The sequence below is a fragment of the Thermobia domestica genome, chromosome 16 (assembly GCF_964235325.1).
Source record: "Thermobia domestica chromosome 16, izTheDome1.hap1.1, whole genome shotgun sequence".
In the NCBI taxonomy this organism is placed as follows: domain Eukaryota; kingdom Metazoa; phylum Arthropoda; class Insecta; order Zygentoma; family Lepismatidae; genus Thermobia; species Thermobia domestica.
In genome coordinates, this window is record NC_137469.1 from 113,815,846 (window position 1) to 113,960,024 (window position 144,179).

Consider the following 144,179-nt stretch of genomic DNA (forward strand, 5'->3'; position numbering starts at 1 on the left):
AAATTTTAAAAAAAATGCCATTATTTTTCTATTTAACATTTATGGGTCGTCTTGAACCCGTAAAGTTAGCATTGTCGCTATGGCGTAGCTAAGGTTCATATCCATGTGTTATGAGGGGCCACGGTGGCTCAATGGTAGAGCGTTCACCTCTGGTGCTTGGGGTCCCGGGTTCGATCCCAGCCCCCGCCAAGTGAACTTTGTGGTGGACAAACACCGCGTGCGTGGGTTTTCTCGGGGTTCTCCCGTTTCCTCCCACTTTATTCATTCCACCATTTCATTCATTACTCATCATCACCGTCTCCTTTAGCCTAACCGGCATAACCGTGGGACGTAAAACTTAAAGATTTCATTTTCATTTTCAAAGATTTCATTTCATTTCATTTTTCCCTGTGTTATGTGACCAGTAGAAGAGCTACGTATAGCGGGTTGATGGAAATTGTAGGCGCTTTGATTTAATCTGAATGGGAAAATTCATTGCACGCTGGTAACTTCCAAGGCCTGTAGAACCACAATAAGGCGTAATCCGAGATGGGTTTATAAGAAGAAAAATTCTATTTAACATCATATATAATTTTTTCCAAATTTGTTACAAACTCACTCCAAGATCTATATATTACAGTGTTTATATATTTGTCTATAATAATTCAATTGTTTCGTGTGTCTTCCTCTTCTTCACTTGGGTGTGTAAAGTACAGATATAGTGAGAATTAATGCTCATATCAAAATGATGCGCTGTGTAGACAGCGCAGGTTCAGTTAATTTACTAAAATTTCAGCTAGGAGACTACAGTTGGTATACCAGGTATACTAGGAGACCACAGACTTATAAGTCTGTGGAACGTTGAAACGCGTTTTTGCTGTGGAAATTTCCCCATTTTGAGATTGATTTTTATTCTTCGGGGCGTGTTGTCCAATGTGTGTTATATATCAATGGTATTACAATTCGTTGTGTCTACAATGTTATTATTTCACTACATTATGCATGTGAGAAGAAAAGAAAAAAAAAACAGTGCTTATACATAAGTTAGAAAACGATTGAAATTAATGAAAATATCAAATCTGGTACAATTGAAAAATTTTTGTTTCTATTGATGGGTCTACCTCAGTTCCCCCACATTCGAACATCTCTTTTCTTTTCTGCACGAGAAGATTTTGCATGTCACAATTGAAAATGAAATTGAAGGACGGTAAAAAAAAATATTAGACCTGTGAGGATCCGAACCCGGGCTACCTAGGTAGAAAACGAATACAATAACCACTCAACTACACCGCTTACTTGCTTATAATGTCCATAACCTGTTAGCTTGCTGAATACCTTTCATAGGCGAAGACAAGGACGCAAAAGAAAAATTTGCATTTTATAACAGAAAGTCATTGGCAGAATTTTCCAAAATCGAGACCTGTATAAATCGTTTTCTAATAGCGAAAACAATAGACTAATCTCATTAATAAAAAAAAAAGTTAGCCTCCAGCACGTACATGTTCTTCGCAAAGACAAAACCCAATTGAATTTCTTATGCTCTGCACGCGTGTCATTACCAAATATCATTAATATTGTTGGAGTTCTTTGACAGATGAAACAAACCAGACGTCAGTAGATGAGTTTTTGTAAAACTCGAAATTGAAATAAAATGTCTTTCTAGTGCGATAAAAACGGAATTCACCAAATTTCATGAAAAATATTAGAGTTCTTTTCAAGTTAAAAATTATGAGCTCCCAAAACTAATATTGCATATGCTGTAAAACGGTTCTTCTAAGTAAATGGTAAAACCATATAATGACAACAAATCTAACTAGTAAACTGCACTGCCTTTACTTAAAATATAATGTTATATTGTATTTGGACCTATACAAGAAATAAACGAAATAACTATGTAGTGTATTTGAAAGCTAGGAAAACATGCTCTTCATGGAGCGAATAAGCAGGACAATTCTCTCAAAATAAGCTTACAATTGTATGTGTTAACAGTTGTAAAAGAGCCAGGAATGTAATTACTTCTGAAATTGAGGGGAGTTTTGATTGTGTTTATCCCCATCCAGATGATGTTTATAATTAGTAATTACTTTTTAAACTCTGTAGATATGTATATAACAATATTGACAAATCTGTCGTAACGGATCAATTTAACGAATCGAAGTAAAAATTCCATGCAGAATAATTTTATATTTAAACATATATCTCTTCTCTAGTTGTTTTGAGCGCTGTAGGTAATTTTAAATCTTCGAATAGTATTACTGTTTCTGGATTAACAAATAATGTGATTAAATTGTTATTGACTTTATTGTTTGGCCACTTAATCATAACTCAAGTTTTAAAGTATGTCGAGTTATGTCTATAAAAAGGGACTCGAATATTTTCCTGGGGGCGCGGTAGCTCAGTGGTTTCCCGGCGGGAGCTCATGTGGTTCGGATTCCACGTTAATCAGTAGGTCCACGTCTCATATAGCCTCGCTGCTGAACGGGACGTAAAACTCAAAATCAACTCAACTCACTTCTAAAAATTGCGGAAAGGTTTTTCTTTGGAGGGGGGCAGAACTTACTTCGTAGATCGTAGTTTATGCGCAGAAACATTATTCTCTCAGTGTATTTCAAAGTGGTAGAGCGTTCACCTCCGGTGCTTGGGGTCCCTGGTTCGATCCCAGTTCGCGCCGTGTGGACTTTGTGGTGGACAAATACCGTGTTCCTGGGTTTCCTCGGGGTTCTCCTGTTTCCTCCCACTTTCTTCATTCCGTCATTTCATGCATTTCTCATTATCACAGTCTCCTTTAGCCTAAGCGGCATAATCGTGGGACGTAAAACTTAAAGATTTCATTTCATTTCTTTTTCGAATATTTTCCATCCAGTTATCATCCTATTTTCTTGGTACCAAGCTTCTAAAAAAAATCTTGAAACTGTGATACACATGCAGTTGTATATTGTTAAGTATAATGTAATTCGTGATTTAGTTTGATTTTGTAAAAGATAGATATACTATTGGTGTCATTGATTCCCTAATAAAGGAAGTTAGTAGAGTTTTTGAAAATAAGAATTATGATCAAGCCACATTTTATGATGTAAGTAAAGTGTTCGATTGTGTTGACAACACAATTTCATTAAATAAATTGCAGTGCCATGGTATCCATAGTATAAGCTTTCAATTGATTAAGCCTTACTTAGAAACCGTAATTTTATTTTATTTTATTTTATTTATTTATTTTTGTAAATAATGATAAATCTGGTATTTCATAAGTTAAGTTTGGAGTGCCACTGGATTCTATGTTTCCGCTAATTTTAGTTTTACTAATGATTAATGATCTACTTGCATAATTACCTGCTCACTCAGTATTTTATACTGATGATACAACTTTTCTAAATAGCAATATGATTTTGATGCACTTAAAACAATATGACTAAAAAATACACTGGCTCAAACTGCGATTTTGTTTAAGGCTAATGAGTTTTTACTTATGAGAATAAAACTTAACGTATGCCATTTAGTTTAAGAAAAGTGTGTGTTGAAAATAGCTTAACTTGTGTAAAATTTGTAGGTGTTTATATTGACAAATACGTTATTATGGAAACAACACATTCTTTTGTCGAGGCATCTGAAACTTCCTGATAACTATGTTAGCTTACGTTCCTGATAACTATGTTAGATTTTATTTTGCTTTTTCTCTGAGTTTAATTTTATATGGTATATTATTTTGAGGCAACTATTGTCTTTTAAACATTTTACTTATTCATGAAAATGCCTCGGAATATCAAATGAATATTGGTTAGCTCACCGAAACCATTGTTTATTAATATTAAGATTATTACAATAAATTTTACATTTATACAGTACTTACAGTGGCGGACCCAGGATATGATCAAAAATCCAGGAGGGGCTAAACCATATTTTGCCGTTTTATCCAGTGTAAAGCAGGATTTAAGTCCATTTTATCCAGTGTATACCTGAGCGTCAAGGGGGGGGTTATAGCCCCCTAGCCCTCCCTGGATCCGCCACTTTACAAGATTTTTTACGTAGCAAAACAATCATATACTCTGCCATATTTCGCACGGAGGCTCCTATTTAGCTTGCTTCACAAATTTGGAGAAGTTACTAGCATCACAGAGGAGTCTTTGGTTTTAATTGATATCAAACGCATAGTAGATACTCGGCTCGAGAAGAGAGGTGTGGTTACTTCAAAAGGGCGGGGCTTCTCCGAGGTTAGCCGAGACGAGTAGTGCTCAGTTCTCTTTTTATTGATATCAAAGCGAGTAACTACTACAAAATTGGGAATAATGAGTAACTTATCCGTTTTATTGATATCACCTATTGTCACATGTCACCTTGAAGAGTTTCAGTGTGATTGGTTATTTTGTCATTTATCGGTGCACCCCCCTCAGACAATCCTGGATCCGGCCCTGTATATATACAGGATGTTTCAAAACAACACTGACAACGTTTGGGAGGTGATTCCTGACACCAATATAAGACAAAAAGTATAGACCAACCTGGAAGCACAAATGCTTCATTTCTGAGTTATAGGCTACCGAAAACGTGAAAAAAAATGAACTTTAAAGGTCCATAGCTCCAAAAATATGGAGCCTACCGTAATCGGGTCAAGACTTTACTAAGGAACTAATACGTACTCTATCCAAAAATACGTGCTGCAGAATCTTGCAGTACTTCCGGAACAATTTTTATAGAGGTAGTTAGTGAGTATTTTAGATTATATGCCCGTAACCAAACTTTCTATACAAAACTTGATGCATGAGTACCTTAGGATTCTGCATTTTACACACACACACACACACACACACACACATATATATATATATATATATATATATATATATATATATATATATATATATATATATATATATATATATATATATATATATATATATATGGACCCGTGGTGACTAGGGATGCGCACGAGTCGAGACATCTCGAATCTCCACTCGAATTCGAGACGAGTCGAGACAAACGTATTTCTCGACTCGAATTTTCCAGTCGAGTCACGAGCCGAGCCGAGACTGCTCGTAAAAATTTCGACTCGACTCGAATGTCTCGAAAATTTTTCTATAATTTTTAATATTATTTTGAAGAAAGTATTCACTCAGAAACACTCGGCACGAGAATTTCGGAAACTGCAGGATTTGTCGGGTGTTCGAGGAGTTCTGTGGAGAGTTTTCAACAAATGACGAAACCAAGGGGAAACGACGTGCAACCGTCGAGGGGTTGGGCGCACCCCACCTCATTACAGACGTCGGAAGTCGTAGGTTGGGCAGACTGGTAAAACAGGACAGAAAGCGAACCGTGGCGGAACTAACATCAGACTTCAATGCTGGGCAAAGTAGAAGTATGTCTGAACTAGTGTTGTAAAATTTCCGGAAGTTTTGGACCATTTGGTTAAGAAACAGCTTTTTTCCATTTCTTTCCGGAAAAATTGGAAAAATTGAAAAAATAAAAAATGTTTGTATTAGGGTAATTTTACTAGTAATGAAACTTTTTTTCAATTGCGTGAAAAATATAAGTTCAGAAATTTCAATATTGCGAATACAGTAAAACCTGCCTTCAACGGACCCTTAATTAAACGGAAAACTGTCTTAAACGGAAATATTTCACGGTCCCATGAATTTTGGAGTGCAAAACGTGTAAAAGTCCCTTCATTAAGCGGAAACTGTGTTATGCGGACAACGGAAAGCAAAATAAACCTTTAACGGAAAATTCAGAGTTCCAGACTACAGCGTTTAGAAAATATTTTGACATTCTGTGAGAGGGTAAATAGATACATTACATGTCTGCGATAAATTGTTCGTTCTTTTGTTAAATTTTTCTGGGCATTGTTGACCTTCCCCAAGCACTACTCATATTCACTCCCACAATTTGTCCGTAGTCCCCTCACCTTAATCAAGAATGAAACGGAAAGTCGGAAGGAGAAGACGACGTGGAAGAAGAAGAGGAATACGGTACTGAGTTCGAAAAAGAGTGTAGAATAAAGACGTATCAGAACTTTAAAGGAACTGCAACAATTTGCCTTACGGAAAAATGACTCTGATTTACTCAGTGTAGTTTCTCAGGCTAAAGTGTGTACGGAAAGTAGAACACCTAAGCAGCAATGTATACAGAAAACTCTGCTTGACGACTGCAAAAATAAAGAAAGCATGTGCATAGCATATTTTGTATTAATTTTAAACTTTTTGTGTATTAATTCGTAGAAAAAAGAAGCATTGTAATTGAAAAAGGTACGTACAACGTGCGTACAACATTTTCTCAGTATGTCCGTTATAAGCATGTATTTTAAAAAAAAGACAGCATCTACCTCCATTAAGCGGAAACCTGACTTTAACGGAAATTTCTGCGAGTCCCGCTCGATTCCGCTAAAGACAGGTTTCACTGTATATATTTAAAAAAAAACACTCGAAAATAAAACTATTCGAATTAACAGGCCGACGTTTTTAAACTTTTGAAAAGTTACAGAAACAAAACTCACCGACTCTGACTAATTTTAGGTCCCTAAATATGAATATGATATCCATTTTACTAAATTAGCTCGCATTTTTGTGTAACGCATAGTTGTCAGATTTACCACAATAGGGAAAATGAGCTATCATGAAGTGTACCGGCCAATGAGCTGTTTGCGTGCCGAAAGGGAATAAAGTTCATTTCAACAGTTGGTCAAGAACGGCATTCAGTTTTGAAAATTCTTAAAATTAATTTATTGAATCAAGCCAGTTAAAAAACTATATATTCTGTTTGTGTATTAACACTTATAATCTGTTACTGTAGGCCTATTAGCATTTACACACACAGAGTAATTTATAAAGTCTAATGTTTAGAGCTGCAAATAACACCATCTGCTTTACTTTTTTCTTTTATGAAATGTTGGGTCCTCTTTCTTCACCGACCAGCAATAGTCCCCCATCATTGCAGGGTCCCAACGTCCTTGATATCGAGTTTCCATCGTTCTTATATCCTGGTGAAACCGTTCTCCCATTTCGTCGCTTACATCTGCAAGATTTTCTGGAAAGAAGTTGAGGTGGGAGTGTAGAAAGTGGATTTTCAAAGACATGCGACATCCCAGAGCTTCATATGCGACCAGAAGTTGCTGCACCAGAGCCTCGTAATTTTTATCTTTAGTTTTGCCCAATAAACCTTTTACAACTCGAACAAAAGCACGCCAGGCATTTAACTCTTTGTCGTTTAAACTCTGTTCAAACAATTCGTCATGGATAAGTTTGCGAATATCAGGTCCTGTGAAAACTCCTTCTTTTAATTTACCATCACTTAGTTTTGGAAAACACTGTTTAAGATACTTAAATCCTTCACCTTCTTTGTCCATAGCTTTTACGAAATTCTTCATGAGGCCCAACTTAATATGAAGAGATGGAAGCAACACCTTGGCTGGATCGATCAGAGGCTCATACTTATCACTGTTGGTACCGGGCTTAAATGTCTCTCTGGGGGGGGGGGGGGCACTCTTTTTGCGAAAAATGTTTTCCTGTGGCTCTTGAGTCCCAAACACACACACACACACAAAGTATTTTATAATACTACAGAATGTAAGGTTCTCTCTGGTCCACCTTGCAGACCAAGTAATATTGCAATAACTTTCAAATCTAAGCAAATTTGCTAACCACATTCTTTGTAGTTAATACGATTTCAAATGAGAGCGAGATTCTCGTAAGTCTCTTTCATCGAAACAGAGTGTGCCACAGGAATAGACGGCAGCTTATTTCCATTATGAAGTAAAACTGCTTTCAGACTGTACTTAGACGAATCTATGAAAATACCCCAATCGGATGGATCATGTTGAATTTCTAATTCATTCATCAGACCATTGATGTCCGTGCATACGCAAAAGGAACCTTCCATTCTGCAGTATTCTGAAAAGGGCTCGATCCTTTTCCTGTAGTGAGTGTAAGTAGTTCTAGGAGCCAGTAAATTCCACTCTTTGAGTCTAGCACCCAAACGTTGAGCTTTCTCTTCCGAAAGTTCTAACTCTCTCACTAAATCATTCAACTTATGTTGTAGGATGAAGTGAGGCTCATCTTTTACGTGGAAGGAGCTGTCTCTCGGATCTTCATCTGCAGATATTGAGTTGGTGTCCTCATCGCTTCCTGTAGGCGCTGTAATATCGATAGTTTCCCAATCTTTCGGAGGAGTAGGTACAGGTAAATTTTCTCCAGGGGCCACTGGTCTGATCGCGGATTGCAAGTTTGGGTATTCGATGGCACGTTGTTCCTTCTTGTTACTTCCTGCTGTATTCGTCATACAGAAATAATAATCATTATAATGATTCCGGGGTTCCCTCCATATCATCGGAACAGCAAAATTCATCCTTCGTTTGGTTCCTTTAAGCCAGGCAGTCAGAGTCGCATAACACATCAAACAACACACATGAGGGCCCAGCTTTTATCTTGATCACCGATCTTGTAGCCAAAATAAAAATAATAAGCTTTCTTAACGTCATCATTTATCGATCTAATCTACGACTTAACCATAAATACGCCACAGATATAACAAAATCTGTCCGGTGAGTTTTTAAATCCTCTGCGGGAAGAACTTGACATTTTGCACAGGAAAGCGAAACTTAGAGTAACAGCACAACCACTTATTCCATAAAATCACTAAAAGATACTGAAAACACAGGCAAACAGTTCTAAAACTGCGGTAAAATAAAACTGAAGTTACTGACGTAAAAATTCCAAGTCAATTCTCCCGACAAAATACTTATACACTTGAGAGATTACTTACTGCAATGCATAAGAGCAAGACTGAGCCACGCAATAACGGCGCAGTACGCGCTTTTTTTCGCCCGCGTCATCGTGCCGCTTATTGTTGCCACATAGACCCTATTTTTTAAATCGGTTTCAGTAGTCTAAAACAAACAAAGGAAGGAAGGAACACAAGTGTCAAGCATTTCAATCATCCCCGTCCTCCCGGTATTCATTGTTATATATATATCTTACAGATCTTACATGCCACATTTTTAAGGCATGTTGAAAAATTATATATATATATATATATATATATATATATATATATATATATATATATATATATATATATATATCTGTATATATATATATATATATATATATATACGTATATATATGCCAATAACAAGGGAGGTCCTATCTGTCGCCAACTGAGTGGAATCTAATTTATTTATTTCTCAAATAGCATTGTCAGACCGGTTACTTCGATGACAACTGAAGCCGTCCCTACAAAATGGCAAAATTGGCAACAATGCGTGACGCCAAAATACGAGCTAATGTAGTAAGACGGCTATCAATCTCGAATTCAGCATCCTGAAATTAGTCAGAATCAGAGGTTTTCCTTTCTATAACTAAACTGACGTCGTCCAGTGTTATTAGCTATATGTTAAAATGCAAGGTTTATATGTTTGTCCCCACAGAAAAGTTTATATGTTTGTCTCCAATCTTTTCGACAATGAGATCTCGAAACCCACAAGTGCTAGAAACGTGCCGTTTTCACTGATCGGTTCCAAATTTTGTGTAAATTTCCAGCTCTAATTGAATATTACAAAAAGAAAAAAACATGGCCATTAGTTCTTTTTAGGGGTACATTGGAAGTATTGAATTTTTTAAAATAAGTAAAGTATACGAGCTATATATTACAACATCACATAGTTATATAGAGGTTGTATATCTCTCAGGCGTTTGTTTCATGGCCAAATGATAATGAAAAACGAAGGATAACCATTTATCCAGTCTAAATTAATTTGGATTGTTTGGAGTGTTTTGCCCAATGAACACCGTATATCACTGACATAATTAATTGTGTGTGTAATTTATTTACTTATTACATACTGAATGCAAAAAGAAAGAAAACACTGGTCATATATGAATTAGAAATTCCAACCAGAAGTGGGGTCAAAGCTTGCAAACGGTGCGAGATATTTTAAAAAATAATGAACATTTTCCCCTTTATGATAAACCTTGCCGATTTTTATGAAGACGTCCTTCACTTGTATCTGTAAAGGGACATGTACAGATATGAGGAATGGCAAGGAGATTCATTCATATGTGAATGATGTACTGCGTAGAGAGCGCAGGTTCAGCTAGTTGAAAATTAATAGTCTGCACTCATTTCTGTTATGTCGTTTATTCGTGGATGTGCATTAGTTACAGAACTTTTACAGTTACGTGCAAGATTACCATCATGAAGTGTTTCTGTTGCAACAAATAAGTCTTTTGAATGAAACTGAGTTCTTAATATGCTCTTTGATCTAGTGAAATTTTGTTTCGAATCGAATTTCGAGACGTCTCGTCTCGACTTCGAGTCGAGTCGAGACAGAAACTATCGAGTCGAGACAGACATATTTTCGAGTCGAGACAACATTTTCTCGAGACGAGTCGAGACAGCCTTAAATCTCGACTCGTGCGCATCCCTAGTGCTGAAAGATGCATACCTTCAGAGCGACTGTCTAAAACCGTGGGAAAATGAACTTTGGGGTCGAATATTTCCAAAACTATTACCCATTGAGATAAGGCGGCATATTTTTGTCTTAGACTTCTAATATGTTCAATTCTAAAAAAAATGAGATTCTGAATAGTTCACTGGCGGCGCAAGGGAGTCCCCCACAGGAAATGAGGGGCCTTCGGATATTCCGTTAGAACAGATGGGTACGATTGCTCAGAGATGGAACAACGTACCATCAAGTAACAAAAAAAGTCGTTGACAGGCCATCGAAATTTTGAACAGAATCAAGATCTTGAAGGATTTTTGGTGTATTGTACATGGTTGCATAACTACAGTAAGGACTGAATGTAGTGGATAATATGAAATTAAATAAAATCATTACATCTTCAGGTTGATGACCCACAATCATTGCCAGTATGCTAAAGGAGACATACATTTATAATATGTAATGATTTTGGAAGAATTAATCCAATGAGGATTTGTGAGAAAATGGAAGTATCCTCGCAAAAAAAAAAAAAAAAAAAAAAAAAAAAAACCAGTAGATACAATGTTCTTCATAACAAACTTACTTGGTTCGTGACCTAAAGTGGTACCCCTTGCCATAAGATGTACACTGCCACTGAGTTACTATGTATCCCTTTTGTCTTTCCACTAGCGAACAACAAATTGTTTACAAAATATGGGAGCTGATGACACATAAAGGCAACAGTACTTTTTACGTAACAGAGGGGAAAATCGTGTTGAGAAGGTAGAAATCACGAGAAAGGTTGGTGATCTATCCTCCTAATTTTTTTTTAAACAAATTAACATTTCACAGTGTTGCCGTCTAGTCTAAGAGAGGCGGATAAATAAAGAAACATGAAAAAGAGTTGAGGAAATGAAAATATGCTAGACAACGGTATAACTGTAAGGAAATCCGTGGACACTTTTGGAAAAACGCCTGCTCATTGCGCTGACCAATATGGAAAGTTTCTTGGCCACGTGGGTCACGTTGTAAGAAGTAGGACACAATGGTATTGCCAGGCAGTCAGAATGGTGAGAGTATCATTGTACGGATCAGGAACACACGGACATGTCTGGGAACAATAACACAGACTTGGGTCGTAAGTTTTTAAATATTCAATAATATTTTTCGGGCCTAACTTTGTAAATATACTGTAGTATGATATTTATCGCACTGTTCTTTCTGGAGAACTTTTAAAGCACAACTGCAAAGTTAAATCTCTAATTGCTGTAAATAAAAATACAATTTCGCGTTAATTATTAAGTTTCTGTAATTAGGGCTTATTTCGAGCACATTTGATTCTCACACGGACTAGAGCCGGGCTCAGGCCTAACGGATAAGACGGATTTTGGACTTAGGTTTGGCCTCAAATCATAAATTCACGAGCCCTGCCGGGTCTCGGCTACAAATTCCGGCCCGTGCAAATCTGTATCACAAGGACAGCGAAAACAAATTGCAAGTAAATTGAAAAGTCGCTGTTTAGGGGTGCACTCACATTGGCCACAACGGATGAATATTATCACGCGCCGCCTTGTAATTAAGGTATCTAGGATGCGAGTTTTGAAAACGCGGTAGACTTTCCTTATGGGGACTGAATTCAATGAATCAGGAGTTGGAATGGAGATATCAACAAGCCATTATGAGAAATTTATGCATCAAAAAGTCTCACAGGTAATAACAATGACTATCTATAAAATAAAAGTATGGATGATAGTTTTAGAGCTGTTTTGTATCCATAAAAGTTATTTCAGAAAATAACCAGACTTCTTTCATTTAACACCCGCTTATCATTTTCGAAGAATTTGATTTTATGCGCTTTTTATATTATAAACAGTTGATTATTGCTTCATCATGAATTAACATTAAATAGGGTAATCGTACTTCCTGTTCCTCCTTGAATTATTTATTTCGTTATTACTATAAGCCAGTTCTTCTATAGTTCGTATTCATAGCAATGTTCTTTTTTATTTATTTATTTTTAGGTCATAAATTGGATAGCTGTAGTTTAGCTTCAGTAATGCTTCTTATGATGAAGGTAATTGGTGTTGAGAATCAACTGTCTATGCAAGACCACTTGCTTTATTCGAAACTAGCAGCGTTCACCCCGCTTCGCTGCGGTCACCCCGGAACGCAATAAACTTTGTTACTTAGATAATTTTTACTTTTTCGCTTTCAAATTGCAGTAAATGTTAAAATTATAGCGCCTGTCATTTATGTTAACCCGCCGAGTCACATGGTCATGCGGGTTGCATATAAATACGTTTATTTTTACCTATGATGAACTAATAACAAAGGATTTGTACGTATGGACACTTGAATGGTCAATTATCTCAAGACACTGGTAATTAAAAATTAAAGTGATATGATAAAAACCATCTAGGGTCCAAATCCTAATAACCCCCCAAAAATGAAAGAAATTGGTTCAGCCGTATTAGCGTGATGAGTTCACAAAGGATTTGTGCGTTCTCTTTTATATATATAGATCACTTTAAAAGGTGTTTAACACATTGGCTGCCATGAGACCCGAAAACGGGTCTCAGTAAACGTCACGCGTGGAGCCGTGATACCCACTTTTGGGTATCACCTCAGTTGCTGCTTCAGGCCGCGATACCCGCACGGTGGTGTCACTTACTATTTGTTTCTCGGATCAAAGATAATCTTTGGCCTTAGAAGTAACACTGTATTTGTGGCCCGGGGCCAGAGAGCACCACGTGCTAACAACAATGGCATGAAATTGTCCCTAGCATTGTAATAAAAGAATTGTTTTCTTATTATTTATAGTGAGTTCATTTTGTTTATTTTCAAAACAACTATTTATGCATTTGTATGGTTAGTTAGTTAGTTGGTGTTTGTTGAATTTTAAGAAAGTTAAAAAAAGAAGACGACGAAAGTAAGGCATTATATTCTGTGTTTGAGACACCTTTTATGTACAATAATCAGTGAAGCCATATCTAGCATCTTGGTGCTATATCTAGCATAATCCACAAGCATTTAGCATCTAGCATCTTGACTTTAGCATCCTGGCCAAATCTAGCATAATTTCATTTTACCCTTTGTTAAACAGAAAAAGAACGAAAATTTAGATGGTTCAAAGACTGTCGGGAATTATTCTTTTTAGTTGAAGCGATGGTTGGAGCAATGAAACCAGTCAGTATTTCTGCGGTTGTAATTTTTTGTTGAATTCAGAGCAAACGCAAATGTTCAAAAATAGCAAACGTGGCTGCAAAACATTTACTTACCCATAGTTTTATTACTACCAACTGACACCTGAATGTGTGGTTATCTGGGATGTTTCTGTTCCTTTCAATTTACAACTTGAGAGGGGAGGGATTTGAGCGTCAGGGGACAACTAATAATACACTAAAAGAAATGCTTCAGGGCTGTGTCGGAAGCGGCATGTTGTATATATATTTGTTAAAATGTTATCCATTCATAAAATATAAATTCGACCATCCTCCCCTATAATGTGCCATTTCTCATCATCCTAACAGCGTCATATTAAATTTGTACATGAATACAGTTAATACACTTCATTAAAATAATGAAGATAAGTAGGGGCGTGTCTTTAAAATTAGTTAGGAAAGATAATTTGAAAATCTGGCATAATTTACAAAAATCTAGCATAATTCAGACCCATGTTTGGCATAATAGCGAGTCTCGAGTGTGGCAACCCTGACAATAATGTACTGTGGCCCCTCGATGTGCTTCACACAATTTGGCCTTGGCAGCCAACGTGTTAAATTAGGTTTGATCATTACAAAAATTTAGGATAATTTTAATAATTAAAAGGGAATAGAAAATATCAATAATACAGAAAACTTCTTCAAGTAAGTTTTAGACTTCGGTAATTGTAATGATTTACACAAGTAATCCTATACCTGTAAACATAAAATACAGCTGCATTACTTATTATAAATTTCTTTCTTACAAACATGTCTTCCCATATAGAGTAAATTTTAAGTGTAACTTTTACAAAACTGCACCAGTACCTTTTCTCAATTGTTCTTACTTGTGATTGTTCAATTTATCATAGTTCTTGTATTCCTTCGATATGTTTCTGGCCATTGGCTTTTTGTGTCAATAAACATATTTAGGCATTATTATAATTATTTTATAACTCTAAACCTGATTGAATCTCTTTCTTCTTCCGGTAATGTGTTTTAATAGCATTTCATAAAGATGTTAGAGTTGTTTTCATCATAAAGTTTTGGTTCCGTTAATACAAACTTGGTAGACACCCCTAATAAGTGTTTTCAAAATCTGATTCTAGTCAAATGAATTTTTATTTTCATAAATGAATTATCAACAAATTTCACAAAAATCACTTTAGTCATTTTTAAAGTGTTTTCAAAAATGCGTTTCTCGAACGTCCATATACACCAAAGTCGAAATCTTCGTAAATTTCTTTCTTCCACTTCAAAACTAATTTTAATCAAATTTCAAGAAAATCAATAGAGCTATTTTGAAGTTATGATTGAATTGTCTTAGTTTTTCTTTCTACAAACATGGTTTATTCACATATTTTCCAATCCTTAGGATTATAAGTTCACATACTTAACATGATAGGAACTGTACGATTTGTGAAAGTCCACATTATTGGTTAGTAGAGTTTCAAGCTATTTCATTATATTTGTGGAATTTATAAATTTTTAACGCATTAAATTATCTTTTTGTCGAAACCATCTTATTGTGGACTGCCATTATCTTGTATCTTGCATAATTACTTGTTGCATTATTTGCGTTGTTTTGCCATCCACAAATTTTGCGAAGATGGTTATGAGATTAGGCTATTCTGTGTGCATCATTTGTGCGGCAAGAGAATAAATTAGTAAGTAGTGAGCAAATATTTGCCAACGCTTGAGTGGGATTGCTAATTAACAATATATTTTCAAGTACTTCCAATAACTTATTTACTGTTTTGTATTATCCATAGTACATCTTACAAATTTTAGAAACAGACAATATTTTATCAGATGATATCACATATTTCTTTTGCACTAAAAGTAAAAAAAAAAAAAAAGTAATGTGTCTGTTTCAAAATCTGCGTGTAACTCTTGATTCGTCAGAGAGAGTAAGACACTTACATGTTATAACTGAAATAATATAACGAGATATGAAAACATAACAATTTTAATGAAGAAATCTCAAATACTGCTCTCAAATATAATACAAATTTCAAATATAATAACTCTACTGCTCATGCACTTTTAGAGTACGGTGACCTCCTCTTTCTAATAAACTATAACTTCGAATTTGGGAGCTAGCAACACTGCTTCCAAGTATCGTCGTATGTCAGACAGTGTCTATGCCGATATTAAGTGCAAATGTAAACATGACGGAAACCACTGTTGATGTGTGGCATAGACTTGAACAAGATGGTAAATATTTAAAATGTATATAATATGAAGTATATTAGTTCGCCTTACGCACGTTCATCTATTATAAGTGTAATAATACTTGAAGCATTGCTACTCTTGTACTTACTGTAATGCATCAGAATTCTACCTGTATAACTTACCGCAGTTTTTCAATTTCCATAATATACATCTTTCATATACTAAATAGTGGTGCTGGTGTAGTTTCGGCGCACCACATTTTGGAAGATTTACAGGAACAATTCAATACTTTTATGAAAAGACATATTAATAAGGAAAACATGTCTGCAGGCGACAAAATTTTGTACAAAGTAATATAGTTGTATATTAGGTTTACAAGTGTAAGGTTACTAGAATGAAATCATTACAAGTGCTTTATGATGCATAAAACAAGTGTGTATGAAAGATGACTTTATTAGATGTTATTTTCCACTGGTGGTGTACTTCTGGACAGTGTACAGAATCTGTATTTTATGTTTACAAGTGGAGCATTACTAGCATGAAACCATGACAAGTGCTATTGAACTTATCTTTGGCAAAACCCACTTCTTTTCACTGCCGAAGCTTATGTGTATTCCCACAATCGGTGACGCGCCTGCTCCCTTCGGACGCAACCCCCCCCCCCCCGCGGTAGCATTCGTGCTTTTTAATGGCCACCTAGTACAAGTTGGTTTGTGTTTTTACACTGTAGTTCTTATGCCATGCATCCGCATTTATAAGCAAATCGAGAAAGAATTGTAATTTTTCAACAATTACTTGTGGTGGCCTCTTGAATTTTACCTATGCCAAGTGAGATATTTTCATGTCGCCCAGCGCAAATCGTTTGAGAGCCAATAAGAATGAAAGGAGTATGTTTAGTACAAGGGGTCCAGAAAACAAAAATTACAGGAGAAATGAATGATGCAAGTACTTAGACGTAACATAACGTAACCAAATCTAAACTAACCTAATATTAGTAGAAATAAGCGAAATTCTGTATTTTTTTTGGAAAATTATGCGGGACCCCTACACTTATATAACATAAACTAAACTAATCTAAACTAACCTAACCTACCCTAAACTAACCGAATGTGAACAGAAAAAAATAAAATTGTAGTATTTTTTAGAGAAAAGAGCAGGTTAACTTCTCTAAACATAGGCCGAATTAGTGAAGAAATTATAATTTTTAATAATTATTTCAAGTGGTGCGCCAAAAGTAAACCACGTGAATAGTTAAAAAAAAATGTGCTGGGATTCATATCTGTCGCACATTAAGACTTTATGAATAGGCGAAAACAACATTCAAGTCACTGGGTGATGAGTAAGTTTGAGTTCGAGAAAGCCACTGCTAACAATAAGCATACAAATTTTAATACAATTTATCGTTCTAACTGTTAGTAACAGTTTTTTTTTTTTTTTTTTTTTTTTGTGCAGGTAAATGTTTAGGAGAAGAGTTCTAAAAGTACGTAAAATATGCAAAATTTACGGCAGAAATGAAAGAAGCAAGTGCTTAGATTTAACATAACTTAACCAAATTGAAGTATGATTAGCAGAAGGGGTCCAGAAGCACATAAAAGACACGAAATTTATAGGAGAAATGGATGATGCAAGTACTTAGACCTAACATTACGTAACCAAATCTAACCTAAACTAACTTAATATTAGTGGAAATAATCGAAATTCTGTCATGTTTTGGAAAATTATGCTGGGCACCTACACTGACATCATATAACATGTATGAACCTAACCTAATGTAAACGGAAATTACCAAATTTGTGACATTTTAATAGAAAAAAGAGCTGGACTCCTTCTGGTAAATACAAGCCACCGAATGTAATCTAAACTAAATAACCTTAACTTGCCTACACAAGGCATTGTTTGAGCAGACGCTTCTGCCAAATTGTGACACATTTGTTACATTTTCAGGTTAGGTTGGAGGCTTGTATTTCTTTTGGCAGAACATGGACTAAATGAGAAGCTCCATTAGTACTTCGATTGAGTTCAGGAGGGCTCAATATAAAGACACTGTGGACGTATGGCATTGAAAACTACAGTAGATAAGGCACGAATCAGTTTGTGCTAAGTGGCTACTAAAAAGCATGAATGTTATATAACAAGTCAGAGTAGAAGCGCTGCAGGGGAGCCCGAGTGGATGCATCCATAGGTAGCAGGCGCGTCATTGACGGGCGGTATACACAAAAACGAGGATAGTATAAGAAAACACTATACATACAATGCTTTCACTATTAATCCAAATTCATTTCAATTTGCTGTTCAATGACAGTAGTTACGCATTAAAAAATTATGCTGGACCCCTACACTAATATAATCTAACCTAGCATAAACTAAGCTAACTTAAACTGAACTAACCTAATGTGAATAGAAGCTACCGGCATCGTAACATGTTTTAGAAAAAATAGAAGGACTCCTTCTGTTAAACATTGTCCTTCATAGACAGTGAAACGTTTTATTTACTGGGGTAGGAAAGTTCCAAATCACATTTTTGGACGTATTACTATAAGCAAATGACAGTACGTACGTAAGTTTATACTCGATTTTCTTGGCTTTATCCCAAGAGTTTCCCACTTTTGTGGTTTCTTAACTGCTTCTATGTGAGCGTTGAATGGTCGCTGTAAAATTAACACATGAATGCATACTTTAAAAGTATGTTCCAAGTTTAAGCTTATTCTAACGTAGCAACTTTTATATCTCATTTACCATATATGTTACATACATTATGGATTTTACTCGACTCTAGGCCGTAATTTCTATGTATGGCTGCTAGTCTTTACATCGCTCTCCCCAAGATATTGTTTTCGTTGGATACTTTCTGTACTTAATATCGGGCACATAAAAAAGTCGTCCAAATGCTTTTGTTCATAACAAATTTCTTTTGCAAATTCCTGAGGAGGTATTCAATTCCTGTTCCATTTGTACAATTCAATAAGGAATTTAGCTAGGTAATGAGTTTGAATTTAAATGAAATAATTCTTAATACTACAATGGGCATTATTTCTGTATCGCCGGACTGGACGAAAAAAAGAAAGGAATATTGTTTAGTTTCCCCCCAGATTACTAGGTTGTGGCTTTGGCACTCTTGGTACTGATTATTCTTCGAAATACAACCTGGACGTCAGGGCCGTGCTGGAATACTAATGAGGGCGGTGGACAAGTCTACTAAAAGGGCGCCCATACAAACGGGAATATATATATATATATATATATATATATAGATAGATAGATATATATATATATATATATATATATACAGGGCCGCCCACAGGGGGGATGTATGGCGCAAGCTGCGCCATTGAGAAAAATTTTGGGGGGGATTTTACTCTACTTTCGAACTAGCAATTTTACTGTCGGAATAGCACTAAAACACGATTTTGTGAAGCTAATTTTCAAAAATTTTCCGGGGTGAACCCCCGTACTCCCTGCTTCGATACTCGATGAATGAAGTACCGCGCAAGTAGCCGTATGAAAGGAAAGGTTGGTTCGTTTTAAGAGAGAAGGGCCGCCCACAGGAGGGATGAATGGCGCAAGTTGTGCCATCGAGAAAAAAATTGGGGGGAATAAAAAAAATTGGGGAAGAATTTTACCTCTAATGTCGAATAAGTAATTTTGCTGTCGTCAGAATAACATTGGAACACGATGCGATTTCTTTTTTAACTCTCGAGAATGAATCCCCCTACCCCCTGCTTAGAAACTCTATGAATGAAGTACCGCGCAAGTTGCTATATGAAAGGATGGCGCCAAGTTCTGGTGAACAACAGTTACAAACACTCAAGGAATCACTTTCAAATTTAGATTTCAAACTTGCCTATGTTGTCTGTTGAAAATTATAAAGTAATTTGACATAATTGTGAGCTAGTGGTAACCATACATACAACAGCCAAGTTTCAAATCTAAATTTGAAGTGAGCCAGTGAGTGTTTATAACTGTTGTCCACCAGAACTTGGCGCCTATTTTTGTGATTTCAATTCCTTTTAAGGCCACTCGTACTTGGCTCTTTTACAGGAATGTTTTTTTGTTGGATATCACTTCTTTTTGTAGGCTAATTTCGAGGATAACATTTTCTTTTGATATCAAACTCAATAACTTGTAACTTCGTCTTACTTTTCATGTACAAGGGAATTATATCAATATTTTGTAAAGAAAAAATAATACAACTAATTGTAAAAAAAGAATACCTGTGCCATACACAGTGTGTAGAAGTTTTTATACCCTTCAATATCCTTATAGAACATATTTAGTATTGTACACTACCAAGACTACTAATAAAAGTAATGCCATTTTTATAATTACTACTGCCCCTACTACTACTACAAGCATTCTATAATACTACTACAGGAAATAAAAACAACAACAAAAATAACAATTACTAGTACTATAAAACTACTGCTACACTGGGCAATTATTTTTAGAGGACTTGAGTTTTGAGGAGGGAAGAGATTATTAGTTTTTTGGGGGAGTGCGCCATCAGCTTTGGGGGGGATGGGCACCCCTGTATATATATATATATATATATATATATATATATATATATATATATATATATATATAGAGAGAGAGAGAGAGAGAGGGGGGGGGAGACTTTGAAAGAAAGTATGGGTGCCATTTTATATCAAAATCACCACCAAATTTGTTTTAGTATTAACGTAAATAGCTAACCTCGAATCGAAATCCTCTTTACTACAGAAAAACTTTTTAGTTCCTGTAACAACATTTCTGTCAAATAAAAAGAAGCTAAATGTATCAACAACTTAATATAGCACGCCTATGGACGCTGGAGGCTCATTGCCGCGTTTACAAAAGCTCTCCATTGATTTTTGTCCTTAGAAATCTGAACCCAGTTTCTACTTTATATTTCAATCTCTGCGAGAACCATTTTAATATTGTCCTCCCATCTGCGCCTCGGTCTTCCTAACGGTCATTTTCCTGTTTGGATTTCCAGTTACAACTTCGAAAGCGTTTCTAATTTCTTCCATTCTGGCTACATAACCTGACCATTTGAGCCTCCTAGACTTTATGACCCTAACAATGTTTGGTAAACGGTATAAAATTATGCAGTTCTTCGTTATGAAGTTTCCGCCTTTCCCCATTCCCGTTCCTTTTGGAGTTCGAATATTGGTTTAAGAATCTTGTTTACAAATACTTTCAGTCTGCGATTTTACCCTCAGAGTCAGTGACCATCTTTCGCAACCATACAGCACAACAGACATGATTATCGTTTTATATTTTGAGCTACAAATTCCTCAACAGAATTAGCGACAACAAAAGATTTTTAACTGAATAATAGCACGAAATCCCTACTTTCACTAATTTTTTTTTTTTTTTTTTTTTTTTTTTTTTTTTTAGTAATTATGGTTTTGGTGTGTTAATAATGATCCTAGATATTTGGAAGTATCCACTTTGTCGAAAGAAAATATTATTTGGTATTTTAACGCATCCATAAAATGCAGTATTACGATCCCGACAAACTTCCATTTATTTAGTTTTCTCTGCATTTACTATATCCCTGCAAGCCTATATCCCTGCAAGCGTTAATTAAGATTTCTGCATTCTTTTCTATTGTTCTATCATTCCCTATTAAATTTACATCATCAGCATACGCCATAACCTGGCAAATACAATTCAGCTCTAGCACCTGATTGCTGTCTTTGATTTTCCTTATAGTGTTCTCTTGAACAAAACCTGTTCACATATAATTATGACGACAGCGCATCTTGTTTCAGGTCATTCTCAGCGTGAGAGCTCGTGAACAAGAATTTCTCTACTCGAACGTTACTTCGGGATTCATTTAAACATATCTTAATTAATCTACCTTTTTCGGTATTGCAAATTCTGTAAGCATGTTGTACAATGTTTTCCTCCTACCAGAGTCTAAAGTCAATAATTGATGTGCCAGGATGTTGTATTCTCTCATTTCTTTTCAAGTATTAGTCGAATGGTAAATATCTGGTCGATAGTTGATCGATTTTACCTAAACCCGTTCTGATAATCTCCAATAATTTCATCTGCGTATGGAGTCAATCTTGCTAATACAATGTTTAAGAGGATTTATTGGATGTTGACAGAAGAGAAATGCCTCGATAATTATTAAATCTGTTTTGTTGCTTTTCTTCTGAACTGGAACAATGATTGATTCTCTTCACTCTTGTGGTAATTCCTCCTTGTTCCAGATAATGAGTTTGTGTATGTTGCTCTACAATTTTTCCCCTCCAGCTAAAATTAAGTCAAACAGAATTTCGTCTACACCCGGGGATGTGTGTTTAATTTTTTTTTTTTTTTTTTTTTTTTTTAAATAGCGATTTCTATTTCTGTCTGGTTAGGTTCTGGAATATACGGTTATGCTGCATGCATTTCACTTTCCCCACGCACATTAGTTTTTGGCTATGTGTTAAGCAAATCGTCAAAGAAATCTTTCCATTTATTTAAGATGCTATCTGTATCAGTGAGAACTGCTCCTTTAGGTTTCTTTAATATATAAGTACGAAGTTGATAGCCTTTCTTAAGTTCGTTGATGCATTTATACATGTTCCGAATGTTTTTGTTTTCACTATTATCTTCAAGTTAATTAATTTTAACTTTCAAAAGTCGCGTTTCTTTGTTTTAGAAGTTTTCTGACAGATGACAATGAAATTTTATGTAGTTATTTCGTTTGGATTTTGTAGCCAACGCAGTTTCTTCTGTTTTCTCTTCTCTGCTACTTTAGTACATTTCTAGTTGAACCATGGTTTGTTCCTACGTACTTCTGCGTGCTCCAATATTTCTTTTGCCGAAATTTTAATGTTATCTCTAATTTCAAACAAGTATCTTGAACACTAGTGCACTCCGAACCTTCTAAAACCGAGAATCTATTCGACACTTCAATCTGGTTCCCCTCTCATCTGACTCTCCTCTATTAAAAAAAAAAAAAATACCGCTCCGTTTTCAGATATTGAATATTTCCTTTATTCAACGATAGTCTCTCTCTATCACAATTAACTCATCTGAACGACCTAACATCAGTTGTGCTAGATTGTTCTTTTCTGTCTACTAAAACATGATCAGTTTGAATATGTGTTTTTCCATCTGATGAAGTCCAAGTATATTTATGAATGTCGCGGTGTTTGAATTTTGTAATCTTCACGATAAAGTTTCTGGATATTGCACAGTTCACGACTCTAACGCCATCGTCACAACCTTCCTTATGCAAACATTTATTCCGTATAATCGGTTTGAAAATACCCTCTGGTCCTACCTTCGCATTGAAACCGCCTAACAGAATTTTCATATGGTATCGCAGGAGATGATCCAATACCCGTTCTATTCTTTCGTAAAGACTGTATTTTTAAATCGCCATCCTTATTTTCTGTTGGGGCATGTGCATTTAAAATAATAATATTACACCACCTACCCTTAAGAAAAGTAAAAGAAAATATATCATTAACAAATTTAACCTATGTAATTGCTGATATTACGTATTCGTTTGTGAACGGAAGGCCCTGTTTCTAGTTCGTAATTTTTAATTCGTTCCCCGTAAAAAAACGTAAAATTTCCCGACTTGACTCCTCCATTTCCTTCTCATCTAACTTCCTGATATCCCACTAGGTCCAACCTCCATTTCTAAACTCATTTTTTTTCTTTTTTTTTTTTTTTACCAATTTTAACGCGCCTGTCCTATAGAGACTTCTTATATTTTATGTTCCAAATCTCATGTCGATTTTACTTTGCGGAGTTCGTGCCAAGTTATCAGTTCTGATCCGAGGATTCTGCGAACTTATCTGAAAAATCCCTTTTTTTCTTAATGGATGTGGTTGTTAGCCTCACACTAAATTCTCAAGTTGGATTGTCACCCCTTGTCTGTCCGCGACTGCTTACTCAGTATATTCACAGCTAACCTCTATATCCCAGAGGCCTTCTCCTCGATCCACAACCTGAGGACGCGCCGTGCCGTGATGACAGGAAGACCACAGTTTACGGAAATTAAAACAGCTTTATTTCACAAATACAACAGTTACTGATTATCCGAACACTGGTTTAAAACACACAGGAACAATCAATATGCTCGGATATATAGATGCATATTAAGACTGTGAAAGCTTCGATGCCGTAAAAATCGTAAATTAGAGACTAGTGTCAGTGTAGTAGTACATAAATGCATCGTAAGTTTGACTATCCGAACTATTCTGATGTATCACATTGTTTCGTTTTATAGCTATATAACTTTCTGAAACTATTTGAGAACAAGATCCTGAGACGAATATTCGGACCCAAGAGGAACGGGAATGGGGAATGGCGGAAACTTCATAATGAGGAACTACATAATTCAGCGTTTCCCAACCTTTTTCAACTTGTGGCACACTTGGACGTAACTTGAATTCTCGCGGCACACTCATAGACATAATAATAATAATAATAATAAGTAGTAGTAGTAGTAGTAGTAGTAAATATAAAATACCATAATATTTTCTTCCCCTGTAATTATTGATCTTCTCACAAAGAAGAAAGCTCTATCACTGGTTGTCCCCCGTGGTAAATCATTATGCTTATTTTTCATTCTAATTTAAATACAGAAAACAATTCCAATGAAATATAAGACTTAGGTTAATAAAAATACACTTTCTTTTTCGAATATTGTATCCAACCTTTCACTAAAAAGGAAGATCATTAAATAACGAACGAACAAACAAATCTCTTCCACTTTTAAAATACAAATGTAGGTAACTTCTCTTCGGAAAGAAATCCAGAATGATGCTATGTCTTCCTGTAAGTGCTGGAGCTTCAAGCCTCGGTCATTCCTCACATCGACAAGTTCATAGTAGCCCTAATGTGAAATACAAATATATATTTTTCCTTTGTCTAGCAATTTGGTTGCTATAGAATTAATATTTTTCTTTTTTTCGATTTCCTCGCGGCACACCAGCGGCTAATTCGCGGCACACCGGTTGGGAAACGCTGACATAATTTATACGGTTTACCCAACATTTTTAGGGTCGTCAAGTCTAGGAGGCTTAGATGGGCAGGTCATGTAAATAGAATGGAAGAAAGTAGAAACGCTTTCAAAGTCTTGACTGGAAGACCAATCGGAAAACGACCATTAGGAAGACGTAGGCGCAAATGGGAGGACAATATTAAGATGGATCTCGCAGAGATTGGAATACAAAGTAGAAACTGGATGCAGTTAGTAAGGATAGAGGTCATGGAGAGCTTTTGTGAACGCGGCATTGAACCTCCGGGTTCCATAGGCCATAGAGTTAGTTAGTTAGATTATACTCTTTACCTGTTCTCTGCCAATAGCAACTGTATGAATTTATAATACAAAACTGAAATACACAAGAATAAAATTTAAAAAAATAATGTGATATTTCGCAGGGCATCTTATGTAAAGAGCGTCTTGTATTCTTCACAGGTTCTGTAGTACCAGTCAGTATTTGAATTTATTAAACAAAGCTGGTATACAGGATAACTAAAACCACTTATCTATAATGTGATGTTTCGTAGGGCGCCTTATGTAAAGGGCACACTGTACCTTTTACGGGTTCTTCGCCAACAGTAACTGTGTGTATTTATTGTACAGAACTGCTATACAGAAGAGTAAATAGCATCGTTCATCTTTGATGTGGTCTCGGAAGGGCGCCTAATGTAAAGGGCGCACTGCACCTTTCACGGGTTCTTTACCAATAAAACTAAGAATTTATTACTCAGAACTTGTACCTTTATTTATACTGTGATATTTCGGAGGGCGCACCGGGACACGTCCCGGTGTCCCGGTGGGCCAGCATGGGCCTGCTGGACGTATGGCATAAAAACTAGCGCATAGAATACGAACCAACTTGTGCTAGGTGGCCACTAAAAAGCACGAATGCTATCTAACCAAGTCATGGTAGGAAGGGGTACGTCCATAGGGAGCATGCGCATCAGCGGCGGTGGTTATACGAATAAACGAGAGTAGTGGAAAAACTCTTTATATGTCATAAAATGCGTGGCTTATGTGTTGCGTAGTTTTGGGAGTTACTAAATGCTATCACAAAAAGTACCAAAATGTTAGGTCAGATATTCTTTTCTGAAGCTGCAATTCGTTTCTACGCTTACAACAAACTGTTCGCCTGGTTTACTAGACCATGCTTTTCACACAATTTCAACAATTGACACTCCTTATTTTTTATGCCTCGATAAAATTGAAAGCATATGTAACATTCTTGTTATTTACGCACCATTTCCACACTGCCTTTCCTATAAATCGTATCAAGTGTGCCTCTCCGCCAAATAGTCCCTTCCGCCTGCACATATAGTGCCGCTTACAATATCAAAAACAACTAACAGAAACAAGAGCTTCAACTATTTCTTTCACTCATTCTACCTCGCAAAACAAAATAAATTATCCAATTTATCTGGTAAATTTTCTAAAATTGGTCCGGCAGTAGAGCAGTTAATCCCTCCAATGTCTGTAGTGCTGCCAAACTGTCTTGAGCAGTGGCAAAAATGCGAACTAAAGCTCGCATTGAGCCAATAAGGGTTCAGCTGTTTCTAAGCGAGAGACAGTGAGTAGAATTCCTTCAGACGATAGCAGCGCTTGCAGCGGAAGACTGGGGATCAGCTCAATGTGGTATAATAATAGTAGGCTTATAGCAGTTTTTGTTCTTGTTAAGTTCCAAAATAAAGTAACTTGACAAATATTGGTATACGTTTCGTAATTGTAATCAAAATTAACAAGATCAGTAAGATAAACTTCAGTACACTTTTCAACATGTTATATAAGCTGAAAACGTTTCAATGAATAATTTAACATCAGTAAAAGTAAATTCAATACGCTATTCAACAAGTTATGTAAAGTGGTAGTGTTTCAATGAATAATCTAAACACAAGTAACAATTTTAAGATTCCCAAACCGCTGTATCCGCTCTTTGTTTATTAAAAAATGATCAGTCTTTCATTGCATTGGACACAAGTATATAGGCACCGAATGTATTACAATCAACTGTTTCAGTTAGATTTCACTGTGAGACAGACTCCGAATACTTTACTTTTACTGGAATTTGTGTCTTAATATTGAAAGCTGTTGCTTACTTAGAAAAGGACAAAGAAAACCTGTATTATATGAGAGTTGTACCACAATAGGAGATTTCATTAGAAACGGTTAGGACTTATTCCATGGCTTTCTGTTTTGCTACGTGTTCTATGGTTAAGCGGTGTTAGGTCTACGTCTCATATAGTCTCGCAGTTGGAAGGGACACTAAAATGAACATCAAATCAAATGAAATCTTCCATTCTTTCCCCATATCCATATCAACCTATGTAACTTTTTACTGTATCTTGAATATTGTCTTGTCTTTCCGAAAGTGTTTCTTAAGAATATCAACTCCATTGCTTCGATTCTGTTCCAGTTTTATTCCGTCATTAACCATGTTTATGGAAATTAAAAATAAACTTTCTAGTTTTACGTCCCACGTTTTTGCTCTTTAGGCTATAGGAGACGGATGATTAATGAAAGGGAATGATTGTGAAATCATTTGTGGGATAAAAATATGAGAGAGAACGGGAGAACTCCGAGAAAACCCCATAGATATAGTGTTGTACACCACACAAACAAGATGACGGGATCGAACCAGGGTCCCCCAGCACTGGATGTGGCCCTCTACCGTTGAGCTACCGTGCTCCGCATTAATTCCTGTGTAGTGTATATTATTATTATTATTGGTATGAAGTGTTACATACTATCATTTTAACTGTACTAAGTATGTTGCTGTTCCCACTTGAAGAAAATCTTAGTTGGTCTAGTAGTAAGTTGTCATCCAACACACAGGAACAATACATACGAATTTATTTAGGCACGCACGCGAATTATATTTTCCTAATACGATCAAATGAGGTCTGAATAGAATTTGGAGTGATATTATTGGTTGCAGACAAATAGTAAATTCTTCATTACACTCACTATTTAATCTAAACGGGAAATAACACATCCTACCTACATAGTAGTAATAGTTTGTATGTTAAGAAGAATCTTTGTTGGTTATTACTCTTTCATGTATATGATGTCGACAGTAGAAAAATTCCCGTATAGTAAACTTCCCCATTGTAACACATATTAGTGAGAATTTTGGTATACCAAGAACCACCACTTGTACAGAAAGAGATGTTTCTCTGTATCAGGGCCAAAGAAGAGCCAAACGCATTAAGTAAATCATTTGCAGACGGACAATCAATAGAGACTTGTAAAAAGAGTTCCAGTGTTGGTACATCCGTATAAGCCTGTAGCACTCATGATAGTGAAAAATTGTCATCAAAAACAGATATACAATTCCTTTTACCAATAACTTTAAAATGGGAACAGCGATTCGAGTACATAACTCTGTAACAAAAGAGGACATAATATTCTCTAAGCTACAGCGAGCTGACTCAAACTGGCCCACTCACTTCGAAATTATGGAATAAATATATAATTTATTATCCATTTTGGTGGATATTGTACGATTCTGCGTGATACCACACAGTGTTTGTCTTTAAGTAAATAAAGGAAAAGGAAGCTGCTGATAAATTTTATATCTCATATATTCCAAATAAGTCTTATTTAATACTTTTTCAGTTCTTCAACTTTGCTTTATTCTTTTAAACTTTTTTATTTATGTATACCGTACTATTATTATTACTTTTAATTCTTAGTATTTTTTAAATCAAATTTTGGTGGACGTCACTTAGTTCAATGCAGTTTATATGTAAAACTATCTTCTGGTACATCAGTAACTCATATTTATTTATTTACAGTGAAATGCAGCTTTTCTTTAATACACAACGTCTCATGTTCTACGTCAAAGATGCTCAATATGGGTGCCTTGTATAATTCGGCACTCATCAAGCTGATATTTTAACTCTTGCCACATTCTTTTTAACATCTCAGAGTCAATAAGTGTAACTGCTTCTTGAATGCGTACTCAAAGTTAAGTAAATGGTTAGGTAGGGGTGGCTGATACACTTGGTTGGTATTTAACATATCCCCATAAAAGAGTCGCATGGGGTGATATGTGATGACCAAGGAGGGGCCGCGGTGGCTCAGTGGTAGAGCTTTCACCCCTGATGCATGGGGTTCCTGGTTCGATCCCTGCTTGCGCCAAGTGAACTTTGTGGTGGACAAATACCGTTTTCCTCGGGGTTCTCACGTTTCCTCCCTCTTTCTTCATTCCACCGTTTCATTTATTTCTGATCATCACCGTCTCCTTTAGCCTAGCCGGCATAACCGTGGGACGTATAACTCAAAGATTTCATTTCATTAGGGGCCCAAGGAAGCAGAACCTGATGCTCACGACTAACTCGTCCTATTTATTGATGTGGTAACCTTCTGTTGAATTTCCTTCTTATATGATAACCTTCTATTGAGTTCTCCCCTGACATCCCACTGCCTGTGTTGGAGTTTCCGTCCTGCATGAAAATAAAATTTTCTATGTCCTCTTCCAGCTGCAGGAAAAGCCATGTTTGCACCATGTAAAGATAAGGAAAGTCTGTTTTCAGTGTTCTCCTCGAAAAGCATAGGGCCATACACTTTTTTATGTGTGACTGCACAAAACACGTTCACCTTGAGAGGAAGTCATGGATATTGTAAAAGTTCTGCTTGTGCAGGGAATAGGTAGAGCTAGGCAGAATAAAGTCGGAGTCCAAAATGAAATTCCACTACCGGTTTATTACAAAAACTTCTAATACAACAGTATCTACAGAAATATTACAATATAATTTTCTCTAATGTGAGGTATAGAGAAAAAGTAGCCCAAGACCCACAGCCTTAGGATAGAGTTCCAGGTAAGCTAAGCAGAATGGTGTAGGAAATCCAATGTTCTGAAGCAGGTAGTGAGGAGGTTAATATTTACAGAGCCCCGAAGCCCCGAAGTAGGCTAAGCAACTGATCTTGAGATCCCGACAGAGCTCCGTGCAAGCTAAGGCGGAAGGAAGGGTAGCCTAGAGTTCCGCAGCAAACTGGAGGCTTTTAGGTTGAGTTTCTCTTAGAGCTCCAGGCAAGCTAGAGGAGGGGGGAACCAATCGCAGATTGGTGACTTCGTTTAATTCTCTCCGTTAAATAAGCGCTCTTGGATAGCGGTGGCGCTGCTGCTCCTTTGGTGTCATGTGATTGTATTTGGTGCTGGTAGTCCGTCGCCACCAGTGGCTTAGTAATCCAACGTGAGGTGTAGTACTCCAGCGTAAAATACATGTGGTTGTTGTATACAAACAGGAGGGCGTGTGATTTTTTATAAACACAAGCACGTGGTACATTACAATATGTTCTTAACCATGGGGATTTTCAAAAGCCCAGATCCTTACAATTTGTTTATTTCCTTTTCCTGAAAGGTGAAAAGTAGCTTCTTCACTAAACACAATTGACACAATGAAGTCATCTCTTTCCATAAAATTTGCATCTTAGCCCATAACTTAAATTTCTTCCCCTGTCAGTAGGTTTAAGTGCCTGCAACAATTTTAGTCGATATGGGTGAAATTTCAAACATTTTCACAGAATTTTGCACACTGTTGTCTGCTACAAGTTTAATTATTTGCTTGCACGGACCGTTAGTTTTTTTTTTTTTTTTGTGAACTTCTGGCGAAAGTCCTACGCACACGATTAATTGTTTTCTCATCAACTCGTGGCCGATCTGATCATTTCCTCTTGCAGGTATACCCACTTTCTTTAAATTGTCTGTATTACTTACAAATGATTGTCCTCTTAGTGAATGTAATCGGAAGTTAGTTCTGAAACTTCGTTGAACACTAACTACAGACTGTTTTACATGAAATTCGAGAACACACAATGTCCTCCTGTCCTTGTTTCGTGCCATCTTGATTTACGGTCATCCTAGTGACGGAATGCGTAACTGAACATCAACTTCGAAGCTTCCTCGTAACTAAGCGGTTAGCGTACCTGGGTTCGATTCTCGGCGAAGCTCGTGGTTCGGATTCCACGTTAAACTGTAGGTCCACGTGTCATATAGTCTCGCTGCTAAACGGGACGCTAAACTCAAAATGAAATCAAATCAAATTAAACAAACTTTGCCAACCACTAAAATGTTTTGAGTATTTCTTTCATTCAACATCAGTTCCATATCATTGTGAGTAAATAAAATGTGAATTATTAGATTTTGAAATTGAAAAGATAATTTACAATAGCTCTGTATGAAATTTTAAATCTTTACAGCATCAAGAGTTTTAATAACATGACACAAATGAGGTGCTTAAATGATTGGAAGAGTATGTCCTGAAGTCTACATAGTTCTTAGATTTTTTTGCTTTTATAAAGCGTTTAATCTATGTATTTGTTTTAGGCTGACTCCGTATATAATACAATAATGAATATCTATATTTGTGTATGTATGTAAGTATGTATGTATATGTGTGTATGTATATATAATGTACCCAGTCGCAGGTTTTAATAATATATTCTCTCTTTATCTCTTCTGAAAGAATTTCTCCGGCCGTTTCTTCATGGAGGACGAGGAGATAAACATCCAGCTGAAATTGCAGATGGAATTCCACTTACGCAGCAGTTGTCCAAACTAGCAGAAGGTAGGGAGTAGTGTGCATTGGTTACTGTGTTATGTTAACTATAGAACATATTGTTTAGGCTGGTGTTCCGTCAATACACCTTTAGTTTTAGAAATAACAAGCTTGTTGATTATTATAACAGAATTCCAGTTAAGCTTGGTTACTCAGAAACAAAATACTACTTCTTAAACTGCAATTACTTCTTGATAATACAACGTATTTAATATAAACCTTATCATAATATTTTATATCAAGCATTTCGAAAACTACCTTGTGAATTTCGGCTGAGCTATTTAAAATAATAATAATAATAATAATAATAATAATAATAATAATAATAATAATAATAATAATAATAATAATAATAATAATAATAATAATAATAATAATAATAATTATTATTATTATTATTATTATTATTATTATTATTATTATTATTATTATTATTATTATTTGTACATACAAGGCTTTTTAAAAAATAAAACTCTATTTACTATTACCGTTCTTAAAAGTTCGTATGCTTTATGGACCCAATGCCGTGGTTCTCAACCGATGTACCGCGAGATGTGGATGTATGTCGCGAAAATTTAGAAGCAGTGTGATGACAAAAAGGGAAAATAAATGAAAACAATACAATTCGATATAACTAACTAACTAACTCTATGACCTATGGAACCCGGAGATTCAATGCCGCAATCACAAGAGCTCTACATCGACTTCTGTCCGTGGCCAACTGGATCCAGTTTCTTCTTTGTGTTCATAATTCTGTTAGATCCATCTTAATAGTATCCTCTCATCTGCATAAAGATCTTCTAATGGTCGTTTCCCGATTGGATTTCCAGTTAAAACTTCAAAAGCATTCCTACTTTCTTTCATTCTGGCCACATGGCTTGCTCACTTGAGCCTCCTAGACTTGATGACCCTAACAATGTTTGGTAAATCGTATAAATTATGCAGTTACTTATTACGAAGTTTCTGCCATTCCCCATTTCCGTTCCTCTTGGGTCCGAGTATTCGTCTCAGGACTTCATTCTCAAATACTTTCAGTCTGTATTCTTCCGTCAGAGTAAGCAATTGGGTTTCGCAACCATATACCACAACATTCATGATTGTCGTTTTATATATTTTAAACTTCAAATTCCTCGACAGAGCTCGTGACGACAAAAGTTTTTGACCTGAATAATAACAAGAATTTCCTGTTTTCAGTGAACATTTAATTTCTTCGTGAATGTGGTTTTGATATGTTAATATTGCTCCTAGTTATTTGCAACTATGTACTTTGTCGAAAGCATTATTTGATGTTTTGACGCAACCATAATTTGCAGTATTATGATCCCAGCGAGCTTCCACTGCATTTGCTTCCAAATCCATGTCCTTACAAGCGTTTAATAAGACTTGTGCATTTCTTTCTATTGTTCTCCTATCATTCTCTATATATTTATATCATTAGCATACGTCATAACCTTTGAATACCATTTAGATGTATGCCCTGGTCGCTGTCTTTGATTTTCCTTATAGCACACTCCAGAATAAAGTTGAATAATAATGGCAACAACACATCTCTTGGTTTCATGTCAGTCTTGACGTGAAAGTTTGTGGACAAGAATTTTGCTACTCTATTGTTTCGGTACTTTTTTTTTTTTTAATATTTATTTATTTATTTATTTATTTATTTTTTTTACATGCATCTTTTCTGTTTTCTTTATGCTAACATACAAGAAATTTTTAGTGGATACTTACATCTTAATTTTAAATTAAAAACCTGCACGGATGGAGACCTCCTGGCATATGAACTCCTTGTAAATTTGTTCTCTTTTCTATAACCAAAACTAAGGTTCAACTTACGGAAAGAAATTAGAAGGTATTACAGCCTTATCCATCTTTGCTCTTGAATAGAAAGTCACTATGATTATAAATACTCAACAACAATCCAATATGAACAAATCTTTCCTTTTGTTTGTCTTGCACCCAGTTTATATATCGTTTTTCCTTTCACCTGTTGTACTCTTACTTGTATTTGTTTTTATTTTTGACTTACACTAATCTTAGAAGTTTTTGCTTCCTAGAAAGTGAACATTTCCTATTTTCAGGAAGTATTACTTAATCCTATTTTTACAATAATATTAAATTCTCTCTCTCTCTCTCTCTGTTTTTTTTTTTTTTTTTTTTTTTTTTTTTTTTTTTTAATACACATTCAATAGTCCAAATCATATCACACTGTGACTTTACTTTAGAATTCATTTAAACACATCTTAATTAATCTAACTAGTTTTTACTGTATTCCAAATTCCGCAAAAATGTTGTACAATGTTTCCCTCCTACTGAGTCATAGGCCTTTCTAAAATCAATAAATAATTGATGTATTGGAGTATTGCATTCACATTTCTTTTTGAATATTTGTCGAATGTTAAATATCTGGTCGGCACTTGAACGATTTCGCTAAATCCACACTGATATTCTCGAATAATTTCATCTGCGTATTTAGTCAATCTTGCTAATAGAATGTTTGAGAGAATTTTATAAGATATTAACAGAAAAGAAATGCCTCAATAATTATTACATTCAGCTGCCTTTCTTGTGAATTAGAAGAATGAAGATAGCGATTTTTACTTGTGTTTGGTTAGGCTCGGGAATATACGGTTCAGCTGTGTGCAGTTCTGTGTGTTAAACATATCGTCAAAGAATTTTATGCATCTATCCATCTGTATGAGTGAGAATTGTTCCTTCTGATTTCTTTAATGTATAAGCGCTAGATTAATAGCCTTTCTTAAATTCGTTGATATCCTTATACATGTCCCGAATGCTTTTGTTTTCACTATTATCTTCGAGTTCATTAAGTTTAACTTAAAAAAAAAAAAAAAAAGTCACGTTTCTTTCTTCTAAAAGTTCTAGAAGTTTCCCGCCTGGGGGGGTCAATGAATTTCAATATAAATTTGTAAATGAAAGATAGGACAAAACTTTCTCGCTCCAATATCTTAAACTAAAACATATTGTACTGTAATTTTTACTGAAAAAAAAATGTTGATTAAACACGAACAAAATCAAAAGGGGTTTTGTGAAAACTTCTTCCAGAGGAAAATTACCTCTATAAGGGAACTATCCTTTTGGACTTTTTCATTAGCAATGAGTTGTATTATATTGTCCCGTTAATGAAACATTTACTTTTGAAATATGAAGATAACAACCTGAGTGATTTTTGGGAAGACTATCAAAATGAGAAAATCGCTCGCAAGAGTAAACTAGCCCATGTGGATTTTTCAAGACAACTGAGTATTAATGAGTTATGAAGATAATCGCCCGAGCTGTTTTCGAGAAAATCGTTCGAGGAAAACTCATCCCCCAAGACTAAACTATCCTTTGTACATTTTTTTCGGGACAAATAAGTTATAAGGATGAAGAAAATTCCCTGAGCCGTTTTTGAGAAAATCGTTCGAGAAAAATCCACCCTCAAAAATAAACTACTCCTTGTACATTATTTCGGAACAACTAAGTTATTAATGATTTTCTTAAATGAAATATGCACCAAATTACTTGAGTGTTTTTTGAGAAAATATTTGGAATAAGCTCACCCCTAAGTTCCAAGACCTCTTGTAAATTTTTTCAGGACAAATAAGTAATGCTATATTGTCAGGTTATTGATAAAACATTTATTTATGAAATACGAAGAAAAGTCGCCTGAGTAATTTTTGAGAAGATCGTCCGCTATATACTTACCTCAAGAGTAAACTACCCGTTGTAGAATTTTTCAGGATAAATGGGTTACGCCGCATTGTCAGGTTGTTAATGAAACGCGTATTTGTGAAATATGAACAAAATCTTGTAAGTCGTTTTTGAGAAAATCGTCCCGAGAAAATCTCATCTCCAAGAGTAAATTATCCTTTCTGGATTTTTCCGAGAGAAATAACTTATACCACACTGTAGAGTTGCTAATGAGATATTAACATATGGAATATGTACAAAATCGTTAGAGCCGTTTCCGAGAAAATAGCATTTTTTTAAAATTCTATTTTTAAACTTAAGTAAACTATCCTTGTGAGGGTGGGAAGAAAATCCCCCCCCCCCCACCTTCCTGGAAAATCCTACGAAGATTTTGAGCTTAAAATTTGGTATGGATATGTTGAACAGTACGATTTCTAGGCGAGGAGAGACATTTACATCGGGACTAATGGACAGACAGACATATATTCAAAAATCACTTTTTCTGCTTGAAGAAGCCATAAAATGTGTAACTTTGTTGAAATTTCGGAATCGATTTTTTTTTTTTTTTCATGATCAACATACTTTCTTCTCTTCTATCGTCACTTGAAAGTAAAAAGGAAAAAGAAAAATATTCCGAAGTCCTAAAAATATTTATTTCCCAGAGATGTCCAAGAACGGACGTTAGTAATTAATGAGAAATTTGAGCTTTTTTTTGTATGTGTACATTAGTTTCTAGTTTGTACTAAGAAATCTATTAAAATGCTGGAAAATTTTTATTTTACATTAACAGGTATTAGTTTGCTAGATAAAGAATTGCAGCAACAGGTCTCAGCCCATTATGAAGACTTGCTTTCTCAAGGAACGTGGATTGAGAAACTTGAAGGGGTTTTAGGAATGATGCAGACACATGTGCAGGTATTTTGATTTTTTTTTCTTCAGTCACTTTCTTTGATGTAGGACATTATGTCTATATAAAATTTCATTTATACGATTGCAATAAAATTAATATAGAATTATTTGACTAGAAGTAATTTGTGCTAATACAAAAGGTTGTTCACACGACCAATGTTGTAACACTGCTGTCACCTATGTAGTTGCGCAATAAACCGGTGGCGTTATCACTGCGCTGTCTCACTTGCAGGTGACAGAGTGTCGTGTTGGTGCTAGTGAAATATCACCGGAAATGAACCGTTATCGGGAAGGGCAATTTTTTCACAAATAGGGCTCATGCAGAAACTTTTCCCAACAAAAGTATCGCTTGAGGTGCTTCGTGAAACTCGTCGACTGGCAAGCTAGGAGAATTCACCCTTCAACATGACGTGGTCAAGAGATTAAACCTTTCGCCGTCCATTGTCAGCCACAGTCTCTGTGGGGTCACAACCTCTTCAGGTACCACACTGTTGAACATAGGACAAACTATCACAAATTATAGGAAAGGCACGTGGTGGGGTCAGAATGGAAGACTGCTGTCACATTGGATGAGGCCTACATTTATTTCACGTGTAATAATGCAATTGGGTCAGTTTCGTTCCGTGGCACCTTTGGCAAGGGCCATATTGAATTTTACTGCCAGTGCTGAGAAAGTTTCTCGCAAGTAATCTTGATTGTCATTAGATACTGTTACGAAGGGAAATTGGAGGTACGTAAGATTGACAAAAACATGAAAGTGACTGCTACCTACTTTCAGCACTACTCAATCTATCGGAAAGACATTCCTCCTTTGTACAGAGCCACCAAGCACGACGTGTGGATCCACAAATAAAGCGACTACAAGTCCCCTCGTGTTTTAGCATTACATGAAGCATGAAGCGGGAATCAGTTTTATTCCCCTTCATGATATATCTGTTAAAAGCCCTGCCGCCAGCTTAATTGATTTCTGCACATTTAGTGTTTCTAAAATCCTGCAGGGAAGAATAAGATGGAAAGCCAATACCTGTGCTCCAACGTAGTTTGTTGCAATTGAAATTACGATGTAACGATAGTCCATGTTGATTATTAGTAGAACACAACGGGCGGTAACGGCACAGTTTTTGTAGGGTAAGTTTACTTTGGAAATTGGTCGGATGTAAACCTAGCAAGTTTCTGTGTATTTCAGCTGGCACGAAATTTAATATTTTGCTTTGGCGATAGGCATGCAGCTTTTACTTTATTTACCAAATGCCAAATGGAGGCCAAACTCCGTCCCTTTCCTTATGGTGACATCTTATTAGTATACATAATTGTGCACCACACCCATTCATTGATATTAGTTGTGAAACATAGATCAATGTAAGAAATATGGTTTATTTTAAATTAAATCAATTTTTTTTTTATAATGGATTTTTCAAGTATAACACAGTAAACATATTTTTCACTGATATAAAACTTTATGTTTACACATTCACAATAATATTGAAAAGTTCTATCTGCCTATGAAATTCAATTAATCACATTGTCTTGGCAAGCGTTTCATTCTCGCACTTCCCTTGCTCGCTGAAATATGTCAAGATTCGAAGAGTTAAAATATGAACCGATTGATAACGTCAATGTATTGCATTGAGAATTGGCATATGTAGTACTACCGATTGATAACGTCAATATTCAGCATTAGGAACTGACATATGTAGTACCACCGATTGATAACGTCAATATTCAGCATTAGAAACTGACATATCTAGTACCACCGATTGATAACGTCAATATTCAGCATTAGGAACTGACATATCTAGTACCACCGATTGATAACGTCAATATTCAGCATTAGAAACTGACATATCTAGTACCACCGATTGATAACATCAATATTCAGCATTAGGAACTGACATATCTAGTACCACCGATTGATAACGTCAACATACAGCATTAAGAACACATATTAGTAGTGCCATCATTGAGTGTTACACAAAATTGTAGAAATAAATATCCTAATCACGCAGTTCATACGCTGAACTTAAAGGAGGAAATTTAGTATTATTTTCTAACAAGTTCTCCATTTGTTTTCTATTCTGAATTTATAACAAAGAGAATCTCGCTACACCCTTGATGTTACCAGAGTATCGTGACAACCAGGTTGGAAATCTCTGACGTAGACTTTTAAGATTTAAAATGAAAATGAATTATTTTCTTATAGTTATAAATATTGGGACAATTATTGAATATGAAATCTGATTTTTCATTCAAAAGTACTGGATAATAATCATATTATAAAATACAATTTACATAACGTATATAGCAGAATTTTGTGTTATATTGTATCAAATAATATATGAAAATATAAAAATCAATTTCGAAAAAAAAAAAAAAAATATGTAACATTAGATTGAATGTATAGGAATTGAATATCTTTTGTTCCACTGTATGATACATGTTAAATTTTAAGAGGATTCACAGATTCTTTTAATCAATAATTTTAGACTCAGTGTACACTGAAAGTGTAAACCTTTTAGAAAAATTGTTTAAGATTACTTTTTAAAGAAAATAATGTTTTTCTTTATTTCAAATTGGATTAAAGCTAAAAAACGTGGATATTTAGTAGTGTAACGAAAAACTAAATACGTTTATTATAGCATTTATTTTTATACTATATTATGTGTGATATTAGCCTCTTTTCCTTTCATTTATTGTACTGTTTAAAGTATATATTGATAATCATACAAAGTGCCATTTCGTTTGTAGTCTGATTATGGCATTTAAAATGAAATTATTATTATTATTATTATTATTATTATTTTAGTGTTTGCTGTCATCTGTAGAGAGACTTCGAACTAAAATTGTAGAACCGTACAATAAAATCCAAACACAGACGATGGTTTTAACTCGCCTTCATGCTACTTGCGATACGTTACGTCGTATTATTCGGATTCTTCAATTATCAAAGAGACTGCAAGTACAAATGAAAGGTGGCATTCCGGAAATTACCAAAGCAGCTCAAAGCCTTAATGAATTAGGTGAGTGTTGTTGTTTATAATCATTATTTCAGATGTTTGAAACATCTCAGATTTGATTTTCATGCATATTATTTACGGAGTAAGTAAAAAGCCTTTAGACAATGTTTTGTTTTGAAACCTGAGAGGAATATATGAAATCTGTTAATGGGATGATGGTTGTAGGGGGGGGGGGGGGAAGGCGCAAGTTGTAGAATACATAACGACCATGGTCGCTATCTTAAATGAAAGTTGGAAATTTCAAATGGTAAAGGGGCATGTTGCATATCAGGTAACGCGGCGTGAGTTCAGGAATCTAAAGTGTAATGGTGTATTTTATATCTTGTATGGTTTGCACGTTATAAGCACTGGGAATTTGGAAATCACCTACCAACGGCCCGCTACAATACACGTTCTGTGAGGTGGCTATCCTGTCTAATGCACAACCATAGTTGCCGTATCTACTCTGACTGCATGCGCATGGGAATATCTGGTGGGTGCTCAATGCGTTCCTGTAAATACCTTATAGCGTAGGGTTTCCCAGCGTACAACATCTGTTGCCCTGTAGATAGAAATCAAGGGGTGGTTGTAAGATTAGGTGATTGGGCGGCATTTCAAAGGGTCCTCAGCGACCAATCCACTTCCTTGGGAGTTGTGCATCGAGTCTTCAATACACACCAACAGCATAGTGAGGATCTCAATTGTGTAGGAAATAAAAAGGAAAATTGCCATCTGGGTTCAGAAAGGAAGGAAACACATGTACACTCATGTCCAAAATTATTGTCGCATGTCTTTAAATATGTTTTTGTAGGAATATAATTTGATAACGAATACGCCCGGTATTTCTTATAATGTTAGTATGTGTATAATCGACTTAAACATATATGTGGCAAATTTCATGTCAAAAGAGCAGTAAATAAGAACAATAAAACGAAAATAAAACTTTCTTGCCAATTTAGCAACATTTTGTTTCACTCATTCTAATTTTCGTATTTATAATTCTTTTCCTATGAAATTTACCACAAATATACATTTCCCGATTATACACATAAAATAGTATTAAAAGTACCCTGCAAATCATTATCAAATTATATTTCAACATCAAGACAGTTATAGATATGCGACAATCATTTTGGACATGAGTGTACCTGCAGGAGCTACAGGTAGTCTTGTAACATTAAAGTACTATCGATGAAAAATGGACCAATGATATGGGTGTCCCATTCGCATACCACTTCATTGCTTTTTGCAGGACTATGTTTCTGATTTGGATCAACCCAGTTCGAATAACTGTCACATCAGTATTGACAGTTATGCCGATTCACCTCCCTGTTCAAACACAAGGCCTCATCGCCGAACAGTATGCCACGTGTAAATGAAAGATGAATTTCGTGTTACGTACAGAACTCTACTCATCAAACCTTATTGTTTATGTTGCATGTGCAGCTTATAAAGGTGCCAGCGCTTGGTATGTGATATTCGGATAATGGAAGACAGCAGATACCATTTTACAGTGAGAGACGGTAAGTAGTGCGTTGGAGACTGTTCATAAACGATGCTAGAACCGTCGTCGCCATCTCCTCATTAGTGGTAGTCTTTGGTCGCCCACTTCGTGCCCTATCTTCCATAGTGTCAGTTTCTCGGAATTAGGCGATCACGTACGCGACCTTTTTGTTTGATACTAGATGTCTGGGTGCTGTATGTTGTAGCCCTATATAATATCTCTGGAACTGCGTTTCTCGAATATTAGGATGATTTCTATATTCTATTCCTTTGTCAGAGATGTCTTAGATATGCCGGTGTTACTTGATATCCTACGTGCTCTCTTCTCATTTAAAGTTGCGAATTTGTATTCAAGGTTTGCCGTGTACTCATAAGTTTCCTTACCCCGTCTACCACCATATCCTATTAACATATTTCACATTTTCGTCTCAGGTTTCAAAATAAAAAGGTTTCAAAAACTTGCAGTTTTGTAGAAAAGGAGTGAAAGCTTGTTCAGAAATATATCGAAATATAGTCTAAAGTTATTCGTGATCCGATATCGCTTTGATGTCCAACATTAAAGCTTTCAGCGGACTGTACATTTCTGCACCGGCCCACAAGGGCAGGGATAACGCGGGAATGGGTTCAAAGTAATCAGCTCGACTTAATTGTTCTTAATGACGGACATTCTACGAGTCTGAACCGCAATCCATTGAACTACGGATAGTGATCGATGGTTGAGGGAATGGTTCAGGGAAACAGCACCCCAGTACCGCAATTCTGAAGGAAGCGCTCATTGGTTGAAATAGCTAATTTCCCGTTGGAGACAATGTGTATTACTATTTGAAAACTGGCCCTAGCGATTAGTCTGAAAAGTGATGCGTGTTAAATGTTCGCAAAATATTCAGATAAGAGCCTTCAAAGAAATTTACGGTATCTGAATTCTTGTCTTAGTGGTTGAACACGGTGTCTTGTTAAAAGAGATGAAACAGCTATTTTATGAACGCAAATATACTATCCAGTATCTGCTAAATTATAATATGTTACTGTTCAAATAATTACCTTCTTTTGTGGTATTTTTATAAACTATAACTGCAGCCTAACATCTTAGCCATATGTAATCAGCAGTAATTTCCATATCATTCATCTTAATTATTTACCGTATTTACATTTGTACAAATTCTGTTAGTACTCAATTATCACATGTTTTGATACCCTTATCATCGCTCATATCAAATCCTATGTCTCTATCATAACAATACTTCACCACAAGTAAATCAAATTAACTATTTTTTTTTTGGGGGGGGGGGTATATAACTATCCATATACTCAGTAACTATTCGCCAATACTAAGTTGGTAACTTAACTTTCCAACTTGTTTGACCACATAACAGACTTCCAAAGAGGAAAGAAATTTTGACTGAAATATGTGGCATATCTTATATATAAAAGAGAACGCACAAATCCTTTGTTCCCTCATCACGCTAATACGGCTGAACCAATTTCTTTCATTTTTGGGGGGTTATTAGGATTTGGACCCTAGATGGTTTTTATCATATCACTTTAATTTTTAATTACCAGTGTCTTGAGATAATTGACCATTCAAGTGTCCATAACGTACAAATCCTTTGTTAGTTCATCATAGGTAAAAATAATCGTATTTATATGCAACCCGCATGACCGTGTCACTCGGCGGGTTAACATAAATGACAGGCGATATAATGTTAACATTTACTGCAATCTACTATGGTTTTTATCATATCACTTGAAAGCGAAAAAGTAAAAATTATCTAAGTAACAACGTTTATTGCGTTCCGGGGTGACCGCAGCGAAGCGGGGCGGGTTAACATAAATGACAGGCGATATAATGTTAACATTTACTGCAATCTTCTATGGTTTTTATCATATCACTTGAAAGCGAAAAAGTAAAAATTATCTAAGTAACAAAGTTTATTGCGTTCCGGGGTGACCGCAGCGAAGCGGGGTGAACGCTGCTAGTGTCATATAATATCTGATCATTTTAGTGAAAAAACAATAGAGCTGGCAGCGCTCAAGAGGGTAAAGGATTCACTTAACCAAGAATAAATAGAAAATTCAATTTCTTAGCAATATTCTGAAATGTTTTCTCTCTCTCGAATCACTGAACTTGTCTCTATTTAATTCCAATCAATAACTTTTGTTTTTAAGTCAGATACTGGCTTTGGAGCGATAATAATTTAACAATAAGAGACTCAAGGCTTGTGTCTCCAGCGGCGTATACAGGTAAATTACATTGTACTTTCTGTTCACAATATATTTATATCTTACCTGTGCTATATATATGCCCAATTAAAATTTTCTGCAGTGAATTTACATAGCTTGAGCCGGTTTTTTTTTTTCCTCTTTTTCTCTCATTGTAGATCAGCTTTCGCAAGATGTTGATCTGACTGGGCTGGAAGTTATAGAAGAGGACCAGCGAATGGCCCGAGTTCATCGAACGGAAGTTGAGAGACAAGCAAAATTAATGATGACTCAAGGTCTAGAAACTCAAAATCAAACTCAGGTAGGTTTTCAACTATCATAGGTACACCGAAAGACAGTTGAGAATCGTTTTCAGTGTTCATTGCATAGAAACACCATACATAGCATGTAATATTTCATACTATTGAATCTCAAAAGCAATGCAAATGAGAAATTATCTAATTTCTTATCGATCCAAAATTAGTCTATATACTACGAAGCGTATTTGAAAAGTAAGTATATAAAATTAATAAAATATAGTTGTACACAGTGTTTACTTCATAATTAGATTTTTTTTTTTTTTTTTTTGAAAGGGACGAAAAATTCGCTTTTTTCACTTATTCAAGTATCACTTACTTTCTCCTGTAGTGAATTCTACAGTTAAAGAAGCGCCAAGAGCTTTCATTACTTATGAGTCTATTTCAGTCTGGGGCTGCTATCTTTATTGGTGTTCGAACAGGGCCAGATTAAGGGGGGCTATAGCCCCGGGCCTCCACTCTGATCAAAATCTCAACTGGCTAACTAAAAAGAATCATGAAGATACAATCATCATCATAAAATAATATATAACCAAAAATATGGAACATTTTTCCTTAGCTTTCGTACTGTACTTTCAGAAAAATGTATCAAGTGAAGTCAGCAGGGGTCACATATTTTTTCTAGCCCCGGGCCTCCAGATGGGTTAATCCAGTTCTGTCGAACTGGCGTTTCTTTGGTAGCCGAGAAGCACAAGTTATGTAATCTATTACACGGATCATGTTGATTACCTAGCCACCTCATCAAATTCTTGAAAGTTATACATATTGTAATGTTTGGTAGAGTCAAATGATAGACCGGGTGTCTTTTCCCCTTCACCAAGTTTTATTACAAAATATAATATAATAAATACAAGTGTCTCTAATTCAATGTTTCTTCCTCAATGACCAAGTGAAGGAATACTAAATGTTTTGCCGGGTGCCTCTTCCACTCATGGCAGTTTCCAGAACACTTTGGCAGGTTGTAGGTTAGACTTGGATTATAAGTTTAAGATGGATCGCTAGTCCAGTGCGACATAGGGTAAGGAAGAGGTGCTCCTAGTCCACAGCGTTATAGGAAGATAAAGGTTAGGCGACCAGTTGATCGACTGACGCTGGGTCCCTCGGTGGTCCTCCTTTTATTTGTCCTCCTCGGGTCCTTCCATGAGGTCCGTCTGCTTTCGGTGTTCCTCGGTGTCTTCCGTGTTGGCCTGTTGTCTGCTAGGTTGTTTTTAATCATTAGCACGTGTTCAGCTGGCACGTGCATCTGTTGTGATGTGGGGATCCTTGCAATATTGTCATATGTGTTGTGCGGGTCGCGGTGCGCACCGCAGACAAGGAAAAAGGTATCATGAACCAAGAAATAGACACAAACCAATATTTGTTATAGTATAGGATTTCACTTACATCTCGTTTTCCGTTCGAGAAACACTTTATTGTGAGCTTCTGATATACTATTAGAATCTAATATAAGTTCTGTTTATAAAATTAAAGCTATAAACTGCAATTTTGGGTATGATAATAGTTTAACGATAGTAAAAGTTCATAGTATTATAATATCCCGCACATGGTACCATTTGTAAACATAATCATGTGCTCATATTTACAAAAATACCACGTGCATTCACTACAAGCCACTACGAGATGCAGACGACAGACCATCAACACCACACATCACGTGACGGAGGAGGAACATCAGCGCCACCGCTACACCGGAGCAGCTACGGGTATCAGTCAGTCCTTGGCTGGTCAAGTCCCCTTCATTAGCTTGCAGTGGAGCTCTTAAGGCCTTCCTTTTCCACTTAGCTTGTAACGTTATTTAATTTCGTTACGTTACATTCCTTAATTCGAAATGTATTATTTATACAGTTCACGAGATTATCATGAATCACATAACACAGTTATGCAATTTTGAATATATATATTCACTTCCAATATATATGATATTTGTCACATTACAATATTATACATTCAGTCTATACAAGATGGCTCTTCGTTCTTCTTATCTTTCTTAGTTACCATAACAACGAGATCAAACAGATAAAGAAATTGTCATAACAACGAAATTAAGAAAATAACTCGATATGATACAAATATTTAAATTATTTCTTTATATTTTTTTTCTTCTTCTTAATTGCTTGTGCCTTTAAAATAGCACTTTTGCCCGTAAATATTAACAATACTTAGGTAATACATACAAAAATATACATTATCGTTGTAAGCTTGCAGCGGAGCTTTGAGATATCCTTATCACAAAAGCACCCAGCCTCCAGTGGGGCTTGGGGGCGCGGTGGTTCAGTGGTAGAGCTTTCATCTCCAGTGCTTGGGGTCTCTGGTTCAATCCCAGTTCGCGCCGTGTGGACTTTGTGGTGGACAAACACCGTGCTCATGGGTTTTCTCGGGGTTTTCCCGTTTCCTCCCACTTTCTTCATTCCACAATTTCATCCATTTCTCATCATCATCGTCTCCTTTAGCCTAACCGGCATAATCGTTGGACGTAAAACTCAAAGATTTCATTTTTTTCCAGTGGGGCTTCGTGGGTCTCCTTTTCCTATTTAGTTTGCAGTGGAACTCTGTTTCTATCTTTGGTTACAGTGGAGCATTGAAAATCCTTCCCCACCTCACATAGCTTGCAGCGGAGCTTTGTGAGGAATCCTTTCCTTGGTCATCTGGTTTTGGGATACCTACTCAACCTAATCATTAGATAAATTTTATATTTATTTTAGTGAAATTGTATTGTCACCGACCCCGCAAGCCTAGCTATTGCATTTAAATCAAAATGGGAAAGACGGTGTTAATTTTGAATTTAATTGACCAAGCCTCGTATATGAAAGAAAGATCTCGAAGCCCTCTCTCATAAGTTTGGTATGCCTATATATGTGTGGGTGCGTTTAGCTCCAATCCTGTGTCCATATATGGTTAAGGAACAGGGAGGCTTTTCGCATTCTTTGTGTCTGCCCCTTGAATCCGAACTTTCGGGACTCTTACCTTTCGCTCACGCTTTACTGTATGTAGAAGCCCGTTGGACAAACAAGATTATTCTCGTGCTTGTGTGAATCGGAGCCGGACCTTTGGCGTCCGCGCTGTCCCAAATTTCATTATATAATTTTGTGTTAAGTGAACTCCCCATTGCTTGGGTTGGGTATTTAAAGACAAGATATCAATTTGAGAATTAAAAGAGTCTACTTGAATATTGAATTGAGTTTGCTTGCTTATCAGCAGCGTTTAGTTAGTGAAGTTTCACAATTCGTGTATTCGAATCCAAGTTTGACGGACCCATGGCAGCACGACACCCAGAAGTGCAGTTTGGGTGTACTATTTTAAAAGTGTGTATCTAAGCGATTGTATGCACTGAAATTTATTTTTCCATTACGATACTTTGTGGGCAGAACAATACGATGGAATAATTGTTTCAGTTTGTGTACAACATTTAATAACAGCCAGTTTTCTACACGGACAATGCATTGGTACGTTGCTTGGAGACAGTTGGAAGATTTAGCCTCCTTCGGGGCCCTCGCTGAATGAACAATCCTGTAGACTGTGCCGTTGCATTCAATTATATTGCTGAGGAGAGACGTCAACTCTATGGACAAATTTGTGGTAACTATAAAAGAATACTACGTAGTGATTGTCGACATAGCCATTTTTATTGGTACAATTTTTTTTGAATTTATATAATAAGCGATGAACACAATGTTGATTCGTGCATGCACGTAAATCTTAAAAGTTACAGTTTCATACATATATATTTAATATTTGTACTTGCATGTGTTTTTTTTTTTCTTTTTCTTGGTTAGTTTTAATTAAAAATTAAAAATATTTAATTGTTATTTTTTTGTGTTATACATTTGCTTACATTAGCTTACGGCGCTCATGTCTAAAATCTGTCGCTTCCCGGCTGCGGTAGAGGTTAGGCTGAGCGTGTTGTGGATGAGTTGTTGTGACTAGCTGGGATAAAGAGGGAGAGAAAGACAGAGAGAAGCATAATCGTATTAGATTGAAGTCACTGCATTATTTTAATAAAAGGAGTCACAACCAACCACGACCACAGTATCATACTGTGTTATACTGGAAATTTTGTAATAAAATTGGTAGTTGATAAAACGATTCCCATGTGTAATTGCTCTACCTTCTACCTGCTTCAGCAGAACTTTACAGTATATAGAATGTATTTTTTATCTTTATATCATCAATATATTTGAAATAGGAAACTTGGGAATATTGTTTTTTAATCTTCTCTCGTTTGAATTTTAACGGCCTTAATAAATGGTGTATATGGACATATATACTTGCCCCGCGTATCCTCTTACATAAAAGGTTTCTTTAATAAACAAAACAAAAAAAAAAAAAAAAAAAAAACGTAAGCTTTAACTAATATTTTAGTTTATGCGTAAATTCTAAATAATAATTTTGTACCAATAATTCTAACTACTACAATTTGGGAATAGTTACGCTAATACTATTAAATTTACACTAAAATATTTGTGTCGTAGAACATTACTCTAGTACACATCTACAAACAATTTGTTTGAACTATGACACCCATTGCGTCCAGCGATTTTCACTTTTTCTTTTCTATCGAGTGATCAATTGTCTTGATTATTGAACTTCTCACATTTTTTTTTCTGCAGAATGCTTTTTTGAGTTACACTGGGAATATAAAGGTTGAGTTACTGTAGTGCTTCATTCAAGTTGAGACAAAAGCCGTAAGATCAAAACTTCGTTTCATTCCTTTCTTCAGAAAAGCTTTTTTTTTTTCCGGGCCCTTTAATCTTCATTCATAATACTATATCGATCGACTAAGTATTGAAGGTGATGTCGAGTCCAATGTGACCAAGAAAAGTTGTTCCGCATGGTGTCACTGCTGTCGGTCACAGAAAATCACTTTCGATTCCGGAAGAAACAAAAGTTTTACAGCTGGGCTACATATGTTGTTACTGTTGGTAGTAAGCATAAATGATTTCCAGAGTGACAGTTCCCATTTTATTTCAGTTAGAGGTGCTGTTCTATATCCTAACAACTTTGGATAGTTACGTAAGCTACACACTTCATTTACACACAACCATTCACAAGTTTCGTATTATAATTAAGTTAGAATTTGGTGTTCTATAAATTGAACCAATGACTACTTTCTCAAGACCATTACACTGTTTTCCTCCAACATAGTTTATTCCCATTCATACTAAGTTCGAATCATTATAATATTCTCACAGACTATTCACCGTATAGTCAGTTTCGAACTCAGTGTGAATGTAAATAAACTGTCTTGGAGAAGAGTAGTGTAATGATGAGTAGTCTGTGAAGAATGTTATAGTAAATAGTCTGTCAAGTTTTGACCTTAGTATGATGATGAATAAACTGAGAGTGCAGAGTGGTCAAGGAGAGTCTGTGTAGAGAGGTTGACGGGAAAAAGTGCGAATGTTACAAAAAAAAAAAAAAAAAAAAAAAAAAGGGAGGGAATAGTAATATTTCTCACCATGAAGTTAATAATTAGTATCTTTAAATAATCAAGAAATGTTGCGTGCATGTATGGGTATTAGTAAATAATGATTTCGCTTGATCTTGGGAAAGTAGTTAGTTGTTTAATTTATAAATGTAACAGTAGACTTGAATTTGAATTGCGGAATGAAAGAAAGGAAGATAACCAATAAGATAAGTATTTATTCATTTATTCTGTATAGCAACGTCTTCCATCCTTTTTTAACTGACGGTACACTTTGCTAAACGCCCACATCGCGATATTTTATTAATAATGTAAATTATAATTGTGTACGACTTTTAAGTTTCAAAAAATAATGAATCTTATGTGGTACTAAGGATTATTGATGTCACTGGATGCATTAACTTGAAAAATTAGGGGTACAACATTACCTCGTTCCAGCACTTCTCCCAAAACAATTTTGCAGTTGAGTTTTACACGGATATCATTTATTAGTATTGAATACTTGAAATCGACCTTTAGCTCATACCTCTTTCCAAGAATTATTTATGAGTATTGTCCATGGAAATATAAATTTCGGATGGAATAACTTACTTTGAGTTATAAGGGCACAAATGTCTGTCCTCCTCAACTCTCAGCTTGCGCTGAACCTCTTGTTCTTCTTCTAAGCCTTTTTCTAGTTAGCTGGAGTAAGCCTTTCCACTTGTTTCTATCTTCTATCGTATCCATTATGACACCTCACTGCAGCAGATCGTTCTTCACACAATCTCACCACTTCTCTGGCCGGCCTTGCGCTAGCTTCCCGTTCAGTTCTATAGCATCCACTCGGTGAGCTACATATTCCAAAAGGTCTTCTTCGTACATGCCCAAACTGCCATGTCAGCCTGCTTTCTTTTGAAGTTTTTCTACATCTGGTCTCAACTTTAATGTTCCTCGGATCACTGCATTCTTAATTCTGTCCGTCCGCGTCACTCCACACATGTACTGCAAGCAACATGCAACTTCTGATTCTCTCTCTTCTTCGCTGTCCAACATTCCACTCCGTATAATATGGCAGGTCTGACTGCTGTTTTGTAAACTTTTCCTTAAAGGCGAATTAAGCTATATGCGTTATACACCAATCTTTGAGGTTTTCCTTGTACCTTTTTGTCATCAATACTCAAAAGAAATAAAAATGTCTAGGGAAGTGGGAAGGTTGGATGCACTTACCTAAAAGAATGCTGCAGAATCTTCTCATCACTTGTGACAGATTAGATGGCTATCCTCTGTCTACATTAGTAGATAGGTATTTGTAGCTCTAGAAATACAATACTATTCTAATAGTATGGATATATATAAGATGAACATCCTATTAAACAAACAAAATACCTCCAAAGCTTAGAAATAAAATCCATAATTTTATCCCAAACTAATCATACGTTTAAAGTTCAAGAAGGAAAGAATAAAGATAATACAAATCTCATTTGCTCTCTTAAAATTCTAAGGTGATTTAGGGGAAAATATATTTTAATTTCACTATACGTAATATTTGGTTAACAATCTGTGTTCCACAAGAGCTAAGTGTCATGTAGGAAGGTAGTATATATACATAGTGTGAGAAGCGAGACGTCAGAATAAGAAATCAATATCATTCTAAACGAATACAATATGACGAAATGTTGTAAAAGCTCGAATTCAAATGATACCGAAGGTCTTTATTTTCCGTCCAATACGGCGTTATAATAGCTCTTAGACATGTTGGTAGTTACAGATAGAACAATCAAAAAAACTATGCTCTAAAACGTCTACGTAAGAAAATATCTGTTATTTGCTTACCTTTCAGGTAGGAACAGCATTGCAGGTATTTTACAATTTAGGATCCTTGCACAGTATTGTTATCGAAGTGTTGGAGTCAGCAAAACAAAAGATCAATGATCAAGTTCAGCAGGCGTTGGATATACAGAGTTTGACGAAAAACTCAGCAGCAGCAGCAGTGACCAAAAGTAAAGGTATGCTTTATAATATACTGTATGTAACAAAAATAGCAGATATTATATATATATATATATAGCTAATGGTCACTGTCAAGTGGTATGATATCTTTGATGGTCAATTTACAGTAAGTCGAATGTACAAACGCACGTACTCTGAGTTATGGCAGCTACAAGGAAATAATAAACAAATATAATTGGAACACTGCTAAAAGAAAGTACAAACTTTGTCGCTAAAACGTTTCATCAGACAGCAGGGGAATAAGTAGAGAGAAAGGGAAAAGGATACATTGAGGGCAGAGAAAATGCAGTGAAACGTCTAGGTGTGTGCCATATTGGGATGCATAGTCACGTGATAATGTTTACAGGCTGGAAGTACAGATAGGTTGGTAGGAGTGGAGGAGGACGGAAGAATAATCAGTGAAGAGAAGAAAACTGCAATATAGGAACAAAGAATTGAAAACTTAAAATTACAAAACAATAGTTAATAAATACAAGAGGGTTCAAACGTGGCCGGAACTCTTACTGCTACAAACCACTACCTGTGCACAGCGCTGTGTGTCCTTGGGTGACTACATCTACCTACTGTGCAGATTAGAACTTGCTCAGTTGTGTCCGGCAGTCGCGAAAGTGGTGAGGGAACAATAGGTGCTTTAAAGCATGGAACATTGCATTGCGATCAAACTTCTCGCTCAATGAAACGTACAATTATCTCAATTTTGACGGAGACTCCTAACAAAGTATGGCGAAGGGTCTCTCTATGAGCCGTGTGTTTGAGTGGTGTAGGTGTTTCAAAGAGGAACGAGAGAATGTGGAAAATCAATCGCATAATCGTTGACCGCGAACATGTGTCACCCCGAGAAATATTGATTGTGTCAATGCGGTTATTCATGAGAGTAGGTGCATCACTCTCAAAGAATGTGTGTTCATGCTTTTAATCAGTGTTCGTAGTTTAGAAATAATAATAATAATAATAATAATAATTACTATGGCGACAGTATGCTCGGTGGATTCAACGCACTTTAACAGACAAGAACAAAGCAGGGAGATCGTCGACAGTTTGAAATGAGACCTTTTGCCAAAACTCTCCTTACAGTACCGATTTGGCCTCAGGTGATAATCTACCTGTTTGAAAGATTTAAATTCCACTTGAAAGGCATGCAGTTTGTGGATAACGATGCCTTCATCGTCATTGTTTGGGGGTGAGTTCACAGCCAACCTAAAAACGTGTATAAAAAGGTCATGTAAATGTTTCCAGAACGTTGGCAGAAATGTATTGACTCTAGAGAGCAGTACATTGAAGGGTGACGTATTGTACTTTCTCGTTCCAATAAAGATTTTGGTGAGAAGAAATCAGTCAGGTCATATGTGAACCATCTTGTAATAATAATTTTAAAAATTTAAAGAAATATAAGAATTCAAAAGAAGAAGAAATATGAAAATATAAGTAAAAAATTGACAAACAGATAAACTGGATGAATAATAGGGCGAACGGAATATTTGTAAACCGTGTAAAGGAAGTTTTCTCGGTTCTTTTTCAGAAAGTTAAAAGAACCTCTAAAAAGTAAAAGCAAAAGAACACAAGTAAAATAAAAATAAAAAATCCAGCAGTGCATCGCTATTAAGATACATAAACAAGAATAAGATATGATATACAAAGAGTGAAAAAGCGAATAACTGGACTGAGATTCGAACCCGATCCAGTCATCCGCTTTTGCACTCTTTGTATATCATTAAAAAATTGCACCTACAGAGGATTTGGTGTATTAAAAATCCGGTTGTTTCCGCCTTTCATTAATATATAAAGATATAATTAAACTACTCAACTATTGCTGTTCCTTAAAGCAGAATAAACGTCCGATATTTAGGATAAATGCACGCGTATCCTTTAACGAGGATAAATAAAGCTCAATGTTTGTTGTATGCTCTTGCTTGTGTGTCAGGTGCCATTTTGAAAGTGGTAACGTATTTTTAGGTACAGTATAATCCAAACACTTGACCATTCCGAAATTGATTTGTGCATAGTACACTCCTACATACTTATAACCTATTGCAGCTTTTATTTCTATCTTTTAGACCTGTACAGCAGTATTGTGTTCTCTTATCAATCTCGACTCTACTTCACGTCTTCTAAACATCACCAATATGGATTCCAACTGTAGTTCGTTGTTGCCAACTTTTGTTTCCAAACTCGTAGTAGTCCTTGATTATGGAGTTACGGAATCCATATTGGTGGTGTTTAGAAGATGTGAAATTAAATCATGATTAGTGGAGAAACAATATTTCTGTACAGGCCTGAAAAATAAAAATAACAATTGCAATAGGCAAAGTAAATGGGAGTGCATCTATACAAATCATCAATTTAGGGGGCCCAATTGTTTGAATTATACTGTGCATAGAAATATAGTATTGGATTTACAATTTTCAAAATGTCTGCTGATACACAAGCTATAAACATGTGAAGATATCAAGACACGGGATGTATTAAACTTTATTTATCTTCGTCACAGGACACTCGTATGTATTCGAAATATCGGAAGTTTGTTCGCTTTAAAGAATACAAATAGATGAGTACTTTATTTACACTGAAGCATGTATTCCATACGTTCTATCAGTCAATAAGAATAAGGTAGTTTCTAGTTTCAATAAAAGTGAGGTATTTTTGGTTTAAAATCCTATTAGAGCACAAGAAATACAAAATTTAATGTACTAAGCATCTGGAAATCGTTAACCTGGCAACACTGCTGTTCCGTCTTCATTTATCAGACATGCTTGTGATCCTGATCACAATTTAAATGTCCGTGACACTTATTCTTTTCATGTCTACGATTTTGTCTGGCGTAACAGGACAAAGTATCATATTTTTATTAGTGATCAAAATTATTATTTTGCAGGGTTCTTAAAGTGTAAATAGGACTTGGGATTCCATTATTGCTTTATTCCTTGCAAAATTATTGATCAAGGATATATATGATATGGATACTTATTTTGAGTATTTTAATAACGAAAACCAAAAGCATTCACTTTTGGCTGTAAAAAGGCTTTTCAGAAACAGTTAGTTAGGTTGTAAAGATGAGTTTTTTTTTTTTTAAATAATAATAAAGTAATAATAATAATAATAACAAACAGTACTATATTCTGCATACGCTAAATATGTCTGTACATGGCCTACTTGAGTTTACTTTTTCGTGAGAGATACGACGTGAAGTGGTTCAACCTATACTACATACATATAAGAGTCTTTATATTTTCTTCTTTCTTACTTTCATGGTCATCCATCATTTCATTTTTTCTAAGCAACAAAGAAAATCAATCACAAGGACAGTATAAGTCGTACGCGTCCTACAGTATTCACTTGATCTTGACGAATATTGCCATGGAGGTAGATCACATATGGAGTCCTTTGGTTTCCAAGGTATAGATCATCAAAGTTGGGTTTTGAACTTCGTCAAATTATCGGAAAAATCACTTTAATTGCTATTTAGGACAAGAACTAGGAGAGAATATTTTCAGAAAAATTCATTAATTGCTATTTAGAACAAGAACTAGGAGAAAATATTTTCAGAAAAAATCATTAATTGCTATTCAGAACAAGAACTAGGAGAAAATATTTTCGAAAAAAAAATATATTAATTGCAATTTAGAACAAGAATTAGGAGAAAATTTTTCGGAAAAGTAGTATTAATTACTATTTAAAACAAGAACTAGAAGAAAGTACGTAAAGAAACTTATTAAAGACTAAGTAAATGTATTCTGCTTACAATAAAAATTTGCCAAAAATCAGTAAACGGCGATTTTGTTTTCGCAATTGAGTAATTCATTACTAATTTCAAGCATTGGTCCTTGCTTTTTTGCAATAAAACAGTTTTAAGTGTCGGGACATGAAAATTTAATGTTAATATGAGATCCGTACAATTAAATTCGTTTTGTACTATTTTATGGAGAAAAATCATATCTGTCACATTTCGCCTTTGTTCAAGTGTAGGAATACAGAAGTTGTCTATTATCTAACACAGGAGCGTCATTTCAGATTTTGCTCGGGGGGGGCAAGGCCTCTTGATATAAGTAAAATTTCGAGTTTTTCACTGATTTACTAGTATTCTATTGATAAAATGTATATAAAACTCAAACTCAGGGTGGGGCAATTGCCCCTCCCTGCCCCTCCTAAATGACGCCCCTGATCTAACATTAATAGACAACTTCTGTATCCCTACACTTGAACAAAGGCGAAATGTGACAAATATGATTTTTCTCCATAAAATAGTACAAAACTAATTTAATTGTACGGATCTCATATCAACATTAAATTTTCATGTCCCGACACTTAAAACTCTGGTCTGTTTCATTGCAAAAAAACAAAGACCAATGTATTATTAAAATCACCAATTTCGAGAATGTGTTCTACTTATAACAAAATATGTATCAAACATAAAGAAGTTGACATCTGCAATATGGACTCTATGTTTAAGAAAACTATTATAAATGTATTATGTAATACACCAACACTATAATTGGGCTTATGCCTGTTGTGTTGATGGCGAATAAATAAATAATAAATAAATAATAATTTTCATTTTGTACCATCAGGAGGGCCTGGAAGAGCGGTAATGCCAAGTCCTGGTAATACGGCAGCTTTCCGAAACTTGCTATGGTCATCACTGGAGAAGCTAATGGATGGAATTCATGCAGAATGTTGTCAAGTGGCTCTGCTGCAGCGAGTGTTGGCAAAGAAAAGAGATCCAGGATCACATATTTGCTTCATGGAACTTCTGAAGAGTGAATGTAAAGACGAGACTTTCCAGTTAGAGAGAAGTTTTTGGGATACTGTCACCAGTGTTCTCTCTGAAGAATTGTTACAAGCAGCGCAAGGTAACATGCTTTCCTTCTACAAGAAACGAAATTGAAAATCCTGTTATCTTTCTTTAAGTGTTTTTCTTTCTTTCTTTCTTTCTTTCTTTATTTTTTTATGATTGTGTATGTAATACCAATTGAATTGTTCTTAGATGTTTTACCTATATATTTAAAAATGAAATGGATGTTGTTACATGTTACGGAAAAACGACTGAACTGTTTGAAATGAATTTTGCGCAATTAGTACTTGGCTTGAACTGGGATTTTATCATGTCACTTTGTTTAAAATATGTATCCTAAGGGGATCAAATCGGGTTCAGTATTTTTTGGTGAAAAATAGAATATCTCAAATTCTCCTCCAGTTAGGGAATTTGCCAAATAAACTCGTCATTAAAATTAACTTAACATGTGGTCAAGTGTTTTCGAAAAATAAGCTTAGAAAGGGAAAAAAGGGCACTTTCCATATCGTCTATTTCGTATAACGCTTTTCTACGAGAAAACGACTGAGCCGTTTGTAATTAATATTTGAACATAGCACTTGATTCTAGCAGGATTTCTGTAAATTCACTTTGAAGAATCATTCTGAGGGAAGGAAGAGTATGTATCCTCCGGAAGGGATTCTCCATAACTTTATTGTTCCCATACGAAGAACGAGCATATGATTTAGTTTCAGATAAATGTAGCGGATTAACATGAGAAATTCGTGCCATGACTCCGATTAAAGTATTATCGTCGTGAGACAGATACCTAGTTAGAAGTGATAAATATGTGAAATGATAATTTTTGCCTGCTCTTTTATATAGATACGAAGGTTGATTTTAAATTGCAGGAGTGAATATAGACGGCAAGGTTTTGGAAACAGGAGTCTTTAGGAAGAAACATAGTGTATAGGAAGAAAAAGAAACTGATTAAGTGGAGAAGATTACACAATGTAGAACTTCTCAATAACTACATCACGGATGATAATATTGAGATATATGAGATGTGAGTTGTTGGGAATAAAGCTAGAAGTATGTATGCCAAATGGGAGAAAATTATTTCTTTCGTACGGTTGAATCCTGTTAGTGAAATTTAAGTTATGTTTAATATGTTCGGGATTTTAATAAATACATAGCAGTTTATGTTCGTAAGTAATTAAAGGATGTGTAATTGTAGATTTTGTGGTGTCTATAGCTGTTGAAATAGTATCATTGTTGTTTAAATAATGTAAGTACCTTGCGAAGAAAACAGCAGTTGGATTTGTTGGCTAATTATAATCTGAATAGTTTTCCTTTTGGCATTGAAGAAATCCAAAGTTAGAGGATAGATTTTGTGTCATTTGCATGAGTCAGTGGTAGAGCGTTCACCTCCGGTGCTTGAAGTCCCTGGTTCGATCCCAGCTCGCGCCGTGTGGGTTTTCTCGTGGGTTTTCTCGGGGTTATCCCGTTTCCTCCCACTTTCTTCATTCCACCATTTCATTCATCTCTCATCATCACCGTCTCCTTTAGCCTAACCGGCATAAGCGTGGGACGTAAAACTTAAAGATTTCATTTTATTTTTCCTACTGATTCACATGTCCCTCAGACCAAGCCGTCTCATTTCGAGAATGAAAAATGTTCATAACATTGTATTGTACTGCTCAGCAGTGACTGACGGTTTCATTATGTTCTTTCTCAAAAAATAGGGACCTGTCACACAGGCATGACTCACTGCACACTACACAGTATTCTTAGCACTGTGTGCAATGACGGTTCGTGCAACAGTTGCGGATTTTTCCTAACCCAGAATCGACAATTTTGTTTATTGACATAACCATTGAAGTGGAAATCAACTTTGTCGGACGAGATAAGATGTTGCACAAAGTCATCACCCTTACTGATTATCCAATCACAATGTGGTTCGCTGATCCTTATCTTGATCGAACAATATATGCACCACCTGTAGCTTGTATAGATACAGTTGCAAATCCAATTTAAGGATTCGCCGCACACTGATACGTGACACAATTACCAAGTTCACTTCTTTATACTTTGATCCATGTCGTTAGACACACGTTCAATGTTTATTGCACTGCACGACGCTTGAGGTCTCCCAGGTAACCGTTTTGTGTTCGCGTTTGCAGTCCCACGAACAGCACGTAGTATGATCTTTCGGGATGGTGGTACCTGTTTCTCAAAATGTTTGAAACACTGTTGTACTGTGATAATGGAACTTCCACCATACCTTAACGACGTACGAAATTTCAACGGCGGTCCACATCACGATGATTCCCTGCAACAATTAAACAAACATGTATCAGTAATTCCCACGCTTACACTTCCTGTTAAATTATATGAAAAATATGCATGACTGTTATTGCTCGTAGTATTCAAAATATAAATATGTCACATCAATATGGCTCATTCTGTGTATATGTATATAGGGAAAGTAATTATGAAATATGCTGGAGCTGCTCGTCTTGCCTGACTATGTGCCGTTTTTATACAAACAGCACAGATACAGGCGTCGAAATTGAACTATTATAAATAATAATTATACAACTGTTTTTTTTTTTTTTTTTTCTGGAATGTAAAGGAGTGCTTATTATATTTACTTATTGCATGTGGTGTACATGTTTCTTAGTGTTTAATACAATTCTGACATTTAAAATATTTCCCTTGTAGGGTCCATGTTTATCAAGCAAGCGTTCGAGGGGGAATATCCAAAACTTTTGCGTTTATATTTAGACTTATGGAAGCGAATTCAACAGTTCAGCTCTAATTTCTCGACGGGAACAGGCGTGGAGATATGTACTGCACAAGTAGACGAAGTGTATAGAGAGGGAGATGCTCCTGGTACTCTGGAGTTCAAGTAAGTTTCATTTTTTTTTTTTTTTTTTTTTTTTTTTTTTTTTTTTTTTTTTTTTTTTTTGAAAATTAAATAAATAAGAGGCTTACTTTACAAGCTTTCGAAAAAAGAATAATTCTGTTCAACATTTTTCGCGTGTATATTTACACTATTCTGGTTCCTAGTTTTTGCTTGTTATGGTGTCTTAAAGGACGTAACAGGGTATTTCCACTGCTTCCAAAGTCAGAATATACTAGTAGACCTATTCTTCCATGTAAATTTATGTTATCAGGTATATATTGTTGAAAAGCGAAACAGCAGGTTTCTTTAGTATGTATTACATCTCCGTCGTGTCATTGTTTTAACACACCAAAGATCAAAATCTAAAATACGTGGCTAAGTGTTGTCTGGGTGAAAATATTGGAATATTTTTTGTTGTCACTGTAAGACAAGTACAACACATAATTGTAAAACTAGTGCTCTATACTCAAAGTTACATTTTTTTTTTTTTTTTTTTTTAAAGCGGTGTTTACATTTCCAAACTATTGTGTACATACATAATGTAAGTTGTATACAAGAAAGACTCGGAAAATAAGTTTCCACTCTTTTTTTTCCCGAGAAATCGTAAAACATTGCGGCAAATAAGACATCGGTCTAAAGCATGACCCGTCCATACGTCATTTGGTAACGTATGACTAAGAACTTACAGATGGCGGTATCGCAATGCTAGCATTCCACCATTTCGGATGAACGTCTCATTCTATGCACGACAAGTGTGGAAGTTGAAACAATCAATGCTCAGTGGTATTGTTAGACACTAACAAAACTGAAAAGTGGTATTCACAAGAAGCGGTCTGGGTTTCTGATATTTGACGTTGTCCTTTTGGACGACAATGCGAGACACACACTTGTCGGCGGCAACATAAAACTATGTTGCTACCCTCAGTTGAAAGCGCCTTTCGCATTCGCCATACAGTTCCTACCTCGAGTCCGGCGACTTTCATCTCTTTCCAGCATTGAAGAAGGCTCTCAGCGGAAGGCGCTTTGAAACCAGTTACGAAGTGAAAACAGCCTTGAAGAAAGTTTTCGTCTCGCATTTTTTTCTCCTAGAAGCTTTCTTTTTAAACTTAGTAAACCTGTGTGACAAACGTCCTTGGTGCTTACGTATAAAAATAAAATAAGCCTTATTCTTTAGTTTCACAGTATATTATTATTTGTTTGCATAAACACCTCTGTCCATAGTTGTCGGGAAAAACTTAATTTTCAGACTTATGCTCGTAGAACAACTATGTTCATCCGTCTGTTGACAGGTATCAGAGTGGAAACTGTAAAATGTAGCGAGAAATAGTTTTCTGATATACATTCAGCGTTCCAAGAATAGATTCTATCTCAGTCTCCTCATCCCTCTATTTCAGCCGGAAGTGATAGAGATGTACGATCGGTATATTCAGTTTCGATGTTAGGGGGCGCGGTGGCTCAGTGGTAGAGTGTTCACCTCCGGTGCTTGGGGTCCATGATGGACAAACACCGCGTTCGTGGGTTTCTCGGAGTTCTCCCGTTTCCTCCCATTTTATTCTTTCCACTATTTCATTCATTTCTCATAATCACCGTCTCCTTTAGCCTAAGCGGCATAAACGTGGGACGTAAAACTCAAAGATTTCATGTTATTTTTCAGTTTCGATGTTAATCGGGATAGGGCAAAAATGGTAATAGAGATTGGTAAACAGTTTAAAAAAAAAAAAAAAAAAGTGTTTACTGCCCTAGAATAAGTCAATACCGGTTGTAAGATATCTATTGAAACATGAAATAGAAATTTATCACTTCCGGTTTTGATATTGATCCCTATAGAGCAGGAACGGAAATAGACAGCGAGAAACGCTTTCTTTGATTTGAATCGTGTCCCAAAAATATATATATATATATATATATTTTTTTTGTCTTTGTATTTAAACTGGAAGTTGTGAAAATCTGTCACTTCTGCTTTTAATGTTGAATTTACACAGAGCATGCTAGTGCTTTAAAAAATGATGATGATGATGATGATTTGTCGTAAGTCTTAATTGCGAAAACTCTCAGTCATTGCGCTGAAAACAATCTAATATGGAAAGCAAAAGATTCGACTAGCATTTGATAAAAGGTTGAATATATAAAATGATTATTATATATTCAGGCTCGTATTCGATAATGATAATTATTCGTGTAAAATAAGTAAAGTCTAGGGTGATTGCTCATTATTTAAAAAAACAACACAAATACCTAAATCTTAGGTTTGCGAAAACTTCATATCATAATATAAAATTATAGCAAGTGTTATTTATCTCTTAAATATATTTTTTCAAGGAAATTGAGAATCTAATGAAATGTTCCTCTGGAACTAATTACTTGACAGGTACCAGTTGGTTACTCTCGCCTCTTAATTCACGAAGATAATCTCTACGTTTTTTGATTATCTAACTTTTTCTAATATTCTCTAAAAAAGAATGGCCTCTGGTAGATAAGGGAGTTAGCTTTCATTAAGGGCTTTCTCCATCATCCTTAAATTTCTAAAGGATTAGACTGACTATATCAAAATCCTTTCCTAATCCAATTCAATTTCTGCCTTATATTATAAAATGCACTTTTAAAGAAAGTCTGTCTAAGTATTTTAAAAGGATATTTTACAGGGTGTCTATCGGTCACGAAAGTCCCGAAAAAGTCAAGAAATCAGAAAACGATCATGAAAGTCAACAAAACGTCACTTAATTTTGCTGCTTTTTTTTTTTTTTTTTTTTTTTTTTTTTTTTTTTTTTTTTTTTAATCCGTGCAAATATAAGTACAGACTGAAAAATTTTGTTGTATAAAATTTCAAAATTCACGACTAAAAATGTCTATGATCGACTTTAGACGCTACCAAATCGCAAGCAAGCACGCTTCTATCGCATGCATGAAAACTCGGCCTAATTCACACCCAAATTCGCTCTTGAGAATGTTACGAAATTTTATACTTTGGTGAAGAAAAGGCCACGAAAAAGTCACGAAATTTCATTTTGGAATTTTAGTAGACACACTGTGTTAGGTCAGATGAAGGATCTTATGTAGGTCCAATAGATGAGATAAACATGAACTAGCTCTTCCTTATATAGTAGATAAATTCTATACAACAAGGTGTCCGTAATCTCTTAAATAAGCTAGAACAAGGTGTCCGTAGTGTCGTAAATGAGACTATTACTTCCGAGGAATTCACCCTAAAACATTGGACCCGGATCAAGCAACCAACAGTATTCCCTACTAGTAGAACCAGAGAAATTTGATTTACTGTATCTCTCTCTACTACAAACTCCGTCGTAGGCCGAACATGGCTTAGGGTAATTATTTCGGTAACGTAATGTACCTAACAGCAGGGAGTCCCTATTTCTCAGTGCCATATCCAAATATACATGGAAGAAGGTACTAGTCAACTTGTGAAAAATTGTTTTAGATATAGATTCAGCATCCAGCTGTATCTTTCTTCTTATTCGCTTATTGAAACCGAAACTGACAAATTTATGACTTCTGGTTAGAATAATAGTTTCGCAATGTGAACGAAACCTTGTTGTCGTGTTGAATGAAGAGGGAGGAATAACAAGACTCTCAACAGAGTTCCCGCCTTGTAGAAAGCTCGAAATATAATTATTTTTCAATTAGTGAAAATGACAGGATTTTTTTTTTCTTTCTTTCAACCTTGAAAATTTTCAGACAGTTTCCGAAGTTTCGCTCGTTTTCGTTACAGTAAAGGAAATTTTCGTGAAACTTTTTTGTATATGTATATAAACAATTTGTAGCAAATGATCTGAAATGTAATTCTAATTGTAGTGTAAAATATATAAAACGATAATCATGCCTGTTCTGTATGGTTGCGGAACATGATCGCTTACTCTGACTGAAAGTTTTTGAGAATAAAATTTTGAGACCAATATTTGGACCCAAGAAGAACACTGTTCATCAAACATTGTTAGGTTCATCAAGTCTAGGAAGCCCAGGTGGGCAGGTCATGTAGCCAGGATGGAAGAAAGTAGAAATGCTTTCAAAGTTTTAACTGGAAGTCCAATTGGTAAACGACCATTAGGAAGACCTAGACGCAGATGGAAGGACAATATTAAGATGGCTCTCGCAGAAATAGGAATATGAAGTAGAAACGATCCAGTTGGCAAAGAATAGAAGTCAGTGGAGAACTTTTGTGAACGCGGCATTGAATCTCCGGGTTCTATAGACATTAGAGTTAGTTAGTTAGTTCATTGTTATTACTTGCGCTGTGTTCGTGTTCTTGCCTTGCGACTTAAAAGCCATCGTCAGCTAGTGAAACTAATGACGCAAATAGATTGGGAACAGAAGATTCAAGAAATTGTCGGTTGGTTAAAGCAGGAGAAGAAGAGAATTGAGATCAATTTATGAGTTTGACATTTGCTTTCTTTCTTTCGTTTTCTTTTCTTATACAAGACCGAGAATATGAAGGACGAGACCTACTATTAATGGAAACCCGAACTGAGACTTCAGTCCATTGCAGTTGGTGGATGCACAAACCATCATGCAAAATTGTGCACCACAATGTAGACCATCCTCCATCACAGTATCTCGCATCCAAGAGATCTGCGTTGCAGAACCAATGATGAGAGTTAAGAATTCGCATATAATATAGCAACAAACGTTTAATATGGCTATTGAGTCTTTTTTTTTTTTTAAAAAAAAAGCGAAGTAGAATGCATTTAAAAAAAAAAGTTGTAGGAGATGATAAACCAAATTTTAAAGATATCAGAGAAAATTCTTAAGATATTTGAGCTTTTTTCTTTCTTTCTTTTTCTTTCTTTCTTTTTTTTTTTTTTTTTTTTCAATCAACTGAGGCTAGTGAAAAATCATTCTCAAGCTCAGGTTGTAAATTTAGTGCTAACAGTAGTTACGTTATAGTCTTTCGTGAAATAGGCAACAGTTGTAATGAATTTTGCGGGTTTATTTTGTATTAACTGCATTTGCATTAGCAATATATTTAAGTGTTCTTTATTTGTAATTCCACCTCAGTTTTTTGTGGACTGTAAAAATAATATGATACTCGATTGTATACTTTCTTCTCTATCTGTGTTTGCAGTTTTATAAAAATAAAATTGAAATTTTATTTGAATATGTGAAGTGGAACGTAGATGGTGAGAAGTTTGAAGCCTGCATTTTAAATAATACTTGTAATTTCTAGTCATATGAACCAATGCTGTGATAATTTATTTTGGAAAAGGTGTAGAAAGTCCTGGAAGAAAAGTTCGTAAGATGCGAGGGGAACTATTTTGATTTTGGATATGAACCCTGCCTTATCTTTCCTCCGGAACATAAGTGACAAGCTTTTATGTAATGAATATTATACTTTTAGAAGCTTTCGTTTTTGCTTCCACTCTGTGTTTGAATTTTCAGAGTAATTTGTCGGAAAGACACAGGAGTTAATTAGACGAAAGTGCTCAAATGCATTTATTTTTTCAGCCGCGAAGTGGTTCTTCCATTCGAAACTGCTTACTTATCTTGTTCTATGTCCCGTCTCTTTGATCCAATTAACTTAATGTTCTCAAGTGGAGATGCAGTGCCTTCACAGGAAGAAGTAGATGGCGTTGTTCGGGTGATAGCAAGGTGAGTCATATTTATATATGAATAAGTCTCAAAGTAATTTTAACTTTTTACAATAATAGTAATATAAGTAATAAATAAATAAAATAAATAAATAAATAAATAGTGAATTAAATGTATATGACTTATGTCACGTAATGATCCAGTACAGTAGGAAAAGTTTATTCTGTTAAGAAAAAGTGAAAAGAAAAAAAAATAACAATAAAATGGTTGGGCCTTTTAATAAAATTTAAGCATTTTGAGTTGATTTTGAGTTTAACCTCCCGTTCAGCAGCGAGGCTGTATGAGACGTGGACCTGTATTCGCGAAAGATTACATCACATTGCAATACCTTCCTTCCATGATCATAATAAGTATTACTTTTGTTTTGTTAGAATGTCTTTATTGTGAAAACGAGTGGGTAAATTCTTCGTAGTCGTTCTTAACTGTTTTCCTTGATAGAAGTTTACTTTTGATAATAAAGTCCGCAGGCTTGATGCAGAAAGAACTGTACTCAAACATCAGAGCTTTCGAAACACCTCGCTCACATTGGTACTGTGTACAAAAATTGGAGTAACATTGACACTGTTACCATCATCCCCACTCACAAAGAAGCATAATGGCTTAATTTCTTTTACACTGTATTAGAATCTTTAAGATGCTTGTGTTTTTAAGTTATAATCTGTTAGTGTACTTAGTTGTTATATCTATGATTATTTCTCATTTATCCTATTCCTATGAAACCTCTTTCTTTTGTCTTGATATTACCAGTTAAGGTAACGAAAATTTTACGATTTATTATTTAGTAAATCCATAATACAAGGTAACCAAAAAAGTTCTTGCCCTTTTTTTATGTCCCATTAATTTTGCGCTCATAGAGAGGAAACGAGATGACGCATGGTGCACGCTCTTAACAGTCATAGCTCCCGGCGGGAGCTCATGTGGTTCGGATTCCACGTTAATTAGTAGGTCCACGTCTCATATAGCCTCGCTGCTGAACGGGACGTAAAACTCAAAAATCAATCAACAGTCATAGCTCGTCCAGTGTCGAAGAGAAATGGAGATATCGAAGCAGCTTGTTCACTCATTTGTTGTACGACTTCAAAGTGGGCCTGCCAGCTGCCGCATCAAGTTGCCGCTTATGCTAGACCTTTAGAGAGAATGCTATGAACGGACACACTGCCAAGCATTTGTTCCAGAAATTTCGTTCGGTAGATGTGAGCCTTTCGGATGAACTTCGCAGTGGACGACCACATGTGTTCGATGACGAGGCCCTGACAGCAGCAGTCGAGGAGGACAATAGTCTAGCGTATGATGAACTTGCAGTTGAAACTGTCAGACTGCATCTGCATGGAATGGGGAAGTAATCTTGCTTACTGGTAAAGAAAAGTGGGTTCTCTATGATACTTCCGACCGTACCCGCCATTGGTTGTCACTGCGTGACCCCATTCCTCACACCACAAGACCACCTCTGCAGCGACAAAAGGTTATGCTCTCTGTATGGTGGAGTTATCGGCAAGTAGTGCATTACGAGCGCCTCCTACCTGATCAGACCATCACTCCTGACCTCTACTGTCAGCAGTTGCAAAGGGTGCACCGTGCGTTCTGGCAGAAAGAGCCAGCATTGGTGAATAGCAAGGGTGTGCTGTTGCTACACGACAATGTCAAGCCACATGTGACAAAGAGGACCCAGGAGACCCTTTAGCAACTTGACTGAGACACACTGTGCCATGCAGTAGAATCACATGCCCTTGTGTCAAAACATTACAAACTATTTAATTCCCTTGGCAACCACCTCCGTGGGAGATCTTTCGCACATGAGGGAGACCTGCGGAACGCACTCACGGACTTCTTTGCACCTACGACCGCCGAGTTTTATCATCAGATATTGTGAAGCTATAGAAACGTTGACAAAAGGTGTTGAATGCTGATGGAAATTACTTCGAAACCTAAAGGTACGTACCGTCTACTGTATTGTTCGTTGTTTATCACTGCTGTAGAACGGCAACATTTTTTTTTTTTTTTTTGGTTACCTTGTAATGTGAGTGCCTTTTGGTTTATTTATAAGAAATTCAAGCAGCTTACATTAACTGAGCATTGAATGTAAAGAAGCACGAATCTTCAATGCACAGAATTGTCAGTATTTTATAATCAAATTCAAGTAACACAATCACACAACAACTTCTGTATGAGCTGTTGGTGATTGCTAGTGATGATCGTACGAATTGTTTGTGGGTCAGCCCAATGCTCGCTTACATGCTCACCAAGCGAAGTAGCTGAAGTGATAAAACGTTGGCTTCTTATTCGGGAGGTCGCGGGTTCGATTCCTGCTGCCGACCATTCTGAGGGTTTTCCTCAGACCTACCAGGCAAATGCCGGGATGGTACCTACTAAACGCCCTGGCCGATACCTTCCCAAAATCGTTTCCATTGTTGTTGTTAGATATCCAGTGTAAAATGGTCTCTGAGCTGTATCTGGTGATTGTTAAATAAAATAAAAAGTGTTGCATGTTTAATGAGACGTAAGATGTATTTTTACTAGCTAGAAAGGAAACGCGAGCAAATCTGTTTGCCTTATAGAAACACATTCAAAGGACAAATAAGTAGTAGTATATGCCAGTAAACTTAAATATAGCATTGCATATTTCAATATAACATTTAAGTAAGCTCAACCTTTGGAACAAATGGTAGGTATATCCGTTGTTCATTATCATCAGTAGGGGCAACGTTGTATGTGAGTCCACTTGTTGTGAGGTCTTAATCCATGATGTAGTGTGCTCTTCCCTGTACAGGGTGTCTCAAAAGTCCCCTGACATAGGGTAACTCTGTTATCATAGTTACAGCAAAATGAAAGAGGGGAAACCGTGTCCAAATATGATGTTCTCAATCTAAAGTGAAGGATTTTTTTTTTTTAAATCGGACGAGTCGTTTGTGCTGTACACTCTTTATGCGCCCAATGTTAAAAATGAAAATGCAACGTTGAATTTACCTTGTAATAAACTTATTTGTGCATTATTTTTGGTGTGCCCAGCTTAGACAATTTAATCATTTTATTTTGAAGGCTGCTATTTTTCCACGCATAGCGTAACTAATCGTATGTTTTCACAACGGATATATCAGCAGCGAAGCAGACGACAGTCGTCGACGGCCTTGGGCATAGCCAGCAGCCAATCACAGTCCTACCTGTGCTTACGTCAATGTGGTAAGTGGGACTCACGTGAGCAGCAGGGACAAAGAAGCTGCATGACGTAACCGACATTGGGCGCCGAGACTCCGATTCAGGACAAGCACTGTACACACGCTGCTCAGAACAGTTCATAGTAAATTTGCATTTTGTATGTATCAACTGATATTTACAAGCCAACGTGTCATCCAGATGTGTTATCGTTAAAATTTTGTCCATATCATTTGTAGAGATGTAAGTATGGTGCTTAATGCCAAATATAATCACTATTTTATGCGTACCATTGGCGTTATTCTGACCCGGAAATTGTCACCTCATGTTCTTCTGTTCTCTTGCGTATAGTGCAGTGTATATTGATACAAACGACTTATTATTATTCTATGTTCTCTTTCAGTTCAAATGATGCTGAAGTTTTATTCTGTTCATAACTTTAAGGTGGTTGTTTGAATTTTCGCCTACGTGTGGTTAGCGGTGAAAGAATCTATTACTCTGGTGATAACTTGTTTCGTCGTTAATGCTCGGGCAAAATATTCAATGACTATCTAATGTAATGTTTGCTCTGTTTGGATTCCCATCCTATAGGGTAAGCATCACAACCTGGACCCACAACATAAGTGAATGAAGTTATTGTCTTCTACACTAACGTGTCGCTGGCCAGCCCCTGTTTCAAACAGAAACTTGATTTGCTTATGTTGTTCGTCCAGGTAAATGGCATCGTTGCATTTTCATTTAACATTGGGCGCAAAAAGAGTGTACAGCCCAAACGGGTCGACCAATTAAAAAAAAAAAAAAAAAATCTCACTTTAGATTGAAAACATCATATTTAGAGACGGTACATTTTGCTGTAAATGTGATAATAACAAAGTTACCCTATGTCAGGGGACTCTTGAGATACCCTGTATATTCCGTTAGGAATAAGTGGGTATATATATAAGCAAACTCAATATTTTTTAACCCTAAATTAGATATTTGCTTTAAAAATGTCCTTTAGAAAAAAAAAAAAAGAAAAAAAGAAAAGAAAAGACCCATATGACTACTTGTCAAATTTTTCCGTTGCGTTTAAAAACACATATCTCAGATGTTGTTGCAGATATTGAAAATAAGTGTTTAGAGGATATAATGAAGTAAGTTCAAATAAAAATAGCCATAAAAAATACAACATATTATCAATGCAAAAGATTCCAATAACTTTCAAGATCATTATGTATGAAGTTCTGGACTGCAACATAGGAAAAGGCTCTTACGTCTCCGTCTTTGGTTGGATAAGTTTCGAAAATACAGTAGGACGTCGATAATCTGAACGCAGTACCTAGAAGCTTTTTATATTTTGTCTTAGCGCTAGCGATAAACATCAGTAGGGTTTGTCCGTCGGCGTTGTTTGATGTCAGTGTTTCTACAAAAGCTCATTCATATGTAATTGTTTGTCATACATATTTTTGTTTTCCTTAGGCCTGTATAAGTTAAGTTTAAGTGTGACTTACAAGAACAGTGTAATTTTTGTGTAAAAGCAGGTTCTTCAGAAGCATTAAATGTAAGTAGCCTTACGTACGATATTGTAATTACTATATGTACTGTATAACCACTGTATCGATAAAAGAGCATACCGTACAGTATATTTAAGCCTAAATGGCCTTTTCTTGGTCATTTTCGAAAATCCGAACTAGCTGTCTCAATTAGTTCGGTTTTTCGACTTCCTACTGTATATATTAATGAAAGGAGAAAATAACCGAAATTTAACACACAAGATCCAAGATGCGAAAGTGTTTTACATTCTTTTCTTTATGTTTTCTTGCAGTGAGCTGAGCATTTCTTTGGTGGACATGGCACTAAGTAAAATAATAGCTAAAAATGTAGGTAAAACAGTGAAGCTGTTTTGTGTGAAGTGTGAACAAATGGTAGTTACTGATGGTGAAGCAACGCAGGTGATAGGTATGTAATACTATTTGATTTTGTATTCTGGTTGATATCTTGTACTTCAATAGTACAAAAAGTTAATTTTTAAAGATAACTAGCTGGACCTGCGCTCTCTGCACAGCGCATCATTCGCATATGAGTATAAATCTCCTCACTCCTCACAACATATGTGCATGTCCCTTTACAGACACAAGTGAAAGACGTCTTGATGATTTAAAAAAAAAAAAAAAAAAAATCGAAAAAAAAAAAGATCGGCAAGGGGTATCATAAAGGGGAGATTTTTTCGATTATTTTTTCTCAATATCTCGCACCGTTTGCAAGATTTGAGCCTACTTCCGGTTGGAGTTTCTAATTCATGTATGACAAGTGTTTTCTTTCTTCTTGCATGCAGTATGTAATAAGCAAATACATTACATATACAATTAATTATAATGCCAGTTATATATGGTGTTCATTGGGCAAAACACACAAAAAATAAAGATTTATTTTAAGACTCGAGAAATGGTTATTCTTCCTTTTTCACTATTATTTGGCCATGGAACAAACGCCTGAGACATATACAACCCCAATATACAACATTGTGGTATTGGAATGTATAACACATAGGATATAATGCTTTAGTTTTTTTAAAATTTCAACGCTTCCAGCGTACCCTAAAAAATGTAATAAAGAAATAATGGCCATGTTTTTTTTTTAATATTCAATTAGAACTGGACAATCTACACAAAATTTCCAATCGACCAGTGAAAACGTCATCTTTCTAGAGCCTGTAGTTTCCGAGATCTCATTGTCGAAAGGATTGACCACAAACATATAAACATTGTTTAAAAGAACTCGGAAGATGGAAGCACAACTCACATGCATTGAATTAGAAAAGGCTTATTAAAATACAAAGGCTTTGAACAATAATTTTATATCATAAACTTTATGAAAAAGATATAGTTAACTAATTTAGACTATTTAAAGTACAAATACTTAAAATGTTTGTCTGTGTTAAACGTGAAATCATACATAACTGTAAATGAAAGATTTGAAAGCTAAAGTTATAGGTTGGAGCTCAGGCGCTTTTAATTGCTATTGTAGCATTTCAATAGATAGATAATACCGAGAGATCGAAAAGTTGCACACATCAAGGAATTCATTATTATGAATTGAAGTGCAGTTGTAATAATTGTATCTTCTATCACTAAATGACAGTTAGGAGTTCTAATAACCAATGTACACGACACTTGCCGTGTAACGGTTATATGAGGTCTTCGGTAGAGCTGTGGTTACGATGCTGGGAGCATATTGTTATGCTCTAATTATTTAGCCTTCAGAACAATAAGGGCATAAGAAGTGTCTGCCTATTTCCTCTTGTCTCACGAAGACAAAATAACGCTGAAAGAGACTACATTTTGAAACCTATATTGGGACGAAGGATCAAAATAAATTAGAGGTGTAGGTTAAATTAGAGATAAGCAGAAAGAACTAGGACCAAAACTGAATCGCTTGCGTAACGGCACAAATGCCAAGGCGGTTCACGAATTTGAAATTAATGCATTTCTTTAGAGAATTTGATGATTTTGCATTTCTGCATACTATGTAAGATACTAAACATTATTAACACATTCAACTCTTCCCATACGTCGTAGGCGTGATTATTTTTATTCCTCAGGGGACGAAGCACACGTTCTAGGTGAGATAGAGTTTCCGTTAGTTTGAGCGCTCCATGAATATCCGCTGGCGTCTTTTCGACTTCTGTTATACAGTTTGATCCCCCTAATAATTGGAAAAAAAAAAAAAAAAAAGATCAAGATAACAGTGCTAGTGGAACAGAGCAAATTTTTGACTCCACATAATATGTAAATTTTTTCATAGTATTGTAAGCAAATTTATTCATAAAGGAATTTGTCTATTTCATGGTCACATTTCTTTCCAGATATATATTTGGTCTAGGAATTAATTCGTGCGGTTTTTAATCAAAAATTGAAGCTTTATTTCAAAAACAAAATAAATTAATACGTTAACAAAAATATTGTCCATCGCTAGCCACTACTTTCTCGCATCTTTCAGGCAATTTACGGATTCCGTCTAGAAAGAATTCCTCATCTTTTGAAGCAGTCCAATCAGAGATCCATTTTGCGACATTTCCTGAAGAAGTGAACCGCTGTCCAATAAAATTGTTATTCATGCAATCCAACAAGTAGTAATCAGGAGAAGCAATGTCTGGTGAATGCGGCGGGTGGGGTAAGACTTCCCATCCGACATTTTCCAAATAGGTTTTGATCGGTTTTGCGATATGTAGTTGAACGCTATCATGTTGAAAAATAAGTTTATTATGTCTGTTATTCCATTCTGGTCGTTTACGGGCCAGAGCTTGCTTCAAACGCATTAACTGTTGTCGATAACGTTGTCCATTAAGAGTTTCACCAGGTTTCACAAGTTCATAGTACACCACACCTTTCATATCCCACCATATACACATCATAACCTTGCACCGTAAATATCTCGTTTCGGTTGTGAAGGACCTGGTTCACCTGGCTTCACCCACGCCTTTTTTATTTTAGGGTTCTCGTAATGAATCCACTTCTCATTACCAGTAACAATTCGATGTAAAAATCCCTTTCTTTTCTGTCTTTGAAGCAGCAATACGCAAACGTTCTTTCTTTTCTTTCAACGTCTCTTTCTTACAATTCATGTGGAACCCAATGTGACATCTTTTGAATCATTCCCATGGCTTTCAGGTGTTTGGAAACTGTTGTTTGTTTAACTCCTAATGCTTCTGCATGTTCGTTCTGCGTTTGACACGAATCCTGATCAAGCAATGGTCTCAATTCACCATCTTCAATTTTCTTTGGCTGTCCAGGTCGCTCTTGGTCTTCCAAGCCGAAGTCACCACTTTTAAACCGTGCAAACCACTTCTGCCACGCTAGCTCAACTAGAGCATGGTCACCATACACTTCCATCAGAATACGATGACTTTCGGTAGCACTTTTCTTCATGTTAAAGTAATGAAGAACTCCCGCAAAAACACTTTATCAGGCACAAAATGAGTCATTTTCATTTGAATAAAAAATATTGTTGCTTCCGCTTCAACCAACTGACATATGCTAAACAAGATGCGAAATGACAGTAGTTTTCAACGCATGTTTGGATCAACGAAACTATGGGACAATAAGCTAGTTACGCCATCACTTGTAAAACCGCACGAATTAATTTCTAGACCAAATATATACAAAATAAACCGAACAAATATGGACTAAATTTTTATCTGACGCTGAAAACTAATTATATGCTGAACTGGAAGATACACATAGGTTCGTTAGAAATTGTAGCTAACGGAATAAACTCAGTTTTATTGAGGCTGTGTAGTGATTATTTTGAAAAGGAACACATGCTTTATATGGATCAGCATTACACTATTGTTTCTCAAATTGTGGAGACAATTATGCTGTCGGGACAATTTTGAAGAATAGAAAAGTATTTTCCGGAAAGTGTAATTGACAAAAAATTAGCACAATGAGAAAATACAAGTGCTCGGGAAGGCCCTGTACTTGTTGTGGAATGAAACAACTGACAATTTTGAATTTTAAAAATATAAATTTTCTATTATTATTATTATTATTATTATTATTATTATTATTATTATTATTATTATTATTATTATTATTATTATTATTATTATTATTTAAGCATTACAAAGGCTCTCGTGTGCACAAAATGCAAATAAATTCACCGAAAGATTTGATTGTATTGTTCGTCGGACTTTTTTTTATTTATGCTAGAAAGCATCATTTATATAATACAACGAAAAGCATATAGAAATGTACAAATTATTCCATATAATGTATTCTGTACAATGGCGTAACTAAAGGCTTGGAGCCCCCCTCCCGCAGACAGCGTGGAGTGGAGGCCTTTCTCTACGTCACACTTCACGATTTGGGGGCCCCTGATGGCTTGCGCCCCCTGCAATGCGAGGTCCTTACTTACGCCCCTAATTCTGTAGTTCTAAATGTATATTTTAACAAAATTAATATTAGGTTATCCAAAAGTTACTCGATATTTTATGAGCAAAATAGGGAAACTTGGTATAAAACGTCGACCTGAGAGAGAAAATTCACAAGAAGGGGGCCTGACCTGAATGTGTTGTGGTTTATGCTTTAAACCAGCAAAATTTATTTGCGTACTTTAAAGTGCACGACTTTTCGATTACTCTTTATAATAAAAGCTAATAAATGGATGCGTTAGCAAGATATTTTTCATGAATGTTTGTGTTAGTTATTTAAGCAGTCAATAATCCTTTAAATTAGGTAGTTTTGTTTTAATCAAAATATAGAAATATAGAAGTGATATACTGTTGTAAAGGAGACAGAATTCAGTTATGTGATAGGGAACTTTTAATATGTGCGAGCTTGTATATACCATATATTTTTCTGTCATCTTTATATTAATTTTCTGAACAGAAAACTATATTTTGTTTTCTGTTCAGAAAATTAATATAAAGATGACAGAAAAATATATGGTATATGTATGTACTAAGTATATGTATGTACTAAATTATTTATTATTTAGAAACACTTGTTTCTTCACTCAAGTTATAATCAAATTGTAGGCCGTTAAGTGTGAATATCTGCATGGATATATGTGACAAATAAAGAAGATAACCTATGTTATATCACACTAAACCCTCTGTAGGGGCGAATTCAGTTATAATGCAAAGAGTGAAACAATGCATAACTGGATCAAGATTCGGGTCCGTGTCTCCGGCTTACTATGCCGATCCGTTAACCATTAAAGGCTACCCAGACCGTTTCCTAAACAGTCACACATGTAACCATTGGGTACAGTCCATATGGTCTGAGGATTGAGCACTGATATCAAGGATGATTGTTGAGGGAATGGACTAGATAGTAGTGATATACGTATCAGCATGGTAAGCCAGAGACCTGGGTTCTTTTCTGGCCCAGTCATGCATATTTTCACTCTTTGTATATCTAGGTGGTTAGTTTATAGGAAAGGCAGGGTCATGATGTAAAGAAGGAAAGAAACTAAGCTTAATTCTATAAAACTTTTCTTTAAATACTGTAAAAGAATTACATAGACTGCTTATGTGCGGGTCTGTCTTCGTCAACATCGTAAATGTACTTATTGTTTACTTATGTAAACTAAACTTGAACTTTTCTAATACTTACAACATCGTGAATTAGAATATTCTACACGTGGTCTAGATTTGTAAACACAAGCACGTTCATCTTATATATAAACAAAATCAAATGCTTTCTTACTACAACCACTGCGAGCAAGCAGGCAACAGGCATCATCACTATCATCAAGTCATGTGACGAGGGACACTAGCGCCACCGCAGTCCACAAGAGGGTATCATCGGCATCAGTTTCGGCTGGTCATCCCTGCTTTCTTAGCTTGTTTGGAGCTCTGAGGTCTCTTGCGCACTTATCTTGCCTGGAGCTCTGCGGGAACTCAACCCCTTTCTTTGCTTGCCTGGAGAACTTAACTGCAACCAACTAGCTTGCATGGAGCTCTGCGGAACCTCAGCTTCTCTTTGCTTGCCTGGAGCATTGATAATTCCTAAACTGTTACCACTTAGCTTGCGTGGAGCTCTATAGTATCCTTTCCTAGGCTTCCTGGGCCTTGGGACCCAGACAAACTACATAGAGAACTTTGTATTGGTATTCGGACCATAATTATACTGACTTCGTAGCGAGGTAGGGATGGAGATGAAACTTATTGTTAGGACGCTGGATCCGTGTCAGAAAGACAATCTGCTCGTCATCTCATACCGGTTTTACTCCATGAAGATCGATATTGAAACCGAAAATAGTAATTTCTAACACCGGTTTTGGTAGTGGAATAATGGCGGAAGTGAGACCATTCTTGTGACGCTGAATTCATTACAAAAAACCGCTTCTTACCACTTTTGCTTGGACACTTGTCAACAGGCAGATAGAGGGACATAGCCCTTCAATAAGACTTCCTATGCATATCATAGTTTGGATGTCTGAAATACAGTTGCACAAGCTTCCAGTATGACATTACAAGACTAAAGATACGAGTATTTTTATTTTCTCTTTATCATTGTTCAGACTTCCTTTCTTTTTTAGTCTGAAGATGAACTAACGATTATCGATGCCTGAAACACTTTATTTTGTAAATGTGTCACTCACAAAAAGAACATAGAAATACCTTATTGTTTTTTTATTTTTTCTGTGCTTGTACTGGCTTATCTTTTTAGGTAGAGAGTATGCAGATTGAAAAATATCGGAGAATAAAATTTGAGGGATAATTCAGTGTCTCAAATGAAACATGGATGGAAAAGCAAGTTCTGCAAACTTATAAGTTCTCAAAGACAGGGAAAATGAAACTGCAGCTTTTACCTATTGTGTCTGTTTATCATTGTTTTAGAATATTGCACACAAAAGTGCGGTACTTTTACAATACTTTCACATTACCTATTCATAGTCGTAAGTTTATCAATGTTTTCTACAGTTGTTTGTTGACAGAATTCTAATCCTTAAAAGTTTTAAAGTATTGCATGAAATACATTGCTTTTTTTTATTAAAAAGAAAACTAAATAAATAAATAAATAAATTGAGGCTTTGCTCAAGTAACTGTTCTTTCTCGTTTCTTTGTAGATTCACCTACAAACGGACAGACCCTGAATGCAGCAATAGTGAATCTTTTATTTTATTTTGAGAAGCATGTGAAAAGAGTGGTAAATAATATAAGTGCCCTTCCTCAAGACGCTGTGACAATTATACTGGAGTCATTAGAACATGTAGATGTTCTAATGGAAACAATAATGAAACCTCTAATAATGTCAATTTCTGATGCCATTGAGGCAATTATTCTGACAATGCATAAAGAAGATTTTTCACAGTAAGTATTACAATTATTAAGAAATACGTGTATGCATTTTAAAATATGTGGGTATTATTTACAGATGCTTTATTCTTTGAATCTCTTTAGTTTGCTTCAGAAGATAGAAGGTTATGTCGACTGATGTTGAAATAAATCGTAGGAAAATAGTGCAATTAAATATGGAATTTTCTACATTAAAAGGATCGTAAGGAATTACCATAATTATTAAATAGTATTATAAATTCCACAAAATTTTGTGTAAAAAATTTCAGTGCGATAACATGTATCCGTATCTGTTAACTGAAATGTCTTATTAATACTTAAGTAAAGGAATCAAAAGACTAAGACCGTACACTTCTAGGAAATTGGATAACTACTTAAATTAAAAGTAGAAATTCATATTTAGGAAGCTAGAAGAAATAACTGTGATAGAATCAATTGATATATTGTGTTGTTAAGCGCAACCAAGTAAAGGTCGTCATGTCGGTCATAGCTGAATTCGTATGCAGTAACATGCTGTTTAGTGTTATGTTAGTAGCTTACTTGAGACTATGCTGTATGTAAGTTATGCATTGCCATTAAGTGAATGAGGTTGTAGTGTCAAAAGTGTTGTAAATTTGAGACAATAGTTACTGGAAGTTAGAGCTGCAATGAGGTGTAACTTTCATCTGAGTGAGTTGTAGGGGACAATACCTTGTAAGTTTGAAGTTGAATGCGAGAATACTAGTATCAATAGGTGTTGTAATGTTGATGAACTTCAGTAAGTTTGTGGAATCAACAAATTTGGTGAGGTTGAGGTCATAAGGTCAGCTGGTGTTTAAGGTTAAGTGATTTGTAAATCCCAGAGGTATATATCTAATATTGAGTGAAATTTCAGGGTCAGCAGGTGTGGTAAGTTCCAGATTGCCTGCAGACTGAAGAGAATGCTTAGCTCTTAAACAAAATGCTTCTTCAATTAAGTATAAACAGATTTTTTTCGGTCACATTTTGAAAAAATTTTGTTCATGTTAATTATTATTTCGAGTGCTGTTCAATAAGTTTTCCTCCAACACTCTAATTTTTGGTATTAATTGTTGCACGTGCATAATTGTATTCTCAAACGAAAGCTTGGACCTTCTCCTTTATTACAAATACGTTTCGTTTTTCCATGTTACTTCACTGACAACGATCCAGTCACAGGATTACTGATGAACTAAACGGTCGTCCGGTTAAAGTAGCGTACGGTCCTCCAGTTCCTGACTGTGGAAAGTGTGACACCTATTAACATCCACCGTCGCACAAAAGGAACGCATACAAACGTATTATTTAACCCGTAAGTCGACGCATTGAGGGTCCGACATACCTCCAGCTAGTTTCCTTCAGTACCTTCCTAAAAATAGAACAAATATTCTACTAAGATCAAATACATCATTGTTGGAAAAGTCATTGAATTGTGAGAGTGTCCTAAAACAGTTGGGTGTACTACATACCCCATACACCTTCTTACATTTGTGTTTTGCAAAAATAGCTTCTCTTGCTTTTTGAGTTAGAAGTGCATTTTTCATCTGTGATAATAAAATGTAGGAGCACCAATCTTATGGTATCAGTGGTACATTATTGATATTACCTTCATTCATGTATGTTTTTTTATATACAGAAATATCCCCATGAGAAAACGAGTCTCTTTCAGAGACTTGTTCATGATGATGATGCAGTTTGTCACTTAGAAGTGGCTATGGTTAAGATGATAATGTAAATGAATTGGAACAAGAAACAGCATTGGAAAGAAGTGATGATTAACACGATATTAAAGAAAAAAATTACATTATTTCCGTTGGTAGAAATGGAAAAAAACAGATGGTAAAAACTGCACAAATGGTTCCAAATGATCGTAATATTTCATTGTTTTTCGTATTCCATATTCTACTAAGAAAGCAAAAGAAGCTAATTGTGCTGTAAAAACATTTCGTTTGTTCGTTAGTGATATTATAGTGAAAATAATTACGGAAAATACAAATAAATATGCAATTATTCAAAAGATAAGTGAGGAATATAACTGATTCTAGCTGGATTTTTTGGTTCAGGACATCTAAATTGAAGGACCTGTGGAATAGAGATTGGTTTGAAATAGATATGTTCTCTAGTACTATGTGAATCAAGCAATTTGTGTTTTTACCCGGTGCATTTAGATTCGACAAGAAAACTGATCATCTTATGGTCGCCCATGTTTTTTATTAAAGGTTTGCTGGATATTGATGGCATAAATGCACAGGCTCGCATTTTGTTACAAATACTCAGAAACAAATCTTTACATGATATTAGAACTAGTTTAGTAAATCCGCAGTTAGTGAAAAGAGCTGCTGAGATCTGACGGAAAGCGCTGCCAAAATTACTTAATTAAAAAAAAAAAAAAAAAAAATCGTGAGCATCGTTTTGGATAATGCACCACCAAGACAAGGGCATTATGCTTTTTGTCCATGAAAGCAGTACGTAAAGTGAAAATATCTTACAGTAAGTGCCGAAGAAATATGTGTCTGCCTCACATGAAAACTGTTTATGTTATTTGCCTAAAAATTCAAGGGGAACATTTCTGAGCACAAGTGACTGTTGTATTTCATTTGTAACTTTCCTTGCGTTATTATGTATGCAGGTATTTGATGAAAATCCATTGGCTTAATGATTAAAATAGATTTGTAAAAGAGAAGGTACAATATTACGTGTGACTTCGATTTCGTTAAATTATCATCATTTTATTATTAATACTAACAGTAACAATAATAATCATAGCAATAAGATTTATATTAGAATTAAAAGCTTAGGTTTCTAACCTAAAATTACTATGAAATTAACTGTAAAACTAAAATATTTTTTAAAAAAATCATATTCTGATACCAGAAATTTCTTTAAAATTTTCTGAAAACAGCATATTCAAATGTATATTATCATTGCTTTTTCTTAATTTAGTACAACATGCATATAAGTAGATTAGACAATTATCTCATTTTTGGGATCCGCGGTCCGGGTTCAAACCCTGCTCCCGCCAAGTAAACTTTGTGGTGGACAAACACCGTGCGCGTAGGTTTCCTCGGGGTTCTCCCGTTTCCTCCCACTTTCTTCATTCCACTATTTCATTCATTTCTCATCGCCACGGTCTCCTTTAGTTTAGCCGACATAACTGTGGGACATAAAACTCAAAAATTTCATTTCATTTTTTTAAAAAAAAAAAACAAATAATTGATGGGGGTATCTGATACGCCCATGCACCTACTTAAATTAGAAAATATGGCGCGGCTACTTAAGGGCTAAGAATACAGATATCGTGGAAGTCACATTATATTTTACATATAGGGTTTTATAAGTAGTAACAAAATTGGGAAATGTTAATATGATTCCTAGATTTTGCGTTACTTTAAAAAGTGAGGAAAGTAGCTACAATTCAAGCATTACCTTGTGAAGTTTAAGTGGTTTAATTGCCTATGTTTAGCGTAGTCCCTGTTAAGGGTTGGTTTCAGTAGTATTAAAAAAATCTTAATCTGTTCCATCTCTAATTTTCAGTTTTCCATATGCCTTTTTAAATCTCAGGAGAAAGAAACTTGGTATAGTAGTACAACTGTATTGACTTAGTGACATCATTTGGCTCTAACAATGTTATACAAGACAAGATATAGGCTAGTAAAATTGTGAAGTAAATATTGATAGTACATCTCCTATGTTGAAATTTAAAATGAGATTTATCTTTTCCAGAGGATTACCTGAAGGAGGTGGAAGCACAGCACCATGTTCACTGTACATGAAAGAACTCCAGCAATTTATATCTCGAGCCTCTTCCAATTATTTATCTCAGTTCCAGTGTCAAGAATTGGTAGCAAAATGGTAAGTGGGATTTAATCTAGATTATCGTATTTACTCACGTATATTACTCCCCGCTTGCCTTATTAAAATACCGTAAAATTAAGATTTCCGCAATGTGTACTTTTCTCTCACTGGAAATGTGATTGAGAAAAAACAGATTTTACTCATATAATACCACTAATGTAATGTTCATTTAATATATATAAAAAAAATATTGATTCCTCTCATGTAATACCACCATTGCAATTGTACCACAAAATAAGTTAGTAAGACCGGGGTCAGTTGAAAGAGAGAAACTCTTATAATACGAGTCATCATTTGATAATATAGAAAGAGTAATCAGTTTGAGAGCATGTTTACCAGTGTTTCGTTTTGCATTGCATTTGAACATGTAGTATTCTATACTGTAATTACTCAGTATATTCTTGTTTTTAATTTTTACGAACTTTTAAGTTACGTCAAAAGTGACTAATGCATATCATAAATACGGTATACAACTATACGCATTATATATACCTGTAATACGGCACATCACCAAAATTTAGTGAATGTAGAATAAGGCTGGTTGTTTGAATTTAAAAAATGTGTAGGTAATTACATGTGGTGGTAAAAAGAAGTTACTGCTTGTCTCATTGTTGAAAGCACAATAGCATTCCGTTTTGTTTTCAATTAACAGTGCACCAGCAAGCAATATTTTTTTTTTTTTTTTTTTTTTTAATTGTAGTATCTGATTAAAATTTGCAGAACGTGTGAGCAAATTTAGTGCAAGAATGGGAGCAATTCTGGTTTATGACATATACAGTTAAGTGTTCCATTTACTGCTCCGGTTTATTTAATTATTTATTGTTTTCTTTTCACGCTTATTGCTGCAGTATTTAATATACAAGGGCGTATTCAACTTCAATGAAGCAAAATTATAAACCTTTAAAATGCCAACAGGTTTGTTAAATGAGCGAATGGAGCCATATATGCCATAAAATATAATTGAACCCAACAGAATGCTATGCAGTTTGGTAGAATCGTATAAAGATAATCACCTTAAATGTGACACTTAACCTACTCTTCTACTTGAATTAGGTAGCCACTAAAAACTAAATTTCTTCAATTCACAAACTACTAAATTAATTAATTAAATAAGTTTGATTTAAACTACTCACTAAACAAAACAGTATGTTAATTGCAAAAATTATTAACGTGTAACAGTTTTGCCACTATCCACTTTGGCTTCATTAGATACTATGAATACACAGGTAGTAATAGAATTAATATATGAGAAAACTTTAAAACTCACGATTTCTGATTAATTACTCAAATCTACAGCAAACAATTCCCTTACACCACACACCAAAACATAAAAACAGAAAGAAAAGTCGTTATTTCTCTTTCTGCTCTGTTGACAACCATATACAAGCATTTCTAAAAAAAAAACAGGCATAATTAACTAAATAAGCTTATCAATTAACTTGTTAAATATGAATACTAATAATATAAATTATAAATAAATACAAATAAATAATACTAAATTTACAAAACTAAATCTATACAATTAACTTAATTAATCTTTAAGACTTCTTAATAACTTATTCCATATTTCATCAATTTTAAGTCCAGAGTTTCAGTTCGTAACACTATCGTCTTTTATTTTTTTTTAAAAAAAAAATCCATTTTCTGAGTAATTTCATTTCCCCTTGGTCCAGCACTTCCAGTTCACTCCAATTAACTTAATGTCCCGTGTCTCTTATGTAATTGTAGATTGCATTTCTGCCTCTCTCCAGCCTAACGTCTTCCTTATGTTGCTTTATTCGCTCTTTTATCCTCTTTCTCGTTTCTCCAATATAGCACATATCACACTCACCGCACTGGATCCTATTATATTACTCCTTTTTCCATCATTCCTTCCTCCTCTTTTACGTATTGTTTTTACAATAAATGTTTTGTTTTGCTCAACGAGTAGTTTAAATCAAATTTACATATGCTAAAAGCAAAGCTTGGACAATGAAAAACACTATTAACAAAATAAATATTATAATAAAGTAGTGAAAATTTGGTATTTTAATCTTTCATTGTAGTAATGACTATTTATTAGTACAGATATCATTCTCGCTTTAGTTATTTTCTCGATTGAAAATAACTACAGAAACAGCAGTTATATCCACATAACCACGTAAATAACCACATAAACATCCAAATCATTTATATCATCTCATGCAAGCAACCTTATAACAATGCTGATCACGGATTAATCTCCTGTTTTCGACGATTTATCTTAATCCGATGATATATCAAAGTAATCTTAAGATCAGATCAGAATTAAGACGCAACACATTATTCACACTTCGATGATTAACTTTAGTTTTACCCCTGTGAATTCTCGATTGGTACAATCCGCGGCAAAAAACCTGCAACATGAGCATATAAGTTTATTGTGAAATGACGAAGTCTTGCTCCAAAATAAGTGTGCAGGGGAGAAGGCCGAGGTTTATCCTGGCGTGATTCGTTCCACTTAGACGTTATGTTCATTCCCTGTGCTGTTAGGCGTAGCTTTACAATAAACTTACATCCTCATGTTGCAGGTTTTTTGCCGCGGATTGTACAACTGAGCATAAGATAAGCAAAAATGTCTTTGTAAACGTAGGTACAAAATCGCTTCTTTTGAAGTATTACTTCCTTTAAGGTCAATAACGAGGCTATTGTATCCGTCACCATGAAGCCAATGGCGTAGACGTGCTTGTCATGAAGGGATGGCAAAATTGAAAACTGAAGAATAAAAGTTAAAAGCATAGATAGTAAGAGGAAGAAGAGGATATAATAAACCCGGGAAAAAAATTACAAAGGATAAAAAAAAGGTCTTTAAATGAAAGTTACAGAAGGTTTCCCAAGATAAATAAATCAACTTTGAATCACGTACTTGCTGGTAAATCCCCTTTCTGACCACTGATTTTGTTCACTGTAACTGCCATGAGTCCGAACGACCGCCCGCAACCTAGTTTCCACTGTAGCAACTCCCTGTGTAGAATGGGAAGGGCAATGTCTCGTACCTGATAGGCATCCATGACACAGCCCTTTTATTGCACCCGATAGCATCTCTTACTGTTAGTCCTGGACACCTGTGGATTTTTTCATGTGATAACAACCGAAGGTTAAATCTTCGATAAATCGGTAGCCAAAGTGGAATAGCACTAAATGTGTAACAAGCAAAAAGAAGAGTTGACAGAGTCGTCACCAATAAGAATGTCATAGGCCTGTAAGTACAGTTGACATATAACATGAAGGCGTGGTGCATACCGTTCGAAATTCCGGACTTCACGCAGAGGAAAGTCTAAAGGATGGGTAATAATATAACTCACATCAACTGCATAATTCTAAAGTAATTTCTTACACACTGAAGAAATTAAGTTTTTGGAAGAGTAGAAAAACAAACAACGTGTGTGTAATTTATTAGGGTGTTGAATGTATAAGTTAAGGTTTACTTTTATATGTATGTATATACAAAATTAGAGTTTTGATTCATTACCATTGTTCTTCGCTATAACAAGTGATTTTGTTACCAGATTTCAAGCGAACTTTGTGGTGGACAAACACCGTGTTCGTAGGTTTCCTCGGGGTTCACCTGTTTCCTCCCACTTTCTTCATTCCACCATTTCATTCATTACTCATCGTCACCGTCTCCTTTAGCCTAGCCGGCATAATGGTGGAACATAAAACTTTTTTTTTTTTTTTTTTAACCAGATTTACGATGTATATCTTTCAGTTAGAAAACATTCTTGATTTCGGAACATGCGAGCCGACTACGTGGGTGCTCCGGGTCTCCGGCACCCACACAAATAATCTTGTGTGTGCGACGCACCCACAAAACTTTGTTTGGAACTGGGTTTGAATCGTTTCTCCTGCGTTTAAGTCTGCCGTGTTACAGGGTGTCTATCGGTCACGAACGTCATGAAATCAGAAAACAGTCATGAAAGTCAAGAAATTTAGCTTTTGGGTCACGATTTTTTTTATCTGTACAAATATAAGTACAGACTGGAAAATTTTTGTTTTTATGAAACGTCAAAATTCAGCACCAAAAATGTCTATGGTCGGCTTCAGAAGCTACTAAATCGTAAGCAAAGCACGCTTCTATCGCATGCATGAAAATTCAGCCTAATTCGCATCAAAATCCGCTCTTGAGAATCTCACGAAATTTTACGGTTTGGGAAAGAAAAGGTCACGAAAAAGTCACGAAATTTAATTTTGGAATTTTAGTAGACACCCTGTGTTACCGACGAAGCTAGGGCAGCCCCAACTTATTCTTATAGTACCGGTATATTTTACTTTATCACAGCTCAGCCCTTTATGATGGTGTTCATAAAAGGCTAAATAAACTAACAGTTACAGTGTTGATAAAACTAAAAATAAATCATATTCCCTGAAAACATATAACACTTCCCGCCATTGATATACACCCACATAAATTTTGGAAAGTCGGCGCCGTTGTTTCGGAATAGCATTGGAGTTGATACAATTTAATATGTGAGCAATTTGATCATTGCACAAAGGCACAATCTACAAAATCAAGTGTTCGAGATAAACGAAAAACTGTTTATTTTTTATTGTGAGAGTTTATTCAGATAACAATTATCATGGGTTGAGACAGATAGTTCCATGTACTTCCACGTACGTGAACCCTGCTCATTCTGAATGGTAGATCTACAATTGTAAGTCACAAATTCAAAAATAACTGAATTTCACCCTAAGTGTTACAAGTGCTCTTTTTGCAATGATCAATTCAGTTCTTTTTACAAAATGCAATGAGTCTTAAAAAAACTATCTAAGAATAATGCTCGTTCAAATATTCGAAATATCTAGCATGTACCAAATTTTTGGTAGAAATAAAAACATGTCGCAGATTAGTAATAATGGCACTTAGTTATGTTGTAGTTTATTTAAAAGTTTTTTTTGAGTATCTGATATAGAGTGTAGTAATAATAAACGAATAAAATTCCAGCGTACATCCTACAGCGTGTCGATGCTTGGAGTTATTTGTCCGCCATGCGTGCCTCGTACGACCCCTTGGTGAGGGAGGAAAAATGCGTTTAGCTGCAGACTTTGCTGAGGTATGAGGTTATTAAAAATAATAATAATAATAATCATATTATCTTGATGGTTTTATTAAATCCGAAACTATACATTAGCTTATGGTTTTAATGTTTTAAAAAATGCTTGCATTAGAAAGGATTATATTTCTGGTTGTAAAGGATGTTGCTTCTATACACACGGTGTTGAAACAATTCTGAGGTAATCACTTGAAGGTGTTTTTGAAAACAATTCTAATCATATCATGTACGAGAAATGATCGAAAAATGGTTACAAAACCTATTATGGCTTATGTGTGAGATATAGCTGGAAGATCAATGCATCTAATGATAGGGGACACTTAATAATAGTCTTCGATGTGATCACAGTTTTTGTTCAACCGCGTATCACAACGGCAGATAATGTTTTTTTTATACCATTTGCATAGAAATTCGCGTCAGATTCTTGTAACCGCCGCGAGGCAACGGTTTTGACATAATCACATGTCAGATTATGGTGGCCAGCCATTTTTTGCTCTAGAACAGGGACAAAGTGAAAGTCACTGGGGCTAGGTTAGGACTGTATAAGGGATACTCTAGTCGTTCCAAGCGTAACGTCATTGGTTGAAATATGGGGTCTACCGCTGTGTAAAGGGTTGTCATTAACAGTATTGGTCCGTCTCTTTCTTTGAAAGCACACCACTTCCCTACAAGTTGCTTTGAAATTTCTCTCTCCCCATACAGCTATGCAATTTGCCTATGAATATCAGCAGGTGTAGTGTTTTTAGCCCACAGGAACTGCACCACTGATCTCACTTCTACTTTTGACCAATTTTACCGACGAGTCATCATTATTAATGTCCGCTTCTCGGGTATACATGATCAGAATCCGAAGTCTTCAAACCTGTACCAAGACAGACATGTTATTAATCTACAGATAAATTTTAGTTAGGTTACAGTGAATGATATGAAAGTTTTATGCTTTGTAACCTTTCCTTCTGATCATCCCTCGCATATCGAGTGCTTAACAGTGAAAATTTATATGAGTTTTTAGTTTTTGCTATGAGGAACATTTTACGCAGGATTTTTGACATTTATACGAAGCAACGAACAACGTACTATGTTTCCCTTAATCCTTCACGATAATAGTGTTTTGAGCATATAAATTTTCGAAGAACATTTACGTGAGTAGGAGTGCTACCATATTTTGTTCTTATGCACACTCTGTTCCTAGTACACGCAAAAATAAGAGACGATAGTACCTATACAATAATATACAGAAACAATATACAATTTCGTGCTCAAACATACTAACGTGTGGGGTGCCGGAACCGACCACTTTTGTACGAATCGCTTGCGCATCGCATTCCACATCTTGCTTAATTGTCCTAACGCTCCGAATATGTGCAGACGTAGCCTGTGCGTCTAGTGTTCGCGCGTTATACTTACATTAATTAGCATCTGCACAGAGTACAACATGGCTGAAAAGTGCAGGGGATAGATAGAACACGATGTTGAAGACTGTTGCTCTAAAATATCTGCTTGCGATTTATTGAGGTCTTGTGTATTGATTCCCGAATGAAATACGAACAATATTTTTCTCTCCTCTGAAAACTTCAAGCCTCCTATCCTTTCTTACATTGCTTCCCTTCATTAACCCATCTATCTCTTTTTAACCTACATCGCACTTATTACTCACAACATCCTCACTACATAATAAATACTTGAACTTCTTCTCACTGTGAAGAAAGGATATCCTAAATGAAAATGAAATAAAATCTTTCACGTTCCATGGTTGTTATGCTCTGTAGGCGAAAGGAGGCGGATGATTAATGGAAGTGTATTATGATGATTATTATGAAAGATTGACAATATGCAAGAATCGGCATAACCTCGAGAACAAACACGGACACGATATTGTAATCACAAACTCACATGGCTTGGGATCAAACCAGAGGTCGCACAAGAGGTGAGCGCTCTATCGATTAATCACTATGCCTCCAATGGACAGTTTCATTAGTATGTAATAATTGTATTGTGGAAAATTGCAAATAGCAATATTTGGAGTAATATAACACTGTGGTGCTAAAATTCACTAAGGGATTTGCCTAGGCAGATGACTTGTTAGTTAAATGATACATATTTCTTTCATTGGCATCATTACTGATTTCCTTCGCTATTGTTTGATGCAGTTTAGTTGAGGTATGCTTTCCGATTGCCTTACTGTACTGGGTCCTTATTATAGAGGGGGGATTTTTGTCCTAGAGAATCAAACCTGAAACAATGTACAGCAAAGGTAGCCACATTATAAGCATTCAGCTAACAAAAGCACTCATAAATAATGATAAATAATGTTACTTCTAAATAAATATTGCGTAATTGCAAACGAGAAGATATTACAATACAGGGTTAGCCCAAATGATTCATCAGGTTTCAAAGAACTGTTTATTTACAAGTATACGACGTACAAAGACGGGTTAAGCATAAAAGATACTTACACTCACCAAGTTTCTGGCTTATTCTACAAATGTTCAATGTGTGCGCCCTTGGTCACCTGGCAAATATCCAAACAGTAATCCAGTTCCGTCCATACGTTCACTAGCATGTTTCCGTCAATGTTCGTCACATCAGCGTCGATGCGTTCCTGCAATTCTTGTAGCGTTGTTGGCATTGGGGATACATAAACTTTGTGCGTAACATAACCCGATGGGAAGAAATCATATGGTATGGGAGCTGGGGGTCGGTGCTTTGAAACCCAATGAATCATTAGGCTAACCCTGTACTCTAATCAGTAATTTTAATATAATATTTACTATTATTCTTTTTATTGATGAAATGCAAGACATTTGTTCGTAAAATTGTCCTAAGATATAACTTATAAATACATCTACACATGTCTACAATTGTACGGATGTTACTAGATGTGGTATCGTGTATGTAGCATGATGTTAAAGACGAAGTTGCAGTTATTATTATGTTGTTGTTATAATGTATAACTTTTATGTTTTTCAGATGGAACTGGCAGTGACTCCTCTTTGTCAAAGAGCAGGTGAACTAGGAAGACCGTACCGTATTCTACGATCTTTCCGGCCGTTATTGTTTCAAACATATGAAGACATTGTAAAATGTTCTGCTTTGGGAGATGTCATTCCTTATAGCCTTGTGTTGCATTTCTTTTTTGCAAAAGCTCCACAAGAAATGCAATCTCCACATCAGGTACGCTTAGCGTTATACAGTTAAAAGGAACTTACTATGTTTTTATTTCCGATATGACATAATTATTTAAAGATATTAAGTGATGCGTCTTTATAACAATTGTAAACATCTGTTTTATTTACCGCGTCTAATATTCAATGTACTATTAACTATGATGTTTTTCTGTGTCCCGACGCCTTCCTTAGCAGATCGGATAACTCATTGGCAATCCGCTGTCAATTTTCTGAATTTCCTCTTATGGTAATGTAATTTCCTTGCACTTTTTTTTACCCTCTTATGGTAATGTAATTTCCTTGCACTTTTTTTTAAGTGTGAAGGAGATTTTTATGAAGATTTGTGTAACTTTGTGCTAGTTTGTATGGAGATATTTTACCCACTTGTAGCAGGCACTGTGTGAAAATGATGTTATAATCGCGTGTTAAAAGTTAATTATATATTAAATTTCGATGAATATACTTTTCATTTACTTTCTATACTGTTATTCAAAACATAAATGTTTACATTGTATAGTGAAATACTTAGTTAACTTATTACTCGGTGGCACTATAACTGTTTGCTTAGGAAGGTGTCAGGGAACACTGAAACACTACAGTAAATAGTACATTAAATATTATATGCACTAAATAAAAGGGTACGTTTGTAAAGATCTTATAAACTATTGACAGTGACAAAGACATTATATGGTCGTGCTAGAGATGCAGAAATAACAGCTACAAAAAAATCGGATACTTTTGCTTTTTTTTAAAATTTTCTTTTCTTTTCAAGTTCCCCTTTTGTTTTTTGTAGTGGACTGTACAATTAAGAAAGTGTGTTTACAACATTAAATACTCATGAGTCCTGAGTTCAGTCCATGGTTGGCTATCTTTATTGATTCTTAAATTGGCATTGTATTGTTGACAGCAAGTTTAAATTACTCAGCCCACCATATCACAAATATCATATTGGTTGCCTAATCATTTTAACCTAATGCCTAGTAGTTGCACATCTTGTTATCTGTGTTTTACTGGTTGCCTAAATTGAAATTGCCAAGCATGAAGAAAGGTACCATAAACTGAGGAGCAACAACAAAACCATTTTTGTTTTGGTATAAAATTTCGTTTACATCTCGTTCTTCGTACCGAAATGACTTTAATCTGAGTTTGAGATATTCTATTAGAACTTAATGTGAGTTCAGGTTACAAAATTGAAGCCATAAATGGTTACTTTCTGTATGATGTTAGTTTAACACAATAGTAAAACAACATTACTCACATAATTCCTACTTTCTTTGTTGTTATACCTTGTCAAAATGTTTGAAATAAGAATCTCTTTTGGACAACATCTTTAACTTTCTTACCTTCGAATCTTAACGGAGTTAATAAATGTTTCAGTTTATTCATAAATAATAATAAAGTTTTAGTCTATTCATAAATTTTATATGATAATTTTGTTTCACGAAATTCATTACATTTTCGGTACAATTATTTCTGACACTTTTTTTTTTTTTTTTGTAGAGTTTAACGCCCCACAATTATGTACCAAGATTTTTTTTCATGATGTTTCTTCAAAATACCTAATTAAATGTCTGTTTCGTGTTATATTCGAAAAAGAAATTAAGAAAGTGCCATTATTTCTTTATTAAAACGGAAATATTAAAAAAAGACGTGAGAAGGAACTTCGTTCTTTTTTTGGAAAAAGGCCGTGGAAGAGAACTTCGTTCCCTATGTCTCCCAAAAGAGCCGTCTTTTTTCGGGCCCTCGCATTTCTAAGCCGTACTGGTGAGAGTGGCCCTGGGTTCGATTCCCGGTGGGAACACTCGTTCAAAAAGTTGTAACAGCTTTCTCAGAGCAGCCATCCTGAGTGAGGTTTTTCCTGGGCTTTCCTCATTGACACTAGGCCAATATGAGATGGTACCACAATATAATAGTCCTAGGACACTTCCTTCCCAGTTCCTTTCTTCCTCTACAATTCTGCGGGCAGTGTGATCACCGGAAGACTTCAACCTTCATATGTGGGACGAGCTAACATGACCATAGATGCCAAAAGCCCAAAAATGTAATTCATAATCCCGGTAGAGTTGGTTCCAGCAGTAATGACACTACTTCTACTTCAAGTTTGCAACTGTAGCTAAGACAGAGTGAGGATATTGGTCAATTGCTTGGAGATAAATTTTAAATGTAATAGAACTTGGTTTCCGTTTGTGTGGGAGTTATGACCGATTTTGTGGGCGTTTTGACATTTCTTGAGTGTGGGAGTTTTGGCTGTGGGGGTTATGACCGTTCGTGTATTTGGGAGATTTGTCCATTTGTGTGGGGGTTATGACTGTTTGTGTGGGCGTTTTGACATTTAGTGTGAGGGTTTTGGCTATGGGAGTTTTGACCTGTTCCCGTCAGTTTTAATCCACAACATAGAAAATTAGTGTAATAACTTGGAGAAAATAGACATTTACATATTCATAGTTTAAATAGTCAGACCAAACTGGTAAAGGCTTGAGCACTTCTTGTGTAAGAAGATTTGTTTAAAATATTTTCTTTCCAATTTGTTTTATTAAGTTTCCTTTTCACAGGCCTCATTATTACAAGTGGTATGCGCGTCACTGTTTGAACTGTGTGTTTCACTGTTAGAATAAATAAAACACCAATAGATATAATCTGTTACTTACAGTATATGTTTTTCATAAAAAGTACATAATTAAACATATGAGTTTCGTTTTACAGTATGAAACTACGGGAGACATCCAAACTATGCGCATTCAATACTCAAACTTGAAGTAAAACATCCGTAACTACAGGTTGCAATAGAGTAATATTATCAAAGATAGAACCTGTTTCTTGGACGCTGAATCCATATCAAAAAGCCATTACTGGCTATTTTTACAATTCTGGCTCTATGAAGCTTAATATTGAAGCCGGAAGTGCTAATTGATGTCTATCACTTCGTGTTGCAGTAAAAGAACAAAATCAAAAGTGAAACATATTCTTGCGATACTTAATCCTTATAAAAACTGCTTGTCGATATTTATTTCCGTTTCATCCGTTATTCGGTAACCGAAAAATCTTAGATCTTCACTACTTCCGGTTTCAACAGGTAGATAAAAATCGAGACAAAAACTCATTCTTGGGACGCTGAATCTCTGTCAAAAAAAAAAAAAAAAAAAAAAAAAAAAAAAAAAAAAAAAGTTTTCGAATCTCTTTCCGTGTTTACTCTTTGAAAATCAATATCAGAACTGAAGGTACTGGTAAATTTCACGTCTCCATATACTGTTGCAGGTGGTGATGGCATGTTCTCTTGAGACGCTAAATCGGTTGCAAAAGACCGCTTGTCACTGTGTATTACCGTTTCCCAGTGTGGGGATTAACGTTGAAACCGGAATTAGTTGATTTCTACCATTTCTGGTTTGAATAAAGGGTTAACGGAGGAGATGAAACCTATTCTTGGAACATAGAATCGATTGCAAAAATCTGCTTCTCAATATCTCGATATCTTACTGCTTTTGCTTTAGGAAAATCAGTATTGAAACCAGATACTAATGAATTTCAACCACGATTCAGTAGAGTGTTGCAGGTGGGGATGGTATGTTCTCTTCAAACGCTGATTTGATTGTAAAAAGTCGCTTGTCGCTGTCTATTACCGTTTCTGTTCTATAGGGATGAACGTTGAAGCCGGAACTGGTAGATTTCTATCATTTTCGGTTTGAATAAAGACTTAACGGAGGAGATAGAACCTTTTCTTTGGACGCTGAATTGATTAAAAAAAAAAATACTTGTCAACAGACGAACGGATATAGCCGTTCTATATTACTTCCGACACTTACGCATAGCACAGTTTTGGAAGTCTAATAAATACTAATCTGTTGAAGCAAAATAAAAACTTATCTGTATCAGATAGACAACGAACTACGTAGTTTTGAATGAAATGAAATGATATCTCTCAGTTTAACGTCCCACGATTATACCCTTTAGCCTAAGGGAGACAATGACTAAGGCAACTGAATGATGATGAAAGAATTGGTGGTTGGGAATGTAGGAGGAAACGGGAATACCTGGTGAAAGCCGATGTTGTCCATCACAAACTTATTTAGCAGAGGATCGAACTAGGGATCCCATGCACTACAGATAAGCGCTTTACCACTGAGCCACCGTGCCCACTACGACATACTTTTAAACGCCGTAAAATTTCGTTTTCCCAATTTTGTCGAAAAGTATATATTAGAATTTATCTTCAACGATTGTCGTTTTCTTCAGTTTGATGATGTATTGATTGGTATGTATCATCTCTTTTGGATAATATTATAGTTAAACCAGAGTTAAAGTTGCAATTGTGGTTTCGGTCTCATTAAGCGTAACGTATACACAATCTACCTAAAAGTTACCGGTCAGTCTGCTAGGACATCGCCGTAAGGAATCCAGCGCAACCTGCACGACGCCAGTCATTTGTTTCGGCGAGGAAGACATTATCAGTGATCGTGCGACAGGCGAAGAGTCAGTTTGACTGACAATGGCACACAGACAAGAACTTAGTGAGTTCGACAGGGGAGTCATCATCGGCTGTCATATTGCGGGTTTGTCGAATCGTGCTATTAGTGCCCAATTACGCCACCAAAAATGAACGGTGAGTGATGTAATCCTGAGATGGAAACGTCATGGTGTCACCAGTGACCCTAAACGGCCCAGACGACTCAAGAAATTGACGAACAGGGACCGGAGAGTGCTGAAACGAGTGGTATCTAGTAATCGTCGTCAAACTGCATTTATCATCCAGCGCGAGTTCTACACATCAGTTTTACTGAACACTGTCAGGACAGAATTGTATGCACTTGGTTTCCATGGTAGAGCAGCTGCCCACAAGCCACAGTTCACTCTAACCAATAAAACCAGGAGGTTGGCATAGTGTAAGGCTCGTCGAAATTGGACCCTAGTCCAATGGAAACATGTGGTGTAGAGTGATAAATCACGCTACACGTGTTTCATGTCAGGTGGTCCAATATGGGTGTGGCGACAACTCGGGGAGCGCTTCTTACTAGACTGCATTGTGCCAACAATGAAATTTGGTGGTGGTGGTTGTGTAATGGTGTGGGATGCATTTTGTTGGTTGGTCCTAGGCCCGCTTGTTGTTGTGCCTGGTAACATGATGAGTGCAAATTATCTGGACATTTTGGACAATTCAGCGCTTCCCACATTGTGAAAATTCTTTGCAATGGACCCATGCTACTATCAGGATGATAATGCCCCTTGCTATAAACTGCCAATGTTATGTCGTTGTATGACGATAACAATGTGAAACGACTCCAGTGGTATGCTCAATCGCCTGACTTGAACCCCGTGGATCATCTGTAGGATAAATTGGAGCGCGTTTAAGGCCCAGACCAACTCGTCCAAATTCACCTGCCGCACTTGGAACCGCCTTGCAAGTGAATTTGGATGAGTTGGTCTGGGCCTTAAACGTGCTCCAATTTATCACACCTGAGACGTTGGTAAAAAGCCTTCCTCGGATGATACATTCTGTGATCCAAGCCAAAGGAGGCTCTACCCGATATTAGGTATGTCATGATTCGCTTCATTCCGAAAGTTGTGGGGTGACCGGTGACTTTTTGGTAGATAGTGTATATTGTCGCCCTGTCAGTGCCATAATGAAAAACGTGACTGACGCGTTAATGTATACTTCAAATACCAGCATCTCTTCACAGGTAATGTGGTTATGGTACAGAATCAATTTTCAGGTTTAAAAACATAGTCTTTCTCGATTTTTCGAAACCCATGCATGAGAATTTGCATTTATTCATATTGTTATATTCAGCTCGATGAGATTTATCGATTGGTATATGTATTGTTTTTAGGGCGCTTTTCCTCCCATTAAATGCTAATTCAATGGACCCTTGGGTTACGAATTTAATTCGTTCCGTAACGGTGTTCGTAAATCGAAATTATTTTCCCATTGGAATTAATGTAAATATAATTAATCTGTTCTAGCTACAGAAACTCCTGTATACATCTGCGCCGACTACGAGGGTGCTCCGGGGCTCCAGCACCAGGGTGTCCAGCACATTGGTCACGAAAGTCACGAATGTCACGAAAAAGTCACGAAATCAGAAAACGGTCATGAAATTCACTAAAAAGTCACGAAATTTAGCTTTGGGGTCACGAATTTTTTTTAACTGTACAAACGTAAGTACAGATTGGAAAACTTTGTTCTATAAAACGTCAAAATTCACCACCAAAAATGTCTATGGTCAGATTTAGACGCTGTCAAATCGCAAGCAAAGTACGTTTCTATTGCTTAGAAGACACCCTGAGCACCCAATACAAACAAAATAAAATAAATATTTCTCACTTGCCATTATCAAGTAAATAAGCAATTAAAACATTGAGATGGAAGTTAAAATTTCTAACTTCTAAAATATTGTTTGTTTCAAACGTGTTAATGCAGAGGCAACCAAGCAACACACTCCCTCCTTCCTTGCCTGTCTCTGGCCTAGTCGAAGGCAGTCCCTACAATAAAATAAAAAAAGAAGAAGAAGAAAAAACTTTATTTTAAACAGAATCGAACACAGCCTTTTATGATAGTGTTCATAAAAGATTTTAACTAAAAGGAAATCAATCAAAAAATATCGAGACTTCCCTGAAAACATATAACAGCGGTCACGCTATTGATATGCACCCACATAAATCTTCGAAAATCGGCGTCGTTGTATATATTCTGTGATGAAGAGTATATTCTACCCAAAATATAAATGTGAAAAATAGAAGTAAGTTCTCCTACGTTAATCACTTTTCTGGAAGGGGTCATTTCCAGTTTTGTTATTTTCTTGTACTTTATATCATAAATCCTACATTTGTGCCAAATTTCAAGTTTCCATACCTGCAGGAAGTACTATATAGGTTTTGAGTGAAGTGGCATGACAAAATTTAATTTTTCTCAGTTTTATTCCTTTGAGAAGGGAATTCCCAATTTTTGGATTTTTTCTCCTTTGCTTGTACTACAAATTGTACATTTATCCAAAGGTTCCATGTCTACAGGAAATACCCTATAGGTTAAGGAAAAAAAAAAAAAAAAAAAAAAACTTAGGTCAATACACCTTTACAACACTGAGATTATATTGTGGAATGTGGATTCATAGTTTCACGTAGGATCCAAACCGCACGTATTTCACCGGGAATCGATCTAATGTCACAAGCACCGGTGTGACGAGGACGTGTGCATCATTCTGGTAAATATGTAATAATTTTGGTATGTAATAATATTCTTGGGTATGGTCTGGATTAATCGTATATTGTTATTGTTGATATTTCAGAGCGCCAGTTGGTCAGTAAGTCGATACTCCCAGTGGCTTGATGACCATCCTGATGAGAGAGAGCGCTTGGAATTAATTGGTGGAGCTCTCCAAAGATACCAACAGATCGTGAGAATGCGAGGCGAGCAGCATTTTCATCCATTGTACCCCATCATGGTAGAGCTTCTGGAGAGGGGAATGTCTGCCTTAAAATAAGTACACGAGCACTTTGTATAAATTATAAAAATGTAAATATTTGTTTTTGTTATTGTTCACTGTGAGTATTTGTATATACAGTATAAATGTATGTAAAGGGGAACGAATGAAGGAAGAGAAGTTGTAAATGGAAGTTAAGTAAAATAAAATATTATTTTCTTCCATGAAATTTTGATCATTTCTTTAATACTTTCCTTGTATATACAGTGCGTGGCTTAGTTTCACTGCCCTATGCAACGTTTCATTAAATTAATTATTGCTGATTTGTATCAGAAATCAGATGCACCACTTTCTTCGAAACATCTGGAAACTTCATTGCACGCACTAGTTTTAGAGTGGTCCATCAGCTGCATTACTTTTATGTTCCAAAGCAGTGGTTCTCAACCTTTTTTTTGACTGATCACACACTTTATTTAGCGTCCAAAACATCGCAACGCACTTATTTGATATTTTTATTATAAATAATAATAATAATAATAGTATATATTATCATAGTGAAGTCTATTAGTTTTTATAATGACTCTATATAGCAGTGAGCATTATTGCTACCGCTGGTACAGTCTGTCTCAATTCTAACTAATTATTACAGTAAAATCTCTTACCTTGGCCACTTCTCTAAGTTGGCCACCTGCTTATCTTGGCCTTGTTGGTCTTGAACCTGCATTTTCCCATAAGATATCCATTACTTATTACTCTGTAAGTTGGCCACCTGTCTATCTTGGAAGTTGGCCTTATTGAAGCAGTGTTTATCCTATAATGATAATGATAAATTTACCTGCATATCTTGGTCACGCAAAATACCGTTTTCTTATTTTTCTTAACCCTTTCGTATTCCCATGTTCTGTATTTGTGACTGGAGACAAAGAAGCATGGACTTCCACGATTTGTTCTTGGAGGTCAACGGCCAGAACACTACCATGATAAAGGGGTGGTGAAGGAAGATGTGAATAAGAAAAAGCACGTACAGGAATTCAGGAAATGGTTGTACGTATTTGTTTATCCTGTCTGCTTTGGTAAAACATAAGCAATATCGGCTCCTTTCATTAGTGGGGAGCTTTATTAATTCCGGAAAATTCTCAAGGTTAAAGTTAACCATCTCAATTGTCAACTATTGGCACCTGACGGCTTGTCGAATGGTAGTGGAGATTTTGAAATATGAATTCCCTTAAGATTTTCTCAAAACATCTTTTGCTCCGAGGGAAACACTTGTAGCTAATTAAACATACTGTAATTCTCTTCTAGTACTGTATATTGTTATGATTTCTCTATATACATTATTCAAAAGTAGCTGTCATACCGTTGCTTATTAAAATTTTACAATGAAGTAATACTAGAAATCCTATTCTAAAAATGCACCAATCACTCTTATTTTTTGTAAGTTGGCCACCTGTCTAAATTGGTCACTTTTCAATGGAATCAATGGTGGCCAACATAGACAGGTTTCACTGTATTAAATTTTTTCTTGATTTTTAAATTCTAAAATCTCGCAACACATCTTAGGAGACTGCGTGACACATCGGTTGAGAACCACTGTTCCAAACTATATTTGGTGCCACAGTAACGAATTTCCATTACTGTTCAGATAATCACAATGACGTTTCGGATAAAAAGCAATCGTTCATTGTATAAAAGGAATTATTCAAATAAGTAGATCTTTATTTCTACAGTAAATGTCTCGCGTTATATAGTGTGTGTTGTCATATTACAAGGATATTTCTTTCTAAAATTCCTTTCGTTAATAAATTCTAAACAAATTCATCCATTAGATGCACATCATTCACTATAATAAATCACACTGTTCATATGTTGTAAGTACTCAAAGAAAATTATGAAAGATTCATAAATATTTAACTCTGTCAACTTTTAAAATAATAAGAAATTTAAAAGAAAATCATTATTTTTGCTTATTTAAGTAGAACGTAATACAACAAAATGGATTCTGTCAGCCATCAAACACGAAATTTACTCAAACGAAATTATATGTTTCTGCCTAATAATTCAACAGACCTCTTGATTGCTTAGTGATAGACATTTTCCAAGAGGGGAGAGGCGGTGGCTCAGTGGTAGAGCGTTCACCTCCGGTGCTTGGGGTCCCTGGTGCGATCCCAGCTCGTGTCGTGTGGACTTTGTGGTGGACAAAGACGTGCTCGTGGGTTTTCTCAGGGTTCTCCCGTTTCCTTTCACTTTCTTCATTCCACCATTTCACTTATCTCTAATCATCACCGTCTCCTTTAGCCTAACCGGCATAACCATGGGACGTAAAACTTAAAAGTTTTCATTTCATTTTCCAAGAGAAAGGTCTGGGTTACACAATAGGCTTTATAGACTTAGCCCCAGTGTGGAAGCAGTGTGAAAGAGACAGTATATTTCTTTATTACCTCCGTTATTTTAAAATATTTATTTTAATCTTAGAAGTGTTTATTATGTTGTAAAATCATATTGTAGGATAGAGCTAAAAAAAAGAATACACGGGGGTTCGAACTTTCCCATTACCTTTCTAGTATAAGAATTTCCTCTTGTATACAATAGTAATAATTATTACAGATAAAACGTGAGTTTCTTTAAATAACTTGGTGATTTGCTGGTAGGAGCCCAATGACCATGCGTCTTAGGACGTTAGGAACCAAGGCATTTGCGGCCTAGATGTAGGTAGGTGCTTCTCAATGACCAGGTCTCTTAGAGAGTATAGAATAGGTTCCTCTCAATGAACAGGCGTCTCAGAGAGTGGTAGATGATCAATCGGTGGAGATTGATGCCTTCTGTGGTATTCCGTCTCCTTTTATCCAGGAACGTTGCTGACTGCTTGAATTTACGTTACTTTCTGACCGTTGGCGATGTTTGACAACGTCTTCTTTGTGGCTGTCGTCTGAAGTATGTTTACAGCTAGCCCATCGTGTTGGAAGCACGTGGAATCTTGCAATATACAGTTTTAACCATGTTAAGGTATATTCGAATGTAGATGTAGTTTTTCGTATGGCACTAATGCATCTGCCATTAACTGCTCAGGAGAACACTAAAAGCACTATGAGGCGTTTGTTTCTTTACTAATATTTATCGTCCCCTCTCAGCAGAGACGGTTGAATCAGAACTACTCTATTACGTTCGAATTTCAATCTTCACCTACCGGGAATCGAACACGGGACCACGTGCAGAAAAGGCGCACGCATAGTCACTAGAGCAGAGGGGGGGGGGGTTCACTGTAAGGCGTGTAAAGATATACCTGATGTCATAGATGTGTCAGGAACGACCAATATCTGACGCTTTTCAACATTGAAAAAGAGGAGGTTCTGAAAGCAAATGTTGATAATTTATTATTATTATTATTATTATTATTAAAAGAGAGAAGAAAAATTACAATACACAGAGCGACCCAAAAGCCACGAAAGAGTTGTAACTGTGAATAACGTCTTTTTTATTTATCAATAGTTTCCATTGATATTTAACAGACTTAAAGACCAAGAAAGAAAGGTTGTTTATACTTGTGTGTGGAATATAGTGTGTTTCACAAATCACAAACAATACAGCAACTCAAGAACAATATTCTTGTAGACATAAGGGCACTCGGAACAGAAGTGTTGACCCTTGTCTTGAATCATGTGCTACACAGAGCCTGTATTTGTGAGACTCATAATGGTGGACACTTACTTGAGATTATACTCCACACATGCCAGTAAGCGTAAACAGTCTCCCATCCTTCGTCTTTAAGTTTGTGAACTATCAATGGAAACTAATGATAAATAAAAAAGACGTTATTCACAGTTATAGTCCCTTCTGACTTTTGGCCTACTTTGTACTCTTCTCCAAGATATATTTGCACGTCCGATTTTTTCTAAGTCTCTTAAAATTGCAACTTTGGCAGCAAGACATTCTGAGAGATAGAAGGGGAAGGAATAATAATAATAATAATAATAATAATAATAATATTATAATAATAAAAGAACAAGCCTTACGAAGACAGCTCGCAGTTTGTTGTTTGAAATTCTGTTTCTCTTTTGTTACTTCATATAATGATACTTTTATTACAAAATAGTACCTTAGCGTTAATGCAGAAAACAAGTAGTTCGTTCTCTATGAATACAACTGAAGGAACGATCTCTAGTTGTTGGGATAACCATGCGGGTTAAGTAATCTATTTTTGAGTTGATGCAATTTTCTTTTGAACTTGGTTCGAATCCCACTCGAACCTTTTATATTTTTTAGTTTTGTAATTTTTCAGTTATTCTTGCCGTACATTTTTATAATATATATATTACACGGAGGTGATGGACAACTTTCTAATTTATCAAAAAATAAGAAGGTGTACAGGCGTAAAATCTTTTCTATATATCCTAATGTGATTCCTTCTTAGTGCAATCACTTCTTGCATCGATCCGTAAAATTTTCGTAAACCTATAAATAAATCCAAAGTTCTAGTGTCTTGGAAACCATTATCAGATCTAATACCTCCTTCATCACTTTTCTAGAACGCAGTTTATATTATTATTATTAGTAGTAGTCAGTGGCGTATTTAGGGGGTGGCTTCCGGGCTTAAGCCCCCCGATATCTTACTTAGTATAGTAAACTAAATGAAATATCTTGCAGAATTTTCACATTTCCAGGCAAAGCCCCCCCCGAAAGTTAGCAAAGCCCCTCCCGAAACAAAATCGTAAATACGCCACTGGTAGTAGTAGTAGAAGTGGTAGTAGTAATAGTAATAGTAGTAGTAGTAGTAGTAGTAGTAGTAGTAATACCCGTCTTTGGCGTGGGAGACCCGGCTTCCATTCCCGACGAGAGCTCATGTGGTTCAGGGCTCACGTTAAGCTGTAGGTTCACTTCTCATATAGCCTCGCTGCTGAAATTGGCATTAAACTCAAAATCAAATATACTTATATTATTATTATTATTATTATTATTATTATTATTATTAGTAGTAGTAGTAGTAGTATACGCGTCTTTGAGGTGGGAGACCCGGGTTCGATTCCCGACGAGAGCTCATGTGCTTCGGGGGCTTACGTTAAACTATAGATTCACTTCTCATATAACCTCGCTGCTGAAAGGGACACTAAATTCAAAATCAAATATATTATTATAATACGCGTCTTTGGTGTGGGAGACCCGAGTTCGATTCCCGGCTGTAACTTATGTGGTTCGAGCCTACGTTAAGCTGTAGATTCACTTCTCATATAGCCTCGCTGCTGAAATTGGCATTAAACTCAAAATCAAATATACATTGCCTTTAGTATGAAGCAGAGCTCCCTCGTTGTAAAGCGGTTAGCGTACGCGTCCTTGGCGTGGGAGACCCGAGTTCGATTCATGGTGGGAGCTCATGTGGTTCGGATTCCACGTTAATCAGTAGATCCACGTCTCATATAGCCTCGCTCCTGAAAGGGACACTAAACTAAAAATCAACTCAACAATTTTAGTATGAAGCTAATCATACTTCAAAACGATTCTGTGTAAGGCCCAAAGCGTCTAGAACATTTTTTTTTTTTTTTTACAAACGACTGTAGTAACCGTAATATAACTCGTGACAGGGGCGGATTCAGAGGAGGCGATCGGGGCGATCGCCCTCCCCCCAGAACAAGAAACTTTCTTTTTTATATATATATAAATAAAATCCATCCCAAAGTTTGGAGCCCTGAAAAGTAGCAGTATGACAACCCACCGCCTCCCCAGAAGTCGGTCCTGGATCCGCCCCTGACTCGTGATATCAATATGTTTAAGGAATAGGTTACATTTTATTGCTAGCTAAAATTGGAACATTGAATGGCTTTACAACTGATTTGAAAATTTCTATTGTCTTATGCATTATAAACATATCTTGAATTAATATTTTACTTGTAGTTACACATGACTACTTTATTAATTAAAGCAAAAAAATGTTGACTGAAGTGGGAATCAAACCCGAGACACTTTGCACGTGAGTCGTAGTTGTTTCTCACTTTGCCACGACGTCACTTGATAAATTGTCACGCCGTATCATATATGCAACAAGTCGGAAACTTTAAGACACTTTTCCTCCTCTATTTGTGGCTATTGCGCGTCCCTAGTTTGTAATATTAACATTTGAAATGTGCACTACTACCTCACGAAAGATGATCCCTAAGTTCATTTACCAAAATCTGCTTTCTCCTTGTAAGATGGAACCTGTTTTTCACGCGCTGATTCCATACGAAAGAGTTTCTTCAATCTATTACAGTATTTGATCCAAGGTAATCACAATTGAAATCGGAAATTATATAAATTTATAAAGCTTCCAGTTTTTCTATAAAGGTAAGAAAGGAAATACAACTTATTTCTACGATACTGAGTCCACATATCAAGCCTTGTACTGTACATTCACTCAAGCCTGTGCTACCCCAAGGCCTCTCCAACGTTGTTATTGATACATACGGCGAATGTACTTAAGTCTCTGTCTTCTCTTCCTTCCTGTCTCCCTCTGCTTCAGCTTGGATATCCTGATTCTAGTCAATATGCAATCAGGCTAAGATTGCCTAAGTGCCACTACTAAATTCTGCAATACCAAAATTAGCTTTTTTTTTTTTTTTTTTTTTTTGCATATTGTGGGTTAATTAACACAGCTGCAATCAGTATTTAAGTGCTTAGAGATTTGTGTAACTCATTATTTTATAATGCAGTATTCTACATTATTTTAAATTGGCAGATCGCTCTTCTCTAGTGGAAGGTATCCATGGTTCGATGCAAGACCATGAGAATTTGTGGTACGTATTCATGAGTTCTTCTGTTTCATTTCACATTCGCATTCCACAAATGATTTCGTAATCATTCACTGTCATTGATTATCCGACACCTTTAGCTCGAAGGACATACCCATGGGGATGTTAAACTATAAAATTCATTTCTATAATATTCTTTGTGTATTCATATAGATAACAGAGCTCCTCCGTGGCTAAGCGGTTAGCGTACGCGCCTTTGGTGCGGGAGACCCGGGTTCGATTCCCGGCGAGAGCTCATGTGGTTCGGATTCCACGTTAATCAGTAGGTCCACGTCTCATATAGCCTCGCTGCTGAACGGGACGCAAAACTCAATCAATCAATCATATAGATAACAAATCTACTAGAGAGAAATGACAACGGCTGGTTCTTTTATTGATTTGGTTCTCAAAACAATATGTTTGAAATGTTTTGTAGCTTGCAAACCGTATTTGCATAACGGAACCTGAAGTACTGTACTTTACACATTTCTCAGAGAAGAAGTCATTGCTTCAAGTGTCAGTTATGATATGGTTATATGATAAGTTTATGTATGTTGTCTCTCCTTGCCAAAGTATAGAAGGTAACCTGTTCGACTATAAAACTACTAACATATTATGGACCATATAAATATCGTAGGCCTCGATCAACATGGAACAAAACCAGTAAATGTAGCAAGCAGTAGACAGTGTTTCTTTCAGAAACAATGTTCCGGGGGGGGGGGTACATTTAGTATTCGGGGGCACTGATGGTACTATTCTATTTATTATTATAGACGTATTATTTTGGTCTCCTCCGGGGGGCACTCTCAAAGCTCCGGAAGAGTAGTGGCCCCCTTAAAACATGCCTGGAAGAAACACTGGCAGTAGAAGCATATCAGTAGTAGTAGCAGCAGCAGTTCAGTATTGGTCTTCATTTCAGCCTACTATTATTCCTGTTTGGCGATTGTATTTATTTTGTGTAGTTTTCTGAATGTATGAAACCCAAGGATGTTGTAAAATAGAGGATCTGCCCATACAACAAAATCGTGAAGCCATACGTCACAGCTTCGCCACACATACTCTGCCCACTCCGCGCCACTAAGGTCGCAATGTTTCGAGCCAACAATCATGGCGGAAACTAGAGTAGCCAATCAGAGGTGCCGGCTCAGACAATGCTCGCGGTTGTTTTTTGACTTCATTGAGTCCATATGATGAAGGTATAGGTATGGGCAGATCCTCTATTTTATAACATCCTTGATGAAACCATCCATTATTTATTTTTCTCGAAGAATATTAAAAATGCTTCTTCTTTCTCCTCTGACATCAAGAACATTTTTGAGTAATAGCGATAAGTTCATTGAGTTACGATTGTCGAACGTAAAACAACAAAATAGGTGCATTTCCATCTTCGGAATCTCATCAGATCCATAATCTCACACTAAAGTAGATTAACCAAGGGTGATTAAATGAAATTATATTCGAAGTAAAGCAGAAACATTTCATTTGTTTTGCTTTCTTATTTCTGTTAATCTTCAAGCTTAAAAAGAGGAAAGAAAAGAACGTTCAATAATGTTTCCAGGGTACACCAGATGTACGGTAACAAAACAAGAACTTATTTCAAAAAACTCATTCTCGAAATTCTCCTGGATTCGTTGATACTTTTTATTATTATTATTATTTTTAAAGAAAAACATTATTAACGTATGCAAGACTTCGTTTCATTTTCATAATGCCCTCCTTCAAACAGTGGGCCAATCTAATACCAAATAAGTTTGCAAGAAAAATCAGCATTCTTTCCCGTTTAAAATTGTTGTGTAATCAGATGGCTTATAATGAATAGTACGAACTTGCAAAACAGGATAAAAATTGAAACTGAGACATTGTTGCCTCATTACAAAAGTTAACAATGTAACATGTTCAAAAATAAAATGGACGTCACTTCAATCCATTTACAATTAGAATCATTTTACAGTGAAGAAAAGCACAGCATTTGACCATACACAGTTAGATAAGGAAAGTTGTTTCCTTCTTTTCCACTTTTATTTTGTAGAGAGGAAAAGAATTGAATATGATGAAAAATCACATGAAGTCTTCATTATTTCTCAGCTCATCTGATCCAAAAAACATCAACATTCCATGGCCTGTAACAGTCATTTTGGATTATTCTGAATCATCAGGTAATATTAACCATATCGCTTGCCTCAGTTTTGGGTTGTTACTTCCAATCAAAACAAAAATTAATATTGTGTTAAGGCCAGCAACTACGCGGAAAATTTATAGTACTTCTCGTGAGAGATTGTCAAAGACATTTAGACGTGCAGAGCGGTGTTTATCAAAGGAGGGTTTTCCCTTAACATTGGCATAGCAGAGATGGTGTAAACCGTGAAATTAAAGCTTTTGGCTACTTGAGATCTGATAGTAGCTTTAACGGTACAAATATGAGACTCGAAGTTTATCCTTGGATTGAATACAACAGAAAGAGCAAAACGTTTTCCAAAGAGCTTTCCATCTACTAGATGCGGGTATAGAATAATCTGATGGTGTGCTGAGATCAGTCGGCTCTTCATTTGTCGTCGTATATATAATTTGATTAAATTCTTCCTCTGGAATCGAATCAAGATCTTCAGCCAAGTTGGATGGCACTTCTGGCGCACAAGACGAAGAATCATAGATGGTATGTTCAACTAGATGATGATTCATTGGAAGAAGACGCAATTACCACGTCTTCTCATATGTTGTTTGACTCAGAGTCGTTATCACTTCCAACGGAAGGGCTTTCATAGAAGTAACCAGTGATATCTAATTGTGGATCTGAATCATAAATAATGCTTTCCAGTTCTCCAACTGCAATGCTGTCAACATCACTTCCAGGAGAGCTTTCATATATATAAAAAGCAAAAGTTAACTCATCATGCGAATCATAGACCATATCGTTCAATTAGATGATGATTCATTGGAAGAGAGGCAATTACTACGTCTTCGCATATGTTGTTTGATTCTGAGTCATTACCATTTCAACAGATGAGCTTTCATAGACGTAACCAGTGATATCTAATTGTGGAGCTTTCAGGGGAGCTTTCGTATACATAACTAGCAAAATCTAGCTCATCCCGTGAATCGTAGATGATATGTTCAACTAGATGGTGATAAATTGGAAGAGAGGCAATTATTACGTCTTCGCATATGTTGTTTGATTCAGAGTCATTATCACTTCCAACGGATGAGCTTTCATAGGCGTAACCAGTAATATGCAATTGTGGATCTGAATCATAAATAATGCTTTTCAGCTCTGCACCTGCAACGCTGTGAACATCACTTCCAGAAGAGCTTTCATATATGTAGCCAGCAAAATGTAGCTCATCCTGTGAATCATAGACGATATCGTTCAACTCGGGCACTGTTATACTATCAGTGTCACTTTCACAGAAGCTTTCGTAGATGTATTGACCAAAAATAAATTTCTCTTCTGAATCATAGACGATAAAATTGAAATCTGATTCAGCTATGCTGCCGACATCATCGCCATCCAAACTTTCATATATTTAAGCGTTCAAATCGACACCCAGTGGAGTTTCTTCGTCATAGTAATTCATGATATATCCCTGCATCCTTCCACTTGATTGGCACCAGTAAAACACAACTGTGCAGAAAGACCTGAAAATGGTATCAAATGTTACAATTGTTTCTTTCACTCGGAAAAGTTAACAAGGACTGTTATTTACGATGTCAATTCCTTCCGTACATTCTCTTTCAGTTCCTCTAACACTGGAATTCCAAGCACCACAGCGTGGCCTCATGCGATAAACCCTTAAAAATGATACAATTTCTACACATTTTTCTTCACTTTATATTTGCAAATTTTCGCTCTTCAAAAATTACTGCTTGCTAATTTTATAAGAAAGTACTAAAGATTTTTATGTTTTCCAGGAAACGCAAAACAATATTCAACAATAGTGTGAATTTTAATATAGGCTATAATCTACCCACAACAACAAATATGAATAAAATGCCTTGTTAATTAATTTTATGTGTATATATAACTGAAGAAGAAAACGAAAAATATGTAAATATTAAGGAAAATTCATGTTTTAAAGAAGGCTTAACACTTTAAACCATACTATTACTATTATTATTATTATTATTATTATTATTATTATTATTATTATTATTATTATTATTATTATTATTATTATTATTGCTCTTCAATAATGAAATATATTGTACGAAGGCATGGGCGCAAATCTGTCTTCAACATTAGGGGGGACGGGTAAGACCGTTCCCATATATATATATATATACATATACATATACATACATATAAGCTATGTTCAAAATATTTATGAAGTTGAAAAACAATGCTGTGAAGGATCAGGGGAGCAGAATTGTCTTCAGTAGCGTATTTAGGAAGCTATCGGGTTCAAGCTCCCCCCGAAATAAATTTGTTAGTTTTTCGCATTACACGCACAGCAATAATCCTTCTTACCATTTCTAAGAATGTCATTGACTTTCCAGTTTCTTCTGCTCTTTGCTCAGAAATAATACTGTATTTGTCAAATTTCATTCCATGTAAGAACTGCATCCTTTTGTTCTTTCTTTCGTACTTTCTACTTTTCTGTTTCTTTTTCTTGACGTTACTTTCTCTCATTTCGCCTATCATACTTTATCGACCGTTGTTACTTGTGATTCAAGTCGGCCGTCATCAGTAACACCAAAATTAAGAGGAGTTGATAAGCGAAACTAGTGTTCCACGCCAACTTGCGCGGATATCAACATTACAGGACTTTAGTTATTATAACAAAGGAAAAATTATATCGTTTAGTTATTTTTAAAAGAAGGAAATGTTTGAATTAAAGAAAATCAAAACGGAGGAATAATTAGCCCGGGAAATTAGGAAGGCCAAGAGGATACTTCCTTTTTCTTGTATGAATAGAATAAAGGGTTAGATTCACTCCTAAATTTTTGTATCATATTATATAGGATATATCGGTCTGCAATTTTTGCCATTATAACTTCAATTTATGCATAAATTAAAATATATTTATGATAATTCTCAAACTCAGGTGGGCAATTGTCCACTTCCTTCCTTGTGTTGGGCACAATGACGACGCCAGCTTTCAGTTCTTAGGGGGCAAAGGAGGAGCAGATACATTTTCGGGGGGGGGGGGGGCTATTTGCCATACCAAAAATGACATATTTATTACGTTTGACTTATTTTACATTACATTGTGTATTTTGTTGCTGCTTTCATATTAGACCTAATATAATTATAAATTAAACTTATTTCAAGTAAAATTTGTAACTAACAAATAAGTAACGTCTGCACATGAAAATGTCAGGAAAATGTCTGCACATGAAAAGGAACTGCACATGAAAAGGAAATGAATGAATGAAAGGGGTGTAGGTACTAGGTAGAAAAATGAAACCGTAGTTTAGTAAATATATATATATATATATATATATATATATATATATATATATATATATATATATATATATATATATATATATATATATATATATATATATATATATATCTTTGTATATACAAATACAAATTTTCATATTAATAATGAAATTCTTATTGTTTCTCAGGCCTCTGAAGTGATTATTTGTGCCCAAACAGCAAAATTTCACGAACATCCAGATCCTAACTGTTATAACATTTTTGTTCCACCGAAATAAATTAATTAGGAAGTCAGTGAAACACCACGGGACTCTCCTCTGTTATATATAGTGGTGAAGAAGTAAGTGATTTAGCATAAACGTGGCGATTTCTCAACAAATTATGCTTTACATCCAGGATGTAAAGCAATGACTCTTCCCGAAATCATGGATGCAGTTTGACGTTATTCTTGAAAATTGCAGCATTTCAGCCAGTGGTGGATATAGCCCGGGGCCGGAGGGCCTAGGCCACCCCAGTTTTTAAGTGACAAAAATAATTTAAGCTATTATTTATATAGTTTTTAAAGTGTATAGTAAACTCACGATATAGTCTGAGGTCTGGCTGAACCCCGCTTTCTCAGTTTTTACCTTCTCAGCAAACCTTGTGTCAGAGATTCTTAGCATTTCTTTGGAACTCGTCGGTAGCATAATTCGGAACGGTTTCTGTATGCGCAAGTTCTCGGCATAATGGGTTTCCAAAAAATCTGTCAGGAGAATAAAAGGTGACGGCATTAAGAGAAGTCTTCTTCCAATTTGACCGTAATGCTGATCAATTTCGCTCACGAATAGTAACCATGGACGAAATATGGTTGTGCCACTATGATCTTGAAACGAAACAATAGTCAATGGAGTAGTAGCACTCATTTCTCCCTCATCCCAAGAAGTTCAAGACACAGAAGTAGGTTGAGAAACTGTTTGCAATATTCTTCTGGGATAAGTATGGAGTCGTACTCATAGACTACCTCCGCAACGGTCAGATATTTAATCCAGAATCACTACATTACTTACAAAACTTAAAGAAAAATTCAAAGTTCAACGCCACGGAAAATGAAAAGAAAGGAACTCTGTTCCTTCAAGAGAATACACCTGTCCATCAAGCCCTTGCGAACATAACTGACATTGCATAATCTAGGATTTCAATGTCTAGATCATCATTCTTATTCCGCAGATTTAGCTCCGTCTAACTATTACGTGTACTTATTTCCCAAACTTAAATAACACTTGAAAGGACACCATTTTAGATCTGATAGGGATAGTGCTACGAACAGTGGTGCGAGGAAATCTTCAGATTTTTAAACTTTTCTGCAAAAACTGGAGCACTGTACGAGGTAGTATATTGACTCTCGGGGGAAGTGTAGAAGAACTAAAACTTCAAAATTCCACGTGCACTCCTTCTGGGTTGGGCTACGAATTTTTCAGCAGTTCCTAGTCAGTATGGTAGACGTCACGTCAGTACTTTGAAACAAAATAAGTAAGAAAGCACTAGTATATACCAATTACTAACGAAAGATCAGCACTCTGACAAGTACCGGGAATCAATTTAATTCCATAAATTTATTATTATCATTTGCAGGAAGGGAAAAGACAACTCTTTTTATCCCCTTCAAAAAATTAAGCCCTGGTAGTTGCAAACTAAGCTGTTGTAAGCACATACTCTGAATATTGAAAGCCGAGAGTAATGTTTCAGAAAAAAGAAGTATAGAACATTTAAATAAAACAAAATATGAAACTGAAAACTTCAAACCTGGATAAATACAAACAAGTTACGTAACTGGTTTTACCTTTCTTTTGTTTCCAATCAAAGTTGATCCAATGAGAAGAAAACAAGTCGACCAAATCTACTATTGTTCGCTAGGCACAATAATTAAAAATCATAAGAAAGAAGTATAACTAAAATTTACCTCAAAAGGCGCTAAATTAGAAAACAGAAATATGTGTGCATACCCAGACGCTCAAAGAAGAAAGCTTGAGGACTAATCTGCCACATAGTAAATGAATGGAAAGTAGAGTGGGGTGGGGGGACTCTGAACGGCGGGCGACTCTGAACATATTAACGTTTGTCATTTGTTTCTAAAAACCGCCACTTTGAGTTTGGTAGAAAGTGGTGGAATTGGAAGACGTTTATGTGGTGAACTAAAAATTCGTGCGACATGAGGAACTCACGTTTGTTTTGGAGAGGAAAGCAAAAGAGACAAACACAAATGTAAGGATCAAGTAATAAAATAGCCATACTGTAGTTTGAGACCTTGTGTATATAGTGTGTAATTTCTATTAGAGACAGCACAGAACCACGTTGTTGATGCATGGAAGTTTGGCGGGGATTTAGTCATGCCTGACTGCTACATGGTGACTGGTGCTGCCATCTGTGAAAAATTACGAACACTTAACTGACAACCTGCGTTGTGGGGCTACTCTGAACAGATTTGATGGGGTGACACTGAACACAGCTTTGTATAGCTGTTATGATGTTTTTACTGTACAATTTGTATACAGTGCCTTATCAGAGTTTCATGTTTCATTACAGCTGCCCAGAGACTACAAGAGAGTAAAGAATGGCACAAAATACGAATGGTGGAATGAGCAAACAATGGCGCAAGCCTTAGAGGAAATTAAAAAAAAAAAACTGTCCCTCTGGCAGGTTGCCGAGAAATACGAGATAAGCAAGGGCACGTTACACTTGCGGTTGAAATCTGTCAGTAGGAGGTCACAAGGAGGTCAGTCGGTGTTTGGGAAAGAAGAGGAAGACGAAATGGCAAACTTGGTGCTCAAGGTGGCACGGAAAGCTTTCCCTATAACATCGCAAAATGTACGAAAAGCCACATTTGACTACTCTGAAAAGACTGCTCGGATACATCTTTTCGACAGGGAGACTTGATCGGCGGGAAAAGATTGGCTTCGATTGTTTCTCAAACGAAACCCTGAATTATTATTACGAACGCTGAAACAGCTATCTCTTACAAGAGCAAATGGTTTCAGCAAGGAAGTTGTCACATAACTCCTCTCCTGCATCAAACCATAAGGCACTGGCTTGGTCAACTCTCCGGAATACATCTACAACGTGGAAGAGACTGACCTTTCTTTCAACAATAAACCAAAGCGTGTTGTGGCAGACAAAGGTTGTTCGCAGTGTTTGTGACATGAGCCGAGAAAGAAGAAAGTGTTTCGTTAATTACGTGATGTAATGCTGCAAGCGCTTTCATTTCTCTGTCCTGGGTTATCTGCAATACGTAACTGGATCCAATGTTCAAGATGTAGCCGTTGGTACCGCATAGTCTGTGTGAGCACTGGTTACAATGTACTTTGAATCTGTGGACGATGCAGAACCAGTGCGTGAGCACATGTCAGTTCTACGGGGTCTACGTTCTCCAAGGAGTTTTAATACACTGTTTTGACTTTAGTAAATCTCTTCCTTTGTTTTTATTGGACAGATCACACATGCAGATTATTCTTCCCTAAAATATATACAGTACGTTTAGTATTTCTGCATATTTTTAGTGCCTTTTTTAATGTTCAGTGTCACCCCTCCTTTGTTCAGTTTCACCTCCCGATCGTGGGTGACTCTGAACACAACACACGTGTTCATTTCCACGCACGTAGCATCCATTCTATACCAGATATCGCGCATTGCTTGCACCGAGTGTTGAACAACATATTGGGGTTTCGATTCCATGTAAAGTTTCTTCCATTCGTCGCGAACCGTTTGCTTATAAGATAAATTACCACGAAATTGTTCAGTGTCACCCCACCCCACTATAGACTACAATTTGACAATGAGATTGGTTATGATACTGATATAAAATACTACAGGTAGAATGTTTAAAGATTGTAGGAGCTGGGGGGGCAGAAGTAGCTATTAGGGGGGCGCTTGCCCCCTTGCGCCCCTCTGGCGTCGTCACTGGTTGGGCATAGCCCCTCGAAACAAAATCCTAAATACGCCATTGGTCGTCTTCAACATTGGGAGTGGGCAGATTTGAGGCTTATTCTATTCTGAAATATGAATACATTCTGAAATCTGAATACATGCATATTTATAATTGGTATGTTTCTAATTAATCATCCACAAAGATCCACGTTAAAATTGTTTTGTAATAATATAATAATATAAATAACAACTTCCCCAAAACTATGAAAAAAGAATATCAATTATGTATGACGCAACAATACTCTTTGAGCAAAATGATGATAATCTCAATAACATTACATAAATCGTTACAGAAATCTGACGCATGTCATATATACTCTTTAGTTAACAGATGTAACCTTAAGATTGTGGAGAAAAATATTCCAGCAATTGAATTCTTTTCTTTGCTTACGAAGCATTCTCTCTCAAAAGAAAAATTGGGACACGCGGAAATACGTAGGAACAAATCATGGTTCGAACTAGCAGAGAAGAAAAAACAGGCAAAATTACGTTGGCTACAAACTCCGAATGAAATAACTACACAAAATTTCGTAGACAACAGGGAGGGGAAACTTCTAAAACTTTTAGAACAAAGAAACGCGATTTTTTGAAAGCTAAAATTTAGGAACTTGAAGATAATAGTCAAATAAAAACATTCGGGACATGTATAAAGAGCTTTCTCAACGAATTTTAGAAAGGCTATCAACCTCGTGCTTATATTAAAGAAAGCTGATGGAACAGTTCTCACTGACACAGATGGCATTTTAAATGGAAAGATTTCTTTGACGATTTGCTTAACACGCAGCCAAAAACTAATGTGCGTGGAGAAAGGGAGATACACACCGCAGAATCGTATATTCCAGAACTCAACCGAATAGAACCAGAAATCGCTATAAAGAAATTAAAGAATCACAAATCTCCGGGTGTAAACGAAATTCCGGCTGAGTTAATTTTAGCTGGAGATAAAAAATTGTGGAACAAGATACACAAACTCATTCTCCTTATCTACAACAAGGAAGAATTGCCACTAGAGTGAAATGAATCAATCATTGTTCCAATCTACAAGAAAGGCGACAAAACCGACTGTAATAATTATCGAGGCATCTCCCTTCTGTCAACATCCAAAAAAATCCTTTCAAACATTCTATTAGTAAGATTGACCCCATACGCAGATGAAATTATTGGACAATACATCCGCAATTGTGTATTATATATGAGACACAAAGCAGATCCTCATCCTCTCTCAAGGAAGTTGCAGTCAGTCACCGTCTCGAGAGCCCGAGAGTTATTATCAGTTGATGTGGTAGGGAAGCCTCCAACCAGTAAATCAAATATGGCATATGTGTGTACGTGCATGGATGTGTTTACCAGACATCTAGTTTCGTATCCAATGAGGCAAGCTACGACTACTGCAATTCTGAGGTGCCTGGATTTGTATTTTATGCATTTAGGCATTCCAGACGCCATTATATGTGACAACGGTCCATGGTTTGTATCCAGTAAGTTCCTAGGGTCAATGGCTAGTAAAAAAATTAAAGTATATCACACCACACCATACCATCCTCAAGCAAATCCCGTGGAGAGGATGCATAGAGAAATAAATAGGCTTTGGATGTATTGTGCTGGACAACATGTGGATTGGAGTAAGCACTTGTGAAATATCGTTATGTTAGTGAATTATACGATTGTGAAGAATCTGAACGTTGCTCCAGTCCAAGCACATCTAAACGTGAAGAATGTAACGCCTGTAATAAAACAACTGTTCCAAGAGGAGACTGATGAAGACGAAAATTCGTGGGACAATCGGCTACTTATGATTGCACACCATAAGAAGTCTCAGATGGCGAAGAAGAATCAACGTACCAACAAAAAATGACATCGGATCGGCATGCTAATGTAAGCGATCTTATATTCCTCAGGGCACATCCCATCAGTGATGCAGCAACACAGCAAATAAAAAAATGTTCAATCTGTACTCAGGACCATACTTATGTTCGTAAGCCAAGTTTTAAGGTTGTGGAGCTGATTGATCCAAACAATGGAAAATCATTAGGACACCGATCCGAACATCAATGTAAATTGTGGAAGCCCACTAAGAAAGAATACTGAAAATGGCGGAAGAAGGCAAAGGAAAATTGTGCCAGTCAACTTTTGAAGGACTTGCCTGATGAATACTGCGAATAGATTGCGGGGTGTATATATTTCGAAATATTGTGTATATATGTATATAAGTGTATGTGTCAGGTTTCATTTGTTTGTGTACTATATTGTTCTTATAAGTATCTGTGGAACTAAGTGAAAGTTAATCTGTGAATGCTTAGTGACGGCGCAGGGATCAATCTATTCGGACGCCACATATAACAGGACACGCTGCCCCAGCAGCATTTGTGTACCCGCTGTTTTCGCAAATTTTGCGTTACGCTCACTTCGAGCGGTGTGACTGAGCGCTCCGCTCAGTAACCTTCTGAACTCTACCTTAGTTGTCTAAACTTTACTGGCAACATTGACAACACATGGCCAGCAGCAGCAGTGTGAGTAGACAGCAGGTGGGAAGGCATAAAGAGAAGAATAAAATAAAGATGTATCTAAGGGGTCGATAAAGAATTATTTTTATTAAATTAATAATAGAATAAGAAGCGTTTAAGGACTTGTTTTGTTTTAACGTGCCGGTCAAGGTAAGAAAAACTGGATATACTTGATACTAACAAGTAAGCCGTATTCGTGAAGAAGCAAGACACTGCCAGTAAACATTGCATATTACTATTGGAAATTGTCGTACTTGAAATACGTGGATTCTATACTTAGTTTGCATGTGTCATAGTAAAATAAAATAAATATTTAAGCAATTGAATTTAACGTGAATTCACGGACTAACGTCAACGAAAAGAATTAAAACAAGTGATATGTGTATACGGTATACGACACACTAAAGCATGCTTTGCACTCGTAACCTTATAGAATTCTTTTGATATAACCGTAGAAACATATGCGCATATAAAAAGTAAATCTAAAATATTGATACATTACTTATGTAAGCCGATATAATAATATTCATTTCAAATACTTCATTCATAACCTAATCTATTTTATTGGATACTGCATATCAGTGCTACAAAAAGTAAATATAAAGTTTCTTGCGCCAGTCAATATTAATGAAAGTTAATAACTTTTATACACTCTGGAGGATCAGTAAATATAAAAGGTCATGTATATAATGAGCGCACAATATAAACGCATTCCTTTATATTAAATTCTTTTAGTCTTAAGCTCAAATTTGAAACATATATAAAAAAAACGCTTAAAAATCGATCTATATTTAATATAGCCCTATATAATAGCATAACTTCAATTTATAGCTATAAAAATATCTAACAACTACAGTAGTAATATAACATCGTTACATAACTGTATTATTTCTAAAAACTGTGCTAGCTAACATATTTATCTGTGAAGAATGTTTGAAATATCAGTAATAAGTTAAATTCAATCTAAATAAAAGTTCGCCAGTCGCGACTATCAAGTGTCAGTTTGTTAGTCACTTTGCATTCAAATTAGTATTTCACTAGTGAATCATCTGTTCGGGCAAAGACAGAACTGAACATAGAAACAATTATACCAAAAGTGGCAAGTATATAATAGTTCAGTGCATCCGTAAAAAGAAAATAATTAAAAATAATAAATAAATAATAAATACAAACATAAATAAGAGATCAAACTTCTCTAAAACAATTCTTTCTAAACATTTGAAATAACATAATTTGCTACTGTCGTCTGAATTTTCATTTATTCTGAAAAAACTTTTAGAAGTATAGTAGAAAAACCTTATTGCATGTATTATTATTATTATTATTATTATTATTATTATTATTATTATTATTATTATTATTATTATTATTATTATTATTATTATTATTATTATTATTATTATTATTATTGCATATAGTATTTTGTATGTTTCCTTGTTTTATATATCTTATTTCTTTTGAGTACTTGTCAATCTCAGTTTTATGTTGAACGCTATCAATAATTAAAATCAGTGACGTTATCAAATCATTATTGAAGCAACAGTTTACGTCAAAATATTGTTCATTTGTGGTGAGCATTATCTGTTGTGTATATGAATACTGTTTTGTGATGAAATGTGTTATTATAGAAACAAATATAGTAAATACATATGGTTTTTAATAGCAAGTTTGTGCAAGTGCATTCTAAAAATTCTAAATCTAAATTATATCATCTCTCTACGTCCACGCTACGTCTGACAACGTCGTAAATCACAACAGTGTGAAAATTTATATTGAAGGCTTAAATAGTAAGTTGTCAATTACGACCCAAGAGTGTTGTAGTATTAATATTGGTATTCTTATTTAAGTTCATTATTTCTTGATGCACTTTGTTTTCAGAGCTACCAAGATTCCGGATAACGGGAGGTTATTAAAAATTTGTTTCGTATTTTAACCACTAATACCCTCCACCGTTACCGTTACCGTCACATATAATAACGCTATTACAAATTGCGCACAGACAACCCGGATTTTACAAGATTCCAAAGCTTTTTCAATGCAAAGTAAATAAATTTTAAATAATGAAATTCAAAAATTCGCCTTTTCGCTAAAATTTAAGATAAAGTCCATGAGAAAAATCCTTTATTCAAAATTATAGCACAGTCCAATAGAACCACTCGTGCACGCACGCACGTTCATAATCATAAGCTACTTAGAAAAAAAAGTTAAATGAAATCTTTATGTTTTACATTCCACGGTTATGCCGGTTAGGCTAAAGGAGACGGCGATGAGAGATGAGTGAAATGGCGGAACGAAGAAAGTGGGAGGAAACGGGAGAACTCTGAGAAAACCCACGAGCACGGTGTTTGTCCACCACAAAGTCCACACGGCGCGAGCTGGGATCGAGCTAGGGACCCCAAGCACAAGAGGTGAACGCTCTACCACTGAGCCACTTAAAGATTGCTACAGAAAAATATTAGTGTCAGTGTCAATCCGACTCCTTGCCTTTTTTTCCTGGTTAAGGTTATGTATTTTGAGCGGAGTTTTACAAACCTTTTATGTTTCAGATTTGATCATTCCACTATCGATTGCCTAGATGATTTGAGTGACCAATTCATGCTACCAGACCCAGTGAACGAGCCAACTGATTCAGAGACAGCTACATTAGTTGTCTCAAAGAAAAAAGGTATACCATTCTTGAAGCAGCCCTTGATGAAATCAATGCAGTCATCAGAGAATAAAACGCCTTCCAAAAAATCAGGGCTCAGAAAAAGCCAATGGTAACAATACAATAAAGAAATCTCACCCTTTAAGTTCAGAATGCCTATCCTAAACCACACTGCCATCTAATTGTCCGTATACTGCATGTGCAGTACTTTTTAACCAATCAATATGAGTTCCTTTCAGTGATGATGAACCTCCGTTGCTATATGGAAAAAGTATCAAAAAGAAGTAATTACTACAGCATAGTCGAAAACAACTCAAAGCTCTTCAGTAAACACTGTGCCTGCCACGATTACCATATACAATAGAACGTAGCCACCCTAGCTTCACTCCATCTAATTTTGAACCCCCAGAAAAAATAAGTAGTACAACAACTTTCAATCCAAAGGGACAGTAAAGATAAATTTCACCACAACTTACAAGAGGAAAATCTCTATATATTAGCCTAAGTACTCTTCGTATTGTCTATGTAATTCGAACCAACGCCCAAGGAACAACAGACCATACAGCAGTAGATGTAAATCCCATTGTCAACAGGATAAAGAAACAGATTCTCTTATAATACATCAACTGGAAATGAAGTATTGAAATTTTGCTTAGTGAAGATTTAGGATTTAGGATTTAGATTTCTGGGCTTTCGGCATCTAAGGCCATTTAGCCCTTCACGTTTTCAAGGCGAGCACACAATCCGAGGAAAGGGAAGGAAAAAAGGATTGGGGAAGGAAGGAAGCGGTCTGGGACCTATAAGGGAGATACCACCCCGGCATTTGCCTGGTGTGAATGAGGGAAACCAGGAGCGTTAGCGACTACGTTACGCGGGGCTACTAGTGAAGATTTATCAGTGACAAGAGTCCTTGTTCCTTTTTGAGAGACAAACATCAGGTATGGAGGTGAGAAACCCAAGTGAATGTGCATATAAATATCAAATAGGAGAGAAATCTATTAATATTCATCAATAACCACTTAAATGAACAAAAAGAAATTTGGAACTTAATTATTGTAAAACGGTAATGCTCCAAACCAAGTCCCCCCATAAAATTATAGTTCAACAATTTAATCCATCATGACGGATTAACAGTGATTAATACTATTGTCAGCGTATGACGCTTACACGATACTACCCCTGGGAATACTTACTCCCCAGTCATGTATTCTATACTGACTCAAACATTTTACTTATAAGTAGAATCTTTGACGCCATCTAAAAGGGGAAACATTGACGACGCCACTGCTTTTCGGAGCATATCTCCTTCAGTGAGAAAAGTATTCATGATTTATTTATTCCAGGATAATTTTTGTGTGCTTATAATGTATACATATATTATTATTTTCCATCAGGAAATAGTGTTGAAAAGGCCAGATCTTAACAAGGTGACCAGAATTTTTACTTGCAAAAACGGGTCGCATACGAATCGGCGACGGGGAGTAAATATCTGACTTCCAGGTTGCATTTTGGGACTCACTAATGTTTTCAATTATAAAATACACAAGTAAGAGTATCGTTTCTAACTTAAGTACTATCCAACAGTACTTTTAACTACTAATAAACTACCTACCTCATTATTGAACATCCGCTATTCTTTACTATATCATCTAGCGTAACTTTCACTTGTATTTTTGGGATGACTGGATACTCTTTAACAGTTTCAGTGGTAGAGCGTTCACCCCTGGTGCTTGGGGTCCCGGGTTCGATCCCAGCCCCCGCCAAGTGAACTTTGTGGTGGACAAACACCGTGTGCGTGGGTTTTCTCGGGGTTCTCCCGTTTCCTCCCACTTTCTTCATTCCACCATTACATTCATTACTCATCATCACCGTCTCCTTTAGCCTAACCGGCATAACCGCGGGACGTAAAACTCAAAGATTTCATTTCATCCTCTTTAACAGTTCTTTGTTTGCATTCAACAGTCTGTAGAAATTAATACAAGACTGATCAAAATTAATCTTACAGATCAGCACAGCTTTCAATGTATCAATAGACAGTTGGGTTTTCCCACTTGTCTACAAAACATTCATGTGAGAATACACGTTCAGTTGGATCATTAGTTCCGGGTAAACAGAGAAGGAACTCCACAACTTTAGAAGATTTGAGTACGGCACGTTAGAACAGAAAAGGGAAAATACTTCTACCCAGAACTTATCAGGAGATAATCTATTTGAGTTCCACTTAGTCAATAATTCTGGTGTCAAGTATTCTTTTAAATACATTCAGTCGTCGTAAAGAGCAGTAGCATCAACCTGAACGAAAGGACTATTTTCCTTAAATAAAGTCTACAGTTTTTGTATATCCTGCCAACATGGTACACCTTTAAGCGTAATCTAACTAAATTACTTCAAAAGTTTCAAGGGCTTTTATTCACTTATAAATATTCAACTGCAGTTTGATAGAAAGTATGAACATACTGGCGAATCTTAGCTATTTCAAAAATAAAACTCCTTCTATCCAAATTCTCAAGAGTTTTCCTCGCAGCTACTGAAATGAAGCAATCTTGAGATTTTGAAGCTAAATTTTTCTTTAAATCATACAAAACAGAAATTACCTCAAAAACTGTAAATGTTTGACCTTGCATTTTGTCTACTGCGGAATGGAAAGTTGATGGCTGACGAAGTAAAGCCATGCTTGGAACATTCAGAAGTTCCAGACACAGCTGAACCTTCTCAATGAATGTTGGTACGAAAGAGTGTAGAATTTGCATTGACTATTTATATTTTGAATAATAATTACGGAACACCTGTGTCACTTTTGTTTAAAAACGGGACATTTAGGCGTCCCGTTTAAGAATCAGAAAAGAACGGGACAGCGCTTGATAAAAAGGGACTGTCCCGGCTAATTCGGGACGTCTGGTCACCTTGGATCTTAATCTGCACAGGATGTAACACTAAAATCACAAACCAAACTGTTTACGTTGCTAAGTAGTTTGATAGATGGTTAAACGGATGTATGTATTTTACCAGTTTATATATCCTATTGGTAGAACGTTTCCTTTTGCGATTCTGTCATTTGCAAAATGAAGAGAACATTATAATTCCTCTTGCTAAATTAATATGAATAGCATTAAGTTTTTTTTCCTTTTGTCGATCATTAACAATCATAAAGTCGTTACATCAAACAAATATATCATTGACTGTAGAAAGAGAGAAAAAATAAGTCAAAAACTGACATATAATCTAAGATTTAAATTTGTAGTGTGTCCACTAAAACAGGAAGAGATTTATCACAGTAGTCATTTTTTAGTGTTAGTAAGGTTCTTTATCTGTATGCAGATGTTCCCTTTCCTGTCTGAAAAATACTAGTTAATTTTCTGTAAAGAATCTGCGTTTTATGGACAAAGGGTTTGCGTGTACGAATGTAAGAACATGAGGACATATGTCACGGATATGTAATACAATTAATTAGAACATATATGTTACCTAAAATTACACAAAATCATAACCCCTTCCTCATCATATTCGCATTTATTTTCTTTGGGTTCTGTATAACATTTTGATTAATGGTCATAATTTACTACATTCGTCGTTGATTAGGCGTACAACTCAGCCACTAGATGTATTGTGCTCAACTTGGTGCCAATCCCGAGCCTGTGAAAATGAAAAAAAAAAAAGACCTCAGGAAGGGTTTCTGGTTGTAAAAGCTACGCCAAAACTATCACGATCCTTCCCCTAAGTAAAGCAACGGAAAATGTTAGGTTGTATCCCCTAGGTGATGTACAGAGGCTTCCACCGACTTCTATGGCCAAGGGCTACAGAGTCGAGGACATGTTCGGTTAAATAAACTACTTTACGTGAGAGTAACAGTGGGAATATTTCATGTTGGGACTTTTAATGGACGAGGAAGAGAGATTGCAGGTCTAATAGAAAGAAGAAAGTTGGGGATGCGGCACAGGATCGACACGGCATACGACCGACAATTCAGCTCAGAAACCTGTTTCGGTCATGTGCCGTGTCGATTCTGTGCCGTTTCGGTCATATGCCGTGTCGATCCTATGCCGTTTCGGTCCTGTGCCGTTTTGCTCTTACGCCGCTGCTCTGAAATAACTTAATTTTTAATCATGTGCCTAAAAAAGTATTTTTATTATCTGTTTAATCTTTGCTCTTACAAATTATAAACTCCTGTCGATTCTATGCCTGTGCAAGTTATATGCATAGAATAAGTGCGATCGAAACGGCATAGAGCCGACACGGCATAGGACCGAAACGGCACAGGATCGACACGGCATAGGACCGAATCGGCACAGGATCGACACGGCATAGGAACGAAACGGCACAGGATCGACACGGCACACGATCGAAATGGCATAGGATCGACACGGCGCAGGACCGAAACGCCATAGGACCGAAACGACGCACGATCATCGCCACTGCGTAGGATCTATAAAACCAAAGATTTATTTCTCATAAAAGCAATCAGAGCCCCGTCAATTGCTTTTAAAATATAAGAATTATAAGATATTTACTATATGAATATTAATAATTGTGAATGACAAAAGAATGATAGTGCTAAATGGACAAAATGTAATTTCTTGTGTGCTTGATCAAAGGCATTCCTATATGTATGGAATACTTATATTTATTATTATTATTATTATTATTATTATTATTATTATTATTATTATTATTATTATTATTATTATTATTATTATTATTATTATTATTACGTTTTAACTCGTTTTGGAATCATGGCCTGATTACACTGGAAAGCGAAAGCCATGGGAAATGTAAGCTAAGTAGTAATATGGAATGCTTTTAATGTTGCTCACGAGAGGAAACACTGCTCGCATGTCTTCTCGTCTCGATATCGAGACCACAAGAGATTTTTTAATAAGAAGCTGAGTTGGGAAGTAATAATTGAGCCGATGGCTCGAGCCGGCTCGCAAGGCTCTAGCTGACTCGGTTCGTTGGGCTGTTGGCTCGGCTCACTTCTCGGTTCGGGTCGATAGTGAGTGAGCTATGAGCCGAGCTGCTCAAGTTGTTGACAATTGTAAACCCGGGCCGAACAGTTTTGAAGATATTTGGCCAGTGCCCTATAACTTTTAACAATGTTTGGCTCGAGCCCGAATACTCAACCTAAACCCTCAACCCAAATTCAGAAGCTCGTGAACAATATCCTTGACTCCTAGACTTCAAGACTACCGAGGTTGGCAATCAACTAGATTTTTAGTATTCAAATACAACCGCGTATCTTTCATGTTTAAACACAGTGTTGTTATAACTATAATTATTTATTATTATTATTATTATTATTATTATTATTATTATTATTATTATTAATAATAATAATAATAATAATAATAATAATAATAATAATAATAATAATAATAATAATAATAATAATAATAATAATATAAGTTGTACTAGTAGTAGTGCTAGTATCACTGATAACCTATATTGTCTATGCAAGATACTTGAAGAGAATACTCGAAACTACACACCAGATTTGGCTCGACTCGACCCGAATTCGAGTCAAGTTGGAGGAAATTTTTCGAATCGAGTTCATAGATGTCTGGTTTTAGTCGAATCGAGTTTCAAAGAATCGCTTGTACTCGCTCGTGCCCATCGTAGGATGACTACATTCTAACAATCGAAAAGTAGGAAACAAGTATAATAGTATATGATATCTTACTGCGTCGGCAATACGCATATTATTATTTCATTTAATGTTAACCTTAAGTTAATAAGCATTTTTGTTAAAAAGAAGCACTGAACAAAAGTATTAAAGGAATTAAACACAACTCCAAATGCTTTGATGAATAACAAATTGGTTTATTTTATGAACGTACAGTCAAAGTTCGTGTTGGGCTAAAAAAATAATAAATTTCGAAGCGTGGTATTATTTTAAGAAATGAGAGAAAATTTAGACCGGCACAAGGTGAACTTCTGTTTAACTTGGTTAGCATCACAGTCATAAGATCAAAAAGAAACCTTTCCTACTTTACCGATATCTCAACAAGCCCTTCTCAGTAAAAGCGATGTATTGTAAAAAATGGTTTGTTGATTGTTCTCCATCCCTAGTCTTTTGAGGAGTGTTAAACACAGCGGTTCATCATTCAGGAAAAGAGTGTGTTTGATTCAAAATATTGTGAATAAAGAATGAAACATTAAGATATTGCAAATAAATTAACTTTGGACATTTTGCAGGACATTTTAAAGAAGAAGGATATTTCTCGATTTCCTAGGCATCTTCGCAACACGCAGGACAGCTTTTTGAAAAAACAGTATTGTACTGCGAAAATCAGTACATCTGGTTACCCTAGCCCATCCCTACGAGAAACGCAGTATGGCATTTTAGCCAATGTTACATTATATGAAAATATTCATAACTTATAGCTGTCAAGTAAAAATTTGTCCTTGCATTTAGATAAAGCGATTCAGAACGTACAATAATAATAATAATAATAATAATAATAATAATAATAATAATAATAATAATAATAATAATAATAATAATAATAATAATAATAATAAAAGCGATAGTAATAGTAGTACGGAAAATTGAAGTGATAGCATTTTTTCACATATTCTAAGTTTGGACCTAAAAGTAACGCGTTACTTTCGAAGTAAAGTAACAGTTACTTTTTGGGGGCAAGTAACGCGTTACATTTTAGGAAAAAGTAAAGTAACTTGTAACGCGTTACATTTTTACATGTAACTTACCCAACACTGTCCATGGGAAAATTGTTCACTGCTCGGGCCAAGGATTGTTTCTGATTGTCGACAGATGGATGCCGTTTATGGCAGACCTTTGTCTGAAGGACTGCCCAAAGTTTGTAGTCCAACGGGTTAAGGTCCGGGCTGCTAGAAGGCCAATCAGTGGTAGAAATGAAGTGAGGGACGTTCCGTGCCAGCCAGTCCTAAGTTTTTTTTTCGCTGTGTGGCCTGGAGCGGAATCCTGTTGGAAGGTCCACCTTTCTCCAGGGAACATGGTAGCAGACAGTGGTTACACTATAGGTATTAGCACTGTGTCCTGGTATACCTTGGCAGATGTTTTAACACCTTCTTCGCAAAAATACAGCTGGGTTGTGCTTGAGTAGCTCACTCCCCACCAAACCATCACTGAGGCAGCATGATGTGCCGGGTGTCATCCAGAAGTCCTAAACGGCAGAACTCCTAAAAATATAGGCACTAGACCTAAATTTTAGGACTTCTGCAGTTTAGGACTTGTGCCGCGGTATGACTTTTAGGACTTCTGCCGTTTAGGATTTGTGTCGCGATATGATTTTTAGGACTTCTGGCGTTTAGGACTTCTGCCTTTTAGGACTTGTGCCGCGATATGATTTTTAGGACTTCTGGCGTTTAGGACTTCTGCCTTTTAGGTCTTGTGCCATTTAGGTCTTGTGCCTTTTTCATTCACTTGCTTTAGTTCTGAAATTTGCCACCACCACACGAAATTGCGACGATGCAGCAACTAGTTGGCAATAATGTTACGAACGTAGCTAATTCCAACAATAACAGCTATATTTGTACAACTAAGATTATTATTATCACTATCTGTTCTGCACTTATACACGAATTACATAATACAACCTATTTCATTCTAAGAATTAATTACATAATTAATTAAGAAATTCGTTTCTTTCGAATCGAGATACGAGAATCCCAAGACAAATTTCTAAAACAAAAATAAATAAATAAAAAAATTTTAAAAAAATGTTTAAAAAGCATATTTTACCAGACTTCTGAAACCAAGCAAACATTCAGAATTGCAATATATACTGTGCGGAGCATATTTTATTAAGAGTAGGATAAACAATCCCTTTTCTGCACTCGTTGTAGACCAAGCTCATGAGCAAATTAATGCTATAATAAAAGGCGATAGTGGTGCCAATGGCCTATTGCAAGACACAGCAATGTTAACAAGATGGATGCTTGCTGGACCAGAATTAGTTACAATCGTAAATGAATTTGAGGCCCAGAACAAAATGAACATGACCGATCGTAGGGGTCACCATGAACAATATGTTGCTTACCAGAGAAAGTCTCAGCACAAGAAACAAACCTTAAAAGAAAGCTTCCTTGATTTCGGAAACCCTTTTGAACTAAACACTTCCGATCTTGTAGTTTGGGACACAAAGGTTGTGATGGATACAGAGAGAGTGAAAGCTCTAGTTGATGCTGAGGAAACTGCTTTAGAATTATATAACAATTATGTGAAAGAGGCAAATGTTAGTATATATGCTCCACTGCGCAAGATTGGAACAAAGACATTCAGATATGTTCAGAAAAATATTTCCTCTGCAATTATTTCTGACTTGCGAAATGATGTTAGAATTTTCTCTAGAGCTTTCATTGTAAGCCAAAACAGAGAGTTAGATTTGAACAAGTTTTTTGAATATGAGAACACTTCTGCTCCACCCTCTCTTTCCTCCTTTGGTCAATCCTTTCGACAATGAGATCTCGGAAACTACAGGCTCAAGAAAGATGACGTTTTCACTGATCGATTGCAAATTTTATGTAGATTGTCCAGTTCTAATTGAATATTTTAAAAAACATAGACACTATTTCTTTATTACATTTTTACGGGTACATTGGAAGGATTGAAATAAAAAAAACTAAAGCATCACATCCTACGCATTATACATTCCAACACCACATAGTTGTATATAGGGGTTGTATATGTCTCAGGCGTTTGTTTCATGACCAAATAATAATGGAAAGGCAAGGATAACCATTTCTCCAGTTTAAGATGAACCTTTATTTTTGGAGTGTTTTGCCCAATGAACACCATTTATAACTGACATTATAATTAATTGTGTATGTAATGTATTGTCTTATTACATACTGCATGCACGAAGAAAGAAAACACTGGTCATACATGAATTAGAAACTCCAACCGGAAGTAGGCTCAAATCTTGCAAACGTTGCGAGATATTGAGAAAAAATTATCAAAAAAAAATCCCATTTATGATACCCCTTGGATTTTTTTTAATCAATACGTCTTTCACTTGTGTCTGTAAAGGGACATGTACATATGTTGTGAGGAATGAGAAGGAGATTTATGCTCATATGCGAATGATGCGCTGTGTAGAGAGCGCAGGTTCAGCTAATAAACAATTAATATGCCTGCAACTTTTACCCAAATGGGCATATCTTAAAACTAACTTCACCATTGTCTTCCTAATTAAATTATAGCCCGAAATTATGTATCGTATTACCTATTCCTATTTAAAAAACTTGGCCTTAATTCAAAATGGCGGATTTCAAGATGGATTCCGTCAAGGTCATACCTACCATACGACTTCCCCCTAAGCTTTATATATATTGTTGTTTTTTCATTAACGCTCCGTTTACAAAGGGTGGTAAGGAAATTCTGCAGTAATCGCTAATAACCACATCACAACTCTTAATTTTTTTTTAAAAAAGAAACGCCCCACGGGAAATATTTCTATCATCACAAATAGTGCATACATGTCCTTTAAGAGAAAAAAATCATTGAAATCAGAGCCGGACAATTGAGTGATGTCCTTTGTTAGCTTTAAAATCAATCAAGAACGATGGAGTGGATTCACCCCACCCCACTGCGACACGTTTCATACTGTGTTCGATTGATTGATTAATAAATTAATTGAGATTTAACGTTCGTTTTCAATACTATTTTTACAAAAGCGAGTTAAGCAACTTCCTTCCACTGAAATCGATATTATACATGGCAATTGTAATAGAATAATCTAAATATTTCTTTGTTCTATCTAAAAAGTTATAATTCTGTCATTTCGAGGTGTATAGCAAGAAACCAGTGAATTATTCTATTTGTCAAGAAAGCATTGAGGAATGATTTTATGTTACAAATCAGAAAGTAATAGTAGTATGGGCCCCACTCTGCCTAACTCTTAATAATCCAATTTAGGGTCCCCATGGACCATAGTGAATCAATCAGGGATGCTTTGGCCCGGGATTGCGTCACCTATTGAAATTTTGCTTATGCTTATTCAGGGGCCATGCACGTTGGTGTAAATGAGTCAAAGGTACCTTGGCCCTGCTATGACGTCATTGAATTGGGAGTATTGGATCAGAGGTCATGATGATTCTTTAAAATTACTAAAAATATGGTCTTGATGATTCATTACGTTATGAAATAGTACAGGTTTACGAATGCTTTCGTTCCCTTTTATGGCATAAAATTTGGAGATTGTTATATCTTTGATGAGATGGACTAACACGGGTGCAAATAAAATCTTTAGTTTTACGTCCCACGCATATGCAGTTTAGGCTAAAGGAGACGGTGACGATAAGAAAGGAATGAAAATGTGGGAGAAAATTGTAGCATAATGTTGCCCACCACAAAACTATTTTCGAGGTGTTTTAAATCAGGGACCACATACAGCAGAGGTAAACGCTCTACCACTGAGCCACCGCGCCTCTACTGGTATGAATGAATTAGAGGTAGTTGGTTCGAGCTAATATGTTCGTTTGACGTCACTGAACTGGGATTTTTAGCTTGGAACTTATGATGGCTTGTTTCGTTTCCTTTTATGGGTATAAAATTACCAAAACAAGGTATGATCTCTTTCTTGATGACCTATTACGTTATGAATTAGTAGACCCCAGTAATAGTATAAATTAGTATTAGTATTAATATGAAACTCGAAAACTTTGGAGTTCCTTTGTGGCTAACCGGTTAGCGTATGCGCCTTTAACGTGGGAGACCAGAGTTCGATTCCCGGAAGGAGCTCATGCGGTTCGGATTTCACGTTAATTAGTAGGTTCTATTTTTGCTGCTGAACTTTGGGAGGAATACTTGATTTTTGGTTGTTATCCCTTTGATGAGATGAACTAACACTGGTGCAAATGAAATCTTTAGTTTTACGTCCCACGATTAGACTAAAGGAGACGGTGACGATGAAAAATGAATGAAAGTATGGGAGAAAATTGGAGCATAATGTTGCCCACCACAAAATTACTTTGAACCAGGTACTCCATCTCTAATTAGCAGAGGTGAACGCTCTATCACTGAGCCACCACGTCCCTTATTGGTGCGAATGAAGTAGAGGTATTTGGTTTGAGCTAATGTGTTTGTTTGACGTCGGGCTGACCCTATTTCACTTTTGGGACCCCACATGGACCATAGTGAATGAATTAGAGATGCTTTGGTTTGGGATTGCATTACCTATTGTAATTTTGCTTATGTTTACTCAGGGGCAGGGATCACTCAGGACACAAAAGATCACCTTAATTTACATCAGGAGTTGGGGGGGAAGGGAGTATCGGACCTCGTTCCCTTTGATGATTATCGATTTTGGAGCTTTATTACGTTATATGGAGGCGTATTTAAAATTATTTCCTTAAATTTGATAAGTACTCCATTTTGTTACGTTTCAGGGGTGAACATGGATACCTTGCAATCGTACCGAGTTCGATTCTTGGTGCTAGTTTAGGAAATGTTGAATTTAACGTCCCCAGCGAAAACGATGGTGATGAGAAATGATAGGACGAAACACGAGAAAACATGTTCCCTTTTAGAGGTACAAAATTGCCAAAATATAAACGTAAGCAATACGTTGTACCACGTGTTTGGTCTTTTGGCCCAATTTATCCTCTTGGATGAGGCCCTATTACCTTATATAGTTATATGGACGTATACAGATGCCCATTTTCTAATATAAGACATAGGTACATTTGTGCACCCCTTTAAAAATTTGGGAGGAGTACAATGGCCAATCTTTTAAATTTTGGAAATTTTCCAGTTTAAGCATATACTACTGGACTCTAATATGTATCATGATAAATTTGGGTGGTTCACTTCGTTCCCTTTTAGGGTACAAAATTGCCAAAATATAAACATAAGCAATATGTTGTACCACGTGTTTGGTTTTTTGATCCAATTTATCCTCTTGGATGAGGACCTATTACCTTATATGGTTATATGGTCATGTATAGGGGTTTATTCCCTATCATAAGACATAGGTACATTTGTGCACCCCTTGAAATTTTTTGGAATGGTAACTTGGCCTGTAATATGCCATTACAGTCTAATGATATTATGTTTTTAGTAGGAGGGTGCCCGAAATTTTTTTTGCACCGACTGTACTTGATGTTTAACAAAAAATTTCTGGCTGTTCATATAATTCGTAATTTTATGTTATTCTATTTCAAATTAACATGGAAAACTGTAAAAAAAAAATTCATTACGGATTATAGTTTTGGGAATCAATACCTTTATTTATATTTTAAATTAGTTATAAGTCTTGCATATGTATATGTAAATGGATTATTACAATTCTTACGGTGTCAGTGCTATCTGAAAATATAGATCCACTATTGGACGGAACTTTCCAGATCAAATAACCAATCTAAAATTCGACAGAATTTTCAGGACCACCCTTCACCTCTCTTTTAGATACCTAGGTCCTTCTAAAATCTAGTTTAATCCAGATTTTACCAAATTTTATTCGTTTCAAAGCCCCACCGCCAAAATGCTTAGTTTTGATTGGCTGATAAACCCACGCTATGATATTAGGGCGCAATTATTCCATTCCATGCCTGAAATTGTGGTCGACGACATTAGTTTTTTTTGCTTCGTAAATGGACTGATTCCTGCAGTGGTAAACATCAAAATTCAGGTAATATTTGGATTTTATTAACATGAAAAACCTCTGGAAGTCTTGAGGAGCCATGAACTCTTAAATTTCGTAGTAAAACTGGTTTAAAAAAACTGAAATAGTGAGTGCGAGATAGTGACGCTATGATTGCATCTGCCGATCGATATGGACAGGATTCAGAAGTGGTGTGATTTCCGTTTTCTTTTCTAAAACCGGTTCTGAAGATCAGTGTTTCCCTTGATATTTTTACCTCCCAATTTTCCTATTAATTGAGGGTTACAAGACCTGTCCATTATAGATTTGTTTATGTAGGTAGCGAGTGATTTTTTTTTTAACATACATGGCGGTATTTAATTTTGTTGTAGTTAGAATAGTAATCACAATGTACGTGTAAATTTACAGTAAGGGCTCCTATCTGACTCCCAAATTGGGAGTACGGCTTCCAGCGGGATGAGTTGAACATGTAGTTTGTTCCGGGTTCCTGCCCCTTCAGGGCAGGGGTCCTATTGTTAGCTAATACTCCGATATGTCCCCTCAGGGCATTGATTAAACAGGTTGAGTAAAGAATGTGATTTAGTAAATATAAGGGCCAGTTGGCCCTGTTTCCTTTCTTCCCCTTTCCTCTCATAGAGCCGATTTAAAATGGTAAAATATGAATGTTTTCTGTGTATATTTATTAGTATAACATGTATTAATGATAGTGATGATTGGTGTGTATTGGCATGATGTGTCTTGTAGTTTGAGTAGTATGTGTATATTTGTAATGTAGTATCAGTGGTAGTGGTAGTTAAGTGATGAAAGAGTGTGTGAGATAATTAAATATGGACAGTGTAGTATTTACTATGCGATAAATTCTTTATTATTCCGTCATTAAGTGAACTCATACACAATATTCAAAAGTGAACGTAATATAGTATAATAATTCCGTGTACAAGGTCACATTCAGTTGTTCAAGGGTTGATTATATCGTCGCTAGCCCTAGTGTCAAAAGTCAGTACTAACCGCCATTCTTCCGTCGAGGTGCTTAGTGATTTAGTTTTCATGAAATTCACCTTTCTTTCCGAAATAAAACCTAGAAGGTATAATTCACAGCCCATATGAATGTACAGTTAGGTCAAGTGACCCAAAATTAATATATTCTGAAAGTTTCAACATTCTGCATAGTCTAGAAATCGAGATATTTAAGTAAATAAACAATACGTAAATTTTTTAACAGAAGTCGGGCGATATGATGCTAGTTCTTCGCTTTGGAATTATATTAGATGTTCATTTTTCTTCGTGGCTGCAGAAGTTCATTGTTACTGCAGAATTTTATAAACATTAAATATTATCGCGGATAATTCTATTTTCAGTGAACATACGTAGGATTTTTTTTCCTTTTCGTTCTTAATAAAGCTACCGAGTATTACATAGTATTGTGTGTGGGATGAAAGAGTCTTGAGTTCGAGTGAGGTTGTCGTGCGGTGATCGGAATGGGAATAGAATGGGAATAGAGAGAAATGAATACGTCGAAATGTATATGTACTTAATATGTGAATATGATTTTAAAGTAAAAGTATGATATTAAATGTATTATGAATATATGTAAGAGCGCTCGTGTCTGTCCCCCCTAAACGTGTATTGGTTGCTATAGTTTGCCAGTGAGTTTTCCGACGAATTTGAGAATGTAGATTTTGTCATGAATACCGCCGTGCACTTAAGTAATTTTCCTTTTCTTTTGAATAAATGTAAATGATACCTTATGTAATTCTGTAATGGCATGTATTGGAAAGTAACGGCAGGTCTAAACGTAACCCACATCATAACGAATATTATCCCTGAACTACCAACCAAAAACCATTGTGGAAAGTGTACCTTGAATCCTTCTCACCTGCATATGTATCCTGTGACTTGACCAGTTTTTTTTTATCCTCAATTTGAACCTTTATACTCCGTACACCTGCGGGAGATCGTTTTAAAAATCCGAATTATATACACATATGTACGAAAGTGATCCTAAGGAAAGGCCTCATGACATGTCCCAGTGTTGCATAAATAACTTAAAACTATTCAATTAATAAGTTTGGAAATGGACCGTCTAAGAGGAGAAACTTCCTCTAGCGATAGTGATTTGTCGAAATCCCTGGATGGGTATAAAGCGTCGCAGTGTGCGATTGCAGATATAAACTGTTAAAAGTTATAAACCAAGTATAGACGACGAATGGTTTTGTAAACCAATAGATATATATATACATATAGAGATATATATAAACACGAACGAAGTTAAATGGAGCGAAATGTTTTGGACACTATGAGTAGTGCGTGATTTGTGATTTGAACGCTCAAAATCATTAATATCTTATTACCCAATGTGAGGTAGAGACTCATATAAGTTCTAATACACCAAAAAGTTTTTTTTCTTTCCTCTTTTCCAATTTTTTTTAAAGTGAAATAAGTGTCTTCTTTGCGTATGTCGCAAATCATAATTTTGTTTTAGCATGCCTAAGATATGATACATGTAATTATTTTTTTCCTTTTCTTTTGTCAATATGATTGAATATATAAAAAAATTTACTAAAATATAATACTATGTACTCTATTAATATATAACCAAGAACTTGTGCTTTTAATATTTTCTTACAATTATTTGTTTTGTCCTTTTTTTTCCACTATGAATGTAATAAACTATTTGTATCTTGGTAGTTAGTTGGTTTCCTTTAAACATATATACACTGTCCTGAGTGAGTGAGCGTGTGAATGCATGATAGATTTAATTTAAGTAATTTTAGTGATATCATTTGTCATATTAACATCTATAATATATGTGTCGTGTTTTAATATATGTGTTAAGGTAAATAACCTAGGTCATGAAGGACCGCTACTAATGGTTTAAATCGGCTCTAGGAGTGAAACAAAATTAGCAGGATAAGCCTAAATACGACATCTTTCTTCTAGGAAGTCGAACCTTTTATTGATACGATACATAAATTTATATTGAGTTAATAAGTTTTTTTTTTTCCTCTTGGCTAATTCATATGTGTGGTCGATCCTAGAGAACAGAGTTCAGATGCTGGATGGTTATCAATCACCGGTTGGAATAACAGTACAAAGAATGATTTCACTTTTCTCATTTCCAGGTCTAGGTCTGGGCAACCCCACGATCGTGGTGCCTGGAGCTAGGTCTGGGTGGTATGAGGGAACATGTGTCTATTTCGAAGCATTCCAAAATTGATTAGTTGTTAATAACATTTAGAATGATTCGTCTTTCAACGACTTTCCCGACCTTTTACTATATTTCCGGAATTATCCAGTAATCTGTTTCTTATTAAAATACCCTATTTCTTTTCTTTCTTCTTTACCTACCTCCTTCTTTTACCCTTCTACTTTCTTCTCTTTCTTTCCTATTTCTAAATGAAAGAAAACGGAGTCATGATTGAGAGTAGTCGCTATTGGCACGGTCAATAAGTTGTTTAGATGAGTTTTCTTCGGGAGTCCGATATGGAATAATTAACAATAACAAAAGGTTTATTGGAAGTTACTCTATTGGAAAATAATCTGGATTTCAATCAGTAAGTGATCTTTCGTAATCGTCCTCGTTAAAGAGAATTAATTTTAGCGACTCCTCTCCAGTACTTTGCATAATTTTCTTCGTTTACTTTGTTTTCTTTCAATATTGGCTAACCTGACAGGATCTGTTGCCCTGGAAACGGCGGTTTCTATGGCAACGGACATCGTTTTCTTTCAGGCCCACCCCTTAAGTTTTAGAAATTGCCCAATTTAAACATTTGGTATAATAGTACTGGACCCTAATATATATTACTATAAATTTGGGTGGTCCACCTCGTTCCCTTTTAGGGGTCATTTTGTTCCGCTTTAGGGGTGAACATGGATACCGTACATGTGTTGCAATCGTCCCGAGTTCGATTCTTGGTGCTAGTTTCAGGAAATGTTGAATTTAACGTCTCCGTAAAACGATGATAATGAGAAGTGATAGGACGAAACATGAACTTACTTGATTGAGGATTGAAGCAGGGACCTCACACATTAGTGACAAACGCAGATGGGATGATGTGATTTTGGACCTAATTAGTAACTCTCGTTTCCGTTCATCGTTTTCTTTCAATATTGTCGACCGTTGACATAGGACAGTTACCATGGAAACAATTGTTTTCCCTGGTAACGAATCTGAAATTATTTATTAAACACTGTTTAGGATCGAGCACATATTGACTTGGCCACAAAAGGTGCATAATTAAAAAGTTACAGTGAGATTAAATAATTATAGTCATTGGCTGTTCTACTATCTTTGTCTCTCTCTGTAGAAAGGGGGAAATGAAGGAATTTGCTAAAGTGACTTCTAAAATTTGAAAATGCTGGAAGTTGACCCAAGGAGGGAATTAGATAGGAGTCCCTTAATTTATGAATAGTACCTGATTAATAAGTATTGTTAGTTTATAAGGAAATAATTGCATGTGTTTATATTGTGTCTTTTTATATGGAAACTATGGCAACCAATAGGGAAGTAGTATCACACGAGAACGCGGAAGTCTCATGTACGCAATGTACTTTAGAAAGTAGTGAGAAAAGAGCTCGCGTCTCTCGTAGGCTAGTGAGGTGTCACGAATGTGGGCTGAAATGGATACATTTCAGTTGTATTAATTTAGAGGATACTGCTGAAAATGCAGAAAAGGTCCGGGCTGGTGAAATAGTTAAATACTGCAAAGAATGTGAGGGGAAGCTCCACCAGTCGCGTGAACCCATGAGTTTATCCTCTGAAAAAGAAAATGGACATCCCGATTCGGACGGTGAGCGAGGGTATAGTACCCCGAAGAACCGAGGCCAAATATCTCCAGTGGAGATATCTGACCTCGATGATGATGAAAAAGATGGGGATCCAATTGGTGATAAACCCAAAGAAAAGCAAAGGAAGACTGTGTCATCTAATAATGACGCTCTCCTCCTTTCATTGCAACAAATGCTACAAAAAATAGATGAGAAAATAGATAATAATAGCCTGGAAATGAGACGCGAAATAAATGAAAAATTTGACACCTCGAAACGAGAAACCGAATCTCGATTCGAGGTATTAACCCAGAAAATCGACAACATATGTTTGGACTTTGCTTCCTCAATAACCACATTGAGGCAGCAAACGTCTACTGAAATTGATTTGGTCAGATGCGAGGCTCAACAGTCCCTAAAGCAATTTCAGCAGGAGACTGAGGGTAAATTAGAGCATGTAAATTCTGAAATTGAACAAATGGATACCAAATTGCATAAAATCAACAATAAATTAGAAACACAGCAGGCCGAAATTGATAGTTTAAAGTCAACCTTGTCAGACTTATCATTGGAAACCAAACTGGAAGTAACTGACCAGAAAATTTCGAAAATTCAAAACGAGATAGCAAATATTCAAAAAGAAATGACAAAATCTAGTCGCAAAAAATCAGAGGTAACCTATCCTTTCCCCGGTAGCGATTCCTCAGAAATATTACCCGCTATAACAACTACCCGTGGCACAGGAAAAGAAAATTTAGTGTCAGTTGATGCACGGGATATTGCGACGCACTACCCCATGCATCAGTCAGAACCAAAGTCGTGGTTCAATTCCAATAGTGTGCCGAATCAGTCGAGTGTTGTGACGACTACGGTCACTAGCGTGAGTGCTCCCTCCTTACATGGAGGTATACAATCACATAGCGTGTTGCCGGGAAGAGGAGATGGGTGCCATTCTGAGTCGTTGTTCATGGGTGCGATTGGTCCGGGGATGGAGCCCAACATACTCAATACGACCAACAGAATCCCTTTCACTTACATGGGTAATTATAACACCGCTACGACGTCGTCGGTAGTAAATCCGGTGACGACTCCGATTGTGCAGGATAATATGTTAATTCCCAGTAACTATTCCCCTGCTTATGTTAGTATGGGTTCCAAGGTTTCGCTGAGGGACATCGAACGTTTTCCCACTTTTGACGGGAATATTACCAATGGACAGCCTCGTGTTTTTCTGCGTAGATTGCAGCAGTGTTTAGAAATGTATCGGCTGACCGATAGAGAACGTTTACAAATAGTTGAAAAACTTTTAATTGCAGCATCAGGCGCGTAGTTTGCTTCTATTAAATATAGAATTCATACGTTTGATGATTTTCTGATCCTTTTTAAGGAAGAATACTGCAACGAACATATAGAGAGGCTTCAGAAACGCAACCTCCAATCTTTAAGATATGATCGAGCCAAGTATGGGTCCCTTTTGGACTATGCTTGGAAGATCATCGAACTGTACTATCAGATTGCAGAAAATCCATCGCAAGCCGAACTAGTAAACATCATAGTGAACGCTCTTCCACCAGATGAGTCGCGGGCTATTGCTTCCCACTTGTGCCAAACGGTGCGAGAAGTTACGTCACGCCTAGCTGCTCTGTGTGGGAAAGAAACTGGAGGCCCACCAAAGAGGTATTTCGCCCGACAGGCAAAAGTTGTGAAACCCGTGAAAAGCAAGGCAACGGCTAGTTGCCAAACGGACTTTCTGAGTTACACCCAAGCTGGATCTCGCTATCCGAGTGGGAGTGGCTCAGAAAGCAATCAATATAACGGTCGACGTCTGTTCCGTAACCGACCGAGGTTTAACAATCACCGGGGTTATCGCCCCTATGACCGCACAATGGGGGAATCGAACCCGAATAGGGACGATAATAGGAGGAACTTTAACGGGGCGTACCGGAGAAGAGAAAACGGTACTGGTCAAAACGGCAATATTAACAATAACTGTGCAAGTAGATCTCAGAATTCTGCCCCTTCGCAAATACCAACTAATGGCGGAAATGGAATTCTAGCCACTCGAGGGATTGATAGTCGCGAGACCGCTGTCAAATCGACAAACTAATTCCGCAACTACCTGGTGAAATGGGGGAGGATAGTTGCGGGAAAATATACCCCATTATTTTGAAAAATCAGACTGACCACGAATGTAAATCTAATTTGTGGACACAAAATTTATCATTTCGGGACTCGTTACAATTTGTTATAAAATTTGTTATAGATGAGGAACCCTTTGCTTCAAGTGAAGAACGCTATTTTTCTACCTCTCCCAGCCTACGAGGAAGTATCGGCGGCGTTGAACTTGTCGCTACAATAGATAGTGGCTCGGAGCTCTGCCTAATGGACTGGGAGGTGTGGAAAAAATTAAAGCAACGGTTTCCATCCGCTAAATTGAGACCATACACGGGCCTTACACTTGGCGCTTTCGCTGGAAAAGAAAGTTTTTCGGTTCAGGGCGTTCAAAATTTTAACCTAAACATACAAAATCATATATTCGAAATAGCCATCTTCGTCATAAAATATTTGCGAACGGACCTAATACTGGGATGTCCGTTTCTGGACAAATTCCATTGTATCATTGACCGGGAAAAGAAAGAGATTAGAATGAAAGACAGTTTAGGAAACACTGTTGTCGTTCCTACGGATCGACCAAACATAATGCTAGTGAAATTACCAGTAGAAGAGATTGCGATCGGTGAATCAGGATGGCCGGTGGTGGATCAACCCATGCTTGACCCCAGTTTAAATTGTCAAGCTGCCTGTGCAGTGACACCTCTCCACAAGGGAGGGGTTAACAGGGGAGATCAGCTGGATCCACTCCTGGGCACCGAATGCAATGTCTCGGAACAAGAGATTGATTCATATATAGCCACTCGGAATGACTTACCATCACCGATTAAATCAGGTCTTCGGAAATTATTAATAAAGTACCGTTCTCTTTTCTCTGAGTACCCACGCCGCGTTAACGCGCCTCCCTATAAAATACAGTTGAAGGATGAAGAACCAGTTGTTGGACCATGTTATTCCGTTCCCCAGGCTATACAACCTGAGTTTGAAGCAGAGTTGAATAAATGGTTACGGTTGGGGATAGCAATAGAACAAATGTCTCCATATCGAAATCCTATTCATGTCGTCCGGAAGGCCTCTGGCGGTGTACGTCCAGTTTTAGATCTGAGGGCTACTAACTCAAAAATTATATCTCCACAGGTGCAGGTAGAACCTATCAATGAGTTACTACACCGTGTTTCGCAGGCAATGTGGTTTTCGTCGTTTGACGCGTCAAGTGCATATTATGGGATCAGTTTACACCCAGACTCTTACCAATGCACCAGTTTTGTGTACAAGGGAAGACAATATTGCCTTACTGTTCTGCCACAGGGGCTGAAAAGTAGTCCTGCTGTATTTCAATCGGTAATGACAAAATTTTTTAATGACTCGACCCGTTCTTTTGTTATTTTGTACTTAGACGATGTACTAGTAAAATCAACTACTGAAGAAGAGCATTTGGCTCATTTAGAGAGAACTTTCGAAATTTTTAAACAAGCAAATTTTTCATTAAATTTCAAAAAATGTAAGTTCTTTGCACGGGAAATCAAATTTTTAGGACATATAATTAGTGGCAGAACAATAAGGGTTGACCCTCGACTCAATGAGCCAATTCGTTGTTTTCCAGTACTGAAATCCAAGAAAGCATTACAGAAGTTTTTAGGGCTTATAGGATGGAGGCGAAAATTCATCCCAAACTTTTCTGGTCTCACTGCTAATCTGTATCAACTCCTGAAAAAGGATCAGAAATTCGTACTGAATAACGAAGCTTTGGAAACTTTCAATAAACTGAGAACTCTTCTTAGTAATCCACCTGCATTAAGTCAGCCGGATTTCTCCTTGCCTTTTCACATCCATAGTGATGCGTGCATGGAAAATTTGGCTGGCCTACTTGCACAATATCCTTCAGATAAAGATAATCCTAACGTCATTGGATATGCCAGTCGACGGGTGAAACCCTATGAGTTGTCTCTTTCAATATCTCAGCTGGAACTCCTGTCAGTCCTGTTCCTTTGTGAACATTTTGAGCAGTATATCATGGGTCGTACTACTTATGTCCATACGGATAACGCGGCAGTCACACATGCATTCACCCAAAAGAACCTTGAGCCACGAACCACCCGCATTCTATTGAAACTGCAGAAATTTGACTTAATTTTCCAACACTGCCCAGGCAGAGAAAATTTTGTAGCCGATACAATTAGCAGATACCCACCTGAGGTATTGCTTGAGCCCGAAACACATTATGTTCATTTTTTAACCAAAACGCAGGATGCCGATATTAATCTAGACTTTATTCGAGAAAATCAAATAACAGATGAGTTATGTAAGGACCTGTTAAAGCAATATGAAAACAACCGTAATCTGGACAGAATAACAATGTACTGTGGGTTAATTTATATTAAACCTTTGCGTATTCAGAAATGGCTCTTAGTGATACCGCAGAGTTGTATACCCCAAATTATCAGTGTTGTCCATTCTACCGGTCACTTTGGAGTTCAGAAGTGTTATCGTTTTTGTCGAGCTATATCTTATTGGAAAAATCAAAAAACCACGATTAAAAACTTCATACGAAATTGCATAGAATGTGCCGAAACAAAGTTTACAAACCGTGCTATAGCTAAGCAGGAATATCATATCCAAGCCACCGTACCCCATGAGACTCTGGGGGTGGACCTTATTGGAAAATTGCCACCCAGTCAGGGATATTATTATATTTTATCTCTAACAGATATTTATTCTCGTTTCGTTACTTTCCTTCCACTGAAAAAGGCTCATACTAAGGAAATAATCACAGTATTAGAGAGACGATACTTTCATCTATTGCCTTACCCACAGGAATTCTTATCCGATAAAGGACCACAGTTCCAATCTAAGTTATGGCAGGACTTTTGTAACAAATATAAAATTAAACATAAGAAAACTTCCAGTTATTCCCCGCAGGCTAACGGCGTTACAGAACGTAGCCATAAAGAACTCAATAGATTAGTTAGATTATGGTGTCATGAGGATCAAACCACTTGGCACAAGTACTTAGTTAAAATTCAGGACCTTCTGAACAATTCATATTGTTCCAGTATTGGCTGTACGCCTGCGGAACGCTTTCTTAGTTACTCTGCCGTTGATAGCTATAGGAAAGTGTTCCCATGGCCCAAAGAGTTAGATTCCGTAGATAACCGTTTCCGATACGCTGAAGTAGAGGTAAAATTAAAGAGTCATACTAAACAGTCGTCAAACGCTATAAATCTGCAAGAAGGGCAATTAGTGATGTTGAAACTGCATAACTTATCCTCACTTATAAAGAATGAGTCAGCAAAATGGATGAAAGTCTATACCGGCCCGTTTTTAGCAGTTAAATTATTGAAAAATTGCGCTGTATTACACAATCTAAAAGGTGAAAGTATCGGAACTCACAATTTCCAGAATCTTAAGCTTTTCAACTGTACTGAGGACAAAAAACGGGAACTTCTATCTCAATACCCAAAGTGAATGTTATACTGTCTCATTTGAGTGCATGAGAGTATGAGTGAGTAGTTAGTTTATTGGTATTAATACATGTTAATTCTATTCAACAAAATTTTGTTATTCAAACAAATTTTTTTTTTAACGACGCCGGGGAACTGTAATATGCCATTACAGTCTAATGATATTATGTTTTTAATAGGAGGGTGCCCGAAATTTTTTTTGCACCGACTGTACTTGATGTTTAACAAAAAATTTCTGGCTGTTCATATAATTCGTAATTTTATGTTATTCTATTTCAAATTAACATGGAAAACTGTAAAAAAAATTCATTACGGATTATAGTTTTGGGAATCAATACCTTTATTTATATTTTAAATTAGTTATAAGTCTTGCATATGTATATGTAAATGGATTATTACAATTCTTACGGTGTCAGTGCTATCTGAAAATATAGATCCACTATTGGACGGAACTTTCCAGATCAAATAACCAATCTAAAATTCGACAGAATTTTCAGGACCACCCTTCACCTCTCTTTTAGATACCTAGGTCCTTCTAAAATCTAGTTTAATCCAGATTTTACCAAATTTTATTCGTTTCAAAGCCCCACCGCCAAAATGCTTAGTTTTGATTGGCTGATAAACCCACGCTATGATATTAGGGCGCAATTATTCCATTCCATGCCTGAAATTGTGGTCGACGACATTAGTTTTTTTTGCTTCGTAAATGGACTGATTCCTGCAGTGGTAAACATCAAAATTCAGGTAATATTTGGATTTTATTAACATGAAAAACCTCTGGAAGTCTTGAGGAGCCATGAACTCTTAAATTTCGTAGTAAAACTGGTTTAAAAAAACTGAAATAGTGAGTGCGAGATAGTGACGCTATGATTGCATCTGCCGATCGATATGGACAGGATTCAGAAGTGGTGTGATTTCCGTTTTCTTTTCTAAAACCGGTTCTGAAGATCAGTGTTTCCCTTGATATTTTTACCTCCCAATTTTCCTATTAATTGAGGGTTACAAGACCTGTCCATTATAGATTTGTTTATGTAGGTAGCGAGTGATTTTTTTTTTAACATACATGGCGGTATTTAATTTTGTTGTAGTTAGAATAGTAATCACAATGTACGTGTAAATTTACAGTAAGGGCTCCTATCTGACTCCCAAATTGGGAGTACGGCTTCCAGCGGGATGAGTTGAACATGTAGTTTGTTCCGGGTTCCTGCCCCTTCAGGGCAGGGGTCCTATTGTTAGCTAATACTCCGATATGTCCCCTCAGGGCATTGATTAAACAGGTTGAGTAAAGAATGTGATTTAGTAAATATAAGGGCCAGTTGGCCCTGTTTCCTTTCTTCCCCTTTCCTCTCATAGAGCCGATTTAAAATGGTAAAATATGAATGTTTTCTGTGTATATTTATTAGTATAACATGTATTAATGATAGTGATGATTGGTGTGTATTGGCATGATGTGTCTTGTAGTTTGAGTAGTATGTGTATATTTGTAATGTAGTATCAGTGGTAGTGGTAGTTAAGTGATGAAAGAGTGTGTGAGATAATTAAATATGGACAGTGTAGTATTTACTATGCGATAAATTCTTTATTATTCCGTCATTAAGTGAACTCATACACAATATTCAAAAGTGAACGTAATATAGTATAATAATTCCGTGTACAAGGTCACATTCAGTTGTTCAAGGGTTGATTATATCGTCGCTAGCCCTAGTGTCAAAAGTCAGTACTAACCGCCATTCTTCCGTCGAGGTGCTTAGTGATTTAGTTTTCATGAAATTCACCTTTCTTTCCGAAATAAAACCTAGAAGGTATAATTCACAGCCCATATGAATGTACAGTTAGGTCAAGTGACCCAAAATTAATACATTCTGAAAGTTTCAACATTCTGCATAGTCTAGAAATCGAGATATTTAAGTAAATAAACAATACGTAAATTTTTTAACAGAAGTCGGGCGATATGATGCTAGTTCTTCGCTTTGGAATTATATTAGATGTTCATTTTTCTTCGTGGCTGCAGAAGTTCATTGTTACTGCAGAATTTTATAAACATTAAATATTATCGCGGATAATTCTATTTTCAGTGAACATACGTAGGATTTTTTTTCCTTTTCGTTCTTAATAAAGCTCCCGAGTATTACATAGTATTGTGTGTGGGATGAAAGAGTCTTGAGTTCGAGTGAGGTTGTCGTGCGGTGATCGGAATGGGAAATGTTTGTAGTGACTATAGATTTTAAAGTGTTATGATGAAATGTGTAAATAGGCTGGGCGTAGATAGAGGAAACAGTGTGTTTGTAGAATATAGCGTCGTGGCAAATGAATATTAATGTGAATATGAATATAAAGTGTATGAATATTGTAGTAAATGAATATAGAAGATAGAACGCCCATATAGTTGAATATATATAGTAGCCCAGTGAATACTTCGTCGTGTGTTGATATATATAGATATTGAATAGATACGTGTAACTACAAACATCTCAGGTTCTGACCCCTGCACCATAATATCACGCGGACCGGAGGGCGATATATAGTCGGACTATGGTAATACTTTGTAGTTTAATGTGTTATAGTAATAATCAACCATAGTAATACCATCTGATAGAATAGGTAGCATCATATAATCGCTGACTAGACATATTGAATAATAAATTATGAAGACAGTAGCAGTTATACAACAGGGCTGTAGTGAATTATATTTTCTGGTCGGGTTTTAAAATAGAATATCCTGCTCCGTGAGATTTTTTTTTCCTTCACGTTACCTACTCGGGCTAGCTTACAATGTTCATGGAGGTGACAGCTCTGACAGGGTTACAGAATCAAAACAATTAATTATTGAAATTTATTCGCGTACCCGGATGTCGACCCCTAGTCCCTTTAAGTATTTTCATTTCTTAGTTTAATTAGACGAGGGAAATTAACGACATCCCAGACTGTGGCGTGTCTGCGCAGGGTAGCTATCGGTGAGGTTTGGCAATAGAAATCACCGATCCAAAATTCAGTTTATTTAATTTTTTTTATTTCGGCAAATCATTAGTTAGGGATATCTTAGATAATACTTCTATTCTAGTTTCATTACTGTCCTCGAACCTTCTTAGTTTTTTCTAAGGGGTCGAATATTTTTTTTACTTAGAGATTTCAAAATTGGGGACGCAGTTACCTGGTCCCTTTCCCCCTCTCCTTTTATCCTGCTGGTCTGGGCCGGATACGGGGATCGGATTTCAATCTTACAAGCAAACTCTTGTGGGATTGGGATCTGATGGACACAGAACTTGCATCCTTGGCAGCAGGGCGCCCCTTGAGTCTACGTATTTGAGTAGACCACCCTTTTGGCATGTTAAGAATATTTTGGCTATTGATTTTGTTGAGAGCGAAATTCGACTTCTATCTTTGTAGCGTTAGTTATTTCTCACTTAAGTCTTTGGCGCCCCTATTCTTCGTCTTCCTTCTTCTCTATCCCTCTCTCTGTCTGCATTACTTCAAGATTTTTTTTTACAAATTTTCAACCTTCCCCCCCCAAGATTTTGAACTTGTCACTTACGATTTATTTAACGTACAACTCTGATCTGAAATTACCAGCTGAGACGTTGCAAGACACGATTCATGGATAAAGTAGATAGTGATTGGGTCCTCCATCACATTTTGACCTATCGCCGAAATGAACAAAGACTTAGTATTGGACGACACTTCGATTACGTTCTTTCACCGTCGTTCGTCTTAAGTTTTTTTTTTGTAATCCGTTGGTCACTTTCCTTTCTGTTTTGGTTTTCAATTACCTTGTAGTTAACCTGGGCCCAGAAATTGTACTTTGGTTTATCTAGTTATATCTTTAGAAATGCTCTGTGTTACGTGCCTGCCTCACAAAGTTTTTTTTCATTATTTAAGCACGAATTGAATATATAAAAGTGAAAAAATTTATAGATGCGCGGTATCAGGTAGAAAAGCGATTTTCTTTTTCATATGTAATGTCGGAAGTCATTTGTTTTGGGACAATGTTTGCAACCTTGTAAAAAAAATTTTATTATTGGGGTGATTAATTTAAATGTGTGCGCATTTATTGAATATAAATATATATATATATATAGAGAGAGAGAAATGAATACGTCGAAATGTATATGTACTTAATATGTGAATATGATTTTAAAGTAAAAGTATGATATTAAATGTATTATGAATATATGTAAGAGCGCTCGTGTCTGTCCCCCCTAAACGTGTATTGGTTGCTATAGTTTGCCAGTGAGTTTTCCGACGAATTTGAGAATGTAGATTTTGTCATGAATACCGCCGTGCACTTAAGTAATTTTCCTTTTCTTTTGAATAAATGTAAATGATACCTTATGTAATTCTGTAATGGAATGTATTGGAAAGTAACGGCAGGTCTAAACGTAACCCACATCATAACGAATATTATCCCTGAACTACCAACCAAAAACCATTGTGGAAAGTGTACCTTGAATCCTTCTCACCTGCATAAGTATCCTGTGACTTGACCAGTTTTTTTTTTATCCTCAATTTGAACCTTTATACTCCGTACACCTGCGGGAGATCGTTTTAAAAATCCGAATTATATACACATATGTACGAAAGTGATCCTAAGGAAAGGCCTCATGACATGTCCCAGTGTTGCATAAATAACTTAAAACTATTCAATTAATAAGTTTGGAAATGGACCGTCTAAGAGGAGAAACATCCTCTAGCGATAGTGATTTGTCGAAATCCCTGGATGGGTATAAAGCGTCGCAGTGTGCGATTGCAGATATAAACTGTTAAAAGTTATAAACCAAGTATAGACGACGAATGGTTTTGTAAACCAATAGATATATATATATACATATAGAGATATATATAAACACGAACGAAGTTAAATGGAGCGAAATGTTTTGGACACTATGAGTAGTGCGTGATTTGTGATTTGAACGCTCAAAATCATTAATATCTTATTACCCAATGTGAGGTAGAGACTCATATAAGTTCTAATACACCAAAAAGTTTTTTTTCTTTCCTCTTTTCCAATT

The 144,179-nt window shown here is 36.0% G+C and overlaps 1 protein-coding gene across 1 annotated transcript; it reads left to right on the forward strand.

Moving 5' to 3' along the window:
- The first annotated feature begins 15,585 nt into the window (after positions 1-15,585).
- On the forward strand, positions 15,586-95,214 carry fws (Conserved oligomeric Golgi complex subunit 5 four way stop). Its single transcript, XM_081742991.1, has 15 exons — positions 15,586-15,801; positions 31,204-31,305; positions 35,774-35,898; positions 38,696-38,909; positions 42,767-42,909; positions 50,143-50,308; positions 54,878-55,159; positions 57,784-57,970; positions 63,425-63,568; positions 68,523-68,656; positions 75,275-75,518; positions 79,224-79,352; positions 84,316-84,424; positions 87,395-87,598; positions 94,869-95,214. Exons 1-15 carry the CDS (start codon positions 15,729-15,731, stop codon positions 95,061-95,063), a joined length of 2,451 nt encoding a protein of 816 aa, XP_081599117.1. The 5' UTR covers positions 15,586-15,728; the 3' UTR covers positions 95,064-95,214.
- Positions 95,215-144,179: the final 48,965 nt, after the last annotated feature.

Bases quoted from the DNA above. Each gene is read 5' to 3' on its own strand.
- fws (XM_081742991.1), top strand. From the start codon at position 15,729: ATGCCGATATTAAGTGCAAATGTAAACATGACGGAAACCACTGTTGAT. The intron at 75,519-79,223 runs GTAAGTATTACA...TATCTTTTCCAG, and splicing joins CATAAAGAAGATTTTTCACA to AGGATTACCTGAAGGAGGTG. The intron at 79,353-84,315 runs GTAAGTGGGATT...ATAAAATTCCAG, and splicing joins CAAGAATTGGTAGCAAAATG to CGTACATCCTACAGCGTGTC.